The sequence below is a fragment of the Furipterus horrens genome, unplaced genomic scaffold (assembly GCF_987537825.1).
Source record: "Furipterus horrens unplaced genomic scaffold, mFurHor1.1.pri manual_scaffold_3, whole genome shotgun sequence".
NCBI lineage: Eukaryota > Metazoa > Chordata > Mammalia > Chiroptera > Furipteridae > Furipterus > Furipterus horrens.
Genome location: NW_028327173.1, coordinates 173,907,737 through 174,051,915, shown reverse-complemented (window position 1 = coordinate 174,051,915; position 144,179 = coordinate 173,907,737). Strand labels below are relative to the sequence as shown.

Genomic DNA, 144,179 nt, shown 5'->3' with positions numbered 1-144,179 from the left:
AATAATAATAGGCACAAATATTGCATCCTAAAGACAAATTTTAAAGCCCCAGAAATATATTACTAGTTTTGCTAACAGTCTACAGGTATAATTGAATGAGGTGAGCAATAGAAAGCAAATAAAAATTTTATTCTCTGATACCATTATTGTTGTCATCAACTTTATGAAAAAGTGTTAAGTGCTTTATTGCAGAGGTCAACATATTAAGGATTATAGTTTCTTTAAAAGTTGAATAGACCTGGTCCCTATCATCAGGGAACTTAAAAATGTGCCACAGGCCACAGAATAGGAACATTAAGCCAATCTTTAATGAGACAGCAAGCTTTTTGGATAATTCAAATGGAATGAGAGCATCTCTTCCATAGTCATCAGGGAAGGCTTTGTGCATGAGCTTTGTTTTCAGGAGCTTTTTAAATAAGGGGGAAGGAATAGCTAAGCAGTTATAAAATAGAGAGTGCTCATTAAGTGCCATTGCTTTGGAGAGATTCAAAGGCAGCTGTAGTTGAACTAATTCAATGGTTAGTCAGTCTGGCAGTGGTTCACAACCAGTGGAATAATGATCTTGTCACTGCTGGTAGGGAGAGAAGATGGGGAAAAAACATGGAAAGTCTGCCTTTCGAAAAGCTTCAGGGAACTTAACGCAGACTACTTTTCTGAAGAACTGTGGCTTTGCCCAAACACATAAAACTCAGGTTGAAAGGAAGGACAGAACAAGTACAGTCATTTGATCAAAATAAACAACCAAGTTCAGATCATTTAGTGACAAATATTTGCCAAAATCTCCCTCTATAATACATGTGCATTACCAATTTTAATCCAGTTTGTGAAAATAGATGGTATGCCATTCCAATTATCAGAATGCTATAAAGGATAAAAGGAATTAAGTATTAATAATAAAATGTCAAGTAGCACATTCTCTGTGTTAATATGTAATATGAGGATCTATTTCACATTTTTAATTCAGTAGCGTAGAATTTAGTATATTCCAGTTTTCATTACGATACAGAAAATAGCTACCTCTTAATTTTGTTGATTCAAAACACAGAAATCTCTGAAAAGAAAGAACTAAATATTTTTCTACAGATGCTGAAATAAGAAAGATAGAAATTCTATAAAATATAACACTGATATTTCTGATTATTACTTTGAAAAGGTTTATTATTTCAGAATTTTTATCCAACTCTCATAAAATTCCTCTCTCTCTCTCTCTCTCTCTCTCTCTCTCTCTCTCTCTCTCTCTCTGAGCACTGTTCCTCCAGTTCTTCAGTCCTTTATTCTGATTTCATTACTTCCTACTTCTCATGGAGAGCTCTGATCTCACAATCACACTCTCTTGACCTAATTTATCAGCTTTCTACTTCCACATTCAGCCTAGACAGAGTCAATGGTTCTTCAATTCTGCTATGCTCTTGGCAGAATTATCATACCTTTTTTTCTTCACCCAAAGATCAGTTCAATTATGCATTGTGTGTGCCCCTGCATGTGGCAGCCAGGTGGACTGCTGCCAGGATAAAGGCATGATCTCCCACTGTTGCCATATAAGTGTCACTCAGTGATACCTGTCCCCTAGCCCGTGGTCCTCTCACTCTCCCACTCACACTGGAACTGTCAAAATGACCTCCCCAGTCCTGCCCAATCCTCCCACAACCTCTCTGAACAGATGACAGGTCTCCCATTTAGAAGAAGCAGAAGTCATCTCTCAGCTTCTGGGCCTCTCGTCCTACAGGTTTACATATGCCCTCTCTCAGATTAACATTATTTTTCCTCCTGATTGAGGCCAGCTCCCTTGCGACTGCTCTGGATTCTTATCTTGTTTTCTAAACCACATGGCTCCAGCAGTTGGATGCCATTGTCTTACCCCTCCCACTCCTTCAACTTGTCTCACTGTTCATTCCTTCTCCTTTACTTATAAACATATTTATTGATCGCCCATCTGACAGAACAATAATACACTAAAACAAAACAAAGAAACAAAACCCACAAGAAAACACTCCTGCAACCCAGAAAATCTATTTTAGCTTCTGTTCAGTCCCTCTCATTTTCCCTTTCATACAAAAAATGCTTATTTTTGAAGTAATGACTATTTATGTCATCACAATAGAAATTCATTCTCATTTTTATATTAAAAATACAGGTAAGTAGAAAAAATCACTCATCACTAAATGCGCTGTTAATACTTCTTTGCATTTATGTACAGTCTTTTTGCTATTATATTAAAAGTAATTGTAATTATAAAATATAGGCAAACATATTTTATTTTTAATTAAAAAAGTAGTAGCAACTTCTGGACAAGATGAGTCAGTGAATTCACCCTTCAATATATTCTTTGTCATTGTTTAATGGGTACAGAGTTTCAGTTTTGCAAAATGAAAAATGTTCTGAAGACGGATATTGGTAATGGTTGCACAATATAAATGTATTTAACACTGTACTATATACATTTAAAGATGGCTAAGATAGTAAATTTTGTATTACTTGTGTTTTACCACAATTTTTAAAAATTTAAATTTAAAAAGAATTAGCTAGTCTTCAAAAATGATAAACTTCTGTGATCAGAAATAAAATAGAAAAACAACTCAATAAACAGAACTAAAACTGATCTTTTGTTTGTGTGATTCAGGGGGGAGAATGAGAGGTAATTCTAGGAGAAAAGCAAAAAAAAAAAAGCCCAACCAAACAAACAAACAAAAAAAACCAACTAGACTAAACTAATGTCAAAAAAATCTATCTTGCAACATCAAGGTGTACTGTCTTTATTTTACCCATAAGATAAGAGACTGAAAGTTTGCAGGTAACATGTAAAATTATTCAATCAAAACCAGTATTCAATCAAGATATGGCTAACTCTATGGCCTTTTTTATAACCATATATACAGATATCTCCAGTGTAAAGAAGACTACTATTAACTTTTTAACTGGCCCTAAATTGATAATTATTTCATTAGAAAGTTGAAAGACCCTGGGAAAGAGCCTACATTTATTCAACAAGTATTTATGGAACATTTGGAGTATGCCAGGCACCCCTCTAGGTTCCAGGAATACTACTGTGAACTGGGATAAGGATGGAAAGGAGCCGAAAGGGAAGGGCTGAGAAAGGAAAGAGGAAGACAGATGGCCACGGTGTGGCCCACGCTGGGAGACTGGATTCAAGGTCTATGGTGTGACTTCTGAAGCACTCTGAAAATGTCCTCTGTTAGACTATTTGACTTTGGCACCTTCCGTAGATCATGAACTCTCCTGCCCTCTTGCTATACTCTCTCCACACACACTTTCCATCCCTTGGGACAAAAAGTAGTTATATTTTAATCTTGTATTGGTTGTAATGAAAGCATTAATTCATCCCCTTCTTGCATAGATTATCACCTTAATAGGGCTCTATGAAAATAGGAGAGCCATTTAAAATACTTAAAGGAATGAAGTTATTAAAATAAATCAAGGACAAAGAAACAATATTTATGGAAAGGAATGTTTGACCTCTCAGGTCACTTCATGTGGATAGTACCCTAAACTTAATATAAATGTTAATGTGACTGCTTATAACAAGATCTCCCTCTGCCCTTTGCCCAAAGAGATAAAATTTTTAAAGAAGGCGATTTTTTTCTGTGTACAGAAGAATTCAATTCAGATCAGTTCTAGTCAACACACATATATTGAGACCTACTCTGTATCAGATATTATTAGGCAAAGAAAATACAGAGATGAGTAAAGTACCCGACTTCAAGAAGCTCAAAGTCTATAAGAGAAAAACCAGTAAACAAAAAATTATATGAGAGACCATTGCACACCCACCAGAATGGTTAAAATTAAAAGGCCTCATAACACAAAACATTGGTAAAGTTTTGGAACATCGCACTTTTGGTGAGAGTGTAAAGGTAAAACCAGTTTGGGGAAAATCTGGCAGTTTCTTATAAAAATAAATGGAAATATTCCATGACCCAGAAATTCTAATCCTAGCATTTACCCAAAAGAATTGAAGACATATATCCACAAAAAGACTTGTACAAGAATATTCATAACAGCCCTGACCAGCATGGCTCAGTTAGTTGGGTAAGAGTCATCCAGCAAAGCGAAGATCACTGGTTTGATTCTTGGTCAGGGTACTTGCATGGGTTGTGGACCAGTCCCTGGTTGGGGTTGTTTGCAAGAAGCAACCAACTGATGTATCTCTACCTTTCTTTCTCCCTCCCTGCCCTATTAATACATACATACATAATACATACATACATACATAAAGTCTTTTTAAAACAAGAATATTCTTAACAGCCAGAAACTAGAAACAGCCCAAATATATGCCAATGGATAAGGAATTTTTAAAACCTGTGTTCTATCCATACAATGGAATATAACTCAGTAATATTTTTTAAATGAATGAGCTTCTGATACATACAATAAAACACACAAATTTCAAAAATATTATGCTGAATGAAAGAAGTCTTACATAAAAGAGTACATACTATACAGTTCCATCTATAAAGTTCTTTAACAGGCAAAACTTACTGGGAGAAAATCAGAACAGTTATTGCTTCTGGAGGGAGCAGAGATAGGGACTTCTGGGGAAGGGGCATGAGTGAACTTTCCAGGGTGATAGTAATGTTCTGTGGGTACACAGGGGTTTAGGTTGGTCATATATGTGTATGTATGTAGCAGATCTCATGAAACACTTAAGGTGTGTGCATTTCGTTGTATGTAAATTTTACCTGGTATTTAAAAAACAAAGAACTTCACACATATATAAAACTCTACATGCCATGAACTCTGAATAATGTTTTATGAATTATTTAAAAGATGGATTGGTGGATGGATAGAGAGAGACGACAAAGTAAGCACAGTAAAGTGTTCATTGTAAAATCAGTGTGAAATTCTTTCAGCTTTTCTGTCTGCTTGAACATTTTCATGATAAAACATTAAGGGAAATTATATGATATGAAAGATGTAAAGTTCAGAGGTGCAGAGAAGATTTTTCGCTCTAGCAATGGAAAAGTGGAGAGATGTTGGAGACAGTGTCAATGAGGTGATGTGTGAGTTGTGCTAAATGGATAGAATTTCATGAGGCAGTCAAAGTTTGGATGGCTGCAAGTCGTCTGATCTTGTGGAGCATGGGACAGTAAAGAGGAGTGTGAACAGAGGTGGAGATGAAGTGGTGAGCAAAGGCCAAACCATGGAAAGTTGTGTGTCCTTTGCTAAGGTTTTATCTTGTTAGTTATGGGGCATCATTGTAGGTTTTAATCATAGGTTCTGAGGTTTTGATCCATCTTTCACTTTAGAAAGATCACCCTGCAAATAGTGGGAAAGAGAAATTTCCAACTGCAAGGCTGGATGCAGGAAAACCAGGATGAAGCCTACTCCAATAGTTCAGATAAGGGGAAAAGGTGGCCTAAACTAAGACAACAGAAGTGCAGGTAGTGAGAAAGCACTGGATTTGAAAAATATTTGAGGTAAGATTGACAAGACATGAAATTGACAGGGTTGGTGATTAACAGAGTAACTGTGCAGGGTAAGAGAAAGAGAAAGACCCTGAGGATGATCTTAAAGGTTCTGAGTGAATAATGATAGGATTAAGGGATGGGGTGGGAAGCAAGTTTTAGGAGAGAATATGCTTACAGTTGGGGAAATGTTTATTTTTTTAAGACCTATATGGAATATCCAGGTGGACTTGTTCAGGAGGTTATTGAACATAAAACCTGAGCCTTGGCAGGGAAGTCAGCATTGCATTGATTGATTTTCTTATTTACTTTTTATCATCTACTCACTGTAACTCATTCCAAAGAGTATCTGAGCACATGTTTTATCTTTCAGAGGCCTCTGATGTGAGAAAGTTCAACCATTAGATATTTATGATCCTTTCTAGCTCTTGAATGTGAGTTTTCTTTGAGCTATAGTTCATGGTTCATTATCCAGGCTCTTTTCCTCTCTTCAGTGACATCCATTTGGCCTCCAAGGTACTAATTAGCACTTCAACTTGAGAAAGAGAGAAAGGAAAGCTTTTAAAAAATGTTTTTTTCTTTCCTGGATATCATTATAAAATAGAAAAATAGAAAAACTGGCACTGCTAGAATTGATGATTGGACCCGGATGTTTTAGTTTATACAGACTCACCTTGTCCTATAGGTCATAGACAATGTAAGTCCAGCTCCATACCAAGAAAGACCATTTAAAGCAAGTTTATTTAAAGATACATAAGGATGTGGTCTATTGCTGTGGTCTTCCCATGCATTTCTATAGAAATCATGATGTTCTCCAATTATAATAGCATTTTTTCCCAACTGCAGAGTTTAATTTTCATAAAGGAAAACAACCAACCAACCATACAATCAAACACAAAGCTCTCTCTTTAAACGTGGTTAATAATATGACTTATGACCAAAAAAAGACCTAAAAAGAGAAAGACTAAGCTACGCAGAACAATAAAAATACATAGAACAAAACGCTGAGCAAAACTGTTGGGAAATTCTCAGTATAGTTAACACACTATGTCCAGGCCATGGCAAACTTTATGGTACACTGCGAATGAGCTTTATTCTGATTTGGGCACAGTTTTTCCTGCAATGCTCTTGCCCCTCTCCTCTGTCTGGAAAATGCTTATACCCAATGTTCTCAAACTTAAGCATGTATCAAATCCTATGAAAGGCTTATTAAAACACAAAGTGATGGCCTCTACCCTCAGAGTTTATAAGCCTGGAAGAGATAAAGAATTGGCATTTCTAGTAAGTTCCTGGGTGATGCTGATGCTGCTGGTTCAGAAAGCATACTTTAAGAACCACTGGCCCTACACCTACCTCTATTTCAAAAACCCAGCTCAAATCATACTCTCTGGGTGAGGGTGAGTTGGAGAGGGGAGGGGTTTCACCATCCTGTACTCCTCCCAAGAGACTGTAGACAACTCTATAGTACAGCCCCATTACAGCTCTGGTCTTGAATCTGCTCACCATGCCTGTTTCTAACCCACCCTCACCCTGCTCCTGCTCAACCTCCTTGAGAGGAAGACCTGAATCTTATTCATGCTTTCATGGTTCACAATATCTAGAGCAGTGTCTGCCCCCACCAGATAATAAATAGACCAAGAAAGTGAATGAATAAATGAATAAAAGAATGTCTATGAAAGCACTTTTAAAGTGATAGTGCTATAAAAACATACTGCAAATGAATCTCAATGTCTAGTTAAAATGCAGATTCTGATTCAGGAAGTCTGGGGTGGGGTTTGAGAGTCTAAATTTTTACAAGTTCCACACTGTCCATAGACCACAATTTGAGTTGCCAGAGTTTATAACAGGGGTTCTCAGTCTTGACTATATATTAGAATCACCTGTAGATTTTTGATAGCATGGCATTGAATCCATTTCCCAGACTAATTAAGTCAGAATCTCTGGGTGCAGGGCCCAAGCATCAGTGTATTTTAAAAGCATCTCAGTTATTCTAATTTACAACAAGAGCTGAGGACACTTGATATCTAAGTAATCACACACGATATAGTCAAATTACCTTAAAATCCAAATGTGTGTGATCCAAATTATTGGAGTTTAATATTAGTTATAATTTATTGCATTAATGTTGATACTACCAAATATATAATTTTATTCTCTTTAAGTCACTTAACATAAACTCATATCCTTATCCAGCAAATAGCATTATCTAAACACAGCTAGAAAAGCATTTTCTGACAGCTTTTAGAATCAAGCTTTACTGAATGTTTACTCAATGTTCCTAAAACTACTATATTAAAAAAAGATCAGTAACTATACAATTATAATTACAATATATATTTTTCTTATAAATAGGGCAATGTACTCTTAAAGAGAATGCTGTCAACATTAATGGATGCCAAATGTAAAATTTCAGGGCATCTGGCTCTGAAATGCTGGCTTCCAGAGTAGACCACTGTTTTCACAGTGTCTTAAAGAAGCAGAGTCAGGCTTTTTTTTAAATTCCATTTTAAGAAAAATTATCTAATAAAAATATATATTTACACAGATGATCTAAGAGTGTTCTTTCACAATACAAAAAAAAATCTTAATACATTCTTTTAGCTATCAGAATATCTTTAAAATGTAATAAAATAGACCATTTAATTCCTACCAGTTTTTCACAAATACATCTGTGCCACAATATAAGGAATGCCTTTATGATTGACTTTAATCTTGGTGTTTAAAAGAGGAGCCTAGATAAAACTAAGCCTTTCAGAGCTGGGGCGATCTGTTTTTACATTGCTCTAGAAATAGGCTGCGTAATTCATCCCAGGTCTCTGATCCCTGTGCTCCAAGCAGCAGGTTTCAGAGCCACCCTTACCCAGAATGTGTGTGAAAACATCAGACACAGATCCAGGTGGAGATACTCAGTCAATGCTTTAAACTCTAGTGTTCTGCAGCTGATTCTCAGAATGATAAAGGGAAGCTCAGTTGTGCATTTGACCAAACCGAAGCTAAGTGTAGGGAATTAAACCTCTTTCAGGTCTCTTTAAGAATAAAGATTGAAATGAAAATCTTTGAAAGACTACTAATTGAAACTCTTCATTATGTACAACTCTTATGATATTTCTTCTCTGATAATCTTAAATATTCAAACAATTTTAATTATCAAAGAAATATTTGAAAAGTGTGACTTGCATATTAGAAAGGGTAAGAATGGTGCCGAGTGCAATAAATCGTGCGGTTATGAAATAACCACCAGATAGAAATAAGTGCCAGAAATAAGTTTTCTAATGGACTGAAATTCTTATTCTCATGGCAGAACTCAAAACAGAAGGAAGCTTTGAACAAAAAGCATCATGAATCTAAGATCTGGCTTTTATTTCTCTCTAGTTAACTCAACACCTTAAAATCTGGTTTCCAGTTTTATTCCTTTGTTGAAACTTTTCTAAAATCATCATCAATGGCAACCCACAGAAAAGAGTGCCAGAAATATGAAGAATACATTTTTTTTTATTCCTGATTGTCAACAAAGGGAAGGATATGGATTTCATAAAACTAAAGTGGTGGTAGATAAGCCCATCATTAATTCTAGGAAAAATTCTAGAATGGGTTATTTAAAAGATATTAAATCTGGCTGCTGTGGCTCAGTGGATTGAGAGTCAGCCTGTGAACCAAGTGTCGCTGGTTCGATTCCCAGTCAGGGCACATGACTAGGTTGCACGCCAGGTCCCCAGTTGGGGTGCGTGAGAGGCAACCGCACATTGATGCTTCTCTCCCTCTCTTTCTCCTTTCCCCTCTCTCTAAAAACAAATAAATAAAATAAAATAATAAAATAAAGTAACCTTGTTAAAAAATTAATTAATTAAAAAAACACTTGGAAGTTTGAATAAAAGATATTAAAGAGGAAATTGTGATCACTAGGAACTAACCTGAATTGAATTCAAGAATACTCATGACAAAATTTTTTCCTAAAATTAGTGGTGTGGTAGGAATCACAGAGCAGCTATAAATATTATAAATCTGCATTTCAGCAATCATGATACCCCTGTAGATAAATGAAGACTACTTAAAAGTATAGGTAGAACTAAACACAAAGAATGCTGAGTCATGAGTCAAAGTCACCCCAGAGAGGAAGTTCCAAAAGCATTCGGCAGAGCTTTATTCCTATCCTACTAGTTCATGCTTTTATAGGCTACTTGAATAAGGGCTTTTGTGGTCTGATGATCGAATTTTCAGACAAGAGAAATAATGGTGAATGACTGAACTGGATCACAAAAAGGTCACAACTGTGTACACCAACAGGCCAAATCTAACTAGATTGAATTTAACAGGATAAACAGAAAATCCCTTGATCCAGCCCATCTAGTATGTCCTGGACCAGAACTGGAAAGCGTGACTTTCTCAGGGCTCACACTTGGGAGAAAACTCTAGATGGGAGAAAACGCCAGGAGAATGCTCAGCACAGGGCCTGGAATATAGTAAATGCCCCAAAGTGCTCATTACTCTTGTCATCTTAATTATTCATGATTATTTCTTTTACCTCAGGAGGCACTTCCAGGAAAATAAATTTACCTTTTAAACAAATTTCTAACAATTAAGAAACAGAGTCATGCCCTTTGTTTTGTTCCATGTTTCAGCTCTGGTGAGTGTATAAATGTATGGCCTCTTACCTACCTTCCTATATTAGAGGAAGAGAGAGGTGTCAGTCATGTATTTTGTATCTATGTTAAGGTGTTAAAATATCTGGCCTCCCACAAGCTCTTTATTTGGTCCTTCCTGAACTGTCTGCTGTATAGTTATTTCTAAGAAAATCTGAAAAACATTTATTCAGTGTTTCTTGTGTATCTAGCGCTCAGCTAGGTTTTTATAGACAGATTTTCTCTAAACCTCACCAAAACCCAGAGGGTTTAGTATTATTACTTCCATTTTATGCATGAGGAAACTGAAACATATGCCGTGAAAGAGCCATTTTCAGCAGAGATTCCACTTAGGAAGTAATTAAACAGATTGGGAAGACCTCTTCCTCACCGAGTGTCACAGACAGTTTATCTGTAGAAGCTAAATTCAGACAGACACAGGCGTCTCTCATGAGAGACAAGAGCTAAAGCAGCCAGCATTCAGTGCTGGTAGATGAAAGCTAATCGTTTCCCAAGTCCCCACCCTTCTGGGTTCACCTTTTGTTTTAACATCCAAATACACTGGCTGAAATCCCCATTCTAAGTGCTGTAGGCAGTTCAGAATCTCTGGTGGGTTTTTTGTTTGTTTGTTTGTTTGTTTGTTTGTTTTTCCACTCACTCCAACAACTTTTTATTGAGGAACTACTGTGTGTCAAGCTCTATTCTAGGCACTAGAGATAGAGCATAAAAAATACAGTTAAAAAGAAGTCCTGCCTGCATGGGGTTTACATTCTCTGTTTGTGTTTGGAGTAGGGAAGGGGGGGGGCGGGATGGCTAAGCTGTTCTGGTTGGTCCATTCTGAAGCAAACTTCCCTGCAGTTCCCCATATCCTGGTAGCCTCTGCCACCTCTCTCTGCCCTGGTGGGAAATATCACCCCCACTTTCTTCCGTCCCCACAGAGCACCACTAATACTAGCTTGTGTGTGTAACAGGCTTTTGTAAGGAGTAAAGGGCAACAGAAGGAGATTATGGCATAATGAAATACAAAAAACAACTTAAAATGGAATACTAAAAATCACTGACCTAAAAAGCCACTACACATTCACTCTGGTGGGCAGTTTCTTGCTAGCAGTATTCTCCCTTGGACTCTGGCTTGTTGCCATCTTCTCCCATCTCTCCCAGGATCCTTTTCCCAGGCCCTGGTTCTCCTAGCCACCAGCCTCTGACCCTCAATTTCGTTTTACTTTTCTCATGCAAAGCAATTCACCCACAGCTTCTAGACTATGCCCCGGGGGTGAGGTGGTTGGGGAAAGAGGGGCTTCACCTTTCCCATCCAAAAAGTCTGCCAAGATATTTTTTAAAACAAAGAACCATCTTTTCTGTTGTGAATCATGCCACTCCCCTGCAGTCTGCTCTAGTTTCAATAGCATTTCTTTCTCATTGGCCATCAGCCAGCATTTGTGGGAAAACAATATGCAGGATGAATTGCTAAAGGCTACCTCTAAAGTGAAATTTAAGCACTCTTATTAGCAAATAGTTGGTAAAACAAAGTTAAAGATCCCAAACAAGTAACCAGTCAATCCCAGTATACTCAATATTGAACAAGAAGAAAGTGAAAAAAATAAAACTGGATCACTACTTCACATATTACATCAAAATGACTCAAATTTATAAAAAATTCAAACATAAAAAAAGGGATCATGAAAGTAATAGAACATAACAGAAGCTTTTTAAAACTAACATTCTTGGACCAAATAAAGACTTTTTATGTATAATATTGAATCTAGAAAAATACAGGAAAAAAGGAATCTGAAACAATAAAGGAATAAAGCTAACTGGCTATATATAAATATTCATTCCCATAGAAAATTACCACAAACCAAATTTTAAAAGTGTGAGAAAATATTGTAACACACAACTAATTAAAAAGTAATTTCCTAAATAGACAAAGGGTTCAATTCTCACCAAAATGAACAACAAATTTTTTAAACGGGCAAAGATATGAATAGGCAGTACACACACACACACACACACACACACACACACAAAAGAGCAGAATAGCAGTCAATAGGGGGGAGGGGAGAGGGAGAGAAGGGGGATAAGTAAGGGAAGGGTTTAGTCAAAGAACCCGTATAAAAGACTCATGGACATGGACAACGGGGAGGGATATGATTGCGGGAGAGGGGGTGGGTTGGGTGGGGGAGAGAAATTAGAGGAAAAGGGGACAACTGTAATTGAAAAACCAAAATAAAAAAAAATAAAAAAAAAAAATAAACTGGTCACTAAAGATATGAAAATATGTTCAGCGTCACTTCTACTTAAATAAATAAACTGGACTAGATCCTGAATTCTTCTAGTTTCCTCAAATATTTGACTGTAACTCTCCAAACTAACATTTCCAGTTTTCTCCCATCCTTTGACTTGAAGTCACTGAGAATTATAATTGTCCTTTTTCCTGAAACCCTCCGAACTGCAGCTAGATGACTGGATAGAAACTTCAGAGAAATTGACACAAAACATCATGCTTAGACAATTTTAGTGCCTAAAAAGTTTGCCTGACCACCCAATGACATCATCAGAGTTGTTTCAAACTGCAAAAGAAATCTTGACTGGCTATCTTCCAGGTTCAGAAACTGGTTTATGATTTGCTTCAATCATTAACTTTTGTTTTTCTTTTGTTTCCACAGAAACGCCTCTTATTAAATACCAGACAGCTTGCTTACACAATAAAGACCTAACTTTGGGAGCCCCCTGCATCACCACCTCCTGAAATGACACACTGCGTTTTAACTGAACTGACCTATTCTTAGGACTAATTGGGTAAATGAAATACGGATCAATCTACCAACTTAGTGTCTGAAATGTGAAATTTTTATTCAAAGTTTCAAAGGCAGGACTGACGGGAAACAGAGTTTACCACCCCAAAATATGCCTTTTGGGGTATTGACTATTTTAAGCTAGTTATTTTTTAGAAACAAGGCTCAGAACTTTTGTCCCTATAGTAGCAAATTCAAATACTGTTTCATCTTTGGTGCCTATGAGGTTATATATTTTACAGTTGTAGATCTGTGTTCTGCTTTCTTTAGTGTCCTTTTTGGTCAAAATAGTACTTGTTTGCCATCTCCTGGGAAAATCAATATGATACCTGAACTGTTAGGCCCCAGGGGTTTACTGAGGTGCTCTCCTACATGTCACAAGTCCTCAACCAGGACCTGTGATTCTGCTCTCATGCAATATTTGGATGAACTTTTTCTTTTGTTTCAAAGATGAGGTAAGCTCTTAAGACTAGCCCTTCTATCAGCCTACTGTTTTAACTTAGAAAGATATTTGGAGGATAGTCCAAAGAGAGAGATCTTTCCAAAGAGAAGTTATAATTTTGTTACTAGCTAAGACATGGTTTATCCAGAGATAAATCCCTCACTCTCGACAGACTATAAAACTATTTAAAATTTCCCAGGCTAGAAATAAATAATTAAGAAGATTTCTGGATTTCACTGGCTACTGAAATTGCCATGCCATGGTATGAGTTAACTAAGTCATAGGCAACCAAACCACTTCCCTGTGAGCTTAAACATTAACAGGCCTGGGCTTGCCTAATTTTAAATCTTTCTACCTTTTTCTTTTCTTTTCTTTTCTTTTTTCACTTGAGAAATCTAGACAAGTCCTTGAAATCATCAAACACCAATAGCTTACTACAGTCTCTTGACTCAGTGGCAAACCTTACTAGCCTAGTTTAAGGGCAATAACTGCAGCAGCTAAACTCTAGTAGAGGTTTCTGTTGACTTGGGTTTAAGGTCTGCTTTAAACTTGGTCGTCTATGTTGTATACTCTTTGTTGCACACTAAAAATATACAACATTCTCAGCTAATAGATTACTGCCTATAAAATCCTATTGTGTTCTCCCAATCATCATGTGGTCCTTTAAATCATGCTACTCTTCAGTTATCTGAAGAAAAAGAAACTCATGGCTGATCAACCTCTTTTTTTTAATCTATTCATGCCCCAAACAGATTTACTAAAATCCCTTTACAAAATTCAAACTTAGTTTTGTTTATTGGCAGGTCAAACCTTAAAACTGAAACAGGAAAATACCAGGCAAGATATACTCTAACAGATCTCCCTTCATCTCCAAAATATGACCCTTTGCCAGAGGCAAATACCTGCGCAAGTGGCAGAACTCACTTCGCTCGCCAGAGCTTGTCAATTAGCTAGGAGTAGGAGAGCTAATACATACACATTTTGGATAAGTTCATGATTTTGGAATGCTTTGGGTAAACAAAATTTTTATCTTTAGTAGGAAATTCTAATAAAAGTGATCAGCAGCTTAAAGAATTGTTGAGCGTCCTAAAGCTTCTCCAGGAGGCAGCTGTTATAAAGGTAGGAGCTCATGCAAAGGGTGAGGACATGAAGTCTTGGGGGTTAGGATTTCAACAAACAAATTTTGAGGAGAAACAAACATTCAGACTGTAGGGCAACCCATAGTCAGTGCTGTGTAAGAGTCAAATATCAAGGAGTACTATCGAGAAAAAAAAGAAGAATTTAGACCATAAAAATAAATTCCCTGAGTTGTTAATTTAGCAAAACTAAACCTTCTTTAACTTACTTTAATTTCAGAGAACCAGTTTGTTAAAATTTACATTTGCATGTTATTTTGAAAGACTTTTGTTATTTATAATCATATATAATGTTAGCTTAAAAATAAAAATGGTTTTTCAAAGTGAGAGGCAAACAAGCATTTATTTGAGATCAATAAGAATATCTAGTTGGGAACCACTGATTTTGGCAGAAGCCCAAAAAATGTTTTGATTCAGAAACAAAGGCAGTGAGTGTTTATGAGAAGGGGAAGGGGTCAATTTCATCCACAGAAGGAAGGCATTTCTTCTATTGGTGCAGATAACACAACATAGTGATGTTCCTAATAATGTTTTCAGTTTTCAGTCTGCTAGTCATTAAGTTCAGTAGTCATATTAAATGCTCTCTTGTTATCATTGCAAACAATTTCTTTGAGAAATAAGGTCACTTAGATCCAGTCCAAAGGTTATTTTGCCCTATTTTTGACATTCCAAGGTTTGAAGTGTAGGCTGTACAAGACAGATCCTCAGGCATGGCAGCTCCGGCTCCATTCCAGAGGGGCTCCATTTATATTATTGTTTACAATTGCAACTCTTTGAACAGAATGTCAAGGCAGTCTTTCTCCTACATCTGACTTAATAACATATTTTAATTAGTATATATTAACATACATAAGAACCTCTTTTCAGATATAGGGAGAAAGTTGATACCTAAAAACATAATCTTTGTAGTAACACTAATTGTATAAGTTTGCTAGGGTTTCTCTAACAAAGTACCATCAACTGGGTGGCTTAAACAACAGAAATTTATATTCTCAAGTTTCTGGAGGATAGAAATCTACAATTAAGGTGCCTTCTGGGTTAGTTTCTTCAGAGGCCTCTCTCCTTGGCTTGTGGGTGGCTGTGTTCTCCTTGTGTCTTCACATGGTCTTCCCTCTGTACATGTCTGTGTTCAAATTTCCTCTTCTCATAAGGACATCAGTCATATTGGATTAAGGCCCACTCTAATTTTAACTTCATTCCCTCTTGAAAGACCCTATCTCCAAATGCAGTCCCATTCTAAGGTACTAAAGGTTACAACTTCAACATTTGAATTTTTGAGCACAACTCAGCTCATAACACTGATAAAATTAAAATAGAAAGATATTGAAAAAGGATAAAATTAAGCTAGATCTCTCCTTATATGAGCCTAATAGGACGAGGAGAAAAGGCACGACACAGGTCTTTTGGGAAATCTGTTGTAAGTTGTTAACTTTAAAGTACATACTTAGAACCAATTTTAAATGTCTTCAATATTTTTTGCCTATAACTGTACATTGTACAATTATACCATGTACAATGCTACTTTTTAGGAGCATTATTTGAGCAACTTCTGAAACTTTGAAGAAGGGAATATTACTTGAGGAAGAGAATGCTCTATGAAAGTATCACCTATTTTTTCTCTTAGAAATAAAGAAAATGATTGATTTTTAAATATTGATATCTGTCCTGGATTTATATACTTTCATAACAAATCAGGCATTTTTAAATCATTTTTTTTTATTCAAGATGTGTGTTATCTTTTAAAAAATCATCAGTAAGTAACATATCTTTGGTCCTCTAGGCATTAGTGATACATAATCTCTAGAGTAGTTGTGTGTACTTCCTTAAAATAAAAGGAAATAACATATCTACTATATAATTGTAATGAGTGCCTATTTGATCATCTGCCCTGCCCAACCTCCTTTCTGGGAATTGTGTTTCCCCCACTTCACAGTGTTACACAGGAAGTGATTGCCAATGTTGCCCCATCACCTGAAAAAGTGGACACCTGTGCAAACTGAACCAGTGAGACTGGTATCTGGGTCAAAAGTCTATTCAAAATAAAAACATGATCTCAAGAATGGGAGAAAAAACATCTCAAATCATATATCTGATAGTGGACTTATATCTAAAATATATTAAAAACTCTAACACTCAACTAATATTCCAATTTTAAAATGAGAAAGGAAATTGAATAAATATTTCTCCAAAGAAGATATACAAATGGCCAAATGAGCACATGAAAAGGTATTAAAAATCATTAATCTTCAGAGAAATGCAAGTCAAAACCCAAAGAAATACCATTTCACACCCACTAGAGTGGCTATTTTAAAAAGGGACAGTTGGGAAAAATGTGGGGAAATTGGAATCCTCATGCATGGCTGGTGGGACTGAAAATGGTGCAGCCACTATGGAAAAAGATGGCTGACCCTTGAAAACATTACGCTAAGTGAAAGAACCAAGACAAAAAAGGCCGTATATTGTATGACTCTATTTACATGAAATGTTCCAAATAGGCAAATCCATAGAGACAGAAAATAGGTAAGTGCCTACAAGGAGCTAGAGGTCGAGGGAAATGCTGATGGGCGATGGAAACATAATTTTGTAACTATACAATAAAGTCTAATTTTTCATGGTAGTTATGTTCTATAAAGTTGTCACAAACACTGAATTAGTAAATGCTAAGGCACTACTCAGCATTGGGAAATATAGGATTAGGTTCCCACTAGCTTCTGGTCATAACATTTCATCAACTAATCATACATAATCTTCTTTTATGTGTGTTTCTATTTAAAAACAGCTCATTTAATATATATTTCTTATAATCAATTATACATAGTATTTCTTTGTACTGAAACACTGGCCAAAAACAGTTGAGCATTTTCTTCACCCTGGGGCATGTGACAGTAAATTTTTTTTGGTTTTCAGCCTCACAACAATGCTATCCATTATAGTTTATACCTTTTTAAAAACTGGCTACCATCTCATGACTACAAATTTAGCCACTTTTCCATCTTCTCCATAGCTTCATTACATGCTATAGATGTTACTTTAGCACTTTTCAGAGCAGCTGCATGGAACAACTGGCAAAGCTTCTCTTCCTTTTTCTGGATGTACTGCACTGTTGATCCATTAACATTGAATGCATAGCCAATAGCACCATAACTCATGCCTGGAAAGAGCTTATCTAACACATCTATTTTTCCATCAGGCATAGCACAGCTTTCTTTGTTTAGGAAAAAAAGACAGCTCCTTAGCACCCCACGGAGTGAGGGGAGGCTTTTAAAACAGCAACATCACCAATAAAAAGTACAAAAATGCAACAAATATATACTAAATAGACTACAAAAAGGACACTTGTCTTTATTTTTATTTATTTATTTTTTTGTCTTTAGTATGAAAAGTGTTTCAACATTAGCTGGAAATGTGCATGTCCAACAATTCAAATTTTTCACCTTTCTGCAGCATGAATCCATGAAGGATCAACTGTACAAAAAAAAAAAAAAAAAAATCACTGAGTTATACATTTTAAAAGTATAAATGCAAAATTTTAAATTATATCTCAATAAAGCTGTTATATTTTTAAAACTTAAAAAAAGGAAAATATCAAGTGTTTCAGTGGGTAGTTCTATGTGCCACATGAAGCTCATGACTATTTGTGGATTTTTCTCTCTTATATCCTATGAAACAAAAATGCCACTCTGTTCCATGAGACAAGAATGAGACTGACTAAGCAGAGAGAGGCAGGTGGGGAAAAACCCAGAAAGAGGACCTCCCAGGCTCCTTACAGTGCTCCAGGTCCTGGTTTCTAGGTTTCTACCCTTGTGAGGCCTGCTTGTCCAACTCATTTTTATCCCACTGTAATCAATACCCCCTTTTTGCTTAAACTGGCTTCTATTTTTTTCAACCAAAATAATTGTAATTAATACTATTAAAGAGAAAACCACAGGCCCAAAACGGTGCCCCTTATGTTAAATCTATCAATCTTAGATTTAATACTTGAACTAATTGGTGTTTAAACCTCTCCCAGAAATATAATCTTAATCACCAGTAAATTACACTGTCATGTAGGCCCTCTCCATCCCCCACAACCATAGACATGAGAGGCAATCTGCACAATAAAAACCCTGGTCATTCCTTTCCCCCTAAATGATGTCTCAATCTAAAAGTAATCCTGTGTTTTCTCTTGCTAAAAGCTCCCTTGTCTTGGGACAAGACAACAGGGTGAAGATTGACTGTGGGTGGGGAGGGAGCAGTGGAGAGCAACAGGGGGAAAATTGGGACAACTATGATAGAAAAACAATAAAAAAAAAAAAAAAAAAGAGTCCCTTGTCCCACCCTTTTTCTATAAAAACCTTCCATTTTGTACAAGTCCTTGTAGCACCCTTCTAGTTGCTGGATGGGATACTGCCCAATTCATGAGTAGCTTCATTAAGCCAAATAGATCCTCAAATTTACTCGGCTGAATTTTGTTCTTTAACAATACAATAGATTTTTAGAGAACTTTCTGGAATCTTTTGAGAATAAAACAAATGAGTATAATTAGTGTTGCCAGTGATGCTGGACCTTGGTTCTTGAGTTCTGCAAAGAAAAAAGTCAGAGCCAAGAACTCTAGTGCAAAAGGAAGTTTATTTAGCAAGAAAAGTGAAAGTACCCTTGAACAGTAGAATCAAGCAGGCTGCTCAGAGAGCTGCCTTGGCCTTTAGAAAGAAAGTGAGATGGCTGAGCTTTGTGGACTCAGGAAATAAGTTACAGAGGCAAAAAAAGGTTCTTTAAAGACACTTGCAGGGGGTTAGCCCAGGAAGGAAACCACTGCCCAATTCTCCCCTGGTTCCAAGTCTCTTGGAAATCTTAGAGCTTAGGAGAAATAAAACAAAGATACACCCCTGAAGAAAGAAGACATGGGTGCATTCTACAGAGAGAGTGGGCACGCGTGTGCACTGGGTCCTTTGTCTTAGAGTTTTTATCTGTTTTCTGAAGGCAGGAATTTTAGAAGAGGTTCTCGGGGAAGGATCTCAATAGAATATTCGTCAGCTTTCCAAGTGTGTCTTTTAATACACTGATTCATCAAAATGAGCATATAGGATCAGGGTCATGGTCTCTAGTGATTGGTTGGCACTAGAGTAGCGGGTCATTGGTCATTGCATCTGGTCCTGATGCCAGCCATGGCGTTGCTTTTTCTGGTTTCCAGCTTTTTTGACCTTGGAGCTGAAACACAACTGAGGTCTAGATTTTATCCCTAGTTTTACCAAAACTCTGTCTCTGTGGTGAAATTACCCAAGGCTTTTTCCCTAAGATTATCTGATGCTGATCAGAACCTCATTGTCCTGAGGGCTTAATGCTAAAATAAGTGGTCTTGCAAAAAAGAGGGAGGCAGGTGAGTCAGGGTGTCAGAAGACACCAATCTGAATCAGCTATCTGTCTCAGTTTCCCCATTCCATTTGCCAAGAAAATTTCCCAGTTTCTTACAATCCTGCCTCAATTAGGTCTTCATTTAGAACTTGACTATAAAAATGGCTGTGAACCATCAGACTGAATTCCTTGAGGACAGGATATCACCTTGGCCTTTGGTGTATCCCAAATTTAGGTATGCCATCCATTCCATGTAAGGAAAATGTTGAAATGTAGATGCTGAGTGATGTAAGGTATGTCTTACTATAGAAACTGTGTAGTACTAGAATCCCTAAAACAAGCACTCCTTTATGAACAGAAACATCTTGGTTTGTGGTCCAGGTTCTGTCAGTAACTTGTTATGAGACCTCTATGAAATAAGATCAGAAAAACAATCATTTCCTAAGGTTTTCTGCAACTCTGATATTTTTGCTATGTAAATTAAACATATTCTTAAAATAGTTCGTGCATTATTGATTACCTTACTGAACCCCTCCTTCATGGTCATCACAAAAGATAAATGTCAACTCAAGCTGACTCAGCCCAGTGCATGCAGATCGAGTCGCAGTGTCTAACTAAGCACTAGTTCAGCTCTCAGCTGAACTAGCAAACCCCTATTAAAATTATAATTGATCATCTAAGTATTATCTTGGTGGAGAAATCTTCAAGGTATTTTTATTTTAATAGGACAAAAATGGAGAATAAGCTGTATTCCCCTCACCACAAACATCCATTTTCTCCGCTGTCCAAGAGCCCAAGGCCCAAGTGATCTGAGCCACTGAGAAAGTAGCAACCGGGAGGGTCGGGGTGGAGCAAATTGTAGTCTGAAACAGAATCACCAGGTAGGGGCTCATTTAAAAATAGACAGCTAGGCTCCACCTCAGAGTTCCTGACTCAGTGGGTCCCAGAAGAGTCTGACGTTTTACAGTTCTAGCCAGTTCCCAAGCAACCGGAACCATTAGTTGTTGGTTCAGAACCACACTTTGAGAACCATAGAGGTAGAGAAGCTCAAGTCATCAATTCTTGGAACCAGGTTATATTTTCTCTGAGAGGTTGTCAAGTTGGAATGTTATTGCAGCAGAGGCTGCAGGTGAAGAGAGCCTCCAGGAAGGTTTTCATGGTGGCCTTCACCTTTCCTATTTTCAACTTTCCTAGAGAGATAGGGAACTTCTCCTAAGAGTTTTGTAAATCATTAAGTGTATCTCCTTTCAAAGTCCCATGACATGACACACCAATTGAAAGAAACCTGTTCTCTCTTGAAGCGTCTAATTGCTATGTAATGTGAGAATAGTTCTTTAATGAAACTGAGTACACTGAAGCCTTACATTAATATTTTATGCCACATCTTTTATCAAGTAGTGACTCCCCTCTCCTTAGGCTAATCAGTCTTCTGGTACTGTTTATGAGTGCCTACTATGCACAAGGCACCAGATTATTAGTGGTTATGGGAAAAGCAGACATTTAAATGGACTGGTCACAACACATTTACATTGCACTGTAGAATTAAGGGTACAAAGTAGAAAGTACAAAGATGACATATGGCCATAGGAAGGCATGAGCAAAATTGTATCAGAGTCTAGAAGGGGTCACATTTTGAGGAGGGACTCATGGATAGCTTCATAGCATGATTTTTTTTTTCTTTTTTCTTAAGGTTTTGAGCTTCTAGAAACTTGACCTGTGGTCACTTGGTGTTTAATGCCTCTTATGGTACTAGTAATAATTAATGTAACATTAGTGGTATAACTTTTTCTCTCTAAGAAATAAAAAGAGAGCTAGCTGCATAGGACAGAAAAAGTAAGGGGCCAGTTACCAAATGAGAATTGGGAGGTGTTAGTGAGCTAACTGGTTGTCCAAGGTAGTTCAATAGATCTCCCTTCTCTCACCTTGTCTCTTCTTTCATCACACACACACTTGTGCACTCAGACCTCCACCCACACTGCCTCTTTTCAACTTCCTCATAGGTTAAGTTGGCTGGGCAATTTGCAATTTTAGGAAGAGTAGAGAAGAAGAGCATAAAAATGGGTTACTCACCTTATAATTTTCCTTTTATTTTAGAGAAACAGATCAATTTGTTGTTCCACTTATTTATGCATTCATTGTTGACTCTTGTATGTGCCCTGACCAGATTGAACCCACAGCATCCTCGCATTTCAGGATGACACTCTAACCAACTGAGCTACCTGGCAAGGGCACTCACCTTATAATTTAAAGCTTTGGAGCTGTTGAAACAAACATACTTGCAATTCCCCTGGGACTTGAGTATAATTGATATTAGAATAAATAGCACTATGCACACTAATCTCTTGAGTATTGCAAAACAGATATAAGTGAGAATGTGTGAAATCCAAGCTGTGACACAACTTTCCATTTAGTATGTATTTAGTTTGATTAAATACAAGTTTCTGATCATACTTAAAATTAAGATGGAAGGAAAGGTATCTTAGAATTTTAGCAGCAGGTCAGGGGAAAAGATATCTATACTCAATTATTATATTCTAAATAAAAGTTTCATCCTAGCTGCTGTGGCTCAGCAACTGAGAACTGACCTGCAAACCAAAAGGTCACTGGTTCAATTCCTGGTCAGAGCACATGCCTGGGCTGTGCTCCAGGTCCCCAGTTGGGGGCATGTGAGAGGCAACTGATTGTTTTCTCATGCACATCGATGTTTCTCTCCCTCTCCTTCTTCCTCCCTTCCCCTCTCCCTAAAAATAAACAAATGAAATCTTAAAAATAAAAGTTTCAATACACAATACTATGTTTTTTTTTTTTTCTTTTTATCCTCACCTGAGGACATGCTTATTGATTTTAGAGAGAAGGGTAAGGAGAGGGAGGGAGAGGGAGGGAGAGTGAGAGGGGAGAGAATCATCTGTCGATTGCCTTTTGTATGCACCCCTACTGGGGACCCAACCTGCAACCCAGGCATGTGCCCTGACCGGAATCAAACCCACAGCCTTTTGGTTTGTGGGATGATACCTAACCGAGCCACACAATACTTTAAGTATATTTTATTTCAAAAGTCAGACTAGAACAAAAGAGACTGTATTATGATATAGTTCTGTTTTTTAAACCAAGCAAATGATTTTTCAGTTTCCTTTTCATTTCAAATCTTAGGAGACCATACCAATGTACTTATTATCTTTTATTTAAATGATTCTTTGAGGCATTATTATCATACTTGCTGCTGATGATTTGGCATAGTGGTCCATGCTGAGCTACGCTTCCCTCTTACACAACATTCAAGAAAAATATATTTTTTAAGTTATTTAGAGAGCAAAGACTGTCAATGAAATTTAGGCCATGGGAATATTAGCAAAAACATAGATATCTGTGTAATATAATAGAAAGCACAGTATTAAGTTATGTGACTAGCTGCGAGACTTTGAATAGTTCACTTCAAATCTCTGGGTCTTAGTTTCTTCTCTATAAAATAGAGTGATTAGATTTGATCAATAGCTCTGAACTAGAATAAACATCAGAGTCATTGGAGAACTTCTTAAAATCCTTTGTGCCAAGGTCCTATCCTCCAGACCACCCTATCTGAGGCCCAGCAGAACATTTCTGGAAAAGCTCTCTAGGTCATTCTGAATAGTCTTCTGGATCCTCCCTCCTCCCTACCCCTGACTCTTAAATTCTCTCAGAACTGTAAAATATATGTTTATTTTCATTCATTGTTTTTCTCAAAATGGAGCCAAGTAAGAGAAGCACTTAGAGCAGTTCAATACAAACTTGGATATTCACTAAACAAAGATGCCTTCCTATCTTATTCTAGCTGAAATCTTAGAATTTCAAGCTCCCAGAGGTCATCATAAGCGTAGGCTACCCTCAGAGCTTTACAATTAAAACATGATTTTATGTTCTTTTCAAACTTTCAAAACTTTACTGGCCTCAACACTTGATATGTTTTAATACAGAATTTTTTTTTTTTTACTTTGTTCAAAAACATGTATCCTTTCTAGCTTGGAAAGAGTCACTTTATCATAATCAAAATAGCATTTCTTAAATGCCATTTTGTTCCTGACACAATGCTAGAAGATACATAAAACAGTGGGGAAAAAATCACTGCTGCTCTCTGAAAATACATTCCAAAATCAGTAGCATAAATAGTAAAACTTAAAGGTTTCATGATTCTAGATATAGAATTTTCTCTTGGCCTATCATGGATTATTTATTTTCTAAAGCACTTGAATATTCATTATCTATTTCTATCCACAGGTCAGTCTTTTGAAATATACTCAGAGGGCATTTTTATTCTGATTCAATAAATAAACTAAAAATCAGATTGGATCTTTTGTGAACAACTTAAATTTAGAAAATGTGGATGATCTTTGTGGCCCCAATGCTTAGCATGCTGCCTGGCAGAAAGTAGGTGCTCAATTAATGTTTAATTGGTAAAGGAATAAATGGATGTGTTGCCTCCTTCCTCTGACCAAGTCTCCCAGGCAAGGATAGGAAGAGCAATACAAGCAGGAGTCTTCCTCTACTGTTCACATGGAGTACCAGGAGAATGAGCATCCACTTTTCCTAGTTTGAGGTTCCTAATTTCTAGGGTTTCTTTTCAAGTGGTGATTCAGTGAAAAGACCAGGTGAGACGCTGTGGATAGGCAACCACATGATCTATTATTTTTATTGACTTGGACTTCAAGAATTCTTTTCATTGCCTCCTGGGCCTGCCTAACCTCACTCACTTTTTGCAGCAGCTGCAGAAGCTACAACTTCTGAATAGTTCACAAGTGCTAATAGCTGTTTACACTTACTCATCTTTGTATGCAGGGCATCGAACACAGTGCCTGGGTTTAGAATCAATGGGGGTTTGATAAGTGTTTGTTAAACTGAATTGCAGAGGCGTCTGTGTCTAAAAAATATAGATGTTTGACTCTCATGCTTAGAGATCCTGACTTAATTGGTCTTGAATGAGGCCTTACATTAGAATGTTTTAAAGTTTTCAGGTGATTCCAAGGAGCACCCAAGGCTCAGAAATATTGGGCAGAACTTTACACACACTCCTTTTTATTAAGAGGGAGATAAGTAGCTGGTCAAAACCATAAGGTGTTAAAGAGAGATTAGCACCTAATAGAAATTTTCTCTATGATGTAATCTGAATTCAATGATTAGAAACGGGGGACACTACAGAGAGAAATGGACACAATTGTCACTCCTTTTATTTGCACTTTTCAATGGCATCCCATTACTCCTGAGATAAGATCCAAAATCCTTATCATGGTCTGCAAAGCCTCCACAAGACCCCTACCTGGCTTTCTAACCTCTTCTGGTACTATCTCTTCCCTCATTTTCTTTGCAGAAGCCTTTTTTTAATTCTACAGACCACCACTGCCTTCTTATTTCCAACCCTCCCAGCTGTTGTACCCTCTTCCTAGAATAATGCCCACTCTTCATCTTCACTCCTGTCCTACCCATGCACCTATGCCTTTGCCTTGCTCACTCCTACATACTGTGGAGGTTCACAGTTGAATGTCACTTTGTCAGGAAAGAATGTTTTCCTCCACCCCTCAATCAGAGGTTATGTGTTCTTAGCACCTGGCATGGCACTCATCACAGCTGTCAGCAATTATATATTTGATTGATTGTTCAGCATCTATCTTCTCTGTTCAGGGCTGGAATGGGATCTATCCTGTTCATGGGGCTCTGCTGCTGAATCATTCTGTAACTTACAGCATATCATTTAACCTCTTCAAGTTTCAAGTTTCTAATTAGTGAAAAGGCAATGTCAATAGTACCCATCTCATAGGACAGGTGTAAGATTAAATGAGATCACTCATGCCAAAGGCTTGAGTAAGTGCAGAAAAATGTTAAGGATGGTTACTCTGGTGTGGTTCCAGGTAGCTTCCTAAGGCCCCATTCAAACTCCACCTTGCAACTCTATGATGCCATATAGTTTGCGATTTTAGAGATTTATAACAGCTCACTTTTTTCCTTCCAAAATCTGCAGCAAAGTAAGAAATAAAACGCAGGAGACAGAAAAGCTGTTAACTCTATAACAGAAAAAGCCAATTAGATAAATTGGCTTTAGATATGAAGCCAAAGGGGCTCATAACAACACCCTCCCAAACTGAATTCACCCCAACTCCAAAATAGCAGGCTTCCTCTTAGGCATGGAGTCAGTAGGCAAACCACAGGGAAGAGCAGAGGAAGTGAGCGTTTTGGAGACAGATTGGATCTGAAAGATAAACCCAAAAGGAAGAGAGCCAAGCTGATTCATCAGTCAGGTAAGTTATTTTATTTCCCTGGGGGACAGTGTTGGGGAGGGAGCAGAAAATGATAAAAGGGATTCTGGCAAGCCTGCCCCTTCTGTAAAGAAAATGGATGTCCGTGCCCTGTGTAGAAACAACGAAGAAAGGGAATAAGTACTCTCTTCCCACAATATTGTTTCCATGCCTGTAGAATGATGGTTTTCACAAGATAATTACAAAATTTACTTTGAAAAATATCAATTCATAGTGCACTATTGGTGGTATGTCTAATAAAAACATGGGAATAGAAAGAAATTTGGTGAGTGGTTTCTTTGGTTGTCTTTTAAACCAATTGTTGTCTCGTTGTGTATATATATAAAATACTGAAGATAATATCAAAAGCCTAAATTTGAGGCCCTATGAAGCTACAGCCCAAACCTATTCCAGACTCTCCCTCTCACCAACTACCCCTTGTCACTTCTTCTAGAGATACCCTGATGTTCAAACTAGTGTGGTTCTGTGACCAGGTTTTTAGCTGTTGCTGTCAAAATTTTAGAAAATTAGTTGTGTAAGCATTTTTTTTAAATGAAGCTAAATGTATGTAAGGCCTTAGTAAGGCTAGTCACATAGTTTTGAAAACCATAGACTCTGGAGAAATGCATGCATACACTACCATTACTAACTGTATTACATTAGACATACTACCTCTTCGTGCATTAATGTCCTCATCTGTAAAATGGGAGTAATAACAGTATCCTTTTTACAGTTGTATGAGTAAAATATTACCTTCAAATGGCTGGAACAGTACCTTGCATATGTATTTGATAAACTTTAGCCACTATTATTCAATTTGAAAGACCATATTCAAATGTCTTTCTTTGTGGAATTATTGCAAATGTGTATAGTAAATTTCTTTTTTAATTTCCTTACTTGATAAAGTTTGCAAAAGAATTGGCAATCCTATATTAGTACCTCAGATTTTTGTTTTTAATTTTAACTCATGAAAAACATGTATCTAGAAACCATGGAACATAGTACACTACCTCCCACTTTCCTTTTTTTAAGACTTTAACAGTAAGGAAATAACGATACATATTCTGGAATTAAATAACTCTTAGAATCATACCAACTCGCCTGCCGCTTTATTTATATAATTTGCCTTTCTTGCAAATTAACATCTTATCAAGGTCCTGTTATAGTATTTCGCAGGGGTCTGAAGGGCTTTGTGAAATTATGTGTATTATTAAACAGTCTTTCCTCATGGGCAATTATTCTGCCTACTGCCTTGCGTTTACATTGTGCAGTGTTGAAATTATGATAAATACCATTCGGTAATGATAATGTCTGTGGTGACAGTGATTCTTATATTCTCTGGGGTTTGACTAGGGGCAGTGAAAGCACTGAATTAATGAACCACTCCACATGATTGACTGAGAGACAGTGGAAGAGACCAAGCGAAAAACATAATGACCTTATGACAAACGTAATGACCTTATGAAATCACTGTCACTCTGATGATCACTCATATTTTGAAATAAGTTGGTAATAAAATAAGGAAATGAGAACTCATGTAGTGAGGAAGTGAGAATCCATGTCAGTAATAACAGAAGTTCTATAAATTTTATTGAGATGAATTTTAAAAGGCCCAGGATACCTATTTATTTATACTGCAGTGTTGAGGATTAAAACTGGAATTGATTCTGGTTATAGTCACACAGAAAGAGTAATATTTATCATACAAACAGAGCCTTTGCTTCAAATTGATGTGTAAAAGTATCTTTTACTATTAAAATATCTGGGCTCCTCCAGCCTGTTCCTCCAAGCTACCTCTGAGCATCTGACACATCTCTGTGAGGGGGCAAAGGAGCAATGCCAAAGTGACAGTTCCCTGTGGTCTGACCTCTTGATTTGCCTTCCTTGATAGCCCTGCATGGAAAGAAATAGCGAGATTAGGGAGATGCCTGGCTTCTGGGAATGTGACAAGTGACAGTTTCCGTCAGCATTTATCTCTACATACTTGGCAAAAATGAGGGAAGTCTGGAAATGAGCCTTTGGGAAACACGTTGGCAATCACATACCATCCTGAGCTGGGCCTTCAAATCCAGGAATACATGTGTATTATCCGTCATAACCAGGTAAAGAGCCTGCCAGCTGTGAAAGTGACTAGAGTACAATCTTCCTTCACTGAATTAAGAGCAATCGCTGAATGACCAAGACATTTCTATGTGCTGTCTTTCATCATCACAATATTTCTCAGAGGTGTATTACTACTTCTGCTTTATGGTTGAAAGAAACCAAAGCTCAGAAAGATTTGGTCATCTCACACAAGAGCATACGGTTGGTAAATGGAAGAGCCAGGATTCCAGGTAGGGCCTTTCTGGCTCCAAAACTCAGGCTCTGACCACTGTGGCAATTGACCTCTTGCTCTCTGAGTAGCACTGGGTAAGACCGCTGTCTGGAAGATTGGGCTGTGTTTGTGGAACTGTCTTTCTAATTAACCTCTGCCTAGAAATGTTCTCAGAAAGGGCCACCCCACTGGGGATTCTTAAATGTTTGGCATTGGCTTATTTGCTCCTGTCATTTTCCCAAAATCCCAAGCTAGGAATAGTGTGTGTATTTGTTTCAGTGCATCAGTTTCCTCTTTGGTCTGAAGTTGACTCATCTTGACCTTCACCTTAGCTCAGGATAGGCTTCTAAGCAAGCTTTGTTAACCTTCAGCCAATAACCCCTTTTGCTAATAATTCTTAAGAGGCATCTGATTCTAAAGGTGTGTTCTGCTGGCTTGTTACCTAGGAAAATAGAAACACAGAAAATTATTTCTTATATTTTAATTAACTAACCATCAGTGATGATAGGGCTACAAACAAACTACAAAAACTAAGAGTTTTTATGTTTAGTATCCAAAATATAGTATCATTTTCTTTTTTAATTTCATTTTTCAATTACAATTTACATTTAATATCATCTTGTATTAGTTTCAGGTATACAGCGTAGTGGCTAGACAATCATATACTTTTTAAGTACCCACCTGGCACTGTACACAGATGTTACAGTATTATTGACTATATTCCCTGTGCTGTGCTTTTACATTTCTGTGCCTGTTTTGAAGCTACCAGTTTGAACTTCTTATTCCCTTCACCTTTTTCACTCACCACCACCACCACCACCCCCACCCAACTTCTGTCCACTCTAGCAACCATCAATCTGGTCTCTGTATCTGTAAGTCTATTTCTACTTTTATAGTACCTTTTTTAATAAATAAAGACAAGTAGAGAATATTAGGTTATAGCTTGAATGTCTATATTTGGATTCTAACACGCTAACAACCTTAACCAAAGTCCTCATGTCTGGGCAATAACATACCAAAGGGAGATCCTAGGGTCTGACAGTGCATTCAGAATCTGGCCAAGAGCAGAGACTTACAATCAGGAAGATGGGGGAAGTGGTGCCAAAGTTCAGAATCACAACCAGCCAATCATCTGGAGGGTTGGCTAAGCAGATGTAGATGCAGGTACAATGAGGCAAGCTCAATCTAGTAAGGAGACACAGAATTAGCTGTGGGCACATCAGGCTAGACAGTGAGTGCCTGAGAATTTTTTAGGTGATTCCTTTTGCACTAACCCTAGCCCATACTGCTGGGCCAAAGGTGGAATGAAAGGATTCCACTATGTTGAAAGATGTTAGAGGTAAGACTGTGGTATAGACTGAATGTTTTTATCCCCCTAAAATCCATATATTGAGATATTAACTCCCAATATGATAGTAGTAGGAGGTGGGGCCTTTGGTAGGTGATTAGGTCATGAAAGTGGAACCCTCATGAATGGGAATAGTGTCCTTAGAAAATAGGCCCAACAGAACTTCCTTCCCCTTTCTGCCACACAAGGACACAGCAAGAAGAAGACTATCTATAAACCAGGAAGAGTATCCTCACCAGACACTGTATCTGCCAGTGTCTTGATCTCGGACTTCCCAGAATACAAAATTGTAAGAAAAAATTTCTATCATTTAGAAGCCACTCAGTCTATGGTATTTTTGTTATAGCAGCACAAATAGACTAAGACAGACTTTTTACAGCTTTTGTCCTGAGACTATACTTCTTAAGAAGATACATCCAAATGCCGTTATATTAAGATGAACTTTGCTTGGTACTTAAGGAGCATGACAAAGAGTACAATAACTCCTGAAAATAAATTCTGACTGTATTTTGAAATGCAAGAAATAGCACATTTGCATGGTAGAGACTTTCCAAGAACAGTAAAGAGAGTCCACTTCCCTCATTATATATATCATCAAGACCTTGAATCAGTGTAGCTCAGTGTCTTTAAGACCACAACACACACCAAACACGACATAAAGCAAATCTCCTTTCCTGTTCCTTATTGTAGACCACATCTGGGAAACCCTCAGCCCCTTCCGTACTTCTCAACCTGTCCTAAGGGTCCAGGGACCAGCTGGGTTCCATGCATGCAATCCTGCCTCTCACATCCTCCAGGCACACATATCAGCTCACTCGGCTTGTGGATGCTCCTTTGAGTTGTTCCTCCCTTACCTGATTTGTCCCAGCCATTCAGGAAAGGGGGCAAGAGTGCCCATTCCTTTACCCTGAACCACGGAGTGGTTCCTCCTGTAGTGAGAAAAAGGTAAAAATCTCTCCCTTACAATTTTCTTAAATTCCACTTCAAGTGTGTTAAACATTGAACTATCCCTACTAACCTCTTCTAAAATTTAAATACTTCTCTAGGGCTAAGACTTTTAGTATGAATGAAGTTATCTCATATTGCTCCTTGGAACAGAAGAAACCAGGATGGCAGAAGCAACACCAGGAAGAAAAAGCATTAAATGACAGAAAAAAGAGAGAAGAAAAGAAAGGAAAATAGAAGCACCAGGCAACATCACCACTTTTCAGTTTTACTCTTCATATGGACAACATTGGACTTTTGAAAATGATATCCTATCTTAGTTACGTCTTCAGAACCAAAAAAGTCAAAACAGTTTACACATTTATTATTGCTGTCTTGTGCCAAAAAGCAAGAATTAAATATTGACTCATTATTACTGGTACAGTGGGATGATATTTTCAAATATTAACCTAGAGTTCTTCCCCTTACACCCATACCCCTACACCCTTTTATCCCTGCCCTGCCCCCCCATCTAATACAGTTGATCCTTGAATAACATGTGAGTTAGGGCACACATGTACATACACACACACTTAATTGAAAATCCATGTATAACTTTTAACTCCCTGAAAACAAAACCTGTATTTAACTGTAAATAAACTGTAAAATCCACATGTAAGTGGACCCATGCAGCTCAAACCCATGCTGTGGAGGGTCAACTATAATTCCTAGTATCCCTAAACCCTCCCGTGTTCCTTCTTCATTCATTTTCTCAGGGGAGAACCTAGAGAGCCTGCCATGACTCCCATTTCTCTCCACTCAGCCTATGGTGAGAGAGTAGAAATGGCTGCACAACGTCACCCCTTGACCATAGGGCGTGAGATATCTTCACAGAGTTTGCCACTGTGGTGCTGAAGCTGAACAATGCTCAGCATGCACCTGAGAAAGGGCTAGCAGGCTTGAAGAGGGCTTGCGGTTGGGACAAGGGAAACACAACAGTGACCCCTGGATCAGCTATCAAATATATGGCAGAAATATAGTCAAAGAATGCCCTGGCTGGTTTAGCTCTGTGGATTGAGCGTCGGCCTGCGAGCTAAGTGTCGCTGGTTCGATCTTCCAGTCAGGGTACATCAGAGAAGGAAAACTCTGACTCCAAAAAACCTCCGCTGCCTTGCGGCATACCTCTTCTGGGGAAAGGCTAAGGGAGTAAACCCCGACAGAAAATCCGGAGCCGGAGTCCCTAAGGCGGTTTGACGTTGTAGTCAACACCGGCAACTCCTGCGGCGCACCTGAAGCCAAGCTGTATTGACTCCGTCTTTCCCTTGGACCCTTCAGCTGCGAAGAGAGGGTGGGTCTGCTGCATGGGCAACAGCAGACCCTCCATATCACCCTGCCCAGGCTCTGTAGCTTCAGCTCCACTGGAGAGGACACTCCAGCGTCATCGCAAGATGTCAATTCAACACGGGAGGAGACAGATGCCGTGTCACTCCCGAGTCGGACTGCACAGCCATTCTCGGCGGTGCAGATAGACACTTAAGAAGCTACACCATCGTCTCTCGAGACGGACGGCTGCCGACGATAGTCAAAGATGCTGAATTTGGGAATATAGAAAACAATCATAAAAGGTCATAATTAGAGTTAACCTTAGCTCATATTTCTCATACTACAAATGAGAAAAGTCAGACCCTGTGAGGGTAAAAGGTTTTCAGAGGTCACGTATCTACTTAGTGGCCATCTTAAGTCTAGAATCCAGGTTTCCTAATTTTTTGTCCCATACTTATGCCTCTCCTTGATTCTCACATGCTACACATCTTGAAACATGCTTTCCCTGATCTCTGTCAATAGTATTAACTATTTTCCCTTTCATTTCTATTAAAAATACTGTTAAAGACAGCTAGGATAAGCAAGGCCTACTTCACTCACCTACAAAACAGTAAGAGCAAGCTACTATAGCCCAAATAGTCTGTTTTTCAGTGCCTGGAGTTTTGCCTGGAGAAGTTCTGAAAAATACTCTCATGCAACGGTAATGAACAATAAAAACTATTAATGAGCTCTATAGTCACTTGAGTACAGCTGATGGTCTGGATGACAGCAGGCCTCAGTTGGGGAAAAGGCAAGCCACCATTGCATCACCGTGTCCTTCCTGAGCTCTGGGGAATATGGTTAAAGCATAAGAAATAAACAGAAGAAATCTAGGCAAGAAAAGGGGGAGGGGTTGCTCAGTGCTATTGCCAAGTAAACAGAATTGCTGTTCAGTTATTTCTTTGAAAGAAGGAAGCAATATTTATGTTCATTTAGGGAATGGCATCTTCTGAGAAGGTTGCAATATTTTAAGAAATATGTATCAGAAAACTCTTTGTTCTTGGAAAAAGGCCAAATTTAAGGAAGCCTCATTATAGTAGGTTATCTTTGCAATGGAGCAGACCCATTAAAAATGGATGGCATAGGCATTTTAAGGAGGCTGAGAAAATTGTTCTTTCACGGATCTCAGATATTGAGAAAAAAGGGGAATAAAAGCACTTTATGTAAGTGGAAATCTCCTAATTCTTGGTGCTAATGCCTCCTAATTTTTGTGGAAAAACAAGGTTTCTTTAAAAGGACAGCTACGCGATTTGAAAAATGAGTTCTGGGCTGTTCTTGTGTGATACCAATTTATAAGAGTCTCATGGTACATACATTAGCATCACTTATCAGGCAGCAAAGTCTACTGAGAGACAGTATAATGGGTGGAAGAAGTCAGTGCATAATTCAGTCTTTTCTCATGGGTTTTTCCAAAGCTAGATCTCCCCTAACATTCCTGCACAGATCATTTCTGGAACTGTTCCCTCATCTTTATGATTATGACAAGCTATCTCATCTCCTTTAATCCATCCTATACTCCATTGACTGATCTTCCTTTTTTAAAAAAGAGAGGGAGCTGAGATGATGTCGCTCTCCTGGTAAAGAAAAATCTGTCAATGTCTTTCTATTATGTACAGAATAAATTCAAGCCTCATGAGCATGGTACTCCAGGTCCTCTCATATTATGGCACAAAAATATTTCACTTGGCAGAAAGTGGCATGCAATTATCATTTTACTTTATATTTTTTGTTAGTACCAAATGAAACTTTTAGCCTATTCTTTTGCCCATTTTTAAGTTCTCACTTCCTCTTTTGCTAATTTTCTGTTTATAACTTCTGCCCAGTTTTCTGGTGAGGGCTTATTAATTTTTCCAGTCTGTGAGAACTCTATATTTATTAAGATTTGTAATCTTATGTATATCATATGAATGACAACTTTTTCAGAGTTTGTTGATGATATTAACTTATGAGTGATTTAGAAAGACAAAATATTTACAGCTTAACTGAGTTTGTCTTCCACACAATTCATGTCTAGAATCTCTTTTCAGACGATTTCCTTCTCACCTCCTGCCTTTCCTGTTTTCTACCAGATTCATATGGGACTACTCAAGTTTTGTGGTTCCAGCTACTTCATACATTGACATTGACTAGTCTTAAGAGTTTTGTGCTTCTACCAATCTGATAGACTATTGGCAATTAATTGGGTTAATAGAAAAGAGCTATCTTTTTCCTTCTGGATGGCAGAGCTTCCTTTGTGTCCAAAGTGCCCTAGCTGGACCTGGGCCTTAAGATTTTTGAAAACTGAGTGAATGAATATAAATAAGAAAGTTGTCATTTAAGAGTTGCAGGTTCTTTGTGTACCAGAGATAGAGACTCTTTTATTCACCTTTGGAGACTATTCTTTTGTTCTTGGGAAAAACTATTAAGATGCTTCGCCTTGTCAGTTTGTTAACTTGACCACAGATGCTAGATGTTCTGATCTGATCACATACTGTTCTGCGCTGGTTAACCCCGAGTTTTACCTCAGAGGCTTTTTGTGGTTTTGTTTTTCGAAAGGAAGAGGACACAGAAATGAAGAAGGGGAGCTGAGAGTTGATACTGGGAACTGGAAATTGAAGGGAGAGATTGAAGGGGAAGCTTTGTGACTGGGCAGAGCAGTGGTGCTCTAGGTTCCAGGCGAAAGATGTGGCTCAGGGCTGGAAAGAGGAGTCAGAAGATAGCACCTTGGTAAGGCCACCACCAATATAAAGAGGAATCAGCATCATTAGCAAGGCAACAGAAAGATTTTTTCAAGCTACCTGGAGGCCAGGAAGAGCACGTGGGTATATTGTGTTGCCAGAGCAGGAGAAAAGAAACATAGTAAGAAAAGCTGATTATTGTAGTAGACAGAACACATTGTGAGTTGATGTAAGCCATCCTTTTGGGAACAACAAGAATTATTTGATTTGCCTGAGATGGTAATATTAGTGGAGGAGCCATATCTTCACTCCACATCTTCTGACTCAGAGAAACAAGGAGAGGAGGATCCGATCAAGACAGCAACATAGGCAGACATGGCTCTCCTCCTCCCACAATCACATCAAAATTACAACTCAAATATAGAACAACCATCAGACAGAACCATCAGAAATTGAGTTGAATGGAAGTCTGGCATCTAAGAAATTTTTAAAAACCACATCCATCAAGACAAAGCTGGCAAGCTGATGCCATATCTGAGACTCCAACCTGGCTATCACTATTTGCCCCACCCTGAAGATCTCCTGAGACTTCACCCCACCCAACTTATGGGCCTACCCAAGCTTCTTTTTGATGTAAATAGTTTATCTTGGCTCATGCTTCACAACTTCCTAAATCTTACCAAACAAGAAACAGCTGGCCTCAGTGAGCTCCAGGCCTGGCACTAGCAGCAACCAGCTTAGATTCACAGCTTGACTTCGCTTGGGAATCTCCAAGGCCAGCAAAAGTAGCAGCCATCTCACATTGCTTTATAACTCAGGCAGAGTGCCCCCAGGCAAAACACCTGTTGGGGCTGACCTTGGCCTGCACTGCCCAGGAAACCCTAGGGCCCACATACCCAGTGGACAGCTACGGACCACGTTGGAGCACCACCACCCTGCCCCTGCACAGCTGATCCTCTACGAAAGGTGGATGTTGATGGTCAGTGTTCATAGCCAGTCATTGCAGCTGACTGGCCTGAATAAATCCCTCCCATTGATCTGCCAACAGCAACAAAGTCTTAACTACAAGAGGAGGGTATACTCAGCCCACTTGAAGAGCACATCTTGAGTACCCAGCCTGGGTGATAGGGGAGGCTGTGCCACTGAACCCTATATGACACTTACTACATTAAGCCATAATACCAAGACACACAATCAAAGCAGCTCTACCTAATACACAGAAACAAATACAGAGAGGCTGCCAAATTGAGGAGGCAAAGAAATATGGCCCAAATGAAAGAACAGAACAAAACTCCAGAAAAATAACTAAATGAAACAGAGATAGCCAACCTATCAGATGCAGAGTTCAAAACACTGGTGATCAGAATGCTCAGAGAAATGATCGAATATGGCTACAAAATAAAGGAAAAAGTGTAGGTGACACAAAGTGAAATAAAGAAAAATATACAGGGAACCAATAGTGAAGGGAAGGAAGCCAGGATTCAAATCAACAATTTGGAACATAAAGAAGAAATAAACATTCACTTGGAACAGAAAGAAGAAACAGAATAGAAAAAAATGAGGATAGGATTTGGCACTTCTGGGACAACTTTAAACATACCAACATCCAAATCATAAGTGTGCCAGAAGGAGAAGAGGAAGAGCAAAAAATTGAAAAACTATGTGAAAAAAAACTTCCCTAATTTGGTGAAGGAAATAGACATACAAGTCCAGGAAGCACAGAGTCCCAAACAAGTTGGACCCAAAGAGGACCACACCAAGACACATCATAATTAAAATGCCAAAGTTTAAAGATAAAGAGAGAAACTTAAAAGCAGCAAGAGAAGAAAGTTATCTACAAAGGTGTTCCCATAAGACTATTAACTGATTTCTCAAAAGAAACTTTGCAGACAAGGAGGGACTGGCAAGAAGTATTCATTCAAAGTGATAAAAAGCGAGGACCTACAACAAAGATTACTCTATCCAGCAAAGCTATCATTTAGAATGGAAGGGCACATAAATTGCTTCCCAGACAAACTAATGCTAAAGTAATTCATCATCACCAAGCCATTATTGCATGAAATGTTAAAGGGACTTAAGAAAAAAGACGATAAAAACTATGGACATAAAAATGACAACACAACTATCAAACACGGAATCTAAAAAATAAAAATAAAAAATTTTTAAAAAACTGAGCAAACAACGAGAACAGGAACAGAATCATAGGTAAGGGGTTCATTTGGAGAGTTACCAGCTGGGAGGGGGAAGAGGGAGAAAGAGGGAAAAGGTGCAGGGATTAAGAAGCATAATTGGTATGAACAAAATAGACAGGGGGATGCTAAGAATAGTATAGGAAAGGGTGAAGCCAAAGAACTTATAGTCACGACCCATGAAAATGAACTAAGGGGAGGGGCTATTGCTGGGTGGAAGGGGGTTACTGGATGGATAGAGGCAAAGGGAAAAAATTGGGAGAATTGTAACAGCATAACCAATAAAATATACTTAAAAAAAGAAACATTTGACTAACAATTAAGTGAGATGGGGGGATCAAGTTATTATTTGAGAGGCAAAAACTTAATATAACCTCATTTCTACTTAGTGACAAGCCTGGCTATACCAGTTGCACACATTTTAAGGATACATATATGAGGACAATGCTCCTACCTTTATTATGTAACTCAAGAAAGTGTTTTAAATTATGGGTTTACAGGATGGGGCAAAAGTAGGTTTACAGTTGTTCATATGAAAAATGATACAATAATTAATACATAATGATAGAAGAATAAACTCTGTTATATGTACTCACAGCTGTAAACCTGCTTTTGTCCTACCCTGTATAATCAGACCAGGTAGGAGGGAAAGATCCACCATGGCAGACCTATTGAGGAAATATTTTAAAGCAGCTTGAACTTTGTGATGTCCTTCCTATCTAAAGCAGAACAATGACTTAGAGAGCATGTGAGAATGAGGATAATATCAGTGCAGGTCATGAAATGAGACGAATACCTGGAAGTGCTCTAGTTGCGCAATATAGACTGACTGGCAAGGCTCTGTGCTAGATGATGCAGGAGCTATCAAAGTGCTGACAGTTAGATTGATGTAAGAAAGATATATCTCTTCATTCCTGGGGACTTAAGACCACTATTTAAGTACAATGTGATGTGATCGTCTCAAAGAAGCACACGTAAAATAACTCCTTTTTTTTTTCCAAAATACCTTAGATATCTACAGTGTCTATGATTATTGTTTTATACTGCTTAGCTTTTCTAATCATCTGTATTTGCTCATCTTCTAGTTCTTCAAATTCTTTCTAACTAGAATCTTCTTCTGCATCCCATTCCTCTTCTCTTTTCAGCTACCTTTTATTCATTTTTCACATTGTGCTTTAGCCATCTCTTTTTCTGGGAAAACTTCTGTGACTGAAAAGCTCCATCCTGGCCCTCATAGATGGGTGGGGCATCCATCTAAGTGTTGCAATAGCAACATTTAAGGCCCTTCTCATGGCTCCCTTCAGCCAGACCACTGCATATTTAACTGTTTGTCCTTCCCACTAGAGTTTAAGTTCTGTCCCTAGTACAGTGTGTGGCTGACACTTAATAGACATTCCATATGTATTTGTTCATTTGCATTGATTTTTTTTGTCAGTTTCCCCTAAGAACTAATACCCCTTGAGAGATAGGTCATTTCAATTGTCCTTCATTTTACAAGGAGAATATTGTCTGACCATTATTCAAACAGGCCAAAGATACTACTGAACATAAAGTTTTATTTGCATCTTTTTCCTCCCTCAGAATTATAATAACAAATTTCACATTTTCACCTGTGGGACTACTAAGTCCTCAAATTAGAGAACTCCAAGGAAATTTCACTTACTTTAAAATTCATTTAGTTCTAATGAGGTTCTCATAGTTTTCATGATCTTTGAGGAAGTTTATAGGTACCAAAGAATCTCATGGGTCCCTGGACTCCTCAGATTTCAAAGCACATTAAAGAGTGTGTTTAATTTTAGTTCTTAACCCCACAGGCAGTGTCACCAGAATATTAAGAAGGCCAGCAGTATTAAGTAGGGGAGAGGGCAGAGTTGCAGCAAGGACTCCATGTCTCCTAAAATTCAGGCCAACAGCCTCTCCAAGGAGCTGCACTAAGGTAGAGGAGCTGATATAGGTTTATGAATAATTCCAGAGAAGATGATATGAGTTACAGGCCCTTTGATGACCGAGAGGTTGAGTCCCTTTCATTGACCTCTTTGTGGGTTGGCCAACAGTTTTGAGAAGAACAAAGTTAAGTAACTAAGAAGTCACAGGACTGGTTGAAATGTAAATAAATAAGGTACTTATTGTAAATAATGTACTTACTGTAAATAACTAAGATGCTGAATACCATTTCTTCTACTTTGTAAGACTTATGGATAAATAAAAAGAAAGCAAAGGTAAAGAAAAGGAAACCTTTTGAAATATAGGAAGGTTGTCTGTTGCATAATGTGTTTGCTGCCAGCTATGGTAGGTGGCAATAATGGGAGACTCTATAAGAGCATTTATATACTCTATTTCATTTTCTCTTAAATAACCCTCACCACAACAGAGCGAGGCAAATGTTGTCATTATTCTCATGTAACTGGTGATAAATCTGAGGATCAGCTCTCACATAGTTAGTCTTTGACAGAAGTGAGAATTGAACCTAGGTGTTGTCTGCAACTTAAGTATCATTTCTATGACACCTGTAGATAGTGATTTTATTCAAATATGCTAATCAATTAGCTTGGCATGAAGAAGAAAAACCTCTAATACAGGTGGGAGTGATAAATACTAAACAATATTATTCTCCATTTTATTGTCCTTGTCTTAAAAAGTTATTTTTTAATTATACAAATAATATACAAATGTAACTTAATCATATGAAATTCAAATAATAGAGAATTTCATTTCTTCCTCATCATCCAGAAGTAACTATTTGGATAATTTGTAGCTTATCCTTTCAAATATTTACCATTAATTTATGTAAATGTACATAAATATGTACAAACATATAGACATGTAGAATGTGTGTTTATTTGTATTTTTAATGTAAAAATAAAATCAAACCACAGATCATTTTTCTGTAACTTGCTATTTTTACATAATGACTTAGAGATCTTTCAGTGCATTTTTTTTAATTGCTCTTTGCATAGATGTTCAATAAGTTATTTAACCATTCTGCTATTTTTATTCCAATGTCGATATTTCCTATTATGGAATGTTTTTGGTTTTGTTTGTTATTATTGTTTTGTTTTCAAAACAGAGATAATACACAGAGGAAGACACACAAGGAAAGCCATGTGATGGTGTTGGCAGAGACTGAAGCAACACAGCTGTAAACCAAGGAACGTGGATGCCAACGACTGCCAGCAACCATCAGAAGTTAGGAGAGAGGCATGGAACAATTTTTTCCCCAGAGACTCCAGAATGAACCAACCCTGACAATACCTCGAGTTGGACTTTCAATATTCAAACTGTGAGATAATAAATTTTTGTCATTTTAAACGACACAGTTTGTGGAAATTTGTTATGGCAGCCCTAGGAAATAAAGACATTTTTTGCCTATGTGTTCATTAAAATTATCTCAAGAATACTTGTGGGTTAGTTTCTAACCTGGAAAAACAGTAAGATGAGTGATCAAGGTTTATCATTTCTGACTTCAGAAGAAAAGTAATATGAATAATCAGATGAAGGACTGTTTAAAAGGTATTGATAATTAAGAATTAATTTGAATCTAAAGTTCTCAACTTAAGAAAAATAAGTTATACATGCAAAGCCATTGTTACTCATTTCTCATACTTTAAATACAGGTTGTTTCTTCTTGAAGAAGATTAAATTTCTGTAGAACTTCACTTTTCTACCATCTCAGTTTAATTTATTAACAGTATGACCATAACGGCTGTCTAGTATGGTTCCAAAAGCCAATGGGAGAGCCATAAAAGGGTTTGTGGGCTTTTGAGTCCAGAATCATACATTGTTCAAGCTGAAACCTTACATTCGAAATGTGGACTGTGTAGATAAATACTCTTTCTTAAGAAGCAGTTGCCAAAACAGCGAATAATTCAGCCATTCAGTCCTTTAAAAAAAAACCAGCAAATTACTCAAAGGTGGACTAGTAGAAACCGTTATTGAAACATAGCTTTTCTTCCCCTTTACTTTTTCACTTGTTATATGAAAATTAGAATAAACTACACACATACAAGATGCTACTTCTAAGTTTTTCTCAGCACAATATTAGATTACATTTCGTTGAAGGTCCATATGAGTTACATACTTTGTGAATAAATAAAGTTGTACTTTCAGTTTATCTCTGGAATGAAATAGGAAGAAAACCTGGAACACAATAAAAAAGTCATAAATGCATCTACAATGGGTGCATAGTGTGAACTTCACAGCAGCCTGTGTTATTGTCTAAATCACTTTTTTACAATGAAAGATCAGGAATATAGCCAAATCTTGTCTTTCTGATAAAAATAAGCTGATCAAGATTTTGTGGCTGCCTTCATAGTGTATGCATCAATATTGTGTGATTGGGGTTTGGGTAGGTACAGTTTTGTGGGCAGACCTCTTAAAAATCTTCAAGTAAATGCATTTGATAATTCTACATTTTAAGTGATCTCAGTTAAACATTTCAAAAAAAATCATCATCAAAACAGCACTAAACAATGAATATTTGTTGAATGAATAAATAGAAGTAGAAATTATTCTATTCATTATGTATTCCTGTTATCTCTGCTCACCTCGCTGCCTTTTGATTGCAATTTATCTTCCTCTATTGATCTGTCTTTAGCAAAAGAATGACTCCTGTGGTCATTCTGGCATTGCAAATACATTCCTCATAAAAACTAAGAAGTTGGGATACTGCATTTATTTAAAGACACCTCTAGACTATGAGCGCTTCACTCTGGAGCAGTGGTTCTCAACCTTCCTAATGCTGCAACCCTTTAATACAGTTCCTCATGTTGTGGTGACCCTCAACCATAAAATTATTTTCATTGCTACTTCATAACTGTAATTTTGCTACTGTTATGAATCGTAATGTAAATATCTGATATGCAGGATGTATTTTCATTGTTACAAATTGAACATAATTAAAGCATAGTGATTAATCACAAAAACAATGTGTAATTATATATGCGTTTTCTGATGGTCTTAGGCGACCCCTGTGAAAGGGTCATTTGACCCCCAAAGGGGTCGTGACCCACAGGTTGAGAACCGCTGCTCTAGAGCTTAGCATTGTACCTGAAACTTAGAAGAAATCTAATATATGTTAATGAACATTCCCTTCTTCAGTCTAGGTTACCATTCCATTTAGTCTATGCACCAAAGAAGATTCTCTCTGCTATATGTCCCCCTAAAAATTCACATCCTAATCCCCAAGGTGATGGTGTTAGGAGTTGGGACCTTTGGGAAGTGATTAGGTCATAAGGACCCTCATAAAAGCCCTCACAGAGTTCCCTAGCTCCTTCTGACATGTGAAGACCCAGTGAAAGGATGACCACCTATTAATCTGAAAGCCTTCACCAGTCTCCGAATCTACTGGCACAAGCTTCCCAAGCTCTAGTTTATGGTATTTTGTATAGCAGGCAGAACAGACCAAGACACTCTCATTTTAAGACTCTGGATAAATAGTAATACTAAAAATAAAAAGTAAAATAAAGTTTAAAATGTAGTGGATGGTTTATCAAACAGGAGACACAGCAGATGGGCGTATGGTTATATGACCACCCTCTTTTTTTTATTCTAAATATTCCATTATGTACTTTAGGCAAAGCCATTTCCAATACAGGTGTAAGTTATTGGCTCAGACTAAATTACATGGCATAAAGCTACCCCTAACATTCTTAGGCAGATAAAAATGGGTTCAGATGAAGAACTGGGAAAACCTTTATGGGAGAAGAAGAGGGAAAGGTGGCACAGAATTGCACCATGTAACTTTGGAGAAGTGGGGAGGGGAACATGACTGTTGTTTTTAGGTAGCCCCTGCCATATGCCTAATGGGGAAGGGATGATGGCGGGGTGTGCAGATAAGCTATTTCAGTCTTTTATAGTATTGTACAAACCAGCTGGCTTTGCCTCTTTTTCTCTCTTGCACCAATGAGAATGCCCTCAGGTTTGGTTCCACGTCCACCTGGTTATTGCAGCAGCATGGATCCATAAGTGCCTGAAGTCTGAATCAATCATACTTGTTTGGCTTATATGAAGGAGGCTCGGTCTTGGGGAATTAGTAAAATATAATACAATGCTTTACATATAACCACAGAAATTCAGATACGGCTATGTCAATTGCATACACTAATGATACAATGGTGAGATGCCACCTGACATCTATTCCAACAGGTAGGGACTGTAACAGAGGAACCCTTCCCCCTTTTTGTCAGGATTGTAAGACCTGAAAGATGCTCTAGAAAGCAAAAGTAGAAGAATAATAGCAGGGAGAATCAGATAAAAAATGACTTTTCAAAGCAGAAAAGAAAGTTGAAAGCAGCTTTGTGGACTTTGCCTTAATATGGCTAAGGAATAACAAGGAAATTAACACATATAGTTAAATGATATTTGATATTATACTTTCAGGTATCTTTTGCTTACTGTCAGTGTTGGCTAATTACTTGAGTTTGTACTTCCAGCCCTAGCTCACTAATAAGGGGCAGAAGCAATCTCAGCTCCCCAAAACACTGACTGACATTTCTCCTTACCAAGGTCTACACCAAAATAGGTCAAGAGAGAATCTGGAGTTCTCTTCTTCTGCCAACTAGATTGTGGTTTGTTTGAGGTTCTTTGGTTTTTGCTTTTTTGTTTTGTTTTGTTTAGTCATCTTTGAGGATCAACATTTTCAAGAATGATCATGCTACCTAAAAGGATGTGGCCTTATGCAATGAACCACAAGAGGATAATCTCAATATAGCCTAAAAAGCACATATAAACAATGGAAACTTTCATTCAACACAGAGCAGGGAGTAACTTTTTTATTTTAGAGGATAATATTCATTAATGGGAATTGTACTATACTTAATAGTTAAATTTGGCTAAAGTAATCTGACCAGATAGCAACACAGGTAGGTTATGTTTCATCAAAAAACCTAAAGGGACAAAGATATTTTAAATATTGTGATGTTCCTTATTTTAAATCCCCTTTATAGTACTCTTCATAAGGTTCTTCAATGTCTCAGTTCACTTTTCTGTATCCCCCACTAAGCTCTAATGTCCTTAAAGAAGGAGCTGAGTCTCTCCCAGTCTCTTACGTATCAGAAACTAGCAGAGATGCCTGACTTATTTGGTGACCAACAGAACACTAGAATGAATGCTTTCATCAATAGTAAATAGATCACAGCTCATACCCAATTTCATATTCTGCACACTGTCAACAGAAAGACTGAAGAAAATGATGAGCAAATACCCAAAAAAGCAATACAAATGGAAACAAGGGCTCTCATCTCAGATGCTTTGAGTCAGGGCTGTAGTGTCCAGTTGGCCAGGTTGTTCATTGTATAAGATTATTCAGTCATGGGCACAAATTGGGGCAGAAATCCAGCCCATGAACACAGCTCTGTATCTGCCCACAGGAAGCAATGTCTTTTTTTCCTTCAAACTCATACAAGGACACTGTACAGTGCTCAATTCAGCAGCACATATACTAAAATTGGAACGATACAGAGAAGATTAGCATGGCCCCTACGCACGGGTGACATGCAAATTCCTAGAGCATTCCGTATTTTTAAAAAGGAAAAAGGACTCATGGACATGGACAACAATGTGGTGATTGCTAGGAGGACAGGAGTATAGGGTACTAAGTGGTAATGGAAAAAAATACAGTAAAGATTAAATCACTTAAAAAATAAAGCTGCAGTAGGTGAATGTAAAAGAAACAAAGATACTGTACAAGCTTTAAGAGACTGTCCTGCTCTAAATAACTACTTAATCTCTGACATGTTAGGTCCCAGCAATAACAACTGCCCTACAAATCTGACCCCACCACAAAGGGAGGGAGAAAAACAGTGAATATCGTCTGATCTTGAATTGAGAACACTTTTGTGGGAGATGTTCTCTGGATTCTCAACATAAGGGGATAGGGTTATAAAACTTTTTGTAACATAAAAGAACTGCACAGGGGAGCATCGGCATTCTGCCTGAACCCAGAAAATGACCTACAGAATCAAAGATATGTAAAGAACAGGAAGAAACCTTGAATGTCACAGAATTCCATTGCTAGAAGAGACTTTAAGATTATTTAATCCAATAACAACTTTATTTTACAGATGATGAACCCAAAGAGAGGAGATAAGCAATTTGCCTCTGGCTAGTTAGCAAAAGTAAGTCTAGAACCTAGTTGTTCTCTGATTTTCAATCTAATAATCTTTGTATCATAACTGGCTGGACTTGCCATCATTATAATAGTGTGTACCCATTGTGTGGGAGAGGTTGACACACAGACTTTATCACCATCAAGGGCCTTATACAACGAGGTGGAAAAAACAGGAAGTAAGTGTCGAAAGATAAGCAATAATATGATGGGGCATATGAAGGGAAATTTAGACTTGGGTTTCTAGTGTGAGTGGTGACGCTGACCATAGGAATTGGTAGGCATGAGTCCTGGGGCGGAGTGCCCTCCTGTGGGCCCCAACAGTTCTGGAAGGGGCAGAAGCAAGTGATTGAAAAAGTCCAGCTGGGGCCGCAGGCGGGTCTAAGGTTACAAAACCAAGGTCAGAAGAATCCACACCCAGGGCACTCTCGATCCGTACTGTATTTGAACCTGAATCTGATGAACCAGATTGCAAGGACTGGTGTAAAGCCTCTCCACATCTGGGCTCTGACGCCCAGGAGGGCGGGGCCGAGGCAGCATTGCAGGAAGCTGAGAAAGGAATCGGAATCAAATCGAGAAAGCCGAAGAGCGGCCGCGTGCTCTGAGCTGGGTGGTCAGGTGCCCTGAGCTGACCCCAACCAGCCGCCAGCAGAGAGTACGATTCGCCCGAGGCGTGGACAGAATCCGGGCTTCCGGGCGGCGCACGCGTGGGCGGGGCGGGGCGGGGCGGGGATCCAAGCACCGCCTACGTCAGGCTGCGTGACAATGGGGCGGATGGCGGAACACGGTGGCGGCGGCGGCGGCCCTCGTGGGGGGCGGAGTCACCGCCGCCCCCACCGCAGCCCGGGTAGGGATTTGAAAGATTAAGAAGTCCGGGTGGAGAGGACGGCGGCGTTGAATGCGTGGCGGAAGCGCTGGGGACCACGGCTCGGCGCGGGGCAGGGCAGCCGGCAGCGTCTCCACAGCATGAATCACCCGGGCCTCGGGTCCCCGCGGAGCCTCGAGCATAACGGCCGGGGCAGCGGCGGCGCCGCCTGGGAGCTGGGTTCGGAGGCGGATGCGGCGTTCCGCGGTAGCGTCTGCTGCTTCGACCACCTGCCCAGCGGGGACCCGGGCGACGGCGAGGTGCCCCTGGCCCTGCTGCGCGGGGAACCCGGGCTGCACTTGGCTTCGGGCGCGGAGGATCCCAACCACCACCTGGCGCTGGACCCTTGCCTCAGTGACGAGAACTATGACTTCAGCTCGGCCGAATCCGGCTCCTCGCTGCGCTACTACAGCGAGGGCGAGAGCGGCGGCGGCAGCTCCTTGTCCCTGCAGCCGCCGCTGGTGCCGTCGAACTCGGGGGGCGGCGGGGCTGCGGGAGGGGGTCCCGGGGAAAGGAAGCGCACACGGTCGGGCGGCGTAGCCGCCCGGCACCGCTACGAAGTGGTGACGGAGCTGGGCCCGGAGGAGGTGCGCTGGTTCTACAAGGAGGACAAGAAGACCTGGAAGCCCTTCATCGGCTACGACTCGCTCCGCATCGAGCTCGCCTTCCGGACCCTGCTGAAGGCCACGAGCGGCCAACCCCAGGCCGAGGACCCCGACTGTGCCCATGTGTGTGGCCCGGCCTCCACCGCAGGCCCGGCCTCCAGCTTCGGGGAGGACGACGACGAGGACCGCGTCTGCGGCTTCTGCCCGCGCACCGCGAGGCACGAGCCCGAGATGGAGCAGCTGGTGAACATCGAGCGGGTGTGTGTGCGGGGCGGCCTCTACGAGGTGGATGTGACCCAAGGAGAATGCTACCCGGTGTACTGGAACCGTGAGTAGCCGGCCGGGAGAGGGAGCGGGACGGGCTGCCTCTCCAGGGGCCGACACGCATCCGGGCGGGTTTGGGACTTGATCTCCGCGGAAAAGGAGGCGCGTGAGGCCTGGTGTTGAGTCGGAGCATTAGGAGGTTCTGTAGGCGGCGCCGGCAGGTGAAGGGTAAACGAGCAGATGGCAAAATCCCAGCTGCCTGGGGTCAGGAGGAGAGGATACTGCCCGGGCAGCGCCTCCTCGGGGAGCCGGTGCTGCTGCCATCCCCGGGAGACGATCCAGGAACGGATGCCCTGCCCAAAAGGTTTAATTTCGTGATTCGACCTGAGCTTTGTGCACCGGGTATCTGATTCGGTCTCATTTACCCTGAACTGCCTATGATTTAAATAGCAGCCTGTTCTCTGGAGTGGGAATGTTGGAGAGGAGCTGCTCGAGAATCAACAGTTTAGTTATGGACAAGGGAAAGAAAATGAATCCCTGGCGGGAGAAGAGAAGAGAGAGAGGTTGTTCCCTCTGGGTGCGTCGGTCCGGGAAAGGCGTAAAGCACTGCGTGAGGCAGTTCTGGCAAGTGTGCCCGCTCATTCAGGAATACTCATTTTTTGCCTCTTAGGCCCTTGTTTACACATTTTTATTTTGGTCTCTTGACTTTGAAAACTTACAAGGCCTGTACCCTGATTTCCTCATCTATGTGGAGATTAAATGAGATAATACACTTAAAGAGCTTGAAACAGCTTGGCAGGTGTGTGTGATGTATGTTAACATTGGGCCCCTAATTCATTAGACAACAACTCAACTAGGTATGTAATTATATTAAGGAGGAAGGCTATCGACTCTGCCACCACATGTAGCAAAATATGTACTAGATATTCTAGAGTAAAAAGCTCTTGGCCACCAATAATTTGTAATATGCAGTTTTAATTTTTAGAGCCCAGAGCCCTAATTCACGTCTTCAGTGATTGTCACTACTCTTAGGTTCTCCTTACATATTACAACATTCTGCTTTGTATTAATTATACATACTGATGACTTAGCTTTCTTTATGTTTAACATTTTATGGGCAGAGTCCATCACGTTATCGTTGTACTCTTATAGGGCTTAGTGCAGTAAATATTCCATAAGTAGAAAGTGATTCAGATAATATTAAATAATTAATATGTTAAGCATGAGTCACTAAAATAGTAATTAAAACATGTATCAAATCCCCCAATAAAATAAGCATAGCAGGAAATTTAATTTCTTGCTACACTAGAAGATGATATTGAAGGTATTTACCCTTTTCACAAGGCCAGATTCGTAATGGGATCTGTCACATCACTCACTCCTTTTGACTATAAGCTTACTAAGGACAGGGTGTGCTGTACTCATTCATTCAGCTCTTTCATTTTACTGAGTGTTTGTGCATAACCCAAAACTTTAGGAAAGGTGGGAAAAACCTTACCCTTCAGGAGCTTGCCACTTAGGCTTTTCTTCAAAGACCTAGACTTCACTATAGATATTGTTCCTTTGAAGATGGAAGTACAAGGACTTAGGGGAGCCAGAAAGTTGATAAAATTCCAGGCATTCTTTCCAAGATGAAGAAATGAATCTTAACCTTAGGTCAACTGAACTATATTCACCTAGAATTCTATATGCTCTTTTGGCTTATGATAAAATTGTTAATGCTTGCATAGTGCTATTTCTATTTACGAAGTGATTTTTTTACATTCATTTTTTAATATTAATATCAAGTTAATGCTAACATTCTATATACAAAGAAGCAGGCTCATTGAAATTCATGAGCTTGCCCAAGGTCATGCAGTTACAAAGTGGTAAAGCGTTCATAGTGAAGTGCAGTCAGTGTCCAAAGAGCACTGACCCACCAAAAGCTGAGGTTGTAGGGAAAGCTGCCTGCATAATGTGAGACCAAGTCCTAAAGGGTTAATTTAATCAGGCAGAAGAAATGGGGAGATGGAGGGAAAGTAATTCCAGCCATGTGGGGTAACATATGCAAGGACACAGAAACATAAAACTGCATGGCATTTTGAGAAAATTAAGGCTGCACAGCGTACATTTAGGATTTGACCACCACAGAGACAGAGGTGTTAGGTCAGGAACAGAAGGAGCTTATAAAAGGAGCACCTGCATGTGAACGGCACATTTGGTAAAGTAGCAAGAAAAAAAGAAAAGGGTGGACCCAGTGCTTAGGAGTTTGGACTTGATCCTGTGAGTAAAGGGGAATCAAATAATTGAAGGTTCTCTGTTATATAGGTGATTAGTGACAACACAAAGGTTGCTTTGGAGAGTTGAAGGATATCTAAGAACGCTAATATCATAAATCAAGTGAGACACAGTGTTAACCTGAAAGGAAACTTAGTCTTCTTGAATAGCAACACCTATTTGAAATTCATTTTAGCATTTTCTAAATAGTTTTCTGCATTATACAATCCTGTGGGTGTCCCAGGCCTTCATAATGAGCACAGTGGAAATATAATAGTGCTTTTGATCCATAATTTCCCACTTGTCACAAAAACCCATACAACTTTGATCTAATTGGTTCTTTGGGTCTCTGTGTATTGTTTTTACAGCTTCTCAGGAAGGTTCATTCCCAGTATGGTCTCTTCAGCCTTTCTTGAAATGGAAGGACTTTTAAGATACATGGCAGCTTTTCACCTTTGTCCCATTTTACTCTTTTTTTTTTTTTTTTTTTTTTAACCTTCTAGAAAGTTTCTGAATAGTGGTAGTGAAAAGTTGAAAAAAAAGGGGGGGGGGCAACAGGTTCCTACAGAGAATGGTGGAAGCATTCCAGTGGCCATTTAGACTTTTGTGACTGAATTGAGCCTATTATATATGGGTGTCAGGGCCAAAAAATTGTCTATGTCTAGTCTGAAACAACAGTGTTGATTTAAATTTATATTTACTCTTCCTTTTGAACTTTTACTAGCAGATAATATTTGAAACAATTTTGGGGTCCATGAATCAGAAGGAATACAGAATTCATCTTCTATATATGAAAAAAGCATTAATTATGGGAAATTTGTGTTTGTTTCATTGTTCAGATATTTTTCCAGTTGCATGTGGACATTTTAGATAAAAACTTATCACTGCTGAGTAATGCAGTGAACTCCCTTGCTCCCTGTGTTCTTCCTAATCTGCTTGTAGTTATCTCATAGGCTTGTTTTGAGAATTATATATAATGTGCTTAGAATGTGGATCTCAGAAAACTATACCTTATTTGTAGAAACTCACATATAAGTTAATAAGGCTGACCAGTGCATAACTGTACCTCATCACAGGCAAAACAATGTAAAAAATATTAAGAAGGTGGCCAAAGTATTCAGTAATACCTATGTGAAGCTGTATGGGATGTTATAGAGATATTTGAGGAATTTAGAATAGTGTATAGCAATTCTGATAGTCATGTGCAGTGTGCACTAGGGAATATATAATATCCATTCTTTTACTAAGTTTATAAAGTTATTCAGTTGACCAATTTATGAATGTGTAGTTTCCAGAAGCAATCATTAACTATAAGCTTTCTTCCCCTCCCTTTTCTGGTGTATTTATAAGGTCTGTGTGCATTATTATGATTCTAAACCATTTTAAGTTTCAGACATTTTACTTATTCATTCTTTTATTGAGTGTAGAGAGAAGGGGATGGAGGGAGAAAGAGAGGGAGAGAATCATCAATGTGAGAAAGAAACATCAATCAGTTGCCTCCTGCACGCACCCCTACGGGTGACTCAGCCCACAGTCCAGGCATGTGCCCTGAATTGAACCTGCGACCTTTCAGTTTGTGGAATGATGCCCAATCAACTGAGCCACACTGGCCAGGGCAGTTTCAGACGCTTTAAAAATTAATTAGTATTCATAATATAGGGTAGGGCACAAGTAGGTTTACAGTTGTGAGTTTATTCTTGTATTGTATTATTTTCCACACTAACAACTCTAAACCTACTTTTACCCCACTCTGTATATTGAAGAGAAAATGATACTCCCAATAAAATAAGGTAGAAAAATTAGGATTTTTTTTCTGTAAGTACCCAAATTATATGATGTTTGACATAACTGTTATCATCTCTTACGTCTTTTTCATTCAAAGGTTAATAACTTTAATGATTAATTACCCTTTATGAGGCACAGGACATCATGGAAAAGTAATGGAGTCCAAGATGGTAGAAGCTTTCTTGATCAGTTTCTGCCTCCAATAAAGCGGAACTATAGGGAATAGCAACCAGAGATTGACATGCTTACTGAAAAAGTGTTAGAGACTTTTATCTCTTACTCTTTTTAACTGTATTATCTCCCACTAGCCCGGACTAGAAAGCAGTTTTGGATGGCACTAAAATCCTAGTGGCTCATGTGTGGAACCCTGGCATAGTCTTCTGAGAACCCCATTCTAAACCAAGCCTGCTTTAGACAGCATTTTTCATTGACCTACTGAAATAGCACAAAGATGTGAATGACATGTGTGAGGACTTGGCACTACCTGACCAAAGCATTCAGGACTTTACTTTCTCTTTGCAGTGTTCATTAGCTTAAAAACTCATCTAATATCAGTTATTTATCCACCTTGTGTATTGCTCAAATGTAGTAGTGCATGTCGTGCAAGTGTTGCATATAAATTTTTAAAGTATTTAGTATGATTTTCTTTCCTCCATTTATCAGCCCCTCTTTTCTTTCCTCTTTTACTGGATTGAATTGTTTGGAATTCTGGTTGTCCTACAGGATTCTTCTGTCTTTCATGGACAGATGTAGAACTCATCAAAGTGTGTGGTAGGTAGCACATAAAGGTGGACCTGGTTTACATTTGTTTTCAAATCATCTCTTACCCTACCTCAGCTTATCAATTTCATCTCTGCCACCTCCGTTTCAATTTTTACTCTTTGTTCTAGAGAGGCAGCATTGTGTAATGTTTAAGAATGTAAGTCACTGCTGAAGGCAGACTGCCTGGGCCCAAATTCCAGCCCTGCCATTATTTGCATAACTTCAACTTAAATTTTTTGTGCCACAGTTTCTCCTTTTGTAAAATATGGATAATAGTACCTATCTCTTAGGGTTGTTGTAATAAATGAGTTAAAATATTTCATGATCTTGAAACATCCCATGATAAATAGAAAACTCTATATAACAGCTTTATGTAATTTCTCCATTTGCCTGCTTCTTCTGTCCTTTCAAATTCATAACCCACTTTACGTTCTTATATTTCGATTTGTTGTCTCTTTACTGACTTAGCCTTTTTTTTTTGGCCTTGACTCTTGGTAATTGACGCTGAATTAGGCATAGTCCTAGAACGTTTATAACTGTTGCCTACTCTTGTGAGAAACTGACTGATTTTTGGCTAGTCTTTAAGGCCCCAGAAAGAGCTGTGCTGTCTTGACTCTTCCTGGTTTGGACACAGAGGGGTGCACCAGTCATTCTCTTATAAACCTGCTGCCTGTGGGAAAGGAGAAAATTTTTTTCCCATAAAATCATTCTAAATTCTTGAACATCTACTTTTATTGGTATGCAGATCCTGTCACCAGATGTAGGGAGGTACTGACTTTCATCCCAAAATCATTTAGAGGATCTCTAACCAGCTACCAGGACTTCTGATACATTAGAGAAATTTACAGCTTTATAAAGACTAGTCAGTTTTCAGTGGAGGCAGAGCCAGTCGTGTTCTTGGCTTTCTGCCATGTTGGCAAGACAGAAACGGTCCATGATTCCCCTTACAGTGGAGACCTTGGCATGAAAACTTGGAGGAATTTCTCTTAATTGACCTGCAGTTGAACCAGCAGAAGTGGGGATGACAGTTGGGTTATGGCACCCAGTGCAACATTGAGCTTCAAATATCAATCTTCGTTTAGTCCAGGAATTTGAAGAGGTGATTTCTTACCCAGTATTGGCAATAAAAGCCAAGTGGGCTGAGAGAACAGATCTTTGTTGTCAAATCCCTTATTTTGAATCCTTGACTTTGGGTACGGATATAATCTCTCTGTGGCCCAGTTTCTCCTTTGTAAATGGGGATCATTCCAGCTTTATGGGGTTGTTACTGACTATTTCATTGAAGAACGCATATGTAGAGCACTTAGTATGGTGCCTGGTTCAATAAGTATTAGCTGTTTAAGCAGGGCTTGTATACTGGTTCTTAAACTAAAAGCCCAGCTTCTAGAAATTAAAGTGTGTGGTTGACTTTTATATACGAATAAGAGGAATAGGAATCTATGGCTCTACCAAAATTACTTCAGCCTAAATTTGATGACATATATACACATAACACCATATGTACATGTAACACCATACACACACACACACATCCCCCCGCTCCCATCTTTCCTCTTTCTTTCTCTTCTTTGTGTGTGTGTGTGTACTTAAACCTGCTTAATCTCACCCCCTGAGAGTTCTGGGAATCACAAAGGATCACATTTTGTTCCATTCTGAGGTTGAACAAAATGAAGACCTTTCCAGGTGAAGTGAGGACAGTGGAATACTCTTCAGCCTCTGCATTGTCTCTCCTGGGGTTCCCTTGCCTATGGAATGACATCCTATGTTAGACTAGTAGTTTGCAGATTTTGTTTAGCCTAACAGTCAAGTGCAAGATTGTTACAGATTAGATTCTCAGATCATCCTGGGATATTACATTCAAGAGACCTGATCCTGGAGCCTGAGAATCTTCCTCTTTACTAGGTATTCCAAGTAATTCTGATTGCAGGAGTTTATAGACTTCACATTAAAAACAGAATTACCAGTTCAGCCAGTCCATGGTTGCATTTCTAGAGTTGGCTTTCAACCCACAAATTGGTACCTTTATTTCATCTCTGTTTTGCTTTTACGTACCTATTTCAGCTCTGTCCTTTCAATTTAAAACTTTCATATCCTTACTGATTTTCTGTAAACTCAGTCTAGCAATTATTGAGAAGAACAAAGTCCCCCAACTATAATTTATTATTTATTCTTTTACTTCTGTTGGCTTTTATTTTATGTATTTTGAAGCTGTTATTATGTGCATACACACTTAGGATTGTTACATCCTTTTGATGAAACAATGCCTTTATCAATTTGAAATGACTCCTTTTATCTATGATTTATTTCTTGTATTGAAGTCTACTTTGATACTAATTTAGCCACTCCCAACTTTCTTTTGATTAGTATTTTATGATGTATCTTTTCCTGCCTTTTTACTTTTAAACCTGTATATGTCTTTACCTATCTATTACTTGTTGCTTTTTTAAATCCATTTTGACAATCTCTGCCTTTTATTTGGTCTTTTAGGCCATTTATATTTAATGTGATTAATGCTGTTTGAGTTTAAATTGACCATCTTGCTTGTTGTTTTCTATTTATCCAATTCTGTGTGCCTTTTTCCCTTTTTTCCTGCCTTCTTTTAGATTATATGTTATGATTTTCTTTTATCTATTATTATTATTAGCTTTGAATACTTTGTTAATTTTTTGGATGCCATTTTACATTTTCTGTTCTGTGCTAGATTTTGTAGCATTTTAAAAATATTTTGGGGGGCTTTGTTCTAGTACACAATTAAGTTACTTCACATTAGTTTAATCCTATCGGGGCTTTCTTTGAGCTTTATGAGAGTGGTCTTTAGTTTTGGGATAATTTATCCCTACAACTGGGACAATACCTTTCTGAGGACATTACTCAATGCTCCATGGATTAGGTCTTTTTTACTCTGACTCATTGTAACTTGAACTATTCCCAGCCTTATATGCGCTCTGGATATTGTTTCACCTACTCCTTTCTAGTGGTCATTTTCCCTGGCCTCACGTAGTTTTCTCCAGTGTGTGTAATAGGTAAGTATTCAACCGAAGACTCAACGGTAATCCTCCAGTGATCTCCAGCACTGTTTCTGTAGGGCCTTCTGTTTTGCAGTATTTTGCTTCACAGGTTCTAACTACCTTGGCCTCTCTGAACAATGAGCTGGTTCACATCTGAGCAAAACCTGTTCCTGCATTGCAGCCTAGAAGCTCTAGGCACTAAGCTTGGTCAGTTGTAGCCATTCAGCAATCACTGTCCTCTTCTGCCTATATGTTTTATGTGATTTTTCTAGTTGTTTAAGGGGCACATTAAATCCAGTATGTTTTAGTCTATCATGGCTAGAAATAGAAGCCTGTCCATCCCATATAGCAAACTAATTTACTGTCTCCATGTCAAGGTCCTCCTGGGAAAGTATCGAGACTTAGAGCCCCCACGCAGGCCAGGCAAAGGAAATGAAGCCTGTAAGACCTGACCAGAAAACTGGGAAAGCTGGATGCATACATGCCTCGATGCTATAGCCAGTGGGCCCTGGTGGGAATCAGGCCATGAGAAAATGCTTTATGTCCTTTGAAGCTTGCCCTGTTCTTTTACCTGGCTTGATCACTTGATCATACCAGCAGCAGAGGTTTTAACTTTAACTCAAAATGAATTTACCCTCCCTATTTTATGGCCATCTGAAGTCTTTGTGTCCAGCACACACTGACCTGAGGGAGATCTCAAAGTTCCTTCAGCTGTTATCCCTGAATAATATCTGTTTTCTGTAATCAGCACTGTTAATATTAATTAATGGACTTTACATGTGTGCTACATGCCCTTAAGCTTACTGCACTCAATAAAAGTCCTTGGAGGAAGGCAATCGAGGCATTTGTTTCTCAGACATTTGCCGGCCTTCTCTGCCCTAGCACAAACTGCCTGGGAAATCTTCATTTCATCCACGACACCAGGGGATCTCTGCAGGTCAGGGGTCCCCAACATCTCCATTCTTGGAGGTCTTGTCTCTGTTTCTCTCTTTGTTAGGCACAACCCAGTACTCATTTCCTACAGCCTTCCTGCCTAGGAATGTTGAAATGGACAGCAGTGATACGTTTAGAGAGCTAATGTGGATCAAATGGCTGTCTTGCCACACAGTAGAACTGGGATGTCTTCTGCAGCTGCTTTAATGGACTGTAGGATAGAAGCTTTTTTAGACTCGTACCTCAGAACTCTTAGCTGCTGCCTCTTTTTGCTGGCATAATACCTGTGGCCTACCAAACCAATTGCTGCATTTAATTTCTAATGCTTCGTAATCTCCATCTTTTTTTTCTCTTATTTCCTACAACTCTTTGTAACAGACTCTTAAGGATCCCTGTTTTCACATCAAAGGACCCACCTTTTACTGATACCACCAGGAAGTAAGTCAGGATTAATCTACTAGTCATAGTGTGTCTATAGTGAGCTCATCTGCAGGTCTTAGCTTATTTGGTTTATTTTCTGAGCCTGCTTCTCCTATTGTCAAAATGTGAGATTTTCATTTTGGAAGAGATGTTAGGGGAAAAGGGAATTTAGCTAAGCTAAATGGATGAGGATTCTAGAAGGCTAGTTTTGATATAGCCAGATTTAACCCCTGCATGTGGTTTTAGAAACTTTAAAAGATACTATATGAATTAGAATAATGCCATAATTTGGAATAGGATTTTATAGTTTACAGAGTGCTTTCACATACATTATTTTATTAATTTCTGTTATAGCCCTGCAGTGAGATAGATGTTACAGATGGCAAACTGAGGCTCAGAGGTTAAGGGATGGAAGTGAAATTAGAGCCTATGCCTTTTGAGTCCTTAACCAGTTTCCTTTCTCCTATGTACCATGTAGGAACTCATAGCTTATGCCACCTGAGCAGATATGAAGATTTTATGCCAATAGTACCTAATACCCTGGATTATTTTATAACCTGTGTAAGAATTGCCTACTTTACTGCTACTTATTTTTTCTAGTCAGTAATTTTCTAAATATATTCCTCAAATTAGTTTTTTGTGACTTTAGTCTTAGGAATAAATTTTTCCTCGGGTTCTTTTTGCATGTGTTCAGGTTTTTTCTTTATGCTTGCTGGCATTCTGATCTTGAATTACACAAATATTTTTTCTCCTATTTCTCCCCTGTTCCTCTTTTACAAAAAAAATTTTGTTTGCTTATTACTCTTATTCCAGAAATATTTATCTAGTGTCTCCTAGGTAAAGGAAGGGAGTGAACTACCTTGAGTTTACAAAAAGCTTTCCAGAGAAATTTATGCTTGATTTGAGTATTAAGGAAGGGTGTTATTGGCAGAGAGGATGGCATGTCTAAAAACTTGGAGTCACAAAGGAGGATTCATGCATTCAGAGGACTCCAGAAATTCTGTTTGGCAGGAACATTGGGAATATGATAGAAAAGGGTAGAAGAAGGAACTGGATAGGTAGAGTCTAGATCAGGACAGGCCTTTCATAGTGAAAATTTCAATTTTATCCTATGAGTGTGGAACATAAATGGAGAGCTGGAAAGTGATATCATAACCAGGGAGACTTGCATTATTGCAAGTGAGAAACAGTGAGGGTCTAGAGCTATACTTTTTGAGTGGTTATTTTAGGGGTGGAAGTAGATGTCAAGCAAGTAGAATATGTACACCATCAGCGCTGTATGAGTAAGTGGAAGGGAAGTCCAGGTTGCCTCTATAATGTTTTTAGCTTAGGTGGATTGTGGAGATTTCCCACCCAGGTTTACCCTTAGGGTAGCTGAGGGATGCTAAATAAGTTTATTTTGACGTACTGCATTTAAAGTGCCAATTGCATATCCAGCTATAGAAGCATTTAGTGGATATTTGTGTATATGGGTCTGGAGCTCAGAAGAAAACAGCACTGAAATTAAAATGCAAAAGTCCTCATAATTTAAGTCAGTGGTCATTAAAATGGGTGTGCAAATGCTGTATTGAAGTTGTTACAATGAAAATGTTTGAATTTATTTTTACTTTCTGTTCTTTCAAAGATTTTATTTCTGTATGTTTTAAAATGCATAAAACATTTTAGAACAGTAATATATGCATGATTTATAATTATAATGAGAATGTACTCAAAATATTTTTGGAGATTATAAACTTAAACTGTGTAGTTACTTCTGGGCATTTGCTTTACAATAGCAACCTGGTAAACTTTTTTAAAGTACACATTTCTGAATCCTGTCTCCAGGGACTATTTTATTAAGTGTAGAGCAAGGAATTCAAAAAAAAATCTATCTTTTATTTAACTCGAATGATTCTGACAATCAGCCAAATTTGAGAACCACGGGTTAAAACCATGGAAAACATTAGAGAATAGAATGAAAATTGAGGAGAAGATAAGGTAGATCAGTTTGAATGACACTCTGCTGATTCTAGAATGAGGAGATCAGATAAGATAAGATAGGTTTGAATGACACTCTGCTGATTCTAAAAGTTCCAACTGTGTTAATTTTTTTTTAAATTTTAACCTGATAGAAGGGCCCTAGTCAATATTGCATTGATTATCTCCACTAAGCTAAAATTAACATTAAAAATTCAAAAGTCTGTGCTGGCTGGTGTGGCTCAGTGGACCGAGTGCTGGCCTGTGAACCAAAGGTTGTCAGTTCGATTCCCAGTCAGAGCACATGCCTGGGCTTTGGGTGGGGTCCCCAGTTGGGGGCATGCAAGAGGCAATCACACATTGATGTTTCTCTTCCTCTTTTTCTCCCTCCCTTCCCCTCTCTAAAAATAAATAAAATCTTTTTAAAAATTCAAAAGTCACAGGTTTCTCTGCCATATCTATGTAGATAATATGCAAAATTTTTGAGTAGCCATGTACCTAGAGAGAACTTTTTCCCCAAGCATGTAAAATTCTTCATTTCCTAAAACCACCAAAATATTAAACTCTCAAGGGTAAGGACAAAAGAGCCTATGATTTAAAGCATTTTTTTATTTTAAAACATAGAGATTGCTACCAACATCTAAAATCTGCCTTCTGTGAATTAAAATTTGAAAAAAGGATGAAAATGTAATATGAATGCCTGGAAGGATTATGTAATAAAAACTTTTGGGGATTGTTAGGGACTCAATTATGCCCCTTCAGCAAACTTATCTTTTAAAGGCCTTATTGCCACTAACTTAGACTGTTACTGTGTTTGGAGATAGGATCTTTAAAGAGATCATTAAATGTAAATGAGGCCATTTGAGTGGACCCTAATTCAATCTGACTGTTGTCCTTACAAAAAGAGGAAATTTGGACATGCAAAGAGATACCAAGGATGCCCATGCACAGAGAAAAGACCCTGTGAGGCCACAGTAAGAAGGTGGTCATCAGCACGCCAAGGAGAGAGGCCTCACAAGAAACGAAACTTGCCAACACCATGTTCTTGGACTTCTAGCCTCAAGAACTAGGAGAATATAAGTTTCCCTTGTTTAAACCGCTCAGAATGTGGTATTTTGTTATGACAGCCCTAGCAAACTAATACAAGGACTGTAAGCCACTTATGCAACTTTATAGTTACACTAATGAAGAACTAAGAAATAGATGCAGGTTTTAAAACTCTGTGGCCTTGGCTTTTGAAACAGAGGAAGCAAACAGTATTTAGAGTATAATTACATTGTCCAGAGTTTCTAACGTCTGTGAAATTGGATTAAACTTGGTGAGTGGTAGATATTATTGCCTAAATATAAGTGTAATTGTTACTTGTCAGTGTGATCAAATGAGGTGTATATATTTCTTTCATAAGATAGAATTTTGAATAATTGCTAACTACTAACCCAATTTTGCAATTATAACATTATAGACAGGTTAAATGATGATTATGGTAAATATTTACTTTTGTTTTACATTATTCCTCCAGATTATAGTTCCTATCTAGTGAATAAGCAAGTAAGTATTCAAGTATTCAAATAGAAGATAACATTTTGATATCTAGTTTCTAATTTACTACCTTTCATTTCATTTACCAATTAAACATTATTATTTTGTACATAATGTTTTATCACTCACCTTTTGGAACTGTCAATTCATTATTTTTAATTATTGATTTTATTATGAAATATCTCAAGTATGGCAAAGTCTAGATAATATAACCAACAATCAGTAGTACTTCCCCTCACTTAGTTTAAGGATTAAACGTGACAGATGTAATCAAAATTTCTGGTGACCCCTTCCATTCCTCTTTATTAAATCCAAAAGTAACCGCCCTCCTAAATTTGCTGTTTAGTCCCATGCATTTTTTAGGTTATTAGGTTATTGTGCATGTTTGCTTTTTTTGCTTGTTTTGACTTTATATAAATAGTGCCATTCTGTTTGTATCCTTCTGCAGTTTGCCTTCTGGTTCAGGTTAGGTTTTTGAGATTTATTCACGCTGATACATATAACTCCAGCTATTTATTTTTACTGTATATAATAGTATCCCATTTCATGAATATATCACCATTTGTTTTCCTCTTTGGACACTTAGGTTGTTTGCAGTTTTTTGCTATTATAAACATTTCTGTAATAAAAGTTTTTATATATGTCTTCGTGTCCAAATGTGCCAGAATTTCTCTAGAGTACATACCTAGGAAAAGAACTGTTTCAAATTCCACCTCTGATGATTACCTGTCAATCTGAGTATATTTCATGTTACAGGTTTATTGACTATTTGAGTTTCCTGTCATGAAAATCTTGCTGTATCAGGTAGAGTCCAATCAGGAGACAGTAACTACACAATAATTTCAACAGAGAGAGTGTAACAAGAAGGAATGAAGTAACAAAGCAAAGAAAACTCTGAAGAATACAAAAATAACTGATGCAGGTCCCAGCCTCCCCCAGTAAGACTCAGATGAGCACCCAAGGAAGAGACCAATTCCTCTCAGGGCTGAAATTCTGACTTCCTTTGAGAGTGTGGCTCTCACTGGTCGCAGTGTGTGGCAGTGTGGCAGACCTCCTCACAGGCCACCTGAGGGGTTGCAGGAGGAGACCAAGGAGAGGTGCCCAGTAGGTTATAGTCCACTGAAACTGCCTAGGGTCTAACTGTGCTGGGGAAGCTGCCCTTGCTATTAGCACCTGGTCACTGCTGAAAAGTGAAATTCACATCTTGCAAGAACCCAGTAATGTGACCACACTGGAACCAGGAAGGGAAACCCTTTCCTCTTTTGCTATAAAGGATTGTTTGATAGAAATAGTTCATCAATACTTTAGGCACATATTGGTTTAAGTAGGCCTCTGTGGGGTTGATCTGGAACCTTAGCCACCATTTATAGCATTAATTGTACAAGTAATGTAGTCAGAGTTTCCAGGCATTAAGTTCATAACAAACCTTAAGAATGTTTCTACCTCTTTCTTTTCCATCCTTCTTGTCTCTCATTATGCCCTTCGCTTGTTCTTGTCTTCTACTTTTCTTATACCTAATCTTTACTGATTTCCTTTTCTCCTGAATACCAGTATTTCACCCCGTTTTCCTTTACTGTGTGTTTCCTTCCTCTTTAAGTCCTATGTAGTCAGATATGCTCTGTAAATTTCTAAAGCAGCAGCGAATTATAGGCACACCTTGGACCCTAAGTGGGTAAAGCTGTGGGTATAGCCAAGCTGGAGGAAAAGGGCCAAGATTTCCTCTGTATACATATATGCATAGTATAATGTGGGTTGAAATAGTTCTTGAAAACAGTCATTTAAAAAGCTTATAGTTATTCCTTCTGCTTCCTGGTGTGAGTAGCTTTTTATACAAAAAAATCTTGATTGCCAAATTTCCCCTATCCACATATAAGAAATCCACTCAGGCTTTTGCTTAAATAAAGGAAGTGGTCATAGTGGGGAAAATGGACCTCACTGTATTTTCTAGTCAAGAAGAACCCACGTATTTCTTTTGATTCTAATAAAGGCCTTTCTTTTATCGTGATTTGTCTAAGTTATAATTAGGATAATGACTTAGTTATTTTCTGATAGGCAGGTAGTGATGATAAGTACTAGTGTTTTTACAAGTTTAAATTGACTTTTCAACGAGTGTGTTATAAATGAAAACTACTTTGTTTCAGCTTATTTGTTTCATCCATTACTCAGCGAAAAGTTTTCCTCTGATCCCTGTCTATATAGTCTGTTGTGTGTCATGTGGTGGCATTTTAAATGTATATATGCAAGTTTATATTTCCCTTAAAAAGACAAAATAACAGGCACCTTCTCCTATTCAGCTCTCCATTCTCTGTAAGTGACTTGCTCTAAGAGAGCTTCAGGAGCTCAAGACATAGGTGGCAGAAAATAGAGGGGAAGGTCGAAGATATGTACCACCAGTAATTTCTGCTGCATCCTTTACCCACATTCAATCATATAACCAAACCTAGTTGCACAAGGAGACTAGAAAGTCTTTTAACTGAGCATATTGCTGTCCTGAATAAATTATTACTGTTACAAGGAATAGGGAGAGAATAGATATAAGATAGGCATCTAATAGTTTCTCCCAAAATATGTGATCTTTATTTTTCCTGAATGTATTGAGTCCTCCAGAGAATAAAATAGATATAAGAAATTTGCTCAGTTATGGAGGCTGGCAAATACAAAATCTGTAGAGGCGGTAGCCTAGTTTGAGTCCGAAAGTCAATGGGCTGCTGTTAGAACCAGGTAGAGTCAGTGACGCTGTTCAAAGGCCCTCAGGAGAGGGGAATAAGCTCCAAGATTCCCAATGGATGCCTGAAACACAGATAGTACCAAACCCTATATATTCTAGTTTTTTCCTGTACTTACATACATATGATAAAGTTTAATTTATAAAATGGGCACACTAAGACATGAACAACAATAACTAATGATAAAATAGAACAATTATAGCAATATACTGTAATAAAAGTTACGTGAATATGGTCACTCATTTCAGGGGACTCTTGCTGAAGTCCTTCTATAGGCTCAGTGCTTTCTGGCATTATATTGCCATTAGTCAGAACAGGTTTTCTGTTCATGTCTCCCACCTACAAATTTAATGCCTTTTCCATCTTACCACACACTATGGCTGTAACTTCTGCAGTTTGAGGTGTGAATTTTTTTTTCCTTCTTTAAAATTTCACAGGTGGAAGATTCATTCTTACTGAAGATGTTAGCAACCTAAGCATACAAATGGTTTTCTTTATTAAGTCAAGAACTTTTACTTTTTCACTTAGGAAGCACTTTACGTCTTCTCTTCGGCATATCTGAATTGCCAACATCACTTCTTCTGAGCTTTCGGGCCATTATTAAGTAAAGTAAGAGTTACTTGAACACAAGCACTGGATACCACGACAGTCAATCTGTTAACCGAGATGGCTACCAAGTGACTTAATGGGCAAGTAGTGTGTATAGCATGGATACACACAGATTTTATCACACTACTCAAAATAGTATACAATTTAAAACTTATGAATTGTTTATTTTTTGAATTTTCAATTTAATATTTTCAAATCATGATTTACCATGGATAACTAACTGAAACCAAGGAAAGCAAAACAAGTAGTGCCATGATTTATTTATTTAAAAATATTTTTATTATTGGCATCATTCCATGTCAGTAGATACGGAAACCTCTCTCTTCTGAACTGTAGGTGTATTATCCACTTATTCATATTTTTATTTATTCAGTGAATATTTTTAACACCTATATGCCAAGCAATCTCAGCACTGTTGATGTTTTGGGTCAGATAATTTATTGTTGCTAGGCAGGGTGTGATAGAGTGGGGAAAGTTGTTCTGTGCATTGTAGGGTGTTCAGCAATATCCCTGGCCTAGATGCCAGTACCACTACCAACACCTCCCCCCAAGTTGTGATAATCAAAAATGTCCTTGAACATTGCCCAAATGTCCCCTAGAAGACCAAATTGTCCGGGGTTGAGAAACACTATCTAGCCCTTCTCTCTTTTCCTCCTCCTATGCAATAGGGACAGTCTGGCATGGGGTTGAGTGAAGAGGTGTAGTCATGAGAAGCAGCCTGGCATGGGACATGGGAGGCCAAATGGGGTGAGGGCAACCACAAGGGATGATGGCCTATTGTGGAATGTCAGAGCTCAGGTGGGTTTAAGAGTGCATATGGGTGTGAGGGTATTCTGAGCCTGAGTGAGGGTAAAAAGGATGTCTGTATTGATGAGGCAGGGGCAATCTTCTCTAGTCCAAAACAGAGTGCTTCATTTATAAGGCCCATTTAGGGTGGTTTCCCAGCATTAGAGCTTGGCCCCTATAGAGATCCATTATACTTGATGATTTAATATCTGTTACAGCATATGATTAGGGATCTGTTGACTGATGTGTCTATTATTCACAATTGTTTTAATGGTAGAAGTAGCTAGACCAAGAACATAGTTCACAACTCTCTTGATACTCACCTGCTAACATCTGGCAAGTACTTTAACCATGAAAATAATCCCATCAACTTCTGGCCAAGCTGGAGGCATAGACAGACACTCTGCATCTCCCTCAGCAACTAAGAAGGAACACAACTACCTCAAAACTAGAGATAACCAGAAGTTCCAGATAATCGAGCTGCATGGAAGTAAAACAAACTAAGACATAAAGAAGAAATACTCATCCAGACAGGTAGGAGGGACGGAGCCGGGGCAAAAAGGACGCAGTGTGGTGGCAGCAGCAGCAGGCCGGTGGAAAATGCAGTCACACATTTTAAAAAGTAGGAAGGGACACCTGGGGAGTGTTCCCAGCACCAGACCAGACTGCACAGCCCATGGTTCCAGCACCGGGGACAGTAAAGCCTCATTGCTTCTGACTGTGCAAACAAGTGGGCGTTGGGACAGAGGAAGAAACTGCTGGTCTCTAAGTAGAATCCGCTTGTTTGAAGGGCCCCCCATGGTCCTAGAACATCTGCAGACCCACTCACTATGGGAACGACAGCCAGGGCAACAGCTAGAGGGGCGCTGGCCCCATGCAGAAGTGGGAGAAGTGCCTGGAAAAGTGGTGAGTGCTGACCAGGCGACATTGTTCTGTCTCAGACCCCTCCCCCACATACAGCACCACAATGTGGTGAAACGGGTCACCAGTACTGACGAATACCTAAGGCTCTGCCCCTTACAATGTAATAGGATCAACAGCTCTACCTAAGACACAGAGGCAAACAAACACAGGAGCCTGTCAAGATGAGGAGACAGAGAAGTATGGCCCAAAAAAGGAAATGGATCAAAGTTCCAGTGAGAGAACTAAGTGACGAGGAGATAGCCAACCTAACAGACACAAAGTTCGAAACACCGGTGATAAAGATGCTCACAGGCTTGACGTAAATGCTTAAGAATGGCAAATGTATAAGGGAAGAAGCTAAAATTATGCTAAATGAAACGAAGGAAAATGCACACAAAACCAATTGTGAAGGGAGGGAAACCAGGGTTCAAATAATGATTTGGAACTTAAGGAAGAAAAAAACAGTCAACCAGTACAGAATGAGGAAACGAGAATTGAAAAAATTGAGGAGAGGCTTTGGAACCTCAGGGACAACTTTAAATGTGCCAATATCCAAATCATAGGGGTGCCAGAAGGAGAAGAGGAGGAGCAAGAAATTGAAAGCTTATGTGAAAAAATAATGAAGGAAAACTTCCCAAATTTTGTGAAGGAGATAGACATACAAGTCCTGGAAGCACAGTTCGAAACAAGCTAGACCCAACGAGGACCACACCAGGACATATCATAATTAAAATGCCAAAGGTTAAAGGTAACGAGAGAATCTGAAAAGCAGAGAGTTACCTGCAAAGGGGTGCCTATAAGACTGTCAGCTGATTTCTCAAAAGAAACTCTGCAGGCAAAAAGGGACTGGCAGGAAGTATTCAAAGTAATGAAAAGCAAGAACCTACAACCAAGACTACTCTATCCAGCAAAGCTATCCTTTAGAATGAAAGGGCAGATAAAGTGCTTCCCAGACAAGGTAAAGCTAAAGCCAAGCCATTATATGAAATGTTAAAGGGACTTATTTAAGAAAAAGAAGAGCAAAACTATGAACATTAAAATGACAACAAACTCACAACTATCAACAACTGAATCTAAAAAATAAAAACAAAATCCAACCAAGCAAACCAGAACAGGAACAGAATCATAGGTATGAGGATCATCTGAAGGGTTATTAGCTGGGATGAGGAAGGGGAAGAAATGGGGAAATGGTACAGGGATTAGGAAGCATAATTGGTTGGTACAAAATAGACAGAGGGAGTTAAGAATAATATAGGAAAGGGCGAAGCCAAAGAACTTATATACATGACCCATGGACCATGAACTAAGGAGGGTGGGATTGCTGGAGGGAAGGGGGGTACTGGGTGGAGGGGAGCGAAGGGAAAAAATATTGGGACCACTGTAACAACATAATTAATAAAGTTACTTTAAAAAATCCCATCTTTGTATCTGACTCTTATCAAACATAATACTAATCCAAAGACACCAAATAAAAAAGTAAATAATATATTATTCCACTATATAAATTTTAAAAAGTAAAACTGATCTGTGATGCCAAACGTTACGATTATGTTTATCTTTGTGAGGGTTGAGGGCTTAGCACCGGGGAGATGAGAGAAAGGGGCTTCTGAAGTGTTGATAATGTTCTCTTTCTTGATCGGGGTGTAGTTAATTTATAAAAAGCCATTGAGCTGAATGCTTATGATTTGTACTCTTCTGTATGTGTCCTCCTTTAACAAAACGTTCACCTCTCACTATCCTACTTTGTTATTCTTGGAAAATAATCAGACTATTTCCTCTGAATCAGATAATTATCTTAAAATAGAATGTTAATGGTTGACACACTCTGCAGCATAAACCAGCTTAAACAGATATGCAAGCACCACTCCGACCAAGGCAGGCCCCATTTGGATTGCTAATGAAAGTGCTGAGTCTTCCAAACCTACCAGCCGGTGGGATAATGCAGAATGAGCTATATCCTGTGCAGCAATTTTCAACAGCCTTTTATTGAAGTCAAACTTTATGGTAGGTACTCATCTTTTGGAAACATTGCACCCACATCCAAGGATCCCATAGAAGTGAAGAAGACTATGAACAATTAGAATGCAGTGTTGAAAAGCTTCCTGAAGGAGATAAGTACAGAAGTTACTAAATGAAGAAAATGGGGAAGAGCATCCCAAATGGAAGGAATAGTATATGCAGGGTACAGAAGTGTAATTAAGCATAACACGTTCAGGGACCTGTCCTTGTCAACATGGAAAGCACAGGGGCCATCAGCATTATCTTATGTGTCTCCAGAGCCTGCTCTAGTGTCTGGTTCATGGTAGACATTCAAATATTAGATGAAAAAATGCCTAAAGTAGCATTGGTATGTGAAGAGGTATTCCAAGGAAACATCATAAAGAGTTTATAAACCGTCCTGGGAAGCTCAGAGTTTATCTGTAGAGCAGTGAGAAGCTGTAAAAGAATTTAAATATTAGAATAACTTGAGGTATTTTAGAAAGGTTCTCTGACAACTCTGCAAAAGATGGATTGAATGTCTAAAGAAGAGAGAGTAAGATAGGGGTATCTGTATGTGTATGTATGTGCATGTCCTTACACATACACATGCTTGTGAGTAGGCATTTGGTAGGGGTGGTGAGAATCGTACAGTTGAAGCTAGGGAGGAAGTTTCTGAAATAAAACAGGTAGAAATGATAAGAATATGTACTCAGTCACTGCCTGTAGAACTGATGCATAAGGAATTAGGGTGATTTAGAAGATACAATAAACACTATGTACTTAATGTCCTGTTATTTATTCTAAGAAGCATTTGAGGAGGTGGCATCTTGGATGACACCCAGATTTCTTTCTTGAGTGACTGGCTGAATGCTGTCAACACACCATTCCCTATGAGAGGGAATACAGGTGGAGTAGCAAGTTTGTGTTGTGTTGTTTTCTTCTGTTTTGTTTTCTACCAGAACTTAGTGTCTTCCATAACTTTTTGCCATTCTGGTAACTTGATTATCTACTAGGAGATATTTAATTGGCAGTTGAATATTTGGGTCTGGAGTTCAAGTCAAGATAGAGACCTGACCTTCTATCAAAAGAATACATGTTTAGATTAAGCTCAGACAAAGAAAGGAGTTGGAAGTGCTGATATGAGCTATAAACTTGTTTTACTGTTCTTAAAAACTTCCATAATTTTTATGGGGAGAGATGGTTGGCTCTGGTTTGTAAGTTTCATATTAGACTGACAATATAAAAGTTCCCAAACTATTTATTTTATAATTACCAGCACATCAAAATAGCCTGTTTTTCTTGGGGAGAGGATAAGGGGACTTTCCCTGTTTGAGAATATAGGTTGCATTGTGTAGTTGGAAAAGTTTGAATGAACTTTGGAGTCATACTTTAGTTGGAATCTTGGTTCTCATATTACTTTAGTGTGCCTTTTGGGCAAGTTACTTAGTTTCACTAAGATGAGTGAGTTTACTCATTTGTAAAACTAGGATAATGAAAGCTGTCTTTTAAGATTACTGTCAAGATTAAATGAGATGAGCTTTTTAGTCTGGAAGATAAAGACAGCTATCTAAATCTCTCCATTCACTTTCCCCAAAAGCCAGAAGACCTAAAAGAACCACACAGGTGCATACTCACACAAACCACGCTTAACTCACACTTTTAGCATTTCTACAGGACTGACAATACCAGGAATTTTAAGTTACCTGTATGTAAAGAAACACCAAACTACAGCAGCTCCTGGTGCTGCTACAAACCTCTGAGTCTGGCAAGTGAGGCAAAGAAAGGCTTAATTAAGAGACAGTGAAAAAGAGGAGAGGAGATCAGTGGTTAAAATGAAACACAAACAGAATTACCCTCAGAAAGAAAGCTTCCCCCACACAGCTGGCAAAACAGGAACACAGGCTTTGGGACTCAGTGATTCATAGCGCCAGCTGGAGGGAAGGTGTGTGAAAGTGAGAGGGACCTGAAGTAGCAACATCAGAGAAACGTTCCTCCTGGGAAAGAAGACAGAGATAGTATGATGCCGCCCCCCCCCCCCACCCCTTTGGAGCCATGGCAGTGAGAGGAAAGAAGAAAGGAGAAAATTTAGGATCTTAGGGAAATGAAAGAGAAACAAGGCACACAAATTCCATCCCTACCTATCCACTACCTCCACATCATCCATTAAAACTGCTGCTCTTATTAACCAGCGGAAGCACACACTGTTGAACTAAGAACTCAATCCATAAAATGATCACGAATAGAAATAAATCAAATGCCATACAGAGCTACTCTAAGAGGTATACAGAAAATGTGTGTAAGTGGACCCACGCAGTTCAAACCCATGTTGTTCAAGGATCAACTGTATAGGATAATGCAAGAGGAAATAAAACACGTAATAGGTTTTGAGTACATCACAGTACTAGTGTGGTACAAGATTTTTCAGGACCATCTAATTAATTTCCTATCCGAAACCTGCAATTAGCCTTTTCTTCAAGGATTCTTGGTTGGTTGGTTGGTTGGTTGGTTTGGTGGAAAATGGTATTTAGAGATCACAATATTTTTTTTACTTTATTTTTTATTTTATTTTTAATATGCTTTATTGATTATACTGTTACAGTTTTCCCAATTTCTTTTCCCTTTGTTCCCCTCCACCCAGTGACCCCACTCCTTTCAGTTGTCCCCCCCCGTCCATGCCCATTGGTTGTGCATATAGTTGTCAACATCTTCCTGTCTACTCCACTCCCTCCTACTATGCTTCTTAATTCCTGTACCATCTCCCTCCCTTTCCCCCCTTCCCCCTCCCTGCTAACCTCCCCCCATAATGTTCCCCATACCTATAATTATTTTCCCACTCTCGTCACCTACTTAGTTTGCCTTTGTTTTGGTTCCCTAGCTTCTGGTGTTGGTTGGTGCGATATAGTTTTTATTTTAATGTTCATAGTTTTGATCCTCTTTCTCTTAAACAAGTCCCTTTAACATTTCATATAACAGTGGTTTGGATCTGATGAACTCCTTCAGTTTGACTTTGTCCTGGAAGCACTTTCTCTACCCTTCTATTCTGAATGACAGCTTCACTGGGTAGAGTAATCATGGTTGTAGGTTTTTGCTTTTCATTACTTTGAATATTTCTTGCTAGTCCCTTCTTGCCTGCAGAGTTTCTTTTGAGAAATCAGCTGATAGTCTTATTGGGACCCCTTTGTACATAATTCTCTTCTTCTCTCTTGCTGCTTTTAAGATTCTCTCTTCAACCTTAATTTTTGACATTTTGATTATAATGTGTCTTGGTGTGGTTCTTCCTGGGTCCAGTTTTTTTGGAACTCTTTGTGCTTCCTGGACCTGTAAGTCTATTTCCTTCCCCAAGTTAGGGAAGTTCTGCTTCATTATCTTTTCTCATATTTTTTTCAATTTCTAGTTCTTCTTCTTCACCTTCTGGCAGCCTTATGATTCAGATGTTGGCCCGCTTATAGCTGTCCCATAGGTTTCTAAGCCTCTCCTCATTTTCCTCACTTTTCATTTCCTCTTTCTGCACTGTTTGACTGTTTGTTCCTTCCCTATGTTCCGATTTGCTGATTTGATCCCTGGTTTTCTTTCCCTCACCACTAGTTTCGTATGTGTTGTTGTTCACTTCAGCAGGACTAGGGTTCATTGCTTCCCCGTCTTGTTTAAGATCTGCTGTTAGGTCTGTAAGTATTCATATAACCAAAGCTCAGGACTGTGCCTCAGAAAGATTTCCTATCTGCTGCTCCATTAGATTAGATATTTGCTGTCTGGTCAGCTGCGTCAGCAGGATCTCTATCATGATCTATGCCAGCCTGACAGTTTTGTGTTTACCTTTGCTTCTTGGGCGGGGCTGTCACACCTCCTATGCTATAGGGGGTGGAGCCCTGTGCACTCATCACAGCTGGGCAACCCTTCTCACCACGCTGTGGCATTTTCTGTGTGGGTGGGGGTCCAAGGTGGATTCCTGCTGTTCACTCTCCACTGAGAGACCCCACCTCCATCCCCACCCCCTCCAGGCCTTACAGTCCAAGGCAGTGGAGGTCTGCCTTCCCCGGCGTTGGAATTGCAAGCTGACGAGTCTCGTCTGCAGCCGGGGGTGCTCCCCGGGCGCTTCTCGCCTCCCTTTAAATATGGTGTCTGTGCTCACTGCTGTTCTGCCGCCGTCACCGCTGCCAGCAGAGCTTGACCTCTTCGCCCTGGCTTCACCCCTCCTACCCATCCAGACGAGCACCACTTCTTTATAACTTCATATGTTGGACTTCCATTTATTTTCTGGAACTTTGGTTATTCCTGGTTTTGCGGTAGTTGTATTCCTTCTTAGTTGTGGAAGGAGACAGAGCATGTCAGTCTAGACCTCCATCTTGGCCGGATGTCTCCCTAGAGATCACAATCTTTATGTCAGAACTACTCACTTATACTGAACTGGTCTTAGTTTCTAGACCTTATCAGTGGAAGAGCTTAGGACATTTTTTAAAGAGAAAATGCATCATTAGTTCATGGTGACATTTCTAATTAAAATTTTAAATTACACAGTTTTTTATTTCTTTGACTTTTATATTTGTATCTTTTTTTCTTGTGCTAAAAATCTTGGTTTCTAATATATTAACATAGTTAATATAGTTATCTTAACCTATATTTTCAAATTAATAACACCAGTATTGTAAAATTAATAATTATAACACTGTGGGTACTGTAAAGGTTTAAGATATGTTTGTATTTTTTGTCCATACCATATATCCTAATATATATGTTCAAATTACTATTCTAAATAAATTATTTGAAATAATTTTTATGTATGTGGTCAAACCAAGAACTTGCTACAAAATTAAGTTCCTTTGTTTTATTTTGCTTTTAATTTTTAAGGCTTTGTTATTTCCATTTTATTTTTTCTTTATTTCTTAAAAATTTTCAAGGATTCAAGATAGATTAGCTAATAGTTGTTTACATAAATAAATAAATAGCAACTAAAAGTCTTATAGGTTTATAGGGACAGGTTTAATCAAAGAATTATTTAGCTATTTGAGAAAATTTTTCTTAGTTTTTTCTAAAAATTGAGGCACTTAACTATAGTTAAAGGTTTCTGTTATTCTGGTATAGTTACTGGGAGCCTATAAACTCCAGGGTAGCCCTAAAAAATGCAACACCATAATACTGTAACTGAGCAAAGCAGGGCTTATTCATGTGGTACCTTGGTGTATGACCCAGCAATTAATGTCGAGAAAAAAAGGTCTTTATTTACAACATTTCAACCTTGAGGGACCTGGGAGCAAGCACTTCAGCTCAGAGCCCTTTTCTCTGACAAGACCCAGCACTTCCCTTGCTCGCTTGTAAACCAAAACCAAGCCCAATAGTTCCTCATCCCTTATCAGTCAGCTTTCTCCTTCAAGATCTGGGATATGTTGTCTTCAGCCTCCACGTAGTATTCCAGAAAAGCACGTGTCTTCTTACACTGGATCATGGTGAAGTCAAGGAAAGGCACAAGTCCTAAGTGTCCTTACCCTTATGTCCTGAGTTCCAAGAGTCCAGATAGAGTCTGGGTCTGCAAGGCAGAGTCCTTGGTGGCTTTGGAGTCAGCTGGGGCAGGCACGATCAAACCAGCAGCGTGCCTGCTTTTTTACTAGCCCAGGCTGCATGGCCTGAACCTGACTGCAATCTATATAGCTGCTTGCTGCTTCTTACATGGCTGCTACATTATTCTCCTCCTCACATGGCTGCTACAACATGCTCCATCATGGCACCTTCCTCATGCTCTTCTGACATGCTCCTTCCTCATGCTCTTCTTTCTTATTCCAGCTCTTAATCCAAAACCGTATGGCCCCTTCTTTCACACCAGACTTCACAGCGGATGAGTGTCGGTTCTATATCCTTTCAAACTGCATGGCCCTTCTTCATTGCTCCCTCTAGTTTTAAATGCTGACCCTGAGCACCAGACATCATTGTTATGAAAAGTATCTTAAGCTGTATTATCCTCCCTTTTACCCAGGTAGCAGCACAAGCTATTATCTAGCTATCAGCTTGTCATAGATCTGCAAAGTACCTTAAAAGCTGTATTATCTTCTTCCACCATCCCCCAGACCATGGGCTCTGAGAACTTTGGGGATCCCTCTCCCTTCTCTGTTTCACTACTGCGCACATTACTAAACTACTTATGGGAGTTTCATATCAATATTTTCTAGCACATTGAAACTCAGTAGTCTTGCATTACACTTGTTTTAACTCCTTAGCCTACTAATTTTGGTTATTTAGTACCTCAGTTATATAGATAACTACTCATCTACCTTTCTAATGCAAAAGTAACTTTTATGTGTAATATTTGATAAAAGGAAAATTATATGCAGAAAGAATTAAATCCTATGGCTTGAAATCTGAAATTTAAAACTTTAGTCATGAAAGTTTGCTTTTGCCAACAGCAGTAGCAAAATACAAAATTGTAATTACTATGTCTCTTTATAGGAAATTGGATTCTAAAATATATTAATTCCATGATTTCTCTTTTTAGAGGCCGATAAAATACCAGTAATGCGTGGACAGTGGTTTATCGATGGTACTTGGCAGCCTCTAGAAGAAGAAGAAAGTAATTTAATTGAGCAAGAACATCTCAACTGTTTTAGAGGTCAGCAGATGCAAGAAAGTTTTGATATTGAATTGTCAAAATCCATAGATGGAAAAGACGGTAAGACTAATTAATACATGTACTATGTTATGTAAACCAGATAAGTTGTTGGTAAAGTTTAGAGTTGTTTCTAAGTTTGGCAGAGTAATTTAGGAGTGTTAGAATTTATAAAATTCATTAGTTTAAACATTTGATAATTAAAACTTATAGGTCTATGAATTTCTGAACTATCTCAATTTTTATTTTACTTAATCTGCTCATTTAATGGCATAACATGATTTACTATAAGTGACAAATTGTTAATGCATTCTCTGAATTCTTTTCAGTGGTTTTTCATTATCAAAGAAAAATTGTCATTACATCAAAAGAGAGTTTTGTTAATATTTTAAGGTTGGTTCTTTTCCTGAAGTTTAAGAAAAAGTTTAATTTCTTTTGTGTAAGTATTGCTTAAATGTCTCCATATCGATAACCATAGCAACTTTTAATTTTAAACAATTTACTTTTCCTTATTCAGCATTTATGAATGTGTTTGCAGTAGTTTAAAATATGTATATAATAGCTAAGATTACTCTGTCTTGTTATGTCTGCTCTTGAGTAAAATTCAAAATGTGTAGTAAAGTTAAAATACTTCTATTGTTCCATTTACTGCAGGCAGTGGAATCAACTATTCTGGTGAGTATAACAATACAGGTGGATTAGAATTTGTATATTTCTCTAATTTCTTTTTAAGAGTTTCTTCATCCATGCTTGCCTTTATTTGGGAGGTTTCTTGGCAAACCCTACTAAATCAAGTGATCTTTTTTTTCCCTTTTCCCCTCTTAAACATCTTCAAAGCAGAAAAACTCAATATTGATAAAGTAAAACAGCTTGGAAGAAATGAATTATGTGATTGGAAGTAATTGTTTATATAACATAGTTAATGGCAAAACAGTGAGCTTTAAATTGGCTTATTTTTTCTCATTGTTAGTAACATCCAAAGTCTTTTCTCGCTCCTACTCTTTTATTTTCTCTCTCTTTGAACACACGCACATATGCCCACACACACAAGCAAGGAAACTGTACAGTTTAGCTTATAGCAAATTACAATATCTTTTATAGCTAGCTGATTAAAAGTCTATGTAACTGAGGAAAGTTTTGGCTTCTGAATAAATTGGCAATTAAATCTAATAATTGTCTATAATAACAGTTGTCTATTATGTTCTAGATACCATACTCATGTATATATAAGATAAAGCCTTCACTCTTCATATTATCAGGAGATTTTGAATGCTTTCATATGTGTTAGACACTTTTATGAAAGAAATAGGGTTTCTACCCTCAAGGACTGTTAAGCCTATTAGAGAAGACAGAGCCTATAGATGAGACCAGTTACAAAAAGTACCAGATAATGGTAGATAGTGAATATTATACATTATGAAAAGAGATTTGGAATAAAGAGAGTTTGATTACAGTGCATTGGGTGATTCAGGTGAGGCTTTCTGGAAAAATCCCATTTAATAATTGAAAACATTTAAAAATATAATAATTAGGAGCTCTTATTAAGTGCTGTGGGAAATTTCTAAAAAACTAAACATTGTTCTTGCCTTGAAAAACATTAAAATACTAATTCCTTTTCTTTATTATCTTATTTGTATTTTAGTTACAGTAGCTATTGCCACAAGTATATTGGATATGTTTAATATTTTCTCCTTATTTTCCTACTAATCTCAAAGTAAGCATTGAATTAAATAAATTGATAATGTTTAGCATTATTTTTTCAGCCCACAAATAGAAATTTGTGCTTTAAATACTTTAATCTAAATTTAATTTTTTCTGAAGGTTAAAATAAAAAATTATTATCTTTTCACCCCACCTCCTAGCCTAGGAGACATTTATCTAGCAGTTAAACAAATGAAAGCCTAGAGTTTCACTGGGGATAAATCATACAAATAAAATCAGGCCTTTAAATAAGTAATTTTATAAATACTTCAAACTAGTACTGGATTAGTACTTTACTCATTTTATATTTTATCTGTAAAAAGCAGGAATTAGTAGGAAAGAAGGGAGGGAGGAAAGAAAAGGAAAAAGATAAAGGAGGAAAGAAAGAGAAAGAGAGAGAGAGAAAGAAAGGAAGGACGGAAAAGAAACAAAGCAAGAAAAAGTTAGTTGAGCTAAAAGGGTTAGTCTGTACCTCAGTCTAGCCAAAAAATACATACCTTCAGTTTATTTGTAAGAAAACAGATGAACTCAAATTGAGAGACAGTCTGCAAAATAACTGACCAGTACTCTTCAAAAGTGTTAAGGTCATATGAACAAGATGGAAGGAATCTTTTCACAATGTATACTATCACCACAATGTACACTTTAGATATTTTCTCGAGTATACCCTATTAAAAAACTGAAATTTTTTTTTAATCTCAAAGTCATGAAAGACATGGAAAGATTAAGAACTTTGTCACAGTTTAGTGGAGACTAAGGAAATGTGACAGCAAAATGCATCATGGTGTCCTGGACTGGACTCTAGAACAGAAAAGGACATTAGAAAGAAAACGGGAGAAATCTGAATAAAGTCTATATTTTAATTGATAGCATTGTGCTGATGTTAATTTCTTTGTTTTCATAATTGTACTGTAGGTATGCTAACATTAGGGGAAGCTGGATGAGGGATATATGGTCACTGTACTATTTTTGGAACTTTTCTTAAGTCTAAAATTATTCCATAATAAAAAGTTTTAAAAAAAAAATCAGTAGGGGAATTAAAATAAAATACTAAACATATTTAGCCCTGGCCTGTGTGACTCAATTGGTTGGCATGTCATCCCATAACTGAAGGGTTGCAGGTTTGATTCCTGGCCAGGGCACATACCTAGGTTGCAAGTTCAATCCCCAGTCTAGGCACTTACAATCCCAGGTCCAGGCATATATGGGAGGCAACCAATCATTGTTTCTCTCTCTTGCTTTCTTTCTCCCCTCCTCTCTCTTTAAAAGTAATGAAAAAAATGAAGTCCTCAGGTGAGGATAAAAAATATATGTATTTATTTATCACCCCACCCCCCGCAAAAAAAAAAAAAAAAAAAACTCAAGAGAAACAAGAAATGAAGTGTAAATGGAACAAAGAGAAAATAAATGGGAAATGATAGACCTAAATTTATCCATATCAATAACTACAGCAAATACATATATGTGAACTAACAATCCAACTAAAAGGCCGGAGATTGACAAGATTTGTTAGAAATGCAGGATGACTGTATGTGGTCTACAAGAGCCACACTATCAATATAATGTCACAGATGGGTAGAAATTTAAAAAACGGATTTTTTACTGTTCAAGCTATTTTGGGGTGTTATGATAATACAGGTGTTGGTGGATTTGTAAGAGTTTATAATATTTAACAATGTGGCACATAAAGTGTATATTTCTACACTGTTACTGGATAAGAATATCCCAAAAATCAGTGTAGAATTTCTAAAGTCAAAAAGACTGGGGCAGGAGAGAAGGTGGGGCAGGGGTGGGGTTAGAGAACTCCCACTGTCTAGTTCTTGGATGTTATTTAATTTTTATAAATATAACTAACTTATTTTTTCTGGGATCCATTACAGTTGGCAGGTTTGTGAGGTGCAGGCCTACTTCCCCTAAAGTTGAGGTTATCCAGGTTGCCAGTTTTCATAAAAGGAAAAGTTACTGAGTTGTTCCATTCTAGGGGTTAGTATGTCATCAGCAACCCTTTTTTTTTTTTTTTGATATTCTGTTGCTTTCAGAATTATATATTGAAGAAAGTTTCTTTAAGAATTGAATTACATAAAGAGATTTATTGGAAATGCTATTATTTTATACTTGAAATCTTTCATTTCTGTATAGGACTTTAATGTATAAAGGAAAATTTTTATTAAATGTTAGCATCTAAAAAGTTAGCACTTTCAGTTGTATTTTGAGTTTATGTATACTTTTGCTAACATGACATTTCTAACTAAAACTTTATTTTAGAAAAAGAAAAAAACTTTTTTCTGGCATTTGAATTTCCTTTGACAGTGATCCTTTTTGGATTGATAGTAAACCTTTTCTGTCTCTCCTGTACTTACGGTGGTACACCTAATTCTGTGCTTTGGGTTGAAAAAAATTAAGCTCTCTATGGTAACAGGATGTTGTAACAAATGGGGCAAATGACTTTGAAGCAAAAATAAAAATTAAATTTGAGAATAAGGTAAACAACCATGTCTATTTAATTTTGTAAAAATATTTTTAATAAATATGCTTGTTTTTAGTACACTGAGTGTTTGCCCTTTTTAAATTTCTAATTTATACTATTTATTTTTACTAATCTGAAAGCATTGCATAATTTTATTTTCTTTTATAATGTTTTATTGTTTATGCTGTTACAGTTGTCCCAATTTTTCCCCTTTTACCTGCCTCCACCCATCCCACCCACTCCACTTCCATAGTCAGTCCCCACACCGTTGTCCATTTCCGTGGGTCCTTCATATATATGTTTTTTGCATTTGCATAATTTTACAGTGTGGTCAAAGGGTCTATATATTTCCCATTAATTCTCTTTTCGTAAATATAGAATTGGTTTGTGTTAGTTTTACTAGTAGATCTAGAAAATTTAGGTTGTGTTTTTTGAGTAATAAAGTCTCAAATCTATGCCTGTTTCATCTATTTGGATATGTTAGCTTTTTCCCAGTGAATTTTTTTTTGTTTAAAAATGTTTTGTACAAGTGGTACATCTATTCCTCAGTAACTGACCAGAAGGCACATGAACAAAGAAACATTTCAGTGAAGAAAGTTAAGGTGTCATTTTCCACCCCTCTGTGACAGTGAAATGTTTTTATAATGCTGATGTTACTACCCAGTTTTTAATCCTTGTCTAGTTTTTTATAACTGTGTAGTTACAGTTAATGTAGTTAAGTGCCTTGTAAGCATTTTTCAATTACATTTATTGCACAGATCTTTAAATATAATTCATTTGTATATATGCAACAGATTTTAAAAATATTTCTAGTACTATACGAGGGGGGACCCCCCAATAATCAGAATTATCTTCTGGAGGGTGGGCCCCTTGTCTACCGGCTTCCCCCATTAGATGGATATTCTAGGAACCCATCTGTAGCAGTGTACCAGCTGGTGGTGTTGTAAGAGGCTGCTTTTGGCTTCAGTGAATTTTTTTTGAAGACGCTTTCAACACATTTGCCCATTTCATGATCAGTGATTTCCAAGCACACCTGCCCACACTGCGCTGAGTGGTCAGCAGTTTTTAACCAAAAACAGCATGACCCCTACACAGCACCCTACCTATTCACCCAATCTCGCCCCAAAAGACTTTTTTTTTTTGTTGTTTTTTTTTTCCTGGATGAAAAAATGTCCTCAAAGGGAAATGGTTTGCCATTGTGGAAGAGGTAAAACAAAAAACAGCAGAAGCACTAAAAAGCATCATAATCGATGAATTCAAAAACTATTTTGAGCAGTGGGAAAAAACAAATGTCTCAATAGGTATATTGCATCAAAAGGAAAGTACTTTGAAGGTAACTGAAGTTTAAACATGTAAGAATAAATACACAAGTTCTGGTATTTTGGGGGGCCCCTCCTCGTACAACTGGAAATAAATATTTTCACATTTGCTCAGTATTTAACCTTTGAATGTCACATTAATGTAGAAGGAGTGAAGATAAAAATCAAATCTATTAAAACATAAATTTGAATTAAATCATAAAGGTTCTGTGGTTCATTAACTGAACTATTAAGAAATTGATTTGTAAAGTTCAAATTCAAGTGGATTTTAAAATAATTGCTTACTTAGAATATGGAAACATTTATTGATAAACAATGAGCAATATTTGACAGGGGAACTGTCAACTTTAAGATTATCTACTGATTTGCCAAGTATCAAGTAGGTGTCTAGCTTTACTCTGTATAATCTCTTTTATGCTTACAAGATGTCACAGCATATATTTTTACTAATGCCCTTTTTTTATTCTATCACTAATAAATCTTGTATTATTTATCATTAATAACTGAATTAAAAAGAGCTTCCAATTTGATTTCTTTTAAGTTTCATTTTTAAAAGTCTTTTAACAACTTGAACAGAGTTGTGAATAAGATATTGTGGTTCTTTGGGAAGGCTCCATTATATGTACTTCAGTAATCAAAAGCATCTAGTGGAATGTATACTGTGGTATCTTCTCAGGAAAGCTGCATTAGGTATTTAAAATATGATTTATTGCATTCTCACTATGCACATCAGTTGTTAGCTGTCATAGTCACAGATTTGGTGAGAGTAAATAACCTTAGTATTATAAAGGTGGAGATTATAAATCTCTTGCACAGTTAGAAGTGCTATGCTCTATTTTTTATTCTGTCAGTGCAGAGACTTTAAAAATGCTGATTGCATAGTTGTCTTTAATTGACAAGTTTAGATATCATTTGCCTTTTTTCAGTAAAAGTAGAGCATATATTTGATAAACATTAAACTAATATTTTGCTTCATTGACTTTAATTAGAAATTATATAAATAAAACATTTAGAACGATGTTTGTCAAGTACAACTCATTTTTAAAAATTAATACAGTGAAAAGGCAGAATAGCAAACCTCATTTAAAATTTACTTTGAAGCTCAGTGTTTTTGCTTTCTTAGTTGTCTCCCACCTCCCTCCCTTCTCCCTCCCTTCTCTGTTCAAATGGAGAGGATATAAGGAGAGTACAGGAGCAGCAGGTCTTAAGCGAAAGCGTTCCCAAGGTACAGTAATTGTAGTTTTATTTCTCCATGTAGTTTTATTCCTGGCTTCTAGCATTTAGTTGTATTTAGAGCATTCAGTTGTATTTAAAGCATAGAAATTATTAATATTAGTATTTAAAGCATAGGAATGTATATACATTGTGCTATTTTGTTTAGTGTTAATTATAAGTGGTATAAAATTTGGAAATGGTGTATGTAGTCCAATAAAGAGATATTCACCAATATTAAGAATAAAAGTTTGTTGACCTAAAACTATTCTCTTAATATTTTGATGTTGTAATTTCAGTGTTTTAACCATATGTTGCTCAAAACTATTTTAACAAAAATATGATTTAGAAACATTAAAAAGGCTTAGAGTAGTGACTTGGATTGGCCATAGAATTAGAAAAGTAAGTAATTATTAAACTTATGCAAAAGCTTTTTTACTTTATGAAAAGTTCTTTTATTTTGAAAGAACTGAGTTTATATGTTTTCTTTGGAACTGAAGATATTATTAATATTTGTTATGTTAACTGCATCTTGGTCTTATGTTCAGTGTTAGTAATGTGCCTTGGCCAGTAAGTTAAATATAAATTGGTTTCTCATAAATTTTTGAATTAACATTTGTAATATAACTAAGAAGTATGTTTTCCTGGAGTGGATTTACTTTTCTATGTATTCTATTAGGAAATAGATTTACATAAAAATGTCCTAGGGGAAAAAAAAAAAATGTCCTAGGATCTTAGATCTTGACCAAAGCTATATATCCTTTCATATTTAGCTTGAGGTTATTCTCAGCCCGTCTTCAAATCAAAAGAATTAGACTGTGCCAGTAACTAGTTTTGTGTCAAGTCACTTAAATCTCTTGGTACCTCTGTATCTTTCTACATAATGGGAGATAATATCTTGCTTAAAGAGGATTATAAGAAAGTAAATCAGGCAAATGATTTGTAGGTGCCTGGTTTTCTGAAGATGAGTATGTGAAGTATTTTACTTCTACACCAGAGATAGAGGAAACATTTAAGTTCTCAAAAGATGAGAATTATCAGATTATGAATTGGTGGACGTTACAACAAATTTCTTGATTTCATTGCTTCCACAAACATGACAAAATTTGTGACACATGTCAGGCACTTGTTAGGACACTGTGTTTGGTGCTTGTGATGCAAAATAATCAAGACATAGTTTCTGCCTTACAGCTTATGTATTTCTGGAACATATTGGTTTGATTTTTTTTTTTTTTTAGCTCATTTTTACCAAGCATAACTCAGTTACAGAAATACAATAACTATACTGATTTGAACATCATAGTAGAAAAAATTCTTTCATATTTTTTCAAGTATATTTTATTGATTATGTTGTTACAGTTGTCCCAATTATTCCCTCTTTACCCCCCTCTGCCTTGTTGGTACTCACCTTCCCTCCAGCAGTCCCACCCATTAGTTCATGTCCATGGGTTGTGCATCGAAGTTCTTTGGTTTTTCCCTTTCCTATACCATTCTTAACATGCCCCTGTCTGTTTTGTTCCTACCAGTTATGCTGCTTAATCCCTTACCTTTTCCCCCATTCTCCCCCTTCTCCCTCCCAGCTGATAACCCTCTAAATGATCTCCATACCTATGATTCTGTTCCTATTCTGGTTGTTTGCTTAGTTTTTTTTGTTGTTTTATAGATTCTGTTATTGATAGTTGTGAGTTTGTCGTCATTTTAATGTTCATAGTTTTGATCGCCTTTTTCTTAAATAAGTTATTTTAACATTTCATGTAATAATGGCTTGGTGATGATGAATTCCTTTAGCTTTACTTTGGGAAACATTTTATCTGCCCTTCCATTCTAAATGATAACTTTGCTGGATAGAGTAATCTTGGTTGTAGGTCCATGCTTTTCATCGCATTGAACACTTCTTGCCAGTCCCTTCTTGCCTGCAAAATTTCTTTTGAGAAATCAGCTGATAGTTGTATGGGAACTCCTTTGTAGGTAACTTTCTATTTTTCTCCTACTGCTTTTAAGATTCTCTCTTTATCTTGAACCTTTGGCATTTTAATTACGATGTGTCTTGGTGTGGTCCTCTTCGAGTCCAACTTGTTTGGGACTCCCTCTACTTCCTGGATTTGTATGTGTATCATATTTCCTTTGCCAAATTAGGGAAATTTTTCTTCATTATTTTTTCAAAAAAGTTTTAAATTTCTTGCTCCTCTTCTCCTTTTGGCACCCAAAGTTGTCCCAGAGGGTCCTAAGCCTCTCCTTGTTTTGTTTTTCATTCTTGTTTCTTCTTTCTGTCCTGGTTGCATGTTTATTTCTTCCTTTTTTTCCAAATTGTTGATTTGAATCATGGCTTTGTTCCTTTCACTGTTGGTTCCCTGTATATTTTTCTTTATTTCACTTTGCATAACCTTCATTTCTTCCTTTATTCTTTTTCCTGCCATATTCAGTGAGATCTCTGAGCATCCTGATCACCAGTGTTTTAAACTGCATCTCATAGCTTGGCTATCTCTGTTTCATTTCATTCTTTTTCTGGGTTTCTGGTCAGTTCTTTCATTTGGGGCATATTTCTTTGCCCCCTCAATCTGGCAGTCTCCCTATTGTTTCTGTGTATTAGAAAGAGCTGCATTTACTCCCTTTCTTAGTGTGCCCTATGTAGCAAAGGCACCTGCAAATTGTGCAGGGTGGACCCTTGGGTAATTGCCAGTGCAGGGCAACCCACTTCACCACTTTGCGGCTCTATTTGTGGTTGTGGGCTCGGGGAGGGGACATTGGTGCTACCTGGCTTCTGACAATTTGCCCAGCTTTTGCCCTACTTCCAGTCCTTTCACCCACTTCCTGTATGCAGTTGGCACCCTGGGATTTGTGTACATTCTAAGATCCTGCAGGCCCTTTAAGCAGCAAAAATCCAGCAGTTTCTTCTGCTGCCCCAACCCCCACTGGATTTTACAGCCAGAGGTAAAGGGGTTTTATCTTCCCAGTGCTAGACCCCGGGCTGTGCAGTCTGGCCTAGGGCTGGGATCGCTCGCTCCCATGGTGTCCCTCCTGATTTTTATCTACCACACATTAATGTAGGACCCTCCGTTCTACTGCCACCACCACCACTTCTCTGCACCACACTGCCTCTCTGCCCCATCTCCAACCCCACCTCCCCTACTCATAGTCCTGGTTCCTTGTGTTTCAGATCTGGTTGTAATTCTTTCTATGGTTGTGCAAGGAGGCAAAGTGCATCTGCCTACACCCCTATCTTGACCAGAAGCATATCTGATTTCTTATTAAAACATTTTCAATTTTGGATTTCTGTTATAGTGAGCAATACCCAGTGATAATTGGCTTTAATATCCATTCTAAAATACCTTATATTCTAATAAATTAGATGATTTTCTTCCCAGTTTAAAGATAATTTTTTCCCTATAAGTCTTGTTTTATTTTGCACTGAATGAAATTTTCACAGATCCAAAAATAAAATCAATAGAAATGGAACTTAAGTATTGGTGTCAAAGTTGTTGAGGACTTTCATGAAGGTATATGTTTCTTATACTTAAGGGATGGTACATCACCTAGGAAAGCAGTATTTTAGTCCTCAAAATGCATTAACTACAAGTTAGAGATTAAAATTATGGTAGGTAGGCCACTTATTCCATGTTGTTAATAATAAGTTTTCATAAAATAATGTCCCTGTCCATTACTTGCTTCACATCAATATGTGTGTCAGCATAATAGTTTTTATTGAACTAGATTCAAATAAGGATTCAAAAATCTGTATTATAATTTTTCACACAAAGAAGTTTGTCTTGGAGGCCTTCAAATTAATTTTTCCTTTTTTGCAACAGCTATTCATAGTCTCAAGTTGAGTCGAAACCACGTGGACTGGCACAGTGTGGATGAAGTATATCTTTATAGTGATGCAACAACATCTAAAATTGCAAGAACAGTTACCCAAAAACTGGGATTCTCTAAAGGTAATTGTTAAATATTACTATCACTTGTCAAAACTTGACAGTTACTGCCTTGTTAAATGAAACTTGTATTAAGATGCTTGAGTTAACATGTGAATAATTATATACTTAGAATGATCTTACAAGATTAATAAATATATTTCTAAAAGCAGTTAAACCCAAGGTACTGGTATGGAAATGAAACATAGTGACTGAAACATAGTATTAAGGAAGATGAAGACTGAAAATTCTTCATTGGACTAAATGAAATGAAGGTTATTGGTGACTTCAGTGAATTGATGGGGCAGAAGCCAGTGTGGCATGGGTTGAAGCTTAAGTACAAGGTGAAGAAATGGAGGCAGAGTTAATAGACAGCTATTTAAAACACTTGACTAAAAGAAAAAAAAAGAGGGAATGATACCTGGGGAAGATACAGGAGCATTATCAAAGAATACATTTTAAAAAAAGTTTTTGTCATGTCTGATATAATATTTTTAGTATCCCATTTTTTGTTTTAACTTATTTGATAACAGGTGTGCTTGAGTATCTTCTTATATGTTCATTAGTTGTATTTGTTTGTGAATAACCTCATATCTTTATCCTGTTTTGCTATTTGAATGGTTGTCTTTTCACTTTTGATAAGTAAGCTCTCTTTGTACACTCAGGTAATTAACTTGTGCATCATATTTTGTAATATTTTTCCATTTGTTATTAATTTTTTATTTTTGCTTTATGGTATCTTTTCCTAGAGAAGTTCGAAATTTTTAGGTATTCAGTCCTTCTGTCTTTCCTTCTCTCCTTCCTTCCTTCCTTCCTTTTCTTTTGCCTTATGGTTTCTGGCTTTGGTGTCCTGTTTAATTTAGCACTTTATGTATGTCATCTTACAAATTTTATCTCTTCCCAGCCCAGTGAACTATTTTTGTAGTATTTTCTTGTCTTCTTTCTTTCAATACATTATGAGAATGCTGTTTTTGGAATGAACAGTGAACTTAAAGTCATAACTTTTCTACAGCATCAAGTAGTGGGACCAGACTTCATAGAGGCTATGTAGAAGAAGCCACATTAGAAGACAAGCCATCACAGACTACCCATATTGTATTTGTTGTGCATGGCATTGGGCAGAAGATGGACCAAGGGAGAATTATCAAAAATACGGCCATGTGAGTTATTTGATGAATACATTCTCCATCTAGTCTAGAATGCAAACTTCATTCCTTATCTTCTTTCACCTTTCCAAGTGATTTAGTAGACCTGTCTGCTTGCCTAATCATTATATGGTTTCTGTCACTATTTGAGAACTATAATAGTGATGCTTGTAGTACAGGATTATGTAAATTTACCATAGATAAGGACAGTATTTTAAGCAAATGTAATGTTTCTGTCTTTATAACTCAAAATCAGCATTCCCCAATCTCATCACTATTGACATTTTTGACCAGATAATTCTTTGTGATGGGTGGCTGGCCTATGAGTTGTAGGGTATTTAACAACATCCCCTGACTTTTACCAACAAGATGCAAATAGAACCCCTAGTTGTGGCAACCAAGAATGTCTACAGACATTGCCAAGTGTCCTCTGGAAGAATAAATTGTCCATGGTTGAGAACCACTAGTCCAAACGACCTTTTTTTTTAAATCCTCACCTGAGGACACACTTTTTATTGATTTTAGAGAGTGGAAGAGAGAGACATTAATGTGAGAGAGAAACATTAATCATTTTCCTCCCTTATGTGCCTTGACTGAGGAAAAGGGACCACTGAACTACCTATTTGCCAAAAATAAAGAATTATTAATCTTTTTTGGTATGATAGTACTGAATAGGTTATGTTTTCTTTACATTTTAGAAATAAATAATAAACTACAGATGAAATAATGTGATGTCAGCAATTTGCCTTAAAGTATTATGGGGGAAAGGTGCTACGATAGGAGTTTGAGGGAATGATAGCATTATTGCGTATCTTGATTGTGGTGGTGCTATCCACAAGATTAGCAGACATTTGGTCCTGTCCAAAATGTCCATAGAGCCCTAGCCAGTGTGGCTAGGTTGGAGTATCTTCTTGTACACAAAAGGTGAGTTCAATTCCCAATTAGGGCACATGCCTATGTTGCAGGCTAGACTCTCAATCAGGGCACATATGGGAGGCAACTGATGTCTGTCTGTCTATCTCTCCCTCCCTCCCTCCCTCCTTCTCTCCCTCTCCTCCACACCCCTTCTCTTCTTCCTTCCTTCTCTCCCTCTTCCCCCTTCCTCTCGCTCTAAAAAAGAGCAATGAAAAAATGTGCTTGGGTGATCACTTTTTAAAAACGCAACAGTACGTACATAGGGACATTTGGTCCACACCAAAAGGTCCTTGATACTTGCTCCTGTCCAGAACATCCATGGAGACTTTGGGTCCATGTCAACCAATCTACCTAATCCCATGTTCCATGACCAGCTAGGCTACGTAGGCAAGAAAGAGTATTATTGGCAGTCATAGAGCCACAACACAATTATTGGACCAATAAAACATGGTAGTATCTTTTATGTATAAATCCTATAAACCAAAAGCATATATAAAGTGTTATGGGCTGTTTAAACTCAGCAACATTTTTTTTAAGCATGGCCATTTTGGACAGGACCAAATATGAAGGAACATTTGGCATGGACAAAATATGCTTTGAAATGAACTGTTGTATATTGCAGTGGAAATTGAAACATAATTGGACATAGTTATAAGCAAGTTGGAAGTTGTTATAATTAAAGATGCTTTATACCATGTAAATACATATATGAAGTTACTCTAATAAAGTTTTGTTTTATTTTTATTTTGTTTGGGTTTTTTTAGGATGAGAGAAGCTGCTAGAAAAATGGAAGAAAGGCATTTTTCCAACCACGCAACCCATGTTGAATTTCTGCCTGTTGAGTGGCGGTCAAAACTTACTCTTGATGGAGGTATATTATGTTTAAAAATTAAATGGTTGAGCTAATGGCAACTAAGTGATGCTCATTGGAAACAAAGAGTCTTTAATTTGGTTGTCTTGAGGTATATTCATTCTTTGTTCTATATTATTTAAGAAAATAAAATCCATTGATCTTTAAAATAATCATTATCAACTTATATTATTTTGAAGTACCATATAGATTTCACAGACAGCAGTTTTCATGCGTGCCCTCTGGATGAAGGGCAGGAGTGCGTGGTATATGGAGGGAACAAAATGTTTTCTAAAGTTTTTGACAAAAAAAAGTACTTTGTCAATACTTTTAGAAGTCCAGTACACTATGCACTGCACTATAGAGCCACCTAATTGTCAATACTATTAAAACACTGTTGTCACAATTCCTCATATGCTTAAATTTTCTTCCTAATATTCCTTACCTATATTTGGAAGATAAATATCAGGTCTTTTGTTTTCTTTTGTGGTTTTCCTACATTCCCTGGGCTCTTTCCTTCCTTGAAGAACTGTTAGCCAGAATATGCATATCTTTACACAAAGTTATAGCCTTTCAATATGAAAACCATTAAAATAGAATGTTTAGGTTATTTATATAATCTGGAAAATTAGAGAGTTGTACTAGATAAAATAGCGGCTGCCATTTGTGGAGTCTTTACTGTGTGCCTGGCACTTTACAGTTCATTTTCACAGAATATCTCATTTAATTTTCTCACAAATTTATGAAATACCTACTTTATTTACTCTGTTTTATTGTTAAGGAAACTGAAACTCAGGTAAAGGTGAATTTAAGAATAAATAGCAAGCAGAATCTAGATTCATATGATGTCAGAACCCTTATTCATCACATAGCTAAATTGCCTCCATGGGTGATGTCCAAGGATTCTTTCAAATCTGATTCTGTCTCCTAGTCTGGAATGTCAGTTATTACTTATAGACCACAGTGGCATCAAAAGTTGTAATAACTTTAAAACAAAAATGCTAGGGACCAAAGAAGACTTCTCAGCAGCAACAGCTCATATGTAAATTCTAGTGTAAAAACACTACCTTTTGGGCTTTTTCCATTCATCCAGATAAGTTTCTTAGGCTGCTTAGGAATGTAGACAACATTGATTAATTCACATTTAATAAAACCCTAAAGTTCATAGTTTTCTGTTAGATTTTAAATATTAGGATAGAATCTTGAAGGTGGCATTATGCTGAGTGAAAGATACTAAAGGAAAAACACCACTGTTTATCTCTATTCTCAGTACTTAGGACTCCGAATGTGGGGGGATTATCCCCATACTACAAATTGTCTCATTCTTGGTAGACACCAGTTCTGACATTACCCAGAAACAATGCAGAGAGATTAAGGGCACTGTCCCACAAGACTCCCCCCAATCACAAGTCCCAGATTGTCACTTATAATTTTTACTGACCAGCAATAAGTTGGTGGGGTGTCCCATGACCCCATCCTGAGGCTCAATAATTTATAAGAATGATTTAACAAAATTCAGGGAAACACTGACTTATATTTACTGGTCTAAAGGATATTGCAGAGGATACAGATGAGCAGCCAGGTGAAGAACCCTGTGTCAGCAAGGTGCGGGAATTTCATGTCGCCTTCCAGTATACTACCTTCTAGTATATCCATGGGTTCACCAACCTGAAATTTCTCCAAATCCTATTGTTTAGGGTTTTCATGGAGGTTCCATTATGTAGGCATAATTGATTAAATCATTGGCTGTTGACAGTTGATTCAGTCTCCCCTCCCCTGAGGTCAGGGGATAAGGCAGAAAATTCAACCCTCTAATGACATGATTGGTTCCTCTGGCTACCAGCCACATCTTCCAAGAGTCACTCATTAGCATAAACTAAGGTATAGTTGAAAGGGGCTTATTATGAATAATAAAAGACATATACCTCTCATTCCTATCACTCAGGAAATTACAGGGTTTTAGCAATCTTGTGCCAGAAACCAGAGACAGAAACTATAAATATATGTTTCTTATTATATCACAGTCTCAGAAGCCAGAAAATAGATCAGTAGATGCCAGGGTTTATGGGAAGGCAGGAGGTTGAATTAAAAAGAGCAGGCAGCAAGCATATGGGAGTTTTTTAGGGTGATGGAGCAGTTCTCTATCCTGATCATGGTAATAATTATGTAAAACCATATGTGCATTAAACCTAAGAATTAATTTTACTGTTTGTAAATTTTAAAATAATGATAAAGGTATTTACCTATGGCAAGTATCATTATGCTCAGGAAGAGGCTAAAGATGTCACTCTTTTTTTTTTTTAAGTATATTTTATTGATTATGCTGTTACAGTTGTCCCAATTTCTTTTCCCCTTGCTCCCCTCTGCCCTTCCCCCCAGCCCACTCCCCTTTGGTTTATGTCCACTGATCATGAATATAAGTTCTTTGGCTTCACCCTTTCCTATACTATTTTTTACATCCTCCTGTATATTTTGTACCTTCCAATTATGCTTCTTAATCCCTGCACCATTTCCCCATTTCTCCCCTTTCCCCTCCCAGATAACCCTCCAAATGATCCTCATACCTATGATTCTGCTTGTTTGCTTAGTCTGTTATTGTTTTTATATTTTTTAGATTCTGTTATTGATAGTTGTGAGTTGTCATTTTAATGTTCATAGTATTGATAGTCTTTTTCTTTTTAAGTATATTTTATTGATTATGTTAGAGTAGTTACAATTTTTTTCCCCTTTGCTCCCCTCCACCCAGTACCCCCCTTCCCTCCAGCAATCCCACTCCCCTTAGTTCCTTATCCATGGGCCATGCATATAAGTTCTTTGGCTTCACCCTTTCCTGTATTATTCTTAACTTCCCCCTGTCTATTTTGTACCAACTGATTATGCTTCTTAATCCCTGCACCATTTCCCCGTTTCTCCTCCTTCCCCCTCCTAGCTGATAACCCTCCAAATGATCCACATACCTATGATTCTGTTCCTATTCTGGTTTGCTTAGTTGGATTTTGTTTTTATTTTTTAGATTCAGTTGTTGATAGTTGTGAGTTTGTTGTCATTTTAGTGTTGATAGTTTTGGTCGTCTTTTCCTTAAATAAGTCCCTTTAACATTTTATATAATAATGGCTTGGTGGTGATGAACTCCTTTAGCTTTACTTTGTCTGGGAAACACTTTATCTGCCCTTCCATTCTAAATGATAGCTTTGTTAGATAGAGTAATCTTGGTTGTAGGTCCACCATGCTTTTCATCACGTTGAATACTTCTTGCCAGTCCCTTCTTGTCTGCAAAATTTCTTTTGAGGAATCAGCTGATAGTCTTATGGGAATTCCTTTGTAGGTAACTCTTCTTTTCTCCTGCTGCTTTTAACATTTCTCTATCTTTAACCTTTGATATTTTTATTATGATATATCTAGGTGTGGTTCTCTTTGGGTCTAGCTTGTTTGGGACTCTGTGCTTTCTGACTTGTATGTCTATTTCCTTTGCCAAATTAGGGAAGTTTTCCTTCATTATTTTTTCATATAAGTTTTCAACATCTTGCTCTTCCTTTTCTCCTTCTGGTATTCCTTTGACTCAGATGTTGGCATGTTTAAAGTTTTCCCAGATGTTCCTAAGCCTCTCCTCATTTTTTTTCAGTTCTTGTTTCCTCATTCTGTACTGAAGTTGACTGCTTATTTCTTCCTAATGTTCCAAATCATTGATTTGAATCCTGGTTTCCTTCCCTTCACCATTGGTTTTGTGTGGATTTTGCTTTGTTTCACTTAGCATAGCTTTAGCTTCTTCCCTTATGCATTTGCCATATTCAATCATGTCTGTCAAGTCTGTGAGCATTGTTATCCCCAGTGTTTTGAACTCTTCATCTGTTAGGTTTACTGTCTCTGTCACTTAGTTCTCCCACTGGAACCTTGATCTGCTTCCTCTTTTGGTCCATACTTCTCTGCCTTCTCAACTTGACAGCTTCTTGTGTTTGCCTCTGTGTCTTAGTTAGAGCTGTCACACCTGTTATGTTGTAAGGGAAGGAGCCTTAGGTATTCCTCAGTACAGGGCTACCTATTTCACCACGTTGTGGTGCTGTATGTGGGGGAGGGGTCTGAGAGGGAACAATGCCGCTCGCTCAGCGCTCGTCCCTTTTCAGGTACTTCTACCACTTCCCGTATGGGACTGGAGCCTCTCTAGCTCTTGCCCTGGTTATGGTTCCCAAAGTGGGTGGCTTTGCAGACATTCTAGGTTTGTGGAGACCCTCTAAACAAATGGACTGTGCTGAGAGACTGGCAGTTTCTTCCACCGCCCATACCCCCACTGGTTTTCACAGTCAGAAGCAATGAGGCTTTATTTTCCCCTGGTGTGGAACCATGAGCTGCATGGTCTGATCTGGGACTGGGCTCGCTCCCCAGGTGTCCCTCCCTACTTTAATAATGTGTGACTATGCTTTCCACTGGCCGGCCACAGCCTCTGCCTTGCTGATGCCACCACTACCACCACACAGCATCTTCTCTGCCCTGGCTCTGCCCTCTCCTACATGTCTAGATGAGTATTACTTTTTTATATCTTTGTTTATTGGACTTCCATGCAGTTCTATATTCTGGTAGTTCTGGCTGTTTTTAGTTTTGAGGTAGTTGTATTAGGATGTCACTCTTTCAACAAATATTCTACTTGAAGTCTTAGCTGGTGCAATATAATAAGAAAAAGAAAAATATTTTTAAGGAATGGAAGATATGTTTTTATTTGCAAGTCATATGATTGTCTACACAGAATATACAAAAAGTCTACAGAAAAATTTTTAGAATTAAAAAGACAGTTTTTCAAAGTTGTGAAACAGAAGATCTATACGGAGGGGAGAAAATAGGTTACAGTTGCGAGTACATGGAATAGAGAGTTTATTCTTGTATTATTTATTAATTATTGTATTATTTTACATATGAAGAGCTGTAAACTTACTTTTGCCCTACCCTGTATAAAAATAACTGCATTTCTACATACAAGCGCAATTAAAAACAGCATAAAAATATAAGGTTTCTAGAAATCTGATAAAATATGTACATTTATATTAAAAATGAAAAACTTATAAATACACTTTAAGTATAAAGACAATCTTCTTAGATTGGATGACTTGATATCATAGGAATGTTAATTATCCTAAATTGATTTATAGATTCCATGCAATTTCAATCAAAATCCCAATAGGGTTTTTCATGAAATTTGACAAGATGATTCTAAAATTATTATAGAAGAGCAAAGACCCCAAAATAGCCAGGATATAGAACAAGAGGAGGAGGAGGGGAGTCGAGTTCTAGTAGGTAGTTGGGACCTATTATTTAACTTTTGTAGTAAAGACAATTTAGTTTAGGCCCAAGGATAGGCCAGTGCACCAAACTAGACACTTTCTAAAACAGACCTGCTCTTGGTTTGAAAACCTGGTACATGACTGAGCTGGTGTTGGAGATCATTGGTGAAAGGATGGCCTATTCCATAAATGGTGCCTGGTAACTGGTTATCCTATGGGGGAGAAAGTAAAAACAATCCCTACCTCACATTCCAAATGGATCAAAGACAACATATGAAAACCAGGACTTTATAAAGTATTTAAAAAGTATATAGTAGAGTATCTTCTTAAGACAGAAAAACACAACCACAAATTAGCATGAATAAATTTGATTAAAATTAAGAGCTTCTATTTTTCAGTAGACGTAAAGAGTGAAAGACAGACCAAAAACTGGGAAAAGGTGCTGCAACAGAGTAACAGATATAACCACCGAAAGATTAATATCCAGAATAAAAAATAGAAAACTTAAATGGAGAGAGATACACACACAGCATATTCATGTGTGTGTTTTATATTTTAAATATATATTTTACATAATATATATACTGTGCATCTCACTAGTCTAATAATCGAGGAAATGTAAATTAAAACTACAATAAAATATCATTGACACTCAACGGTTTGGCAAAAATTTAAAGTGAGGCTGTACAGCAATGAGGACATATAGCAATGAGGATTCTCATTCACTATTGGTGAGAATGTAAATTGGTACAATCACTTTCAAAGACAATTTGCCATTATCTTGTCAAGTTGAATGTGTATGTGTCCTATGACAAAGCAGTTTCACTCCTAGATACATATATTAATATACCCTAAAGAAAACCTTACTCGTGAACCAAGAGCATAGTTTATATTAGTAAAAAAACTAGAAACAGCCCAAATGTCTTTCAAAGAAAAATGGATCAATTGTGACATATGTAGAGAGTGAATGAATGGATTACAGCTCTATGCATTATTATTGATGAATCTTAGAAACATAATATTGGAGGTGAAACAGACCATGGACAATAACTGAATTTACAGTGTTCAAAACAACCAAAATGAAATAAAATATTTAGGCTCTGGTACATAATAAATGCTACAGAAATAGGCTAAAATTATTAATATTAATAGCCATTAAGGAAATCTATAAAGAAAAGCAAGAATGTGATTAACACAGATGTCTCATTGGTGGTTACTTCTGGGTAGGATGTCATCATTCAGGGGTTTCATACTGGGTGTTTCAAAGATACTTGCAATATTGTTGAGCTAGGTAGTAAGAGCATGTTTTCCTTTTTATAAATCATTCTTTCAGCTGTACATATATATTAAATATCTTTTTTGTATATTTCACAGTAAAATCTTTTGGAAATTTATTAAAATGACATTTAAACTTTATATCAGCATGATAGTCACACCTTTCACTTTTACTATTTAAAAATAGGCACAGGTTATAAATGTTGTGCTAACCATGCATGAAGAGTCACAGTATTCTTTTTTAAATCTTTGACAACTCTTCTTGCTTTGCTTGAATAATTGCCTTTCCATCATTATCACAATTTATAAAAATGGGAAATAAGTAAAAATAAAATAACTTAAACCGATGCAGCGAAGATGAAAGGAATTGTACTAGAGTAAAAATAATAAGCTTTCTCCTGCCCACCTTGTGCTTTGAAATCATGGCATTTATCCAAGCATAGGACTTTTTTGTAGTATTTTTATAAGAAATGCACATTTTTCTGCATCTCTAATCACCTTATTAGGCATTTAATAGAATAGGTCCCAAGGTAGAATTTCTATAGGTTAGCTGTAACGCAAAGAATGCTGCATGTTTGCAATGCAGTTTATGTAACAGGTTTTTTTTTTCAAAAGTAAATTACACCAACTTATATTGTTTACTGCTGATGCCCAGTGCCGTTTTGCGTTTGTGCATGTTTGTAATTTGACAGCTCTTCCTCATAGGATATTTGCTTAACTATAGATAAATGTAAAGTATAAAGAAACTTTTTAATTTGTTGCTGGTTTCCCACCAGTGCCTGTAGGCATGCAACGTGGGTATTGTCAGGGGCAAAGAAGAGAAAGGAAACGGAAAAGGAGGTACAGAAAGAGTAAGATAGTGTCCCTTAATGTTTGTTCCAAGAGTAGAGAAGAACTGGTTTTGCTCTGGGTTAGTCTTGAATATTGAAATGTTACCTTAAGGAGCTGTTATTTCAGGGAATGTGATTTTTTGCACAATTATTTTCCCTAAAACAGATATTTTCTCTAAGCTTTGTTTGTTTGTTTGTTTTTATTTGTAGACACTGTTGATTCCATTACTCCAGACAAAGTACGAGGTTTAAGGGATATGTTGAACAGCAGTGCAATGGACATAATGTATTATACTAGCCCACTTTATAGAGATGAAGTAAGTATCATGATTATCTTGTTGCTGTTGGGTACTTTAGAGTGATAGCATATGTGTCCTGAATTTTAACATGTTATGTTTTTTTTTTTACAAGCAAATAAGAAATTACAGGAATCCATTAACCTATAAGTAGCCTGTATTTATAGTGAATTTGATCATCTTCAGACTGCACATTGAGACCTTTAATAAAATGAATGATTTTGGAAGTGGAAGATTGGTTAGAAAATAGCTCTAAAAATCAGTTTTCATAAATCTGATCAATTATATCTATGACTGTTGTCCTCACAAGAGTTTTAGACAGAAATTTCCTTCAAATTTTTTGTTTATAATAGACTTGCTCTTATTGTCGTTTCTGTAGTGAATTTGTGTAGTCCTCAAACAGTAATGTTGCTCATGTATGACAGAAGCAACACTAATGAATGGGGGTGAGGGCTAAAAGTTTATTCAGAGGAATGAAAGAATCTCTACCCCTGAATTCTGTCACTTTATTGGTAAGGGAAAAGGAATTGTTTCATAGGAATAACCTTGTCAGTTACCTGACATGTATTCACTCGTGGAATCCTCAAAACCCTATGAGGTAGATAACGATTAGTATCTGCATACAAAGGATGGAGAAACTGGTGCAGGAGTAATTTATCAGTAGAGCTACTCTGTGCTGCTCCAAGAAAATACATTTCTGATTTTGTTCACTTGAAGTCACTCCCTGACTTAATCCAGGATATTCTTTACATGGCTACAGAAATATTGCCACAGAAAATTCCTTCTTTCCTGGCTGCTATCTTCTTAGGATATTTCTTCATTTCTCTTTTCTAAATTCCTTCATCTCCTTACACCAGTATTGGGCAAGGTCTTTGATCTGATTACAATAGGAAAAGCAGCTACATGGAGAACTGCTTTTTTTGCACCTAATTCTAGCCAATGAAGGTTTAGTTGATAAAGTTGAATACTGATAATTTGCATATTCATAGTTTTTTATAGTGTCTAGTGGGAATTGTTAGCTATGCCCTAAAGGGACGCCGCGGGGGCCAGATAAAAGAGAATGGCTGATAGGATATTACTGTACACACACACACCCCATATTTATATGCCTTACACACACACACACACACACACACACACACACACACACATCATTGGTAGTACTCCTAAGAAGGTATCCTGACTATTGCTCCCAAGAAGGTATCCTGACTATTGAAGGCTTAAACTACTGAAGCGTAATGAGGGTTTTACATTTTATGTTGACGCTAATAGCAACAAAAACTAGAAAGAGAAAAGTGTCATTAGCCTTTGGCTAATGATGACTAAGAAAGTGGTCACTTTCTATTTTGCTCTTATAATCTTTAAAGATAATTATCCTCAGAATGAAATTAAATAAAACAGATAATTTAGTAGAAAGAGGGAAATGGAAAAAGAACACTGGTGTTTTAAATTAATTTTTTGATTCAGTTGATTTCATGGAAAAGCACTGAGAACTTGTGACTGAGATTCATCAGCAATTTTTAGCAATGTTTCCCAAACATCCCTAATTAGAACAGTCACTTAGCGTGCTTATTAAAAATGCAGGCATAAACAGAACCCCATGGAGGAACCTTGGAATTTAGGGTCTTAATGTGAATTTATGATTTGAAATATGTTGGTGTGTATATAAATATTATCTATATATTTAAGTGTATATTGTTTACACATGCATATGTTTCCTATTTCTGTCCACTGAAAGGGCCAGGAAGCAGACACCCCAATTTAATGAGCACAACCTAATACTCAGACCTTTTCCCCTATTATTCCCCGCTAAGAAAAACTAGAATTACTTGGGAAAAAATGGCTGATTCTAAGGCACAAGGATAGGCACAAGTCAAAGATAAAACGACTTGTTATGACAAAAAGTAGGAAAATACTCAAAAGAATGAGGGGCAGGTCACAAGGTCAGGAGTCAGATTTAAAAAGCACATCCCCCTAGCCAAATCTGGAACAATTTGAGCACAAAATAATTATTACTTATTATAAGGAATTAGTAGTACTTTATACAGACATAATAAGGGCAATATAATAAGGGGATTCTAAATCATTGAAAAATTTATAAGTTCATGCCAATTATAAGTAGATAAACAAATGGGGTAAGGGAGGTCTTTTTATAGCAGAATGCCAAGGGCTTATTGGTAAATGTAGGTGGAATGCTGGAGTTGTAAAATCCTCAATTTGCAGCTATCATGGCAGGGTCAGGTAAGAGAGGGTTGGGCAAGAATCATCAATGGATGCTAAATTGAGGGCAAAATTTTGTTGAGAAATGGGATGGTCTTAATGTGTATTCTCACAGATTGTGTATTAGTTAAAAAATGAGGGAAGGTATACAGTGGGGAAATGAGGCAGCACCATTCCTGGGTGCTACTGAGGGACTCTCAGAGGACACAAGATCATTTATGCAGTATTTCAGTCATGAGAAAACATCACATAAACACAAACAGAGGTAGTTAAAATTAAAAAGTAGGATGAGACTGTGTCCTTTTAAGATCTCAACATTATAAAAGACAAAGACTGGCTGACAAAAATGTTCCAGATTAAAGAAGGCTAAGGAGACAGGAAATAGCTAAAGACAACATCTCATCCTGGATTGTATTCTGCACTGGATGGGATAAAATACCCCAAAGGATATTATTAGATCAATTGACAATTTTAAATGTGAATATTCAATTAGATGAAATATTTTATCAAAGTAAATTTATGAAGTCAATAACTACAATATGTTTATGGAAGAGAATATTTCTGGTCTTAGGAAATATACACTGGAGGATTTAGGGGTAAGGGACCATGACACCTGTAATATCTTCAAATACTTTACCAAAAAAAAAAAAAGCCCTGGATGGTGTGGCTCAGTGGATTGAGTGCCAGCCTGTGAACTAAAGGGTCACCGGTTCAATTCCCAGTCAGGTTGCATGCCTGGGTTGCAGGCCAGGTCCCCTGGTTGGAGGCATGTGAGAGGCAACTGATCAATGTTTCTCTCTCTCTCTCTTGCTCCCTCCTCTTCTCTCTCTTAAAATAAATATTTTTTTTTAAGTGTACATGTGTGTTAGAAACAGAACAAGTAATAAAACAGGCTAAAATGCTAATAGATGAATTGGGTAAAAGGTATATGGATGACCTGTGTGCTATTTTTATTTTGCAACATTTTATAAATTTGAAATGATTTTCAAATAAAAAGTTAAAATGACAGAGAGTTTCTCAGGTTTCTCCTGGAAGTTCCAAAGCAGTAGGTCTGAGGTAGAGCCTGTATGTGTTTTGAACAGTTCTGCAGGTGATACCATCAGAGAAGTGTGGGAAACGTTGCTAAGGCATTGTGACAAAAGAAAACAAGAAAAATTTAGTGAGAAGTGGGCAAAAATCTTTCTTATCTTTAAGGAAAGAAAACTCATCCTGCAAATCAAAGTCCATTTAGTAACAACGTTGGTTATAGGTAGTGTCTTAGAATAAGTTATTTTTCAACAGTATATGTTTTTCTAGGGAAGTTGTGATAAATAGCAGCCAGCAGTTGTTTAGGATTAATTCATGCCTAGTGAATGACCCTTGTTTGATTGATGGGCATATGGAAGAGTCAAATAGATACAGATTCAAAACCTGCCAGTTCCCTAGCTATGTAACCTTAGATCTAATTTCTCACTTTCTCAGCTTCCTCACTTATAAAATGGACATAAAATACATACCAGGTAGAGGTTGCCGTAAGGACTAAAGATATACATATATATGTTTATAAAGTAATTCCTTGTCCTTATATTTTCAACTTGTGATTACGTGTATATGTCTTTATGTATTTCAAGGGCTACCACTTTAAAAAAGGGAATAGACTTATTTTTTTAACTCTAGAAAGTAAAATAAGTATCAGTGAGTAAAAAATACGGAAAGGAACACATTTGTTTACTATTGAATAGCTAGTAACTAATGCTGGCTTTAAAAAGTAGAATATTACAAAGAAAAAAATTATAAATAAGGTGATGGGTTTAAACTTTATTGTGTTAATCATTTTACAATACATACATATATTAAACTTTTAATATAATGTTATATGTCAATTATATCTCAGTAAAACTGGGGGAAAAATTTTAAATGTAGAAGTGACCACCGTAGAGATACTACTAGTAGATGCTGAGCAACTTGTCAGGGATGCTACTGAAGGGACTTCTCCCTTCACAGTAGTTTAAATTAGATCATCTCTGAGGTCCTTTTTCACTCATGACTCTGACGGTGCCCATGGAAAGATCCTAACTCATGATTGTGCAAATAATCACTAAAAAAACCAAACAAGCAAACAAAAAACCATGGTTAGGAAAAAAGTTTTGTATATAAATCAGTACTTCTCAGGTCATAGTTTCTGAGAACCAGTTTTAAAAACAGAACTAATACCAGACTTTCAAAACATCATCAGAGAACTGTATATCTTGCACACATCTGAACTCTTCAATGGCTTTTAAAAATGAAAAATTATGAAGAAAATTGTCATGACAGTATCTTGCCATTGTTATTTGAAATTTGTTTAATGGAAGTCTATTGTAACTAATAAACATAATTTTTAAAAAATAATTAAATGATGTATGACTAAAACTATCAATTATTTTTTCCCATTAATATTTCCTGAAGCAGGGAGGACAAAGGATTAATTATATTCATCAGCCATATTTAAGATGTTTGGATTTTCTCTTAAAACTGCTGGGATTTTTGTTGGGGGGTGGATTCTTCATAAATTTTAACTGTTGAGCTGTAGTTATGAGATTTAGAAACTCTTAAGCTTTTGAAAAGTCATTTAATGCCTACTGTGTACGAGGTTAGCTGAGTTGATTAGGTAATATTATAGAGCTAATAAAATTTAAAATTGCAGAATATATCATTAATCTTGGTCCAGATATCCCAAATGTATATACTTTGTCACAAAGGGATCCTAACTAGGATAATATAATTGGATCAGATAGAAGAAAGGGAAACCTAATTAGAAAAACAAAAACAAAAAACCTAATTTGAGTAGAATTTTTGCATAAAACATAGAGGTAGATTGCTCCCTTTGCTAGTGAGTGGATGATTTATAAAATCATTTAGAGATAGTGCAAAACCATTTTAAAAGTTGACTTTCAAAATAATAATATATTGACTACAAATGTTTCTGTATTATGCAAGGTACAAGCAAAGATTAAAAATGCTATCTCTAGATATGTTCTGATAGGGAAATATAAAGGCCATTTTTGTTCAAGTATATGATTATTAAAACAGATGAAAGCATCAGCTCTTCAGAAACTGTCCGTTCTGTTTCATTCTGTGATGGAATATTTTAATGTCAAATAGATTTTCTTTGTCTTAAATATTTACCCTTGGATTTTTAGCCATATGTGATTGATGGACTAAGGAAGAATTGAGTATAGTGAGAGATGCTTTAAGTATTTAAAATATGAAATAAATTAATCACTGGTAGAGATACTGGTAGATACTTTTCTTTAAATTGTTTTAAATTTTAATTTGGAGGGGTTGGTATTTTAAAAAACAAGTAGATTAGGTACCTTTCTCCAGAGTTCTTAAGTATGTACCTTTTAGTGTTTCTAAATTTACATGGTTTGAGTCTTAAAACCCGCCTTCAAAAAGTAAAAACTATTAACAGATGTTGCTTTTAAAGAAATTTATCTTATCTAAACATTAGCTTTTTCTACAATTTTAGATTTGTAAATCAGAAAAAGTAAAATTTCAAGAGTTTGTTGATATTTGGTATCAAAGCCAAGTCATTATATTATCAAAGCCAAAATATTACATTATAGCTCCTTTTGAACAGAGCATGTGTTTGAATATCAGTCACACTGCCTACTCCTGGAACTGTTTTGACTAGAATTACCTACAACCCATGTCTTAGAAGATTTGTATGTGCCTTTGCCATGAAAGCAGTAGTTTCCAAAATGTGGCCCCTAGAACTGCTGAATCAGAAACTCTGGGATGGAGCCTAGTAAGCTGTATTTAACAAGCCTTCCACATGACTCTGATGCACACTGAACATTGGAGAACCATTGCTTTAAAGCATGGGATTTTTTTGCTTTTCCTCAGGAAAAAAATTTAAACGTCCAATTAAAGTAAAATTGTTGCATTTCTCCCCAGAACCAGGACAGCTTATTATCATTTTGTCCTTCTCTTCCTTCATTGGCTGAATATGTTTCATCAGACCAGTATGTGGTTTCAGTAGCTCTAACCAAACCTGGTTGCATGGTAGAGCTCTGAGATGTCAACAACCAAAGAGAACACCTTACATTCATTCGTATCTCTGCTGATCCTGCTAAGCATGAATGCTCAAATGATTTTCAGTTTATGTCAGCAGGTAGCAAACATTCAGTAAAATCTAATGGAGTCTAGATGTCCTGGTGATAAAATACTAAGACTGAAAACAGAAGAAACACATAACTTAATATTTGTATGTTGGAGTAACAGCTGGCATATTAAGAACCACTGAAATGAGAAATTGAATCATTAATTATAATAGACAGCGATGATAGGAGGAGGAGAGAACAGCCTACAACTCAGGTCAGAGCCCAGTATGGATTTGAGTAACAAAAGAACCTTCTTCTGACTTTATGATATATTTCAGTAATGTTTGTTAAAGCTAAATTTCCCACATTATTAACCTCTAAACCTCCAAAAGCCCTGCTTTCCAGCCATGTAAAACAACTTTCTACTCATATGTATGTTACCAACTTTTAGGAATTTTGGACTATCAGGTAGATTGACATTAGCTTTTTCTTTTAATCATACAGTGGCATTTCATTACATCATTCTTATCTAAGTGCATCATGCAATAATATATATAATATGTTAGAATACTTGTTATCATAAACTCAGTTTTCTAAAATGTACTATGGACTAAAACTACAAGGTACAAAAATTTACAATTGCCTGTAAGTTGCAATGAAGAAGAAATTTCCAGGGACTTTTTGAAATCTTATTGGAATCTCTATGGAACTTTTTTTCTTAATCTATGGAACTGCTGGCTCCTATAGCTGGTTTAAAGACTGAAAGGATTTGTGTGGATAATATCTGTCTTTACTTTTTAATGATGATATGGATTATAATAATATATATCATACTTCATTTTCTGCAAGATTTTAAAGCACTTGAATTAATTTTAATAACCTTGATATATTTGGCCAGTAATGTATGCCTTTCTTTCTTAATGTATTTGAGTTTAGAAATAAAGTTTATAGTAATCAGTGATTGCTCTAATATGATAATGTTCTCTTATTTCAAACAGCTAGTTAAAGGCCTTCAGCAAGAGTTGAATCGATTATATTCCCTTTTCTGTTCTCGGAATCCAGACTTCGAAGAAAGTGGGGGTAAAGTCTCAATAGTGTCACATTCACTGGGATGTGTAATTACTTATGACATAATGACTGGCTGGAATCCAGTTCGACTCTATGAACAGTTGCTGCAGAAGGAAGAAGAATTGCCTGATGAACGATGGATGAGCTATGAAGAAAGACATCTTCTTGATGAATTCTATATAACAAAACGACGGTAAAATATCCTAGTCTATTAAAATAATTTTAAGTGTCTTCGTGGAATTACTGGACCTCTTAGGAGAAAACTTTAAGGTTTTCACGGTAAAGAAAAAATACATTGTTCAGAGTACAAAGGTTATTAGATAACATGCCTAATCAAGGAGAGACTATTTTTATGCTAATCACATGCATTTTCCTATAGCATGAAGTAAGTGGTTTTGTCTGCTTCTTTTTCCTTCTGCCTGTTCTTCCCAGTTTGTTAAGAGTGAAATCTAACATTTTTAAAGCTGAATCACTGTGTAGAATCCTTGTTACTAATCTTAGAGATGGGCCCTTATCTTATTATTCTGGAAATAATTTTCAAGCCTTTTTTTCCTTGGCAAATCTATTTTTGACAGATTTTATAATTATCTGATCATTTGTGGACTTCCAATTTAGTTGACTAAAATTTTTACTCAAAAGCCTTTAGTTTGTCTTAGTCTAATGAAGTTCTTTACGGATTTTTATTCAGAACCTTATGAAGCATACCATAGGCTAGATACATAAAGTTTACAGTGGCAAAATAATTGATATCTTTGAAAGAAAATGACATGTTGGCAAACTTCAGAACAGCATTTTAGATATAAAATCCAGTAAAAAAAATTGTTAAGCAGGCTTATAAAATGAACTGCAATCTTTTATTTATTTTTTAACTTAGTTCCATTGTTTATTAAATGTAAGTAGATATAGAATGTTGTAATGGGGGGGAAATCAAAATAACTCGAATGTTCACTGGCAGAAAAGGATTAAATAAACTAGTTAATGCGTATCATGGACAATTACACAGCTCTTATAAAGATTAAAGTAGACAGTACTTTAATTAAAGGAGGCAGTAAAATGAAAAGATCTCTAAGAATCATTATTAAATATAGAGGGAAAAAGACAGAACAGTGTATATGGTATGAACATTTGGTGTGAGTGTTTTTTAAAGATAAGTATATCTTTAGTAAGGGATCCACCAAAAAAGCTACTAACAGCAGGTATTATGAAGAGTATGGGTACTTTTACTAATCATTTTATAAACTTTCTATTCTACAGTAGGTGCCTTTATTAAATACTGTCAGTGGGGATTAATTTGAGGGATTAGCTAACGAGTCATCAATTTCTTCCTTATGCTTTAGTAAACCAGTGAGCAGATATCTAATAATTATGAACTTATAAATACAGATGTGTACATAATTTTATACTGCTTCCTAGGCTGCGAGAAATAGAAGAACGGCTTCATGGATTGAAGGCATCATCTATGACACAAACACCTGCCTTAAAATTTAAGGTAAGCAAAGTCTGATGAGATTTTCATTATTTATCTCACTTTTTTACCAAACAGCATTTGAAGCCTGACACTAGGATTCAGTTGAAATCTTAATTATTGTTCTTTCAAAGTAATTAATTTATTGAGCACATACTATGTGTTGGATGGACACTGTTAGTTTCTGGATTCTACAATTGAAAGAATAGACAAGACAGTTAGCCCTTAGGATATATAACACAGTGTTATCAGTGCTATTAGCAGTGTGCAGAATAATGTGTATACAAGAGAGGTTTGAATTTTGGCTATAAAGGGTTACAAAGGAACGACATTTGTACTTAGCAGTAAATTGGAATGTTGCTAAGTGGAGGAAAGGAAAAATGCTATTCTGTGTAAAAGAAAGAACATAAAGGTGTGCAGGGATGTAACTTTATAGTACCTCCAAGAAACATGGAATAATCTCAAGTAGTGGGAAAAGAAAAATAGAGACAGATCTGGGAAATATTTAGTAGTTAAAATTAACAAATCTTTGTGCCCAGCTATTTGTGAGTGGTAAGTAAAGTAAGTGGAAGTATAACAGTGATGATTCTAGGGATAAAAAGTTGGCATTTCTGTCAGTGAAAAGTGTGTAATGAAAGCATAAGATGGACACGGTGGTTTGTTTGGAGTCGGGTGAACAAACCAGTTAGGCTAATGCACAGGACTCAGGGCAAGGGGGCTGTGGAAGTGCAGGGAGAGCTGGAGATAAAGAACTTATATTCGATGTGGGCCATGGGAAGCTTTTCAGGGCTTTGGAACATCAGAATGGAACTTTCGAAAGCAATGGGTTAGAAGAATAAGTGGCAGGGCAATGTTGACATTCTCCTCACTGTTGAAAGGGCAGCCTATAGCTGAAAAATAATTTTTTTGCATTATTAAATGGAGTATGGCATAAGTTTCCTAATGCTCATTTTCTGTTGACTATATGTCCATGTTTAATGTACCATATTATCTCTTATAATCTGTTGTTTTTTTTAATCACAGGAACTTAACATACAGGTTAAGTAATGGAATGATGCAGTTCTTTTTTTTCAAACAGTAAGAATTTGGGGGAATACTTTGCAGAGTGTATGATTGTCTAACCACTATGCTGTACACTCAAAACTAATACAAAATAATAGTGAATGTAAGCTGTAATTGAAAAAAATTAAATAAAACCTGAAGAATTTTCTTAATAGACTAGCTCCACAACTTCTGAAGTGTTTTTTTTAATTTATACATTTAAAAACCATAACTAAATTTATAACATACATTTAAAAGCCCTAAGAGCATAGTCTTTGGAATCATCTCCACCTGGAATTTGAGTTTCATCTTTATCATAACTATTATATATAATCAGTGTCAAATACATAGAATTAATCTGGTAGAAAAAGTAAACTCTTCTATTTTATATCCTGGGTTTTTTACTGGAGAGTTGAGTATGATCCACAAAGATATATTAGGATCTCAAAACTTAGTATCACATTACTAGTAATTATGCACTATAATTGTGTATCTCAATACAAAGTCATGTAGTCTAATAATATGGATATTAAATTATTAGAGGAAGAAATATAGAAATCTAAAGTTTGAAAAGGAATTTCTGATGAATTGGCAAATTAATATTTAGGACTCCAGAGTTCTAAAAGGAACAGAAATCTTTCTGTGCCTATTAACTGGCAGATGGATTTACTTTCAGAATACAAGTGTTAGATATGTTGTAGGTGACCCCTGAACTTTAAAAAAAAAAAGATATTCACAGACTTTGGTCTGGAGAGTGGGAAACTGATTCTGATCATGAGGCTTTGCCACTAACTACCTCAAACTTTTTATGAACAAAAATAGAATTCACTTAAGAGTTTCCTGTTACGATTAATGGAATCACTAGCCTCCCAGTCAGCTAGAATCTAATCTTAGGAGTTACCTCTGACTCATTTCTCATCCCCGTCTCCATTCATTCATGTTCATTCCACCCTGTCCTCTCATATTCCCATTTCTGAACAGGGCAAGCCAGTCCTGCCTGGGTTCAGATTATGTTTTGCCTAAACTCTTTCAGTAGTTTACTACCTTGTCTCCAAGTCACCAGCCTTTCAATTTTTCCAATTTATCCACAAGCTACTACCAGGTTTACCAGCCTCCTAAAACATGGGTCAAATCCTTTTCTCCTTCACTACCTATAAAATGAATTAAGTCCAACTGTCTTAGTCAAACAGTCATGGTTCTGTAACATGATCTTACTCCAAGCTACATTTTCCCCATACCCAATTTTTAAACCATGTCAGACTATTTCTGTTCTCTAAATTAAGCCAGGTTCTTTCCTGCCTCTGCTTTAATTCACGTGGTTCCAGCCCCAATGTCCCAACCCTGACTGTGGAAATTCTTTTCATCTTTTTTGGCCTATGCAAATGCTTCCTCTTTTGTAAAGCCCTCAGAGTTGGAATTTATTATCCCTTTCTCTGTTCTCTCTCTTTTTTAAAATTTTTATTTATTGAATTTAGAGAGTGAGATAAAAATATCTATTTGTTGTTCCACTTATTTATGCATTCATTGGTTGCCTCTTGTATGTGCCTTGACCAGAGATCAAATTCAAAACCTTGGCTTATTGGAATAATGCTCCAACCAACTGAGCTACCCAGCCAGGACTTTTTCCCTGTTCTCTTATAGCAGCAATTTTCAACCAGTGTGCCTCAAGAATTTTTTAAACATGTAATAATACCTGACTATTTAATCAGGGGCATTGACCTCTTTTCCATTAGATTGTCAGTTAAAAAAAGACAGTAGTCAACATAACAATAGCCATTCAGTGTGAATGAGTCAAATTGTAGCTATTTTTTGTCAGATTGGCAAAAAAGATAATTTATTTTTTGGTGTGCTGCAGAATTTTAATAATTAGTTTATTTGTGCCTTGAGATGAAAAAGGTTGAATATCACTGTCTTACAGCATACCTTCCATGTCTTGTGCATTTATTTTACGCTGCCTTCCACAGAAGAGTCTAAACTCATGAGTGCAGAAGCTCTGCCTTATTAGTTTTTTTTATCCTCCATAGAATCTAGTATATTACTTCATATAAAATAGTAGCTTAATAAATATTTGATTAGTGTATAGAAACAATGAAATTATCTTCCTTCTCCTTATTCTTCTCATTTTCTATTATATTTAAAGATATATTTAAAGTTGTTCCTACAAATAGATTGCATAGAATAATTAATGATTGGCATATAGTTAACAATGTAGATGCCATCTAGACAAAATTCATAGAAAAAGACATATATTTGAGGATAATTTTATTATTTGTATTTTACTATATGTTATGTTGTGCCCAAATTGTGTTGAAAAACACTTCACCATTTTAAAAATTTTGGATGACTTTATTATTTTAGGTTGAGAATTTCTTCTGCATGGGATCCCCACTGGCAGTTTTTTTGGCATTGCGTGGCATTCGCCCAGGGAACAGTGGTAGTCAGGACCATATTTTGCCCAGAGAGATTTGTAACCGGTTACTAAATATTTTTCATCCAACAGATCCAGTGGTGAGTTGCATATATATATTTTTTTCTCTTATTAAATTGTTACTTAAAGAATTTTTAAGAAGCCTCGCAAGGTACCTCTGAATTAAAGAGAAAGAATTCATTTATCTGATTGTATTTGCATAGGTTCATGCTTTTTAAACATTTGTGTTTTGGATGATTTAGGACTCAGGAAATAAAATACCTTACGAATGACATGTTTATGTTGTAGTATAAGAGTATAATGTAAAAATATTAATACAAGGTACATTAATCTTCTGGACCTTCAAACCATAACCAGTTGCAATACCAATAACCTAACAATCCTGAATTTTGAGAATCTCACTTTAAATACCTTTTCTCTAAAAAATGCTACAATATCAAAATATATTTGGTAGATCCTCTTAGAAATGAAAATATTTTAATGTTATGTATTAAACATGAACAAGTGGAAGAGTTTGTTTTAGCTTGGTGGAATTATAAAATTTTCAATTTTTATATTTTCTATTATGTTTGTATTATAAGTTGTTTTTAATGTAAACACCCCAAGGATCTTGCACCTAGGTAAAGTTTAGTGCATCATTTTTTAGATTAGAAAAATGCTTCCTTAAATCCTTTGGGGGACAAGGCTATGAAAAATCGCTTTATATAATTGTATAAAGTGATTTTAAAAGATTATTAGTTAGTGCTGAGGAGTACAGCTGGAAGACTTTCACTCTTTAAGCCTAACAGAAAACCTGAAGGCAATTCTGAAACTAGCTAACCCTCCCCTGGGCCCAGTGCTGGTAAAAATCAGCCTTGGTATGCAGCTGGGTTCTTCCTGCACACACTCAAGCCCAGCAGAGAGAACCACACGCTATGGATCACTGATAGCTCCAAACAGGTGGCTCAGAGCCACTCGCAAGCCAGGATTGATGTAGGCCTGCACTTGAGTCTTTGCAGATCTACCTAATACATAAAAACAAACAGAGAGACAGCCAAAATGAGAAGACAAAAAAACAGGCCCCAAATGAAAGAATAAGAGAATTCTCCAGAAGAACTAGATGAAATGGAGGCAAGCAATGTATCGGATAGAGTTTAGAGTAATGATTATAAGGATACTCCACAGTATGAAAAAAGACATAGAAACCATAAAAAAGGACCAGACGGAAATAAATAATGCAATATCTGTAATAAATAATACACTGGAAGGAATAAACAATAGGTTAGATGAAGCAGAGGATCAAATCAGTGATTTGGAAGATAAGGTAGAAAAAAACACCCAAGTAGAGCAGAAAAAAGAAAAAAGAATTTTTAAAAATGAGGAGAGCTTAAGAAATTTGGGGGACAACATGAAGCATAACAATGCCCACATCATGGAAGTACAGAAGGAGAAGAGAGTTAGCAAGGGATCAAGAACCTATTTGAGAAAATAATGACCAAAAACTTTTCTATCCTGGTGAAAGAAAAAGACATACAAGTCCAGGAAACTCAGAGAGTTCCAAACAAGTTGCACTCAAAGAGGCCTACACTGAGACACATCATAATCAAAATGTCAAGGCTTAAAGACAAGGAGAGAATCCTAAAAGCCGCAAGAGAAAAGCAGAATATACAAGGGAGCACCAATGACACTTGTCAACAGAAATATTTCAGGCCAGAAGGTAATGGCATGAAATATTCAAGGTGATGAAAAGCAAGGACCTAAAACGAAAGGTACTTGACCCAACGAGGCTATCATTTTTAAGGAGAAATAAGGGACTTTCCAGACAAGAAAAAGCTAAAGGAGTTTGTTAACACCAAACCAACACTGCAGCAAATGTTAAAAGGGCTTGCTTAAAGAAGGAGGAGGAGGAAGAAAGGAAAAACAGGAAAATAGTCTACCAATAAAAAGGGCACTAAATACGTATCTATCAATAATTACCCTAAATGTAAATGTCTTAAATGCTACAACCAAAAGACATAGGGTAGCTGAATGGATAAGAAAAGAAAATCCATATCTATGCTGCCTCCAAGAGACCCACCTCATATTGAAAAATACACACAGACTAAAAATAAAGGGATGGAAAAAGATGTTTCATGCAAATGAAAAGGAAAAAAGAGCTGGGGTAACAATACTATATCGACAAAATAGACTTTAAAACCAAGGCTATAGTAAGAGACAAAGAAGGACGCTACATAATGAAAAAGGGAACAGTCCAACAAGAGGATATAACCCTAGTAAACATATATGCACCAAACATAGGAAAGCCTAAATATGTAAAGCAAATCTTGATGGACATAAAGGGAGAAATTGACAAATACAATCATAGTTGGGGATTTTAATGCCCCTTTGACTTCCATGGATAGATCTTCCAGACAAAATCAACAAGGAGACAGTGGCCTTAAATGACACACTAGATCAAATGGATTTAATTGATATCTTAAGAGCATTTCAAAAGCACCAGAATACAAGGTCTGTCCAGAAAAAGTCCAGCCATTGTTAATATAATGAGAACGGTTTGCGTGACATTGAGGTAACCTGGCAGCCAAGAAGAGTGGACTGGAATGTGCATGCATGAACAATGATGACTTCACTGTACTAGTGAGTGAGGGCGTGAGACACCGTTGCATTAGCATGTATATATTGTGTGGCTATCACATTCAAAATGACTAAGCAAGTAGAGCAACAAATCTGCATCAAATTTTGCATTAAACTTGAACATTTCTCCATGGAAGCTATCAGATGATTCAGAAGGCCACAGCTATGACAACTGGTGACTAACAGCTTTGTCACAACAACACATCCACTCATAGATCACGTCTCCTGCAAAGTTTTTTGGCTAAACATCAGATCACCTTTGACTTCTCGCTTTTCCCCAAACAAAAATCACCTTTGAAAGGGAAGAGATTTCAGACCATCAGTGAGATCCAGGAAAATACAGTGGGTCAGCTGGTGCCCATTGAGAGAACTATGTGAGGTCTCAAGATGCCTACTTTCAAGGGGACTAAGGCATCATTGTCCTGTGTACAATGTTTCTTGTATCTTCAGTAAATATCTCTTTTTCATATTACATGACTGGATACCTTCTGGACAGACTTTGTATATGTAGTTTTCAAGTGCACATGGAATGTTTTCTAGAATAGACCACATGTTAGGACACAAAACAAGTCTCAATAAATTTAAGAAGATTGAAATCATATCAAGCATCTTCTCTGACCACAATTAATGCTGTGAAACTAGAAATCAATCACAAGAACACTGAAAAACACACAGATATGGAAGCTAAATAACATGTTATTAAACAATGAATGGGTCAACAATGAGATCAAGGAAGAAATCAAAAGATACCATGAAACAAATGAAAATGAGAACACAACAATCCAAATTTCTGTGGAATATAAGGAAAGCAATCCTAAAAGGGAAATTCATAACATTATAGGCCTATCTCAAAAAATAATTTAAAAATGAAAATAAAAACCAAGAAAAAAACTCAAACAACCTAACTTTACACTAAAGGAACTAGAAAAAGAACAACAAAGCTCAAAGTGAGTAGAAGGAAGGAAATAATAATGATCAGAACAAAAATAAATAAAATAGTCTAAAAAAAATACAAAAGATCAATGTATCCAAAAGTTGGTAAACACTAAACAAGAATGACAGACCTTTAACCAGATTCATCAAGAGAAAAGGAGAGGACCCAGATAAATAAAATCAGAAATGAAAGAAGAGAAGTAACAACTGACACAAAAGATATACAAAGGATTGTAAGAAAATATTAAACAACTATATGCCAACAAACTGGACAACCTGGATGAAATGGATAAATTCCTAGAAATGCACAATCTTCCAAAACTTAATCAGAAAAATCAGATAATGAATAACAATAGATTACACCTCATGAAATTAAAGCACTAATTTAGAAAACTTCCAACAAACAAAAGCCCTGGACCAGATGGCTTCACAGGTAAATTTTACCAAATATTTTGAGAAGAACTAACACCTCTCTTTTTCAAACTATTTCAAAAAATTCAAGAGGAGAGAAGGCTCCCAGGCTGATTTTATGAGGCCAGAATTATCCTAATTTCAAAACCAGCAAAAGACACTGCAAAAAAGAAAAAAGAAAATTATAGGCCAATATCCCCAATGAATATAGATGCTAAAATCCTCAAAAAAATATTAGCAAACCTGGCACAGTGACTTGAGCGTCGGCCTGCGAGCGAAGTGTCGCTGGTTCGATTCCCAGTCAGGGCACATGACTAGGTTGCACGTCAGGTCCCCAGTTGGGGGCGCAAGTGAGAGGCAACCACACAGTGATGTTTCTCTCCCTCTCTTTCTCCTTTCCCCTCTCTCTAAAAATAAACAAATAAATAAATTATTTTTTTTAAAAATTAGCAAACCAAGTACAGCAGTTTATCAGAAAGATCATACACCATGATCAAGAGGAATTTATTTCAGGAATGCAAGGTTGGTGCAGTATTCACAAATCAATAACTGTGATTCACCATGTAAACAAAATGAAGGATGAAAACAACATGATCATACCAATAGATACAGAAAAAGTTTTTGAGAAAATCCAGCGCCATTTATGATAAAAACTCTCAGCAAAGTGGGAATAGAGGGAGCATACCTAAACATAATAAAAGGCCATATATGACAAACCCACTGCCAGCATCATACTCAACAGGCAAAAACTACAATCATTCCACTTAAGATCAGGAACAAGACAGGGATGTATGCTTTCACCTCTCTTATTCAACATAGCACTGGAAGTCCTAGACACAGCAGTCAGACAAGAAGAAGAAATAAAAGGCATCCAAATTGAAAGGAAGAAGTAAAACTGTCTGTATTTGTTGATGACATGATACTGTACCTAGAGAATCCCAAAGATTCCACCAAAAAACTACTAGGAATGATAAGTGAATTCAACAAAGTAGCAGGATACAAAATTAATATCCAGAAATCAGTTTTTTTTTTTATACACCAATAACAAACTAACAGAAAGGGAAATTAAAAAAATAAATCCCACTCACAACTGTTTCAAAAAGAATAAAATACCTAGGAATAAATCTAACCAAAGATGTAAAAGATCTATACTCTAAAAATTGTAAAACACCGAAGAAAGAAATTGAAAAATGTACAAATAAGTGGGAGCACATACCTTGTTCATGAATAGGAAGAATTAACATCATTAAAATATTCATACTACCCAAAGCAATCCATAGATTCAATGCAATTCCTATCAAGATTTCAATGACATCTAGTGGTTATGTATTGAATGATGCCTTTTAACCCTGTTACCAAATCTGTTGCCCCCAGAATACAACAAGGATGCCAGCCTGTTAAACCAAGCATGCTGTTGTCCTGGGACAGCCAGCTGACCTGGAGTCTGCAAGATCCTTCCCCATGTGATAAGGCCACCCTCTCCTCCACACCCCCACTCTTATTAGGGATTTCTGGGCCCAAGGGTAGGTAGGACGACAACCATGTCCAGCTTGAAGCAGCTAGAGGAGCACGAGACCTTCACCCATTGTCCTTTATAAGATTATAAAGGGTCTTAAGTCTGAGTGGGGGGAATTGTTACAGAGTGGGGGTCCTCCCCAAAATATAAATAAATTTATTATTTTTTTAAAAAGATTCCAGTGACATATTTCACAGAACTAGGACAAATATTTCAAAAATGTGTATGGAACCACAAAAGGCCCTGCATAGCACCAGTGATCCTGAGAAAGAAGAACAAAGTTGGAGAAATCATGCTACCTAATATCAAACTATCCTATAAGGCCATAGTAATCAAAACAGCGTGGCACTGGCATAAAAACAGATCCATATATCAATGGAACAGAATAGAGAGGCCAGAAATAAACCCACACTTTTATAATCAACTAATATTTGACAAAGGAAGCAAGCACATATAATGGGTTAAAAATAAGTTATTCAATAAATGGTGCTGGGAAAATTGGACAGGTACATGCAGAAAAATTAAACTAGACTGCCTTCTTACACCACACACAAGAATAAATTCAAAATGAGTTAAAGACTTAAATGTTAGGCCCAAAACCATAAAATTCCAAGAAGAAAAATAGGAAGCAAAATCTCAGACATTGCTCGAAGCAATATTTTATCAGATATATCTCCCCAGGCAAGGGAAACAAAAGTAAAAATAAACAAATGGGACTACATCAAACTAAAAAGGTTTTGCACAGCAAAGGAAAACATCAACAAAATAAAAAGACAACCCCAGATTGGGAGAAAACATACTTGCTGATACATCTCATAAGGGGTTAATATCCAAAATATATAAAGTACTTACAAAACTCAACACCAAAGAAACAACAACCCAATTAAGAAATGAGCAAAGGCCAGAATAGACACTTCTCCAAAGAGAACATACAGATGGATGATCAATAGACATGAAAAGATGCTCAATGTCACTAATCACCAGAGAAATGCAAATTAAAATCACAATGAGATATCATCTCACACCTGTCAGAATGGCTATCAATAAATCAACAGACAAGTGCTGGTGAGGATGTGGAGAAAGGGGAGCTCTTTTGTACTGTTGGTGGGAATGCAGATTGGTGTAGCCACTGTAGAAAGCAGTATGGAGATACCTCAAATAATTGAAAATGGATCTGCCTTTTGATCCAGCAATCCCACTTCTGGGATTATATCCAAAGGAACCCAAAACACTAATTCAAAAGAACGTAAGCACCACTATGTTCATTTCAGCATTATTTACAATCACCAAGATATGGAAGCAGCCCAAATCTCCATCAGTAGATGAGTGGATAAAAACAACTGTGGGACATTCACAGAATGGAATACTACTCAGCCATAAAAATAGAAGAAAGCTTTATCCTTTGCAACAGTATGGATGGACCTGTAGAACATTATGCTAAGGAAGTAATTGAGTCAAAGAAAGACAAATACCATATGATTTCATTTGTGTGGAATCTCATGAATAAACTGAATTAACAAGCAAAATACAGACTCATAGAAAGAGAGCAGGATGACAGCTAAAGTGGGGGAACGTTAGGAGGTGGAGGGATTGAGCAAAAAGGAAAAAGGACTCATGGACGTGGACAATTGTGTAGTGATTTCAGGTGGGAGGCAGGTATAAGGGGACTAAATGGTAGTGGAAAAAATTCAATTAAAAAAATCACTAAAAAAAGATTGCTAGCTAGTACCAAATAAATATAACATTGACTAAACACTAGCATTTTAGAAAATTTTCCTTATGTTAAAAAATCAGACTGCTGTATTTAAGAACTAAGTTTTACTAAACTGGAATCTAATACAAGATTTAAATACAGATTGCACAATCTTGGCCAAGTCACTTTGGAGACTGCTTCTTATCTATATGATGCAGATGATAATATTTACCTCATAGTGTTGGTAGGATTAAGTAATGTGTATGTGAAAACATCTAGCTAGATATTCGGTATTTCATCAATATGTATTAATTTATCTCATTCTTTTTATAACTTGAAAGTGAACTCTGAGCTTTCAATGTCCTTCGTATAATGTTAAACTTTGTTATATTATGAAGGAGGGTTCCAATCTCATTTTATTAATAGTATTTTTATTATTCATTTTATAGTTTTCCTGTAAGTTTTTTAAGTAATGCTTTTTTTAAAAGAATTTATTTATTTATTTTTAGAGAGAGGGGAAGGGAGGGAGAAAGGGAGAGAAACTTCAATATGTAGTTGCCTCTTGCTCACCCCCAACTGGGGGCCTGGCCCACAACCCAGGCATGTGCCCTGACTGGGAATCAAACCTTCAACCATTGGTTCACAGGCCGGCGCTCAATCCATTGAGGCACACCAGCCAGAGCTAAGTAATGCTTTTTTAATGTTTATGTCAGAACTATACTAGGCAGTTTTTATAAATGTTATTGTTCTTTCCAACATCCTTGAGAAGTAGGAAGTGTTATCTCAGGAAAGTGAGGACCTGAGACCTTGTGACTTGGTGTCATACAGGTCATAATGACAGAGGCCAGAATATGGACTTGGGGAATTCTGATGCCAAATCCATTGCCATTTCTGCTATATCATCTCCACTTCACATTAGACAAATAGTGTAATATCTACATCTAATTTGTGTGTTATTATGTTAATGTATTTTAAAATAGTTTACTAAGAACTCTTAAGATATTAAGATTGACCTCAGTTGCTATGTTCCAGTTTATTCTTTCTAGCTTCAGCTTTGCTTGTGAGACTAACGTAATAAAAATGAATTTATTTCTGTGAAAAACTAATAGGTACTGTTAACCTAGACTAACTAATTGTTTTTCATAATTCCATCATTAAGGAACAATTAGACCAATTACATGTCATTAAGAGTGAACAAATAGGAATACATGTTAGAAATAACAGGTTTTTGAAAATTTCCTAAGGTCTGCTGAGCATGCGCTAGAATAAGACTAAACAGTTTACTAAAATCTGAGCCTTAATGTTGTGTTTCTTTGATTTTCTTTTTTATCAAGGCTTATAGATTAGAACCGTTAATACTGAAACACTACAGCAACATTTCACCTGTCCAGATCCACTGGTATAATACTTCCAATCCTGTACCTTATGAGCATATGAAGCCAAGCTTTCTCCACCCAACAAAAGAACCTACCTCAGTTTCAGAGAATGAAGGCATTTCAACAATACCAAGCCCTGTGACCTCACCAGTCTTGTCCCGCCGACACTATGGAGAATCTATAACAAATATAGGCAAAGCAAGCATATTAGGTAATTTCTCTTCAGTATTCCTTATCATTAAATATAAGCACTTTTTATACAGGCATTAAATTTGGAATATTTGGAAATATTCTATGTATTACAACCATCCAACAGTTAATTCATGTGTTTAGAATTAACTGCCCTCTCACTTTTCAAATTTGAGGGCCAGTAACCCTGGAATTCTCTAATTAGATCAGATTCTGTAGTTTTACATTATGAGATAGCTGGATGCACAAGAAAAGGTCTGGGGATCAAGTCCCTCATTTTTAATCTTGGCCCCCACTTCCTGTGAGATCTTAGGCAAGTCATATATTTTAGTGCATCCTCATCTGTGAAATGAGAAGGTACTTGAGTTCTAAGGGGACCCCTGCCAGCTAGTTCTCTGATCCATGTCCCAAAAGTTTCTTAAACTGTGTCCTTCCTGAGGGCAAAAAGGATACTTCATTTGTCTTTGAATGATGTCCAGTACCAGCCACCATGTTTGGTGTAACACTGGAGGTCATTTAGGTGCCATTTGCATTTGTCCATTGCTTTTGCTTACAAGTTGCCTTAATATAAAATGCCACAAGATGGCACTATAAACAGGCTTTACCTATTGGTTTAATTTCTGTTTCAATTCATCAAACAAATTGTTTATTGACAGCTTTTTATAATATATCCACTTCAGTATTGCACATATTAGTAATAAATATATGCCCATGTCAATGGCATGGTTCTTAAAGTTTTTAATCTTACCAAATACTTTAATAAATAATGACCACTTGAACAAAATAGAATCTTTATTCCTTTGTAAGCTGTATTCCTAGAATTTGCATGCTCTTGGTCTGTTTAATACTATTTTTATTTATAAACCTACAGTATAAATTGTGAGATACATACATACATATATATATATATATATACATTTTTTTTTTTTTAAATGTTTCCACCCTGGAAAAACATGACTAGGGTTTGGTCCCTCTGCCAGTTGGCTGTAATTATGGGTGGTGCTCTTTAGCGTGGTATGTGGTGTAATTCAGCAGAATGATTGCCCTGTTTTGTGAAATGCAGGGGCTGCTAGCATTGGAAAGGGACTTGGAGGAATGTTGTTCTCAAGATTTGGACGTTCATCTACATCACAGCCATCTGAGACATCAAAAGACTCCATAGAAGATGAAAAGAAGCCAGTTGCCTCGCCTCCTACTACCACTGTGGCAACACAGACCCTTCCACATAGCAGTTCTGGCTTTCTTGATTCTGCATGTTAGTTCACATTGTTCTTTCCTTAAGTTTAAATACTGTATCTTTTTCAAAACTGAGGAGAGGCGAGAGGATTAAGATATTAACACTAGCACTCAACTCTAAAATCTAAAGCTTTTCAATTAAAAATGCTCTTTTGCTGCTTACATTTTTAAGACTAATTCCAGGTAAATGGCAGTTTTACTCTCTGCATTGGTAAATTAGTAATAATCAGGGCCTATGGCATAGGGGTCTTAAGTATAAAGTATAAAACAAATCTCTTTGAGGTCAGTACCCCCTGGTTTTTATAAAGTAAGATTTTTAAATATGGTCTTCTCAGCCTTAAAAATTCATGTAGTTGCATCAAACCTATGCTGTATGTACTCTTGATACTTTTTAAAAACGTGCTACGCCAAAGCCATCCTGCTGCTAATCCCTCTTTCTTTTATCCAACCTAATTATAAAACCCTCAATGCTTCAATTAGTATTGGATCCACTGATGGCTTTCAGTGCTCTCCCAGCTACTGAGCATAAAGCAGGTCCTCGAGAAATGAGTGAATGAATGGATAGTTATGCTGGACTTGACCTTAGAATGGAGCTATATTTAATTTTTTCCAGTAGACTTATGAGGTTTAAAATCTTGAATTGTTGTGAAACACTAATACACTTACTTAGTATATATTAACGTCCAAGGGTCTAACCTTTTAACTATCCAGTTAAGACTAAAAAGTCAAGTTCTATTTTTCCATTAAATTATTTAAGGAAATGTAGATTCTGAAACAAGCTACTCCTTTCTGTAACTATAGGACGAGGAAAACTTTTATTTCTCTAAAAATTTTTAAACATTATATCTCAAATAATTAAAGCCTTGTTACTCTGTCTGCTACTCTGAATTTTAAAATGACCAGCATTCATTGCCATCCATAAAACTTACTCAGAAAGGAAGTTCAGTTGTGACAGTCCCAGAGGCTGGATCTTTCTCCACAGTCACCCCCACTTCAGGGTGAATTGTCCTGGGCATTCCTGGGTTGGACATTCCTGTTTAGGCCACTAGCATTGTTTAACTTAATCTCATCAGATTCTGAATACTGAACGTTTTATAATTGCAAGCCTTTTAAACACTGCCTAAAAAATTTATTTGAGACTTTGATATTTGTGCAAATTTCATATTTTAGTTTAGGTATAAGAGTTTCTATACTGTTACTGACTTAAGCTTTCACTTCTACTTAATATCAGGATCGTGCTTGTGAAAATACAAAATACTGTTGTAACATGCAGATTTCAAAAGAAAACTCTAAACTTTTGAGGAAAAATAATTTCAAAGAAATTGTAAGATAGTAGATAAAAGTCACCATTCCTTAATGCACAGCAAAGATACTAGTAAAGAGAGGGATTGCATGAGAGAACAAAAAGAGCAGAGTCAAGAAAAAGGGTCATGAAGAAACACAGAGAGGATCTATAGGATCGGAGTGGTTTTAGTGGTTTGGGTTTGTTTTGTTTTGTTTTACTATTTAGCATCATAATTTCACAATGATAATAGAGAACACTATTTCTTTCAGGACAACAGTAAGTAGAGGTGCTTAGCTATATTGCATCATTATACTTTGATATTTATCAAAATGCATTTGCATCATTCTTACATATAAATTCTTTGTGAGTCCTCATGGTAAACTCCTTGTCAGCTATACACTCAACTAAATCTGAGCTAATCATGAATCTTAGTTACACATATTCATCTGTAGATACATATGTAACTGTTAAAACTGGTCAACTACTACTGCAGTAGAATTCTGCCTTTTAATTCAAATCCTCAAGATTTGCCTTACTAATTCTTTGACTTGCTTCAATGATATACTCTTCTGTGTAAACCTGATTTAGACAGATTTCTTAAGTCTTAATTGCTATTTTGGCTATCTCTTGCAAATCATAAAACTTTCTTAAATCTTCTTTTTTGGAATTTGTCCTTTGTGATTAGGTAATTCTGGCTTCTTTCCTTCTTTCTGCTCACCTTGATTTCCTCAGTTTTTTCCATAACCTTTATTCTGAAGCTACCATCTTTGATTCTCTTTCTTTGAGGGTAAGATGGACACAGACTTTGAATTCATGATTAATCAGGGTTTCTGTCTTTGAAGATTAAGTGCTTTCAATTGTCATCAAGGTGATGGCACTAGCTGTTCTTCATTTCTTTTGAAAAAGTCTAGGCTTATTTCCAGAGGTTTTACTACTATTCCGTTTCTTATGCTCTCTGGTGTTTGTAACATGTTAAAAGGGAAGATCTGTTTCTTTTAGCATTGTTTTGCCTCTAGGTCAGAACTTAAATGAACCGTACGTTTTGGGGATATCTAGGTGTTAACAAATTATGACATCATATTTCAAAATTAATTGTGCTTACATTTTCCATCAAAGAACTCTTCATAGAAAACAAAATGTGTCCTTCTTTACATATGCTAGGTTTAATCAGCTTATTTGGGAGTATTGTTCTAAATTTTCGCCACTGCATCGTTGAAGGCCATTTGTAACTATCAGCTAACACTTTACAGCATCTTGTGTTTTTTTTTCGCAGATTTCAGACTTCAGGAGTCGTTCTTTAATCTCCCACAACTTCTTTTTCCGGAATATGTAATGCAGAATAAAGATAATACCCTCGGTATGGTATATGTCAGGAATAGCATTCAGAATACTATGAATATAATTAGAGAGTTCTTCTGCTCATTGAAAAAAAATGGATCAATTCTTCTATGAAATCTGCCTATAGACTACTTTATATGTACTTCCTTTCTGTATTTTCTAATCTTTAATGGTAGTGATCCTGAAACCCAACTGTTGATTAGTGCATAATGTGCTAAAATAAATGATACGTCTATATGCTCCTACAAAGAGGGAGCCTTTTAGAGGAAAGAGAAAAGCATAGGTCATTTTTTCTTCTCTATTGTCCTGTAGGCTTCAAAGAAGTTCACTATACTTCTCATGCACTACACTAGATATAAAAGGTTTTCATAATAAAGGATTAATTAATCATGCCTAGTTTTTTCAGATATTGGTAACACTAGATATGTCATCAGCTGATACCTGGTTTCAATACAGATATTTAATATTCTTTAGAAGGGTAGGTTTGCTTTAAAGACTTAGTATTATTAGTTGTAAGAGATGTTTTCAGTCTCTTAATTTTCAACAGATTGTACATATCACAAAGGATTAATCTTAGCAGTTTAAATTATTTTTATCAATTAACTTCTTATTCCTTTTTCCACAAATCCTTTTTCCATTTTTTTAAAAATAGTGGATTTTGTCTTTAACTAAAGAAAGGTTTTTATTTCAATATTTTAACCATATCTAATTTCATAGTTTCTGTATTTAATTGCTAATTATTTTTTCTTTCTTTTTTTCTATTTTCAAAACAACTCTTACTTGATACAAGTTTCAAAACTGTGGTTTAGTATGACAAGCTGATTAGGGTTTTTTTGGTTTTTTTTTTTTTTTTTCTCCCTAGCCACAGTTTGTGTTGATCTAACTCAGTGAAGTCCTCTCAAGAAATGAGCTTGTAACAGTGCTCACTCTGGTCCCTGCTCATGTAATTTTTAGTTACTTCAATAAAGAAATAACTTGATTGGTGCTTTTTGCATATTTAGTTGGAGAAAGGAAAATTCATTCATTCATATATTCGTCCTGTATTCTAGCAGACTTATATCCTCTATCTTAAAGTCATCCCAGCTGCGTAAGCCATTAGACCACTAATCATACCCACACCAAACTGAGTCAGTTGGTAATGTGTATGGCTTCTATTTTTCTTCCCATTTTTATTCATTCTGCAATTACTTATTAAATGTTTACCGTGAGTGAAGATACCAAGGTAGTCTCTAGAAAAGATACCAAGATGAAACAGACTTAAGCACGACCTGTAAAAGTGTTCGATGCTGGTGTGGAAATTAAATATTTTCTAGAGGGCATATATTCTAGTAGAGAAGGTAGAGAACTACATAATTATAATATGTGATAGAATGAGACACATAACAGAGGTACAGTTAACGGATTCTGTCAGTTCTAAGGCATGAGGAAATGATTTCACCTGTAGAAATCATAAAAGGCTTCATGGAAGAAGGATTTAGACATGCAGAGATTTAGAAAACATTACAGGGGGAAGAAACAGAGTGTAAGCAAAAGCACAGAGGTGGGAAGCATGGAGTGTGTAAGGAACCAGTTCATTTTCCTGAGTAGTACCAGTGATGAGTAGAATCAGGTTGTGAGTATGATTGAGAAAGTTTCTTAAACCAGATTGTAGAGGGTCCAACAAATACTGCCATCTCCTGGAGTTTTTTTGTATTCGAGATTTACCCATAGAGCTTATATTTACATTTACCCACATAGCCCATCTGTTGTCAAATTTAGGTATTTAAATGTCTTTCAGGGTAGATTAGTGTTGAGAATTTTTTTTGGCAGAAATGACAACTAATTATAAAACTCATCTTAGAGTTTTTGTTAATTAATTTTCTCAAGTAAAGAATGGTTGGAGAATATTCCTAAATGTATTTGGAGCTATGATAATTCAAAAATGTAAGTATTCTTTGAATGTCAAATACCTAAGCATGTGAAATAATGTCATTGCTCTGAAGCAGCACAAAAATTAGGCATAATCTGCTAATAAGAAGTCTGAGCATAATCTTTATTACAAATGAATTTTTCACCAGACATTTGGAAACACAGTTTCCTTTAACAGCACTTTATTTTTCTTGGTGTCTACCTGGAGCCAAAAGTCGCGCAAATATGACTATAATTATTACTTATAAATAAGATGACTTTTAAGATTCATTAAGTTTTTAAAAACTTATCTTTAGAGAAGTTAAGATGCTTCCTTTAAATAGTAATTACCTGTCTGGTTAGTGCATATTATAATACTGAAGTGCTTTCTTTCTATTCACATGTTATTAATACCATATCTATGTTGACAAGCCTTATGCACAAAAGAATTCTCTGATGAAAGCATAGTAGTGATGTCACTTGACCTTCACAGATGTAGATTGCAGACATTTGCTTTGGGGAAATATATTCGTATGCATGAATTCCCAGAAAAGAAAATAATTCATGTTTCAAAATGTAGAAGCAAACTGCTGATTGTTAAAAGCTAACATTTTTTTCTCATTTTTACTTTTCTTCAGCTATTCAGGGATCTCATTCTTTTCTTTGGGAATAGAAGCATTCTAGCACTTAGGCACTGGAGAAGGAGAAAGAAGGACAAAGTGATGATTTTATGTTCTCCTTTTCTTTGACCTAACTCAGTGAAAGAAGCTGGGAAAAAACTATCTACCTGTGTGGTGCTACCCATTCTTTATATGGTAACCATGAGACAGGTCTGAGGCAACTCCATGTAGATTTGGGCCCACTTCGGCCAAGAGCAGATCTCACAGCACATACAGGGTGGGGCAAAAGTAATACATAGTTGTTCATATGGAAAATAATACAATAATTAATAAGAATAAGAATAAACTTTGCATACTCACAACTGTAAACCTACTTTTGCCCTACCCTGTCATGTAGAACCTCAGTCCATTGGGAAATCTGTGATCGATATAAACAGGAGAAAGAAGATGAGGCATTGACCCATCTAGTTCTGTCCATCCACCTACAAAATCAACACAAATTAGAGGTTAACCACACCAGCAGTCAGACCGCCTGGGATAAACTTTCTAAGGAAGATGAGAGACTAAAATAGTTCATCAAGTATAAGCTGGCTACCCAGATCCCATTTCAATAGAGACATTTCAATAGATAGGGGTAGGGAGGGCCAATCAGTTAACAACACTTAATAAAGTCCCTGTAGGTTACAAGAATAACAAGGGCATATAATAGGATAATTAAATGAGAAATTTAATGTCTAGTATATGAAAGGCAGAGTTGCATGACAGTAATAGCATATTAAGAATAAATTTCAAGTACATAAAATTAAAGCAGAGCCAAATTACACTGGCTGTAATGAAAAATCTCACTTTCTTTGACTTGAAAACAATTGAACTTAAGACTGTTGGACTAGTAAAACATTCTACAGTAGCATTTGAAAGTAAATTCTTAGAAATTATAATTTGTAGTCTTCACTAATATTAATGCTTATGTGTGTTCCCTATCTCTTCTGTTTCTCCTCTTTTTTCTCCATAACTAACTTCACCTTTACTCTTCCTCATCATACTTGAGAATTCCAGTTTTCTCTTTTTTCATCTTTCAGTCTGTTGTGCCAGAATGTACCCACAAACCTAACACAAGGGTCCCATGCAGTACAGAAGATGAAAGGTTCAGACATTACTACTCCACAGTCCACATATGGATTTCAACTATTTCTAGCTTATACATTAGCTTATAAGTTAAATAAGGAGACTACTGTAACAGTTTTAAATACCTTTGAAAAGCCTATGTCGATATATCTTAGAAATGGTTTAATAACCTTATTAGTACCTGAGAATGTATAGATAGCTCCATGGACATTTCTTGTCAGAAAAGAACAATTGAATAGAAAAATAACAACTGGATATACATTTTTAAGTCATCAAATGGTCTTGTCACAAAATACTTGTTTAAAATAAGTATTAGCTTAAACATTGTTATGAAATTATTCTCGAGTGATACAGTTTTCTACATGCAATTACCAAACTCCCAGTGTAAAAAAAAGCAACTTTTCTCCAACCTGCCTCTTAATTTTTGCCCATTTTTACTTTTTACATCGGCTGGTATTCTGGACAAAGAACAAACCTGGAGTGTCTGAGTGGCAATGATTTGGGTGTTTCTGTTTTCAGGATGTACCCTTCGAAATACTATATGGCTTACTGACATTTTTTAAAGAATTAGTTCCTGAAGATCCAAATAGCATTTGTTCTAAGTGCTTTCTCTCTAAGGATTTATTAAAATGAATTCATTCAAATTCTCCTGTAGCCTTGATTTGTTCAGGTGATTTTTCTCTTTACAGCTATTGCAAGGACTTTCTGTGGGTTTTAGAAAAGATTTTATTGAATTCATTGAATTGTTTGAGTGCAGCACAGTTATAAATTAAATCCTTCCTCCCAAGGATCAGCACTCTTCTGCCCAGTATAACTTTCCCAGCCACAACAGACATTTGTTGAGCACGGGTATGTTCCAGGTGCATGTTAGACCCTGCTGACTGGATAAAATCTAGGCTGCCTTGGAGGAAGTCAGCCAAGTATGGAAGATAACATTGTGGAACAGTAAAAAGATGGTTATCTTCTAGCATATCCCTACAGGGCCAGTTGACGCGTGGGGCCTCCCCAGTTAAAGGGCCTTTAGTGGCGTATTGCACTCCCATAGACATTATTGCAGGTAAGCCTGCCCTGCAATTCTATAAGAGGGCTGCTTTCCTGATTGTACAGACTAGGCACAAATTTTAAATGGGAAAGCCAGGATTTATGCCAAATAATACTTTACCAAGTGATATTTTGTTTTCTTTCGTTGTTATTCCATAATAACACAAAGGAAAGGACTCGCCAAATAGAATCCTAAGGTAATAAGTCTCTTCTGAGTGTTTTTCCCATACAATTAAAGTGGAAAATCACTTTAAATATCTATATACATACCTATCATTAGGAGAATCACTTGTATTAGCTAAATTTTTATACTCAACTTTAGTAAGTCTATGTAGAACCTATCATTGTAATACTTATTCATTTGATTTTTTTTTTTTTCTTTTTTAGTGGAATTGGATCACAGAATTGATTTTGAACTCAGAGAAGGACTTGTGGAGAGCCGCTATTGGTCAGCTGTCACGTCACATACTGCCTATTGGTCCTCCTTGGATGTTGCCCTCTTTCTTTTAACCTTCATGTACAAACACGAGCACGATCATAATGCAAAACCCCATTTAGATCCAATTTGAACTCTTGAAGGACATTAATGACCCAATACTAATTTTTTTTTTTTTTCTGTTAAAATATATGTGTCAAGATACAGATTTCAGGTTTAAGTATATTTCAGTTTTGTTTAGGGCAAGAAATATTTGAATTTAAAGCACTTTATTTAAAAAACAAAACAAAACACTTTTTTTTTTTCAGTCCAAAAGAAGTTATTTACAGTTTTCATCATTTTAATTATGAGTCTTGACAGAAACCCCCTGCAGAGAATCAAGCAAGACTTGGAAGTAAAGTCCGTTCAAGTGAACTGCAAGGTTATAAATCACAATCTAATTTCCCCCAAATATAAAGGCATATTAATAGGTTGAATCTAATGTATTAACCAAAATATGTTATCTAAAATGGTCAATATCTAGTGTATGCTACACAAGGTAATATCATTGTTTTTAGATTCCTATGAAAGCTTCCATTTCCACAATTCTTTTGAAGGAAGACCATAACAGATTTAAGTGATTTGAATTTAACTTGTTTAGCAAAACTAATGCTAAAAAAGAAACAATATTTGAACTGCTGTATTTATAATTTATTACCTCTGACTAATTGCTTTTATTTCAGTGTATAAAACATTATTTTTTTAAAGTTTTCTTTGAACAATTTAAGAACCACATTTATTTTCTTTAGTGTTAAGACCCTTTTTTTTCAGAACTTCATCTTTGTACTCCTCAGATGAATATATAGACACTGTGGCATACTTTGAGTATTTTTTTTTATTAAAACTTGTAGTTCACACAAATAACACTAGTTGAATTATTTTGAAAAAATAGAAATTTTTATTATGTCACAGGTGCCCTCAGAGAAAGCTAAAGTTTTCTAAACACATAGAGTACTCTATAATGAGTACATTTCATTAACTTTATTGGAAAGTTTAGTAAAATTCTTTGCAATCGAGAATATAACAACTATTTTAAATATATAAACATCTCTGTGCCAAACAACTTATGCCACTAACATATTATTTTCAAAGCGTTTAAGAAAACATGATGGAGACATACGGCACAATAGATCAAAATTCCAAGGCATTAGAAGAGTTTTCCTCAGCTGTAATTATTTCCACAGTGCTTTTCATCTGAGGAGCTCAAAGTGCTATAAGATTTAATAATCTCTGTAGTATCTTCATGAGGGTAAGTAGGTGAGTGTTATTCTCATCTTACATGTTAATTCACTAAGGCACCAGAACATTTAAAGTGCCTTGAATTAGGTTACAGAGCAAATCAGAAGAGCTCAGATTGAAGCCAGACCACATTCTTTTATATCAGTGACTAATAATTTATTTGTTACCTCTTAGTAGTTTGCAAACAATAATAACAGGTTGCAATTTATAATTTGGAGGAATGACTGTGAAGCCAATATTCTGCTCTTTGTCTTACACATTCTTGGGTTCTCACACACAAAGGAAAAGCTACCTGGAAGGGATCAGTAGCCATCTCTGCCCCAACCAATCCTCACTTCTGAGTGGCTGGCTTCCACTAGGTTCCACTTAAGGTGCTGTCTTTGTTTACCACACGAGGATTTTTCTTAGCTCCCCAGTAATCGTCAGACTGGGTGCACAGGCAGTCAGTTGCACATCTCACCTGCTCCTTTCTTTATGAGATCGTGGGATCTGTGGCTTACTTGTAGTTTGTACTCAGCACCATCAATCCTCTTGTCTGGTTTGGCCTTTCACTGAATTAGCATAACATAAAACACTTCTGTTTAGCGTTTAAAAAGGTTCCAAGGCTCCATGACCAAATGTGTGACCAAGAAACCCTTGCTATAAAAGGCTTTTGATGAGATCTTAGCAAAACTGAAGTAATCTCTTGAATTTAGAGATTCCCGTGAACTCAGGTCATTTTCATACCCTGTTTATTTTGTAGGTCTGATTTAGTTCTCAGGAAAACTAAACTGGTACCTTACATGACTATTACTAAATGTACTTATGCATACGTTGCTGTGGGTAATATGACACTCAAATACCTAAGAGCTTTAAGGAATTCACTCTTGACCAACAGAATGTGAAGAGAACATTGTCACCTTTTAATTTGATATTGAGTAAAAAATTCTATTCCCATAGCTATAAGAATGTACCTGCTTCCCTTTTTTCATTTTGAAAAAACAAAATCAGTTTAACCACATGCAATTTGAATTCTTGACAAAAACAACATTCAAAACCCCCCTTTTCACAGTGAGATATTCTGGATTACTGGACAGCTGTTTTGTTTTCAGTTCATTACTTCATCAATAGAGGTGGCAGTTTTGATTTTATGATAAATACCCTTGTTTCCATGTCTCTGCATGTTATCATGGAATGTACTTGTATATACTCAAGTAATATACAGAGTATGTGTAATTCTGGCTTGATTTAGAAGCTAAATCAGTTACTGAGTAACATTTTGCAACTTTATTCCAGCAAGTACTAAATTGGCCAAAAAGTTGTTTTTGATACCATTAAAATTTTATTCTCTATTTTGTGTACATGCTATCATGATTTTTCTGAGTACTGGTCAGGTTATTCAATTTTAATCCAGTTAGGTTCCCAAATTATTTAAACTTAAAATGAGAACATATTGGGTTACAACTTGCTTTATTTTTACCTTAGAATGAGCCTTTGCTGAAGCCTTTTGTTAGTTTATAACTTTATTTTCAATAGTAATTATACTTACGTTACAATCCACTGTTACTGTGTTTCAGAACGTAATTACAAAATGTACTCAGTTTTCCGGTAACTACTTTATATGTGGATCAAGCCTTAGGAATCTTAGGTTTTATTTCCTTTTATTAAACAGCATCTGTCGGCCTTTGGAAATTCTCACAGTGAGCATGTACTGCAAGATGCCCTCAGACGTGCTGTGTAAACATTCATCCCCATTCTGTTCCTCTCTGTGTTTCTGTTGTGGACTGAAGCATCCTGGTCTACAAGGCATTTATTTAACACACTACATCCCAGCTCTCTGTTCCCCCAAAAGAGTAGACAGAGGAAAAGGAAAAGCAGTGCAGTGTTCCAGCCAGTTCTGCCAGACCAAGCCTCTAGATTCCATCATGAGGCCTGTAGTAGACAGAAGATAATTGAGTTGCTTTCTAGTTAGGCTGGTTAATATTTCTGTGATGTTAAATAAGGATTAGGGCAGAGCTAAAACGAGGATGTGGCAGTCATAACACTGGAGCCAGAACTAAAATTTGACTAAACTCTATGAGTGTCGGGTAGTTGCCTTCTTGTCCTTATGCTTAAATTGTCTCCTTGCCCTGCTGTCATCCCTGGGCCTCAGGCTTTGCCAGGAATCGGATGGTATTCTGGCTGAATTGAGACACATTTATTAAATGTTTTGGTAGGTATGAGCAGTACATACAGTTTCCTAATGTTGTATAATACTTTACCTACATGAAAAAGTGTTGCTGTACCTACAGAGAGCACATTTGGCAGGAAGCATCCCCACTGAACTCTTTAACTGTTACCCCTAGGATGAGTCTAGGGAACTCCCACACTGTCTCTCTAATTCCTCCTTTTGCGTTAGTCAAGGGAAGAAGGAAGTTGCCAAGGAAATATGTATAGTTTCAAGCTTAGAGCAGACACAGAATGGCAGGATGTAGAATTTCATCTCAAAGGTCTTGTTTAGTAAACATGAGTGCTGTGATGGAAATAGCCTGGCCTGTGTATGTCCTCTTTTATGCTTAGTGGGTGTTTGTGATAATTTTCAAAAAATCTTAAAATGTAAGTGTGTGTACAAAATTAGAGGTCATCTAGTCCAACCCTGTTTTAGTTTCATGCGAGCATTTAAATTGCATAAAGGTCATGAAAAGTCAAGTGCAGGGGCAGTGTGTCAGGTTCAGCCCAAAGATTCAGTGAAGGACTAAAGACAGCAGGGAAGGAGGGAATCGATAGAGCTCTAAGGAAAAAGATCATTAAAAATAGAATTCTAGAGCTGGAAGGGGTGTAGATACCATTTTCCAAAGCATGGTCTGTGGGTGTTAACCGATCTCTCAGAAAATAAGTTTGGGAAATGCCAGATTTAAGATTCATTTATTGGAGGGCTTTGGGAGCCTTCAATACACTAAATGCGAGGTGAGTCTGTGGTGCTGTGAGGGATGGAGGAAGGGGAGTTTTTCCAAACTTATTTAACCAGACTTTCTAAAAAATTAGAATATACTTAGAGAAACGCTGGTCACACTTAATTCCTTCATGTTACAGAGTTTCATCCCTTCATGTGATTACTGCACTTGACAAGTGACTGCTACCACCCTTTAAGATCACATGACCAGCCAAAAAAAGACAGAATTTGAACCTAGTCAGAATTCCCAATTATGTCTTACACCTTACTGCCTGTTTCCTTCCCCTGGTAGATAGGGAACAGCCTGTTTGTTTTCTGTGCCTCCTCCCTCCCCTTCCCCTAGCCCTCTTTGTAAGCTGATGCTTTAGGTACTACAAAGCCTTAGCACATATATCGAGGCTCCAGTTCCCCAGCAGGTCTCCTTCGTTTCCAGACCCTCCTGAAAGAGTGTCCTACCTGGTCTGGACAGATGTCTTTTCCTGTGTCAGGTTCAAAATACCCAGGAAAGAGAAGAGTAAAAGAAGGAAAAAACAAAATAAATAAGAAACACTTGGTTAGCTTTTTACTCTGGTGACAAGTGCAAACTTGTTAGGGAAATAAGTTGCGTAGTATAAAATGTTTAATATTTCTTTTATTTCAAGTGTTTATGCATAGCCTTTGATCAATTTATGACAAGCTGGTTCCTTTTAAAACTGCTCCAACCGTGGGTTAACTAATAGAAATTTTTAATTTTAAGTACTATACATTTTGGAGAAGAGGAGAAAAGGTTTTGCTGCTGCTGCTCTGTGTGTGTGTGCGCATGCGTGCGTGTGTGTGTGTGTGTGTGTGTGTGTTCTCCAAAAATAGTGTCGGCAAATAATTAGCGTGAACTTTTCCTCTGCCTTTGTGTTTGAAGAAGGGTGGGTGTATACTTAGTATTGTCTATTACCTTATGGTTTTTCATTTGTACTAACAGGGTGCAACTTGCTTCCTCCCCACCCTGCAGTTGTCAGGATATGTTAGGAAGCTGTTCTGTAGGAAGACGACATCTGGTCTTCTGTTGGAGTAAGATGAAAAACAAGTATTTTAATACTTTCTCCTGGAAGCATCAGATATCTCTGAGCATCATTCACATCTTCCCTTGATTGCACCCCAGCCACCTTCGCCTCCACTTGGTCTCTGAAAGTAGTTGATTCCCTGTGCGCTGTGCTTTAGAAAGGTGTGACCATTTTCTGGTTCTAAGGCTGTCATGTCATAATAAATCAAACTGCCAGTAAGAGTCTGAGGAGTTTTTTGCCTTTTGCTCTTAGGTACATGTCTCAGAAGCAGCTAGCACTATGACTGTCCTGAGACCCTCAAGGTTTTCTTTTCTCAGCTTCTATGACCTTGTAGGTTCACTCCCTAACAGCAGTATTATATGCTGTCAGTGATGGCGGTAACACCTAAGAAAGTGGCCTTTTTCCACCTCTGTTACCTTTCATTTTCAACAGTCAAGGCAAGTTAATTTTCTCAGAATCTTCAGTTTTACTGAAGGATTATCTTTGCAGTGATCAGTTGGGATGGGAGGAAAAAAAGTTCATTTTAGAATTGTCTAGTTTTTATATTTCTCTATTGGAACTAAGTACATGCACATTGAATAATTCTAAGGCAATGAGAAGTAAATGTTTTCTGGATTACACTGTTTCTCTAGTTAAACTGATTTCATTTATTATATCATTCACCAAAATAAGTAATTGTGCCCTATAGTAAACAGTTTCAAAGAATAGGCTGTTCTAAGCCTTCTTAGGAATGTAATCCTCCCAAAAAGTTCATGAAGAATCAAAGCAGGGGGTCGGTGAAGGGTCTTAGGATGGCTGGGCGAAAACTTGCTCTGAAAGCCATCGACTGGGTCACCTTTGGGGAGATAATAACCCGCAACCAGAAGGCCATCGCTAACTCCCTGAAAACCTGGAACGAGACCCTCACCTCCAGGTTGGCCGCGCTGCCTGAGAAGGCACCTGCCATTGACTGGGCTTACTACAAGGCCAACGTGGCGAAGGCCGGCCTGGTGGACGACTTTGAGAAGAAGTTTAATGCCCTGAAGGTTCCTGTGCCTGAGGATAAATACAGTGCCCAGATGGATGCTGAAGAAAAAGAAGATGTGAAAAGCTGTGCTGAGTTTCTGTCTCTCCAAAGCCAGGATTGAGCAGTATGAGGAGGAGCTGGAGAAGATCAAGAACATAATTCCATTTGAGCAGATGACTATTGAGGATTTGAATGAAGTCTTCCCGAAAACCAAATTAGACAAAAAGAAGTATCCCTACTGGCCTCACCAGCCGATTGAGAATTTATAAACTTGCATCTGGGAGAAGGCTCTGGCCTCTGTAGTGTGCTCTCTGGACATTAAAAATAATTCCGTGGTGAAAAAAAAAAAAATGAAAGCATAAAATCTACCTATTTGTGAGCTGTGGTCACCACACCACAGCTTAATTAGGAAGGTTGGTGGTCATGGGGGCACATTGGCTCCCTTGAGAACATCAGAGGATAAAGTACATGTATAGGAAAAGATAGGCACGTTCTGGTCGTATAGGGTGTGATCCATTCACAGCTTCTCAGTCCAGTGTTGAAAAGCTGACCGTAGTTCTCAGGCTAATCTGAATATGGGATAACTAAAAAAATCAAGCCCAAGAACCTTGCAGATTGAGGCTTCTACATTGTCATTTAACTTCCCTTTCCCCTGCCCTTTCGTTGGTTGCCACACTGACTGAAAAGTGGGATTTTAATGTATGTTTTAAGAATCCAAGAATTTCACGTGCTGGACAAGTCATTCCCTGAATGGTATGACTGGGAATGAATGGCCACGATATAGGGACTACATGTAGAATTGAGGTGGGACAGTGTGTGGATGGGAGAAGGAAATGGCAAACATGGGGAAGGAAGGAGACTTGTTGCATGATGGTGACAGTCTGACAGCTTAAGACATTTCCAAAAAGCCCAGAAGCTGTTTCTGAGAAAGGAATAGAGTGACACAGGTCTGGTCAGAGTACTCCTTCCCCTGAAGCCCTTGGACAGCAGCATTTATCACTGGAGGTTCCCCACAACCTAGTCCAACTTGACTCCTGCCTGACCTGCCACTGCCTGTGTTCGGCAGTCAGATTTCTGTCACAGCAAACAAACTGCATGCTATTCACCTAAGAATGCACACATTTTAGTTACGGTAGTGGTTGCCCATTGCTTTTGTCTGCCCAACAAAATATTCCTCCTTTATTTGCTGGCCCTGAAATGCAGATAATCTTCTATAGCTATTAAATATAATCCAGTGGCACACGGTGTCGTGTGCGCATGGAGCCATCTGTGGCCAAACTCCATCCTTCCTCCTGCAACATGGGTTATGGCCATCTGCTGTGGGAGAGAAGGCAGTTTACATACGTGTACAGGGTGAGTGTTCCGGAGAACTGGAGCAAACACCAACCCTGGGTTTCCCAGTTACATTCTCCTTTTATTAGCTTAAGCTGTTTTGAGATGGGTTTCTGTGTCTCAGATCCAGAAGAGTTGTTCAAATTAGTAATCATTTGACCAAAAATAACCTCATATCCCTGATGGAAGTTCTGTCTTTAAGGACAGTGTCTTTTGAAGCCTTTCTTTAATCCTCTGGTTGAAATAACTGCTTGTGAGCCATCTATCATGGTCCGTTAAGGCTGCTATAGCAAAAAGCAGCAAAGTGGGTAGCACGTAAACATTTCTCAGTTCTGGAGGCTGGGAAGTCTAAAATCATGGCACCCACAGATTCAGCGTTTGGTGAGGGCCCTCTACGTCACTACCAGCTGTCTTCTTACTGCAACCTCACATGGCAGAAGGCACAAGGGGTCTCTTTGGGTCCCTTTTATAAGGACGCTAATCCCATTCATGAGGGCTTTGCCTTTATGATGTATCACGTCCCAAAGGCTTCACCTTCAAATGATCACATTGGGGATTAGTTCTCAACATCTGAATCTGGGGAGATCTGTTCACAGCTCCACTGTTAACAATGTTGACCTCAACAGTTGCACTGGATTCATTTTGCCTTAGTTTGGGGCTTGATTACAGGTCTCATTTCAACTCATCTGCAAGTTCTTTTAAAGGTAAGGAGCGTACCTTAATCATCGTTGGACCATCCACAGGGCATCACATCGTAGGTGCTTAAATTTATTGGATTATGTATATCTGGACTAGTACTTGATTCTATGTGCTAGAAATAGTCACGAATTTAAAAATATTAAAATTCTTTCATGGAGTTTATATTTTAGTAGGAAAATAATGTGTCCAGAATTCATGGAAATTGCTGAATTGGAAGAAGCCTTGAGAAAAGGCAAAGACTGCCTGGAACCAGACAAAAAGGACCTTGATTTCTTTCACAAACAAAGCAAAATTAAAATAGTTCTTAGGATGTAGCGGAAGAGTATGAAGTATATGTCAGGATGAACTTGAAAATAGAACTTGGGTGTACTGTTTCAAAAGACGTTGTTGTATATCTGTCCAAAATGAAAATGCCTAACTAGATATTTAGAATTACAGGCACTCCCTAACTTGTGCCCCATAGTAACTCGGTTGCAGTTTCCTACAGAGATCAAGGTGTTTCCTTCTTGCTATATGCTGTTCCCTAAACATAACCAGGCATGTTCACATCTCTACCTTTGCATTTGCTATCCTCTCCTGGAATTTGCTCTATCCCCACCCTCCCCCACCCCCCCTTTTATTGCACTTTTACTTACTTTGAAGAAAGTAATCACTGCATTCACAATTGGGGGTGGGGGTGGGGGTAGAATCCCCAGTGCATTTCCAAGTCCTTCCAACTGCAGACTTTTCTCTCTATACCAGACAGTAATTTATGATGTTCCCTCTTTGCAACTGAAACAAATGGAAAGGAAGACACAAAGAAAAAGATGGGGTTCATGTGAAGTGATAGTTGGTTAATTAATTTGCCTTTGTGAGAGACACTACAACGTTTTGTTGCGTTTTGTTGATAAAGAAGGGAATGTATTCTGAGTTTCAAGTAGCCATTAACTTTGGGTCCACAACCTTTTTGAAGGCTAAAGAACACCAATTTGTACTTATATGTAAATGGACGCCAAGATCAGTCCTTGCACAAAACTATCCTCTGGCAGTTGACTGACCGCATGTATAAAAGATGATTTCTGTGGGAAAAGAATACCACAGCACATTGCAGGGACTAGTCTGGGAGTCAGCGCTTACACGGTAGTGGGAGTGGGACGTTCCCTAGGCAACGGGAACAATAGGCATCTTGTTTGGGGCCTGTCTGAGCCAGCTCCTCAGAGGAAGGCCAAGGTAAAGGACATTCGTTTCTGACACCTCAAGTCCTCGGAATTTTTCTGATGGAGATATATGGTCGTAAAGATTTGCTACTACTGCCTATTTCAAAAGTTTCTCTGCTCATTTTCCCCCCTCTCAGCTAAAAATATTTAAGGATACATCTATATACATAGGGGTGGAAGCTTACCAGTATGCCAAATTGATTGTCTTCAATCTTGTAGCTTTTTAAAAAATCATTGTTAACATTTACCAGTTTGCTGTCTTATCTGGCACTCTTCTAGATGCTTTAGATATGTATTTCATTTAATGTGGTAAATAATCTAGTTAGGCATTCGTTTTCAACAAGGTACACCAAGCAAGACAGGAGTTTAGGTGAACAAACCCTGGTCACACAGCTGCAAGGTGATGGTGGAGCAGCTGTGTGGGGGTGCTTCAGCCCACACTCTGCTACCTCCCCTAGCAGTGTGGGAAAGCATTCTAGGTGGGCCTCCACATAAATATCTCTAGGTAGAGTCCTGAGAATTCTAACTCAGTCAAAACTCTAGCTAATTCCCCTGCTGGTGGTCTTGGTGCTGGGGAAAACAGCCACAGTGCTTGCATAAATGAGCTATTTCAAGAGAAGAATAAACCAACATGATCACATCCTGCTTTAACTCCTTCAGGGCTATAGGCAGAATGGCTTGTGTCTTGACAAGTGAGTTACCCAATAAAGGTAATCTTATCTGTGTTCCTTTCAGTACAAAGAGCAGCAAAATATTCGTACCCAGAAGCAAAATAGTCCTGGGAATGGTCAATCCATATTTTTAGGTTTAAGAAGGCTGATAATATTCTGCATTGTAATCTGTCATAATCACCCTGGAAGCACATTATTAATAGTGTGAAGTCTTTCAGACAGTTCCCTAGAAGAATTAATATGTATGTATGAAGGCACTCAGGTTCTCAGCTGTACAGGGTCCCCAGAGAAATGAAAAATTGTCATCAAGAGAAACTAGAATTCCCCTTAGTTTAAATCATGTTTTACATTTCTCTGAGTGGCTTGTCAGATTCAGGCTTCATTCATCTGAGATTTGTTGAGTACTGCGGCCACAGGATGTAGTAATACTCAAGGCAAATTTTAAGACTCAAGAGCACAGTCATGTTTGTGAAAAGTATGCCTCATGTGATTTGGTTGAGACAAAATCTCATTAATATAAGAACCATGAAATTTGTGTCATATTTTTTGTCCAGACTTGAAAATGCCATGTGCTTAATTTACTGTAACAATTTTCTTCTACTACTCATTTTGCCTCAACTTTCATTAAGTTCTTATGTATAAATAGTTAATATTTATAGTTTAAGATGTTGCTGTTATCGTGGGAATAAAAGACAAGTGACATATGAGACTGTCACCATTCTCTGTTCAGAGAGGTCTGATTTAATGGTTTTGGCAACTTTTAATGCTCAAAAAGAGCAGTGAGATCATTGAATCAAATAGCTATCCCATCACTGCTCATCTTTATACTTTTATAGCTAGATTTTACAACCTGGTCTCTTCCCTGGTAATTAAATATTTTGTCATCCACATGCCTTTAGTTTCATTGCTTAAAACATGCCCCACATTTTTGGTTTTAGCCTTTGTCCCACTTTTTGGTATGTCACTGAACAGGCTGAGCACTCAGTAAACTATGCTATTCAGATTCTTGCATAGCATTCTAGTTTAGAACACAGTGGTCTTTTTGTTGCAGAGAAACCAGCTAAAGAATGTTCTCATTTATGTGGTAGCAAAACCCTCAGATGTTACCTATATCATACTGCTATACATTTTTTAAAATATTTTACCTAAACAGGCTCTTAATTACACATGGCATTGAGGAGAAAAGTGTTCACTAAAACAAAATTATGAAAACAATATTTGTTTTGGAAATGTAATCCAAAAATACACTCAGATGTATGTCAACACATGCATGTGTCCTAAGTAATTCAGTAACTAATGCAGCCTCTTTCTCTGCTTTCCCCATATTAACTGAACTAGGGTGATAGAAGGAAGTGCCCAGGTTGCTACAGATAGTCAACTGCTTGTCAAGTCTTGGCTGCCCTTTAGTGAGTGGCCATTTGTCAAGGGTGGAATAAAGATAGCTTTTAAATCCATTAGATATTTATGTAAAGATAATCCTCCAGCTGTGGTGCCAGTGTGTCCAGGTATGTAACTCAGTATTCACAATAGAACATTCTCAAGATCTTTGCCTTCCATAATCAACTCACAAACTGCCATTTCTGTCTGCACCCTGAGCAATGGCTTCCTGAGCACCAGTTCAGTAGTGAACTACAGTATGTCTAAAAATTATAGTCCTAAAACCCATGGGCAGACAAATACCAGTGATCCCAGTGTCACATTCAGAAAATCACTGGTCCAAGTACCATATTTAGCAAAGCCCCAGGCATGACCAAACTTTCTAGAAAATCAAAAAGGAATTCTGGGAAATAGGCCACAATCCTGGATGTCATTGTCATTCAAGCCAACTCTGGTTTCAAAATTCTTTTGAGATTATTACTCAGTGACCAAAATGCATTCAACAGTGCTTGGCCACAGTTCACAATGCACGAAATACACTGCAGAATTGTGTTTGCATATTGCTAGCTTGTTGCTAGAAGAAAATTTAATCCTTAGTAGAAAAGTTTGTTTGGTTTCTGAGTTTATATAAAAACTACTGATGAGGCATTTCCAAATAGATATAAAACTGGATTAGGACTTTCTATCAACTATAATCAGCCTAATCCCTTATCTTCTGTCTTCCCTGTTTTCAAAGATGCCATGAAGAATTAATAAGAAAGCATTTTATTTAAGAGGTTGTAATAAGCACAAGAAAGACATGACTCGAGATATTGCCAAGAAACGGTAAGCCTTTAACGACAAGCTTTATCAAGTGAGTAATAATATCTCTAGACAATCTATTAATGTGATGTGATCTCAGTAAAAATCTATTAACATGATGTGATGTCAATAAAAATGCAACAGGATGTTTTTTGAAGCCAGAAGAGCTTTCTCAAATTTATTTAGAAAAAAATAAGAATAACCAGGAAATTTCTTAGGAGAATGAAAAGTAAGGCTGATTATGCCTACTATGGAATAAAATATAGCATAAAAACATACCATATCAAAAAGTGATCGTGTATGAAAAGACAAAAGAGACCAATGGAATAAACTACAAAAAAACAGAAATGCATTAAATAGACAAACATAGTATATGATGAAGATGACATTTTAAATCATTCAAACTTGCTCTTAGCCAAAAGACCGAGAAGCAATACATTTTAAATCACTTAGTGAGAAGACTCAAAAGTACAAGATACCACTTTTCACCTGTAAGACTGACAAAGTCAGTTCAAAAAACTTGATAACATGCTCTGTTGGTCAAGGTAGTAGGAAACAGGAACTCTCAAATGTTTACTAGTAGAAAGATGAATAGTTACAACCCCTTTGCAGGGCAATTTGGCAACAGCTATCAAAACTGAAAATGCTTGTACCCTTTAACTCATCAATTCTGCTTTTACAAATTTATCCTTCAAATAGTCTCATACATGCAAAATGACCTACACATAAAGTAATTCATCGAAGACCTGGTGACAGCAAAAAGTTGTGAGCAATATAAATGGCCATTGATTGGGATTAATGAAATAAATGATGTTACCTCCATAGAGTGGAATGATTGATGTACAGTTTAAATATTAAAAAAATTAAAGATAAGGCAGTTCCTATATGTACAGGCATGAAACAGTCCTCAGGCTGTAAGGTTAAGTGAGAAACCAAAATGCAGAACAGTATGTATAGAATGCAGAGTGCAGAGTCTCATCTATAGAATGTATACTATTATAGGGGATGGGGCTAATATAAAATACCTCTAAAAGATAAACTAATCCTTGTGGTTTTCTCTGCAAATGAGAATTAGATAACTGAAGGACTGGAGTGGGGAGGGAAACTCACTTTTAGCTATACAGTCTTCTGTGCTTTTTGAATTTTTAATTGTATGCATGAGTGACCTATCCAAAAGTGCCTGTGTGTGTTTTTAAGAAACAACAAATACAACCCTGATTAATTTATATACCACAGTCTAAATACCATGGAATATAAATGTTCCTTTTTCTTTTGAGAGTATTGAGCAATATAAGACATTGGGAGATTGAAGAATGTAAGAAATAGGAAAGAAGTGTCTTACCCAGACATTCCGAGAAATAAAGGATCAGGACCTTTAAAAAGTAGGATGATTTAACTATCTGTCCCATCTTCTGAAAGAACTTCAGTAACACAATTATTGGCCCAGACATAGCTATAAGTCAGTCTAATAACCTAAATAACTTTTTTTAATATTAGAAAAGCTTTATTTCAACTTTTTTTCTGCTCATAAATGACTGAAAAAGCTGATATGCAAAGGCTAGCCCGCTGTTATCTAAAGGCAACATCGAGTATATGACTCAGACAAGAGGATCTGCTCCAAATCTCCCGCATGCTGGGATGCAGGTAGCAGGAGGGATGGGTTTGGGACTGAAGAATAAATAAACATTAGCTCTGTCTTAGCTCTGCCATTAGGGCTGGTGGCCCAGGACCCTGAAATGGTAGGTCTAACCAGCTGGCAGCTGGCAGCTGGGAACTCCCAAGCTGCCGAATGTTTGGGTGTGTTGGGGAAAATGTGGAGGCTTCAGGAGGGCCCATGTGCCGGCCAGGGAGGCCCTCTGCCAGCCCCATCCTACCCCCGCCCCAGGGTCGAGACAGCCTCTCACCCTCAGCAGTCCCTGCCAAGAAGACTTTTAAGTGGTACCTGTATGTACCGTCAGGTGCTAAGGCCTGGCACTGAGGCATGCAGTGAGGGGCAGCAGACAAGTGTTCCAAAGTGGTGGCAGGGGGTTTCTTGGCACCACTGCTCTGGACTGCCTGTATATTTACAAACTGTGGCCTTCTGTGAGGTGGGGTGGGGGTGTAGAACACCGTGCTGGTGGCATTGGTCCAGTAGTGTGGATGGTGTGGGGATAAGGGAGGGACAGAACCCAGCCGGCATCACTGGTAAGAACTATGAGGGTCAGATAGGAACCTGCCCCAAAGGTGGCTGTGGTGGCCCACTGAAACAGAACCCTGTTCTCAAAGGGGCCCCTGGGCTGGCCACTCAGGCATGGGCAGGCCAGGCTGAGGCTGGGGCCATAGTATGAAATGTGGAGGAAGTGACGTTAAAGATGACAGGGAGGTGTGGGAGTGGACAGGGCCCGTGAGTTCTCTGGGTGGGCAGCCAGTGCCCGGCCCCCAGGAGAAGCAGGGTCCTTGGGGGCGTGGTGGGGGCACACAGTCCGGGTTGGGCAAGCAGGTGTACTCAATCATGGGACAGGGTACACATATCAGTTTCAGTGATTCCTCCTCCTGGGGTGGCAGGTGGTACTGGATCATCTCATTCACAAAGCCCTCGCTGTCCCACACTTCAGGGGCTCTGTCCACTGTGTACCAGAACTTGAGGCACACAGAATGTTCGTTCCTCGGTTCCTCCAGCTCAGACCACAGCAGGATGTCTTCAGTCTGGTTTGCAAAGAGCAGGTGACACACAGTGTGGTCATTTTGGTCCTTCATGATGATGTGAATCACCTGCAGCATCGGGGTGATACCTGTTCCTCCTGTGATCATGCCAACATACTTGACTGTCTTGATGGCAGGGTTGGATTTCCTGTCTGGGCGAATGGCAAACTTTCATTTGCCCTGGTAGACCAGTAGCCCATTTGGACCCCAGAATTCAATGGTGTCTCCAGTCTTCATGTTTTCCAGGTACTGGGACATCTTTCTTCTGGTGGGAAACTTGGGATGGGTGTCTCTGAAGTAAACCTTGATGACCAGGTCCACAAAGCCCTCGTCGTCACTGGAGACGGGCGTGTAAGTCTGAATAACAAGGTTTCCATCAATTCAAGCTGAGAGGTAGACGTGCTGGCTAACAGGGAAGCCCGGATATGTTGGGGTTACGGCAGGGCAAAGGGGAACCACCGGGTGTCATGGTTGATGACCTGCTTGTCAATGAGCTGCAGTGGGTACTTGATGTCTGGGTTCTCGAGGGTGATGCTGGGGGTGGAGCACCAAACAGCTTCATGAACAGGTTGTAGAGAAACCAGACTGGGGAGAGGACCATGTGGCCCAGCGCTGTTGCAGCCACCACTAAGCGTAAATAACTTTAAAAATAATAAAGTTTATCCGTGAGTCCTAGCCTTTGACTGGTCCAAACAATATAGAAATGGTATTTAAATATGCTCAACAAGATTTAAATCAAGCACTTTCCACCAACATGGATACTCCATAATGAGTTTGCTGTTTTGTTTTGTTTTGTTTTGTTTTACCTTTGAATTGTTTGTTTCTTTTATGTGATGACTAATGTTAGGCAAGGAAGGAAATGTACCCCGATGACTAAGATATCTGTTTCTTTCCATGATGGAGAAGAAGCAACTTATGTAAGATCAAAATGGACTGTAGCCACCTCTGCCTTCTGAGGACAATGAAATAATTCCTACCAATGGAAGAGTATCTGCTCCCAACTTCACACAAAAGCCAAAAAGAAGTCTTTGCCAGTACTTCGCTTTGCAGGCTAGAGGTTCACACTCCCTTAGAGGAGCCATTGTTTTTGCAAAACACACTAGCGAGTTTGGGGCTATGCAAAGGCAGGGCTGAAAAAGAGCAAAAGAGTTCTGTTTGTAAAGAGAACGGAGCTAAGGAGTAGAGAACCCTAGAGCCCAGGTAAATTTAAGGTAGGAAGATGTGAAAAGGGTCTCCAAGGGAAAGGGAAACCAAGCAACCTTCTGTAAAGTTTGCCACACACACGGGTACCTGCCTGTGTGAATGATCATCTAAGAGGAACAAGGGGAAAAGGGCTGATATTCCTCACTCGGGACAGAACAACGGAAAACAGTAACACCATGTGCTCAGGCAAAATGGCTGATAAATCAAATTAAGTCTCCAAATCCATAGAGAGTGCTTGGAATTCCCCACCCTAAGAGTAAACTTCAGAGGTTTAAGCTAACCCAGTCTCCAATTCTTGGTCAGGATATCAGACTTTGTAGGACTTCTAATTGTCCTGAGGTTTTTTTTTTTTTAAACTTGCTTCCTCCAAAGAACATTTTATATACTCTTTCCAGAGAACTTTCTATGTATTTAATCATAAAAACCCATGTTTTTTTCCCTAGTACTTTTACAGTTTGTTTACATTTAAATCTGCTGGTTCATTTAAAATTAATATTGGTATACAAGGGGAAGTATTTTTTTTACATATTCAGTTAACTGTTCAAACATATTTATTGAATAATCAATCCTTCCCCTATTTAATTAAAATGGCACTTTATCATGCTAAAATTATCCATGTATAAGTCTATTTCTGGATTCTGGAATCTATTCCATTGACTTCATTCACAAAGCTCAGTGTTTGGATACGGTTTTATAATGTTATGCTGTCTTATAAGGCTGATTTTCCCTATTATTCTACTTTATTTTATTTTTCCCCTTGAAATTCATATTCATTCCCTGGTCTAATCATGAGGAAACATCAGACAAATTCAAATTGAGGGGTGTTCTACAAAATATCTAACTAATACTCTTCCAAAGTATCAAAGACATGAAAAACAAAGAAAGATTAAGAAATTGTCACTGAAAGAAACTGTAGACATGGTGACTGAACAAAGCGTGGGAGCCTGGACAGAAAAAAAAAACATATATGGAAAAACTAGGCACCCCTAATAAATTCAGTAGTTTAATTAATAGTGTTGTACAGGTATTAATTTCTTAGTTTTAATAAATATAGCATGGTAATGTAAAATGTTAACTTTACCGTTATTCTCCGTGTTTTTAAAAAATAAGGTTCTCAGTTATTACTTTGAGGAGTCTTTTTCCAATGAGAACTTTAAAATCAGGTTTTCTGCTTCTAAAAAAATTTCTGTTGGTGCTTTCAATGACACTGTTAAATTTCTAGGTTAATTGGGAGGTGGTAGACATCTTTATTGATATTGAAGCCTCCTATCTAAGAAAAAATGTGTTTTTCCATTCAAGTTTTGTTTTGTGCCTTTAGAGTTTCTTAAGTTTTTATTTGCATAGATTGTGAACATTATTTAATTTTATCCTGAAGTAGTTTGTCTTCTTTGTGACCATCATATTTGGTCCCTTTTACACATTATGTTTTCTCAGTGGTTGTCATTTGTATGTGTTAGGCTGACCCATTATAAAATTGTCATTTCTGTAAGTCAAAAGAGAGGTTAAACACTGGCAATTGTATAGTTTTCCTAATAGGAATACTAGTGATTTTTTAATATTTACTTTGTTCATAATTACCTTAGTGTTGCCATACTTTTTCAGGTGATTTCTTGAGTTTTTCAGGTGTGTAATTATACTATTTATAAATAATGGGTAATCTTAACTCTGTCTTTAAAATCCAATTTTCATAGCTCTTATCTATTTTTGTTGTCTAATTGGGGGCTGTTACCTCCAGAACAATGATGGTTGGTTATAATGGCGAAGATAGGCATCCTAGTATCTCTCTGTACAGCATTGACTTTCTGGTTATATCATATGCATATTTATACCTATTTTATTAAGCATTTTACTCAAAAATGGTTGAAATTTTCAAATTCTTATTCAGCACTTATAGAGATGATTATATGATTTTTCTCTTTTTAAACATTAATATGGTGAGGTATATAGACATCTTCTAAGATGGAATCATCTTTGAATTTCTTATATGAATCTTTGTAGATGTGCTGTTCTTTTTGTGAGATGTTGAATCTGCTTGCTAATTCACTCTTTGGAGTCTCTGCATTCATATTCATAAGTGGCTTTTGGTCTGTGGTATCAGTTATCGTCGTCGTCGGCAGCCGTCCGTCTCGAGAGACGATGGCGTAGCTTCCTGAGAGTCTATCTGCACCGCCGAGAATGGCTGTGCAGTCCGATTCGGGAGTGACAATCCCTGCCGCACTTGGTACAGGTGAAGGCAGATGGCCGTTGTTGCTGCTGTTGATGCTGCTTCCGCCTTGATCTTTTCTGGACCGCCTCCTCGTTGCGCGCAGCCTCTGCACGTGACGTACCTTGCCTGACCGCGAGCCTCCAGGCTAGGCGGTCGTCTGCTTGAACTTCCCAAGTGTTGAGATTGATGGAGCATTGTGTCATGTCCTTTTTGCAGATGTCTTTGAACCGCAGTTTTGGGCGCCCTGTCATCCTCTGGCCTTCTGCTAGCTCGCCGTAGAGGAGGTCTTTGGGGATACGGCCTGCATCCATTCTTTTGACATGGCCGAGCCACCTGAGGCGTCTTTCGCTAAGAACTGCATGCAAACTGCTCATATTGGCTCGCTTCAGCACCTCGGTGTTGGGGACCTTATCCTGCCAGGCGACATGCAGGACGCGTCGCAGGCACCTCATGTGGAAGCTGTTGAGTTTCCTTTCGTGCCTTGCGTAGGTGGTCCACGTCTCGCTGCCATAGAGGAGAGTGCTGAGTACGCAGGCTTGGTAGATGCGCAGTCTGGTTTTCTCAGTGAGGCTGGAATTGTTCCACGCTCGCCGGTTCAGTCTGGCCATAACTGTGGCTGCCCTGGCGATTCTCCGGTTGACCTCCAAGTCGACTGACAGAGAGCTCGAGATGGTGGACCCGAGGTAAGTGAAGTCATTGACAACCTCCAGGGTGTATCCGTCGATGGTGATGCATGGGGGAGTCCCCGTGCCTTGAGCCATAACATTCGTCTTTGTCAGGCTGATGGCTAGTCCGAACTCCTTGCATGCGTGGGAAAGGCAAGTGACTAGCTGCTGGAGTTCCTCTTCGGAGTGTGATGTCAAAGCTGCGTCGTCGGCGAAGAGCATCTCACGGATGAGCACCTCTTTGACTTTGGTCTTGGCTCGTAGACGGGCCGGTATCAGTTATAGACTGACTTCATCATGAGCCCCTGCAGGTTTTTCTTCTTTTCTACATACTTTTAGAACAATTTGTGTCATCTGTTACTTAAAAGTTGGTATAATTTACTAGTAAAATGATATGACAAGACATTATTTGTTTGTTTATTTTTGGTAGGGAGGTTGACAAAATTCCACAATTTTCTCATAGGAATTGCTGTGTTTTGATTGACTATCTCGTCTGATGATGACATTGGCAATTAATATTTTACTAGAAAGCCATCCATTTTGTGCATTTAAAACATTTTTATTTGCATAGGGCTGAGCAAAATCAGCTTTTAGAAGCCTTTTAATTTTCCCTATGTCTGTGGTTATTAATCCATGTCCACCCTATTTTTAGTATGTGTGCTTTCTCCATTAAAAATGGCTTAATTATTTATTTTGTTGGTTTTCTTTATTTTTTAAAAGGGGAAGAATTAAATTTTAGTGAGGAGAAAGGGAATGAAACTATTTTTTAAGGTAAATGTAATTATACATTTAACTGTCTTGTGGTTTTTTATTTTGGAATTGTTGGCAATTCATTTTTCTCAAGCAACGAACCTAATATGACAATTTAAATTAAAAAGATGCTGTTTTTGACTTTCTTTAAAATAGTCTTTCTCTATTTCTTTCTTTCTTTTTCTTTTGATTGGAGAGAGAGAGGAAGGGGGAGAGAGAGAGTTTTGTTGTTTCACTTATTTATGCATCATTGGTTGATTCTTGTATGTGCCCTGACTGGAGATCAAACCTACAAC

General features: G+C 37.3%; 1 protein-coding gene, 1 non-coding gene and 2 pseudogenes across 5 annotated transcripts; 3 read left to right on the top strand and 1 right to left on the bottom strand.

Moving 5' to 3' along the window:
- The first annotated feature begins 44,214 nt into the window (after nt 1-44,214).
- LOC150016776 (U6 spliceosomal RNA) lies at nt 44,215-44,321 on the top strand. The gene has a single exon (XR_016510155.1). It is a non-coding gene; the product is annotated as a U6 spliceosomal RNA (small nuclear RNA).
- A 1,374-nt stretch (nt 44,322-45,695) lies between these two features.
- Nucleotides 45,696-126,678, top strand: DDHD1 (DDHD domain containing 1). Of its 4 annotated transcripts, XM_090270894.1 has the most exons (14): nt 45,696-46,702; nt 72,783-72,956; nt 73,548-73,568; nt 83,399-83,527; nt 84,516-84,663; nt 86,328-86,434; nt 93,999-94,105; nt 101,367-101,629; nt 102,850-102,925; nt 106,301-106,450; nt 114,871-115,123; nt 116,165-116,356; nt 118,896-118,979; nt 124,021-126,678. In XM_090270894.1, exons 1-14 carry the CDS (start codon nt 45,871-45,873, stop codon nt 124,200-124,202), a joined length of 2,718 nt encoding a protein of 905 aa, XP_090127020.1. In that variant the 5' UTR covers nt 45,696-45,870; the 3' UTR covers nt 124,203-126,678. The 4 variants fall into 4 exon arrangements, with proteins under 4 accessions (XP_090127020.1, XP_090127021.1, XP_090127022.1 ...); XM_090270895.1 differs by lacking the exon at nt 73,548-73,568; XM_090270896.1 differs by lacking the exon at nt 118,896-118,979.
- Nucleotides 126,679-130,047: 3,369 nt separating this feature from the next.
- LOC150016774 (ATP synthase peripheral stalk subunit d, mitochondrial pseudogene) lies at nt 130,048-130,645 on the top strand (annotated as a pseudogene).
- Nucleotides 130,646-138,636: 7,991 nt separating this feature from the next.
- On the bottom strand, nt 138,637-139,663 carry LOC150016773 (NADH-cytochrome b5 reductase 3 pseudogene; annotated as a pseudogene).
- Nucleotides 139,664-144,179: the final 4,516 nt, after the last annotated feature.

Excerpts from the sequence above, each read along its gene's own strand:
- DDHD1 (XM_090270894.1), top strand. The coding sequence starts at position 45,871 with ATGAATCACCCGGGCCTCGGGTCCCCGCGGAGCCTCGAGCATAACGGC. Across the intron at positions 115,124-116,164 it reads AGGCAAAGCAAGCATATTAG|GGGCTGCTAGCATTGGAAAG; the intron begins GTAATTTCTCTT and ends TGTGAAATGCAG. Across the intron at positions 116,357-118,895 it reads TGGCTTTCTTGATTCTGCAT|ATTTCAGACTTCAGGAGTCG; the intron begins GTTAGTTCACAT and ends TTTTTTTCGCAG.